This window comes from Neofelis nebulosa, chromosome 5 (genome assembly GCF_028018385.1).
Source record: "Neofelis nebulosa isolate mNeoNeb1 chromosome 5, mNeoNeb1.pri, whole genome shotgun sequence".
In the NCBI taxonomy this organism is placed as follows: domain Eukaryota; kingdom Metazoa; phylum Chordata; class Mammalia; order Carnivora; family Felidae; genus Neofelis; species Neofelis nebulosa.
Window position 1 is genome coordinate 82,277,933 of NC_080786.1, and position 144,179 is coordinate 82,422,111.

General features: G+C 37.9%; 1 protein-coding gene across 3 annotated transcripts; it reads left to right on the top strand.

The window, feature by feature from the left end:
• Positions 1 to 3,982: 3,982 nt before the first annotated feature.
• On the top strand, positions 3,983 to 90,630 carry CCDC50 (coiled-coil domain containing 50). Of its 3 annotated transcripts, none has more exons than XM_058730846.1 (12): positions 3,983 to 4,719; positions 30,968 to 31,030; positions 31,840 to 31,966; positions 36,489 to 36,579; positions 42,180 to 42,297; positions 47,157 to 47,684; positions 54,700 to 54,815; positions 55,192 to 55,236; positions 55,346 to 55,450; positions 57,266 to 57,345; positions 62,278 to 62,384; positions 90,453 to 90,630. In XM_058730846.1, exons 1-12 carry the CDS (start codon positions 4,671 to 4,673, stop codon positions 90,536 to 90,538), a joined length of 1,515 nt encoding a protein of 504 aa, XP_058586829.1. In that variant the 5' UTR covers positions 3,983 to 4,670; the 3' UTR covers positions 90,539 to 90,630. The 3 variants fall into 3 exon arrangements, with proteins under 3 accessions (XP_058586829.1, XP_058586830.1, XP_058586831.1); XM_058730847.1 differs by lacking the exon at positions 90,453 to 90,630 and adding an exon at positions 64,003 to 70,350; XM_058730848.1 differs by lacking the exon at positions 47,157 to 47,684.
• Positions 90,631 to 144,179: the final 53,549 nt, after the last annotated feature.

Consider the following 144,179-nt stretch of genomic DNA (forward strand, 5'->3'; position numbering starts at 1 on the left):
CTAGTCCCTGCCAAGTCTTCTGGGTGAGATTCTGTTGCCCTGGCTCCATATAGGTTCACTGTCATCATTGTTGCTTGCCTGCACTCTCATGGAAGTCATGGAAACATCTCCTAAATGACAGTCCATAGTTGTTTTTTTTTTCTTTTTTTTTCCATCTTAGAAATATATTTATCTTTAATAAATAAATTACCTTTAAAAAATAGGCTTCAGGACATGATAGTATAAGCTAAAGCTTCCTCTTGGCAAAGCGAGATTAGTTCTGGTTGTTTCTCTAACAAATTTTTAATTATGTCTACAATGTATTAAGGTCTAGGTTTTCTCTTAAAGTTCATTTCTGAAAAACACATTTTTTCTTAAAAATTTTACTTTTTAAAAGGTATTGCTTGATCAGCATAGTCATGATCTGCATTAATAATTCTTTACCAATTGCTTTATCCAAAAATTTATTCAATACACATTTTATGAGCAGACACTGTGTGCCAACACTGTTCTATGTACGAAGGATACAGTAATGATTTATATAGACAAAGTTCCAATTCTCTTGGTAGATTGGACTGACAAAATAAACAAACATTTAAACATATAATATCTGCAGAAATTACTGACTTGGAGAGAGAAAAAAAAAAGAGTGGGCAACATATGGAATGGCAGGGATTAGATGACTATTTTAGATAAAGTCAGGGAAGTCTCTCTGAGAAAATGGCACTTGAGCAGACACCTGAATAAAAATGGAGGAGCACATCATGCAGTTATTTGTCAGGGGGTGGGGCAAGGGTAGGGGGCTTTCCAGGAAAAGAGATCAGTTAAGTGAAAAGGCCCGTGGGAGATAATGAAATAAGCAAAAAACAAAAACGAAAAGAAAAACAAAACAAAACAAAAAAACAACCCCCAAAACAAAACAGAACAAAAACATTTCAAGAAGGAAGGTACAATCATATCTATTAAACAGGAACAACTGGTTTATCGTGAAGGGCTGAAAACTGAATTGAGGATTTGGCAACATGAATGTCATTGTTAACGTGATAAAAAAATTTTTTTTTTTGGAGTGACGGGCCTAAAAAGTATGGTTGGAATGGGTTCAAGAAAGTATGGGAAGCAGCAAGAGGAGATCATTGGAATAGATAAGTATTTCACAGAGGTTTGTTGTGAACAGGTAAGGGAAAACAGTATATAATAGATGGAATTTTAGGTCAAAGTGTATGGGGTTGTTTTGATAATGTCCATCTTTTGATAAATTCCATCTTTTAAAAAAATTGTTATTTATTTTGAGAGAGAGAGAGTATGTGTGAGCGAGGGAGGGGCAGAGAGAGAGAGAGAGAGAGAGAGAGAGAGAATATCCCAAATAGGCTCTGCACTGTCAGCGCAGAGCCGGACATGGGGCTTGAACCCAGGAACCGTGAGATCACAACCTGAGCCAAAATCAAGAGTTGGACATATAACTGAGCCACCCAGGCACCCTTCCTTTAGCCTTCCTTTAACTTAGGATTCTTATTGACAATACAATTGGATAACTATATTCATTATTTATTTAACAAATATCTATTGAGTGCCTCTTATGTTCCAGGCACTATTCTAGGCATTAGGGAAAGTAGTGAATAAAACAGGTGAAAAATTCCTGCTCTCGTAAAGTTCACCAACTAGTGCCACTTGAGGTTGTCTTTTGAATGTTTTAGTTTTCTGACACGACCAAACTCTCCCCAGTCCAATCCACCTGTTCTGTTATTCCCAAGTCAATGCTCTTCACATAGAAAATGTATCATATAACTCTCCATTTACAATAATCTACTCAATTTGTGGTTTGATACTATCTTATAAGTAAATCCTTATTTCTCCTTTCGGCATTTGAGTTGCAATTCAGCCCTGAATTGCTTGTTTGAGATATTCTTAAAATTAGGGATTTGTACCTCCTCTGGGAAGCCTATCTTTTGGTTCTTTTTACTGCAAAATTGACATTTCAGGACATTAAAATACATCAACTACACAAACTCACTATACATTCATTTCCTTTTAAATAGTTAAAAGATATTTAGACATTTCAGTCCTGTGTTGGAAGGTGCTGATCCTGTAACCCTGAGCTCTAACTGCTCAGGTTGGGGGTAGATACAGAATAAGGGTGGAGCTGGGGAAGGATAGCCTAACTCTTGGGGGATTTGCAAGGTCATCCGGTCCAGCACCTAAAAGGGGTTTCTGGTCCATTTCTTTGTTGAAAAATCAGGCAGCTGATTTCCTAAACAACAGGCATGACTTTGTATATATGTGTATGTTTTTCTCTATGGCAGAAATATGGATGTTTTCAAGGAAAACAAAGCAGTGACACTTTGGCATATCTTACCATATTATATGGAGTTTAGGCAGAAAACAGAAGCCCCACTCAAAATGGTTTAACTGAAAAGAATATAATGAAGGGACTATGACAGAGTTGTGGGTATGGTTAAGAGGACTAGTAATATGGGAAGCCTTTACAACCCTAGGCAGTTGAAGAAAATGGTATTATTAGAGACCCATGAGAGCTGGAGCCATGGAAAAGAGGCTTTGAGACAGGCATTGTAGACAGAAGGACAGGGTATGGCCAAAACTTTGGCCTAGTACAAGGGGGAGGGGTGTGTAATTCATATGCTGGTATTTTTCTCTTCCCTTCTTTTGATCTTCTGCCAGTGCTTCTCCCATTGGTCCAACTCAACAGGAAGCACAAGGCAAGGAGGTCCTGGTAGTGTATTCAAAAATGTCAGCTCCCAGGGCAGAGCATATCAAAGAAGTAGAGACAATGGATTTGGAGAGGGAAACCAAAAATATCTACTGTAAATATTTTCTATGACCACAAGAATTAAAAAAAAAAAAGTCAGTAGAAGGCAGGGAACTTAAAAATCACCATAAAAGTAACTTTCTAATATTATCTCCTTCCTATTCAGACATTTAACTTACTAAGTGTTCTTTCTGCCTAGTACCCGATCAGCAAATGTTTTCTGGAAAGGGTCCAATAATAGTAAATATTTTAGACTTTGAGACCTAAGGGGCAAAATTTAAAGTATTACATTGTATTTATGTAACCACTTAAAATATAATCATTTACGGATCTAAATTGCAGTCATTAAAATCCAGTGGGCTGGATTTCTCTTGTAAGCCATAGTTTCCCACTCTCTGGCCTGAAAAGTCTTCTAAATTTTTGCTAGCCTAAATCTGCCTATTTTTCAAATGTCAATTCCAAATAAAACCTCCATATGGCCTGTAATACTGGGACTCTTTGAGTTATGAATGACAGGAAGTCAATTTTTACAAGCTGAAGAGAGTAAAATTACTAGCTTAAATTTGAGAGGATGCTGGAGGTAGATCCCAGAATCCAGGAACTGCCTGAACCCCAGCTACTCCAGGGACCTGGTTTGCTATTGTAGTTATCAGAACAAGCCCTTTTTATCTCTTTTATCTTTGCTCAGTCTACAGTTTGGTTTCATTGTTTATTAGTGAGAGCAAGGCTTCCCCATAGGAAACGGAAAGTACCTGTGCCTCTTCAGGCAATAATCCCAGGCAAGTATTCTTGACCTGTATTGGTCACACACCCATCCTTAGAAGAACGTGTGTGGGTGGGTGGGGGGGGGGGAAGGGTGGTGGTGGTAGAGAGGTTCTATGATTGCACAAGCTCAGGAGAGGAGCCCACTGCGGAGGAGGGTTTCCCAAAGGGAGGGAGAATTCTGTTGCCAGGAGATACAGATTTCTATTTTTGGGAGATAAAAATGTCACAATTATAGTACAATATGTGACATGCCATAAGAGAGATAATGTTTGAAACACACTTCATCACCCCCAGTACCTAACATCACATTTGGTAGACATTCATGCGTTTTTGATGAATGGATGACTCAGTTCCCCCAGCTGGTTGTGAACGCCCTCGTCTCTAAACTGGCCTAGATATCAGCTGTTGTCTAGTTCTGTAGGTTGTATTAGAGGTTTTCCGTCTCCGTATGTTATTTTTCGTCTAATCCGGAGGCAAAGCATGCCTGAGACAGAGCCAGGCAACAGGAAATCTCAGCCCAGGAACCAGAGCACAGAATGCTGTATATGCCGGTGACAATACCGATTACGTTCTGGGTGACCCATGTGGCCTTTTTGTTGAGGCCTTCAGAAGGACACAAAGGCCCCACCGACAGACGCGACCCTCCGTGGGGAGGGAGGCAGGGCCCCGGGGGCGGGGGCACAGCGGGGGCCCCAGCCTCGGGGGCGTCACAAGGCACAAAGGAGACAGCAGGGAGGCGGCCGCGGGCGCCTATCTTCGCTCGCCAGCCACTAGCAGTTGCGGTTACAGACCTGCAGCTCCCCCTCCCCCACCCCCTCCCCACCCAGGCCCGCCCGCCTTTCTGTCTCCTCTCTCCCTCCGTACTGGACGGCCCGGGTCCATTTCCGGGCTCCGGATATTTGGTATTGATCGGGGCCGGGGGCGCGGGAGCAGGTGGCTGCGGCGGGGCAGCTGGGCCGCCAGCCTGGGGCGCCGCGACCGGTCTCCCGCCGCCTTTGTCGCCAGCCCTTCCGAGGCGGCCGCTCCTCCCCCAGGTCGGCGCGCGCTGCCGGCCGGACTTTGCGCCGCGTCGGGCGCTGCTGCTGCGCGCGGGGCCGCGCTCGGGGCCGGCGGCGGCGGCGGGGAAGCGGGCGGCGAGGGGCGGCCGGGACCCCGGCCCAACATGGCTGAAGTTGGCATCGACCAGTCCAAGCTGCCGGGAGTCAAGGAAGGTAGGGGCCGGGGTGCGAGTCGCGTGGGGCCCCTCCCCTCTCCCAGCCCCGCTCTCTCCGGGCGGGGACGTCGTCCTTTCGGTCCCCGCGGCCCTCGTCCCTCCTCCCACCGCGGTGCCCTGGCCCTGGTGTCCTGGTAGGGGACAGAATTGAGTTGAGGCTCTACTGTGGTACCTTGGGCAAGTCCTTACGTTCTGAGCCCTCTTTCTCCTCTGCGAGACGGGGGGAAAGAGGATAGCACCACCCTCAGCAAGTGGTTGTGCAAATTGGTGAACGCTCAAGAGCTGGGTAAATCTGACTTATTTGTGTCCTTAAAAATCAAGGCCCAGCCTAGCTGGCGTGAAGGCTAGAAAGTGGGGAGGGGTTGACATTCAGTTCCTTGTGGAGCCTTTGTTTTGAAACTTGAGTCTTTCCCTCCTTCTGTCTCTCCACTTTTCCTAGTCCAGCGTCTGGCTGGCTGACTTTCCCACCTCCCTCAAGGTTTGAAAGTTTAGTCTTGGCACTGCCCTGCGCGGGCGGACGGATCAGAAGGTCCTATAAGCATTTTCTTACAAAAAGCAGGGGACGAGGAGGAATAGGGGACCAACTAGTGACCTTGATTTTTAAAGGCTCTTTATACTGATGCCCTGAAAAATTATGGCTGATTAGTACTGGACTGGTTTGGTTAGCAGTAGGTAGCCCTTTGACTTCCCTCCCCTGCTCTTGATCGGCTGCTCCAAGATCTAGCATTTTTTGTTGAAATTTTGGGTGCTGGATCACCTTAACCTTTAGTTATCTTTGGCTATTCTTTGGCCCTTGGAAGCGTGGAAATCCCAGAGTGTTATCTGAGCTTGCAAAGGTTATCTTTGTTGTGAATGTCATCTCATCTGAGCATTGTGACTTGTGGTGTCTTGGGAATATGGAGTTGAAAATAAGAATTTTTGTTTTCTTGGAACTGCATGTTTCATTGACAACTTGATTTGACTCTGATGGTCTTGTGATTGTCCAGGCCCACCAAGTAAGTTTGACTGCTTTCTTTCCCGGAGAGTTCCAAACACAGAGAGAGTCGCTGGTTTTATAAAGAATTTTTAATGAGGCCTAGCCTGTCCTATTGTTCCTGAAGGGTATTAGAGTTTAGGCTGGAGATTTTTCAACCTTTCAGTTTCCTGCAAAGCTTTGGTAAAGATTTAGGCATTCACATGTAAATGTAATTTTCACTGCACTGTCCCGACTGGTGCCTGAGTGATAGGAAAGGCAGAGCTATATACTTTGAAAGTCCTAGTCTCTGAGATTGTCTGGTTGTCTTTAGTCTTTTGAGTATGAGTTTTGCGGGTGTGTATGTGTATATATGTCTGTGTGTTGGATGTTTCTAAAGAAAAAGTGACCCTGTGTAGTGTATAGTGCTTCCTTGGGGTGGGTGATGAGTAGAGTGAGCATCGGAGTTCAAACAGAACTCCATGTAAAGTGTTAATCCTACTGTGCTGTGATTTTACCCAGCCCCTTGTATATGTTGATGACCTGGGACAAACTTGAAACTCACTTTCTGTATATGCATTTGTATGACTCTTAGGTCTTCTGGTTTCTAACCAAGACATGAATGATTTATTTTAATACATTCTTTCTCAGGGGGTTCAACAAACAGTTTCCATCTAAAAATGCAAGATGTTTCCATTCCTACCCCCTGGAATTTTAACGCATTTGAATTGACTTTCATTTTGCATAGTGTGGTGTTTGGCAATCCAGTTTACATTTCATGGGAAAGTGGTAAAGAAATTTGGTGTGGCTCTTTGATTAAGTTAGAATTAAATATTGATTGATTTTGAAGGTGGTTAGAAATTGTTGAGAAGATCGTTGTCTTTGTAAGCATCTGACTTTTCTGGTTCCAAGATTCTCAAAGGAAATGATGTGTTAGGCTAGGAACGTCCTAAATAGTTCTGTACTTTTTGCTCTGGGAAGTATTCAAATATAATAAAGTATATCTCTCTCTAATGTAACTCTTCATTATGGCCTAATAACTCCTTAACAATGTCTTTGAACCCTAATTTAAAGAGAATAAAGCTGGTGCCCATGTTTTGGTAAAGCATACACATTGAGATTGTTCTTAGTACTGAAATTTCCAACTCAGTTTGAAAAGTAAATTTAGTGGTAAATTGTTTAATACTCTGGCATAGGTTTTTAACCTTTGTTTTGAAAAACCTGTCTCTTCCACTTTGTTTCTCATTCTAAATTCTGGTAGGTTTATATGCAATTACAATTTGGGTCATGGACTTGATTTCCAATGTTGTGGGTGCCTGTTGCTTCCCACTGCCTTTTCTTTTGGAGGGGTTCGGGAACCCTGTGACCTTTGTTGTGAACATCTCAACAGAGGTCATGGGTAACAGCTGACATCAGGGAATATTTTAATATTAAATTTTTTTCTTTTCTAGGTTAAAATCCAATGCTTGCTAAAGATATCCATCATTGGACAGACCTTTAAAAAAATAAAAAAAACAAACAAACAAGACTACAGCAGTGTTTTTACCTTGGGAATCTCTTAAAATAGGGACAAAGGGACACATCTGAGTTCATATGTAGGGGAAAAGAATTAAGTCTAGCTAAATGTCAACACACATTATTTCTGGTTTAAAAGCATATTTGTAACATATGTACACTTTTTGTAATGGAAATACTGTTGCCAGTGTTTAGGAATAGTCCTTTATTTCTTCTGAAATATTTGAACTTCTACCCAACAATATTTGGAAATAATTCCCAGCCATTGTTTTTTAAATCAGATGTGTAACTCAAATACATCATGCAATTTGTGGATATTAGACATAGGTTTAGTCAGGTTCCAACAGTATTCTGTAGGTCTCTTAGTTTAGATCACAGCTGGGAGTTTGTTTTTCTGAAAAGGAAAGTTGTTCCTCAGTTGACAAACTTTGATTTTTGGTCAATTTTAGCTTCTTTGCTGAATTTTCTTTCTGAAACAACAGTCCAGACCCCTCACTTTCTCTTTGCTCTCTCCAGTTAGTTTCCCATACCACTACTTAATTGGAGTTGCTCATTTACCATCATAATCTTGTCCTTTCTCCTATCTAACAAACTTTTGACACATAAAGTGTTGGTTTAAGAGCTAATATTCAAAACCATTTCTAGTCCCTTTTAAACTTTTACCAACTCCTTTGTAATTTTATAGCCTTTAGAGTTTTCCCATTTTTAGCCATTTAGCACTATACACCAACTTCCCATCAATTCCCAGTGCCAACCTTCTTTTTTCTTCTCTTACAGCAGTAAGAAATGTATTATGTGTTATGTGTTTGTACTAGTCTTCAGATGGAAATGGAAAGTTGTACCATCTCCAAAGTTGGTTAACTGTGTGTGTGCGCACATCTGAAATCAGTGCACCTAGCGAATTACTCCTTGAAGCAAGGTAGCTGCCTATTCTGAGAGAAAATCTTCTTTTGTGAAAGATAAAATTCGGTACATTTTCAGAAATATGTCTGGAAAGCACTGATTCATTTTAGGTCCAGGACATCCCAGTGGCATAATGAGGTGAATCAGAGAAATGGCACAAATCCAGAGTTTTAAGGGGAAAAACACAAAATTAGGTCTGGTGCAATAAGTTAGCCAAATTTTCTCCGGGATCTAAAGCATATCCCATGCACACTAGGCAATAACGTGAAGGCAGTGTCTGTGAGATGTACAGCATATGGCTTCAGGGCAAACTGATTTTCTCTTTTCTTCAAAATGCTACAGCACATTTTTTTGTTACTGTTTTTTAATGAGACAATGGCTGGATCTCCTTGAGTTGGGAGGTTTGTGTGGTATTTATCTTTTTTTCCCTTTTTTGGCTTCCGGTCTTTGGCATAGCCAGCAAATATGCAGCACATATTTGCATATGTGAGCGAATGAGTGCATGTATTATTAAATACTCCCTGTTGGTTCAGGAGTCATATCTCTGGCATAGTAATTCTTTCATATTCCTTCCCATAGTATAAGCACTGAAAGGGCAGGAATCATGCCTTTTAACAACGAGGATCACAGATTACAATGCCAGAATTAAATTTTTTTTAATTTTTTTTAACATTTATTCATTTTTGAGAGACAGAGCGTGAGTGGGGGAGGGGTAGAGAAAGAGGGACACACACAATCCAAAGCAGGCTCCAGGCTCTGAGCAAGCGGTCAGCACAGAGCCTGACGCGGGGCTTGAACCCACAGACCATGAGATCATGACCTGGGCCGAAGTCAGATGCTCAACTGACTGAGCCACCCAGGTGCTCCTCTTTTTTAAGTTTATTTATTTTGAGAGAGAGAGAAAGAGAGAGAGAGAGAGAGCACGCGCGCGCGCACACACACACACACACACACACACACACCACACACACACACACACACGGGTTAGGGGCAGAGAGAGGGGGAGACTGAGAATCCCCAGCAGGCTCTTTGCTGTCAGCACAGAGCCCAATGAGGGGCTTGAACTTACCAATTACGAGACCGTGACCTAAGGTGAAATCAGGAGTTTAACACTTACTCTACTGAGCCACCCAGGTACCCCTAATCTTTATTTTTGTAATGTTTATTTTTTCATAGGTGCATCTTAAAAATAGAATTCATCCCCAAAAGATATGTATAACCTAAAAAGAAAAAGAAAGAAAAAAGGAATTCTGTGCACTTCTATCCTTGGAGATAATCATTATTAAGAATAAAATTTCAGTGAAAACACCTCTAACAAATGCTCTTTTGTGGGTTTGATTTTTATTTGAGTAATAGTTTTAATTTTTTCCTTACGTGCAAAGCAACATTTCACAATTTGTAAGCTGGAAAGAATCTTTGACACATATTTAAAAAAAATGTTTACTATGTACTACCTATTGTGCAAGGGTAGTTTCACAATAAAACATGCCCTGTAGTGATGCACGTGGTCTTCACTGTGACGAACAAACGGTTGTGTAGAGTTTACAGTGTTGTTGTAAAGAACCCTCTAAATGCATATTGCACCCAAAATGCCTCTCACATAAAGGGAAAAAAAGAATCTTCCAGTTAGTTGCTGTATGCAAAAATGCAATCCTTTCTTAAATGAATGATTTTTTTTTAAATGGATATAGCTGTCATTTGTAAAATAAAGAGTTTTTTCATAAGCAGTTTTTAAGCACTAACTTTTTTTTTTTTAAGTATCGGTTCTTAAAGGACAACTTCTTCCATGTGTGACACTGTAAAGTTAATTGATATTTAATCAAAGGATCTCAGAGTAGAAAGCATTAAAAACCACTGATCTAAGCCAGCCTTCTCATTTTCCAGATGAAAATCTGAGGGCCAGGACAGGGAAATGAATAGTACCCAAGTGCTGAGGTTAGGTAGGAATTGGCACACTGGGGACTAGAATTTGAAACATTTAAAACTGAACATTTTCTCCTTTCCCACCCTCTCCTTCCTCTCCCATTTTCTCCCTGACTTTCTCTTTGTTTTCCCCTCCCCATTGTCATCTTTTTCTTTTATTCTGTAGATACATAAGATTATTTTCTAATGTGTTCCTTAATACTGTCTTATATTTAAAACAGAATGAAAACAATGACAAAAATTTCAGAGATGTTTTGAAATTATTTTAGGGATAATGTTTGATATGAATGTTAATGAGCTAACATAGGCTTTATTGTTTTATTTAAAACATTTTTTTTGGTTTTATTTTTTGTTAAATGAATTACTGAGGGAACTGTAGGAGGTCACAGTCCTGCCTCAATATTCTATCAAAAAATTGCATGTCTTCTCTGCTATCATCAGCCCAACAGGGCTATAACATTTAGAGGCTTGGACACTTTAAACTTATTAGGGAAATAAACTCAAAGAAAGCCACAGGCCACGTTGTTTCCACAGTCCTTGTCAGGGGTTCAGGAGTTTTTATTGAGATAAATGAATTTTCCTCTGTGACAAAAAGCTATGTGATATTCTGTTCATAAAGAAAGCATTTATAGATACCACAAAACCTTATTAACCTCTGTTTGAAATCCTAGTTTTCTAAGTACAGGAGCATATTTCTAAAATGAACCACTGTGACCTTTGGGGGGAAAAACAAACCTGTCACAGCTGTATTTGCAGTTTCAGAAGTAGCTAGTGGATGGTCAATTGAATTAATATTTTTAACTGATGACCGAGTTAAAGGTGTCCTGTGCTTCAAAATGTAAAATTAGGATACCCTAGATCTTGCATAAGACCTACAAAGGATAATTGGTTTTTATATTCAGGAGGACCTTGGGGGATTAGTTACGCCATTTATTCCCAGATGTTTGAATTTAGAAACCAGTGCATAAGGGTTCCCAGATATTATGTTTAGAAGACAGGATGGATGGGTGCCTGGGTGGCTCAGTCGGTTAAGTGTCTGACTCTTGATTTCTGCTCAGGTCATGAGCTCACGGTTTGTGAGTTTGAGCCCCTCATCAGGCTCTGCACTAACGGTGTGGAGCCTGTTTGGAATTCTCTCTCCCTCTCTGTCCCTCCCCTGCTTGCACTCTCTCTCTCTCTCAAAATAAATAAGTAAACTTAAGAATAAAAAGAAAAAGGACAGATGCATATACACAAAAACAACCATTTATTTTTCTATCATTTCATTTACAAAAAACCCCCACATACATTCATGTATGTATGTATACGTATGGTAGTTGGTAACCATACACTGATATAAAAACAGTGAAAAGTTTCTTATAAACCAGAACTAGGTGTAATCTGTTATTTATATATCAGTATTTTTTTTCTTTTTAGTCAAATTCATTGAGGTATAATTTATATACAGTAAAAATTCATCCTTAATTTACAGTTCTGAGTTTGACAAATATGGTCTTATACTTATTGGAACAATTAAGATCAGAACAGTTACATAACTCCCAAACTTCTCTACCCTTTTATCTGTCTCCCACTAGCCGTTGATTTATTTTCTGCCACTATAGTTTTGCCTTTTCAAAAATATTGTATAATTTAGATCATACAGTAACTAGTCTTTTGAGTTTGGCTTCTTTCACTTGGCATAATATATCTGATACCGTATTGTATGTATTAGTAATTCTGTTTCTTTTTATTGCTGAGTTCCAGTGTTTGGCTGTACCACCGCATGCTTATCCATTGACTTGTTGAACATTTGAGTTGTTAACCACTTTTGGTGGTTATAAATAAAGACACCATAAATATTTGCATATAGGATTTCTTTGGGAAAGCACCTATGATGGGATTGCTGGGTCATATGGTGAGTGTATGTTTAGTTTTATAAGAAACTGCCAAACTATTCTTCGAAGTGGCTGTACCATTTTGCATTCCTACCAGCAGTGAATGTGAGCTCCAGTAACTCTGCACCTTTCCCCACAGTTTGTATTGTCAGGGTATTTTTTTTTTTTTTTAACTTTTAGCTATTTTAATAACTGTATAATACCACATGTGGTTTTTAGTTTGCATTTCTCTAATGGCTAATAATGTTAAGTCTCTTTAGTCTTATTTGCTATTCTTACATGTTTGTTGAAGTATATGTTCTAAGCTTTTGCCCCTTTAGAAAAAATCAGACTGTTTTCTTGTAATTGAATTTTGAGAATTCTTTATATATTGTAGCTTCATGTCTTAATGTCAGATATTTTGCAAATGTCGATGGTTTTTAAACATTGGTGCAACATAAGATGTTCATGTTGGGAGTTTTACCATAAACACATTCCTGGTCCTCCTAGATATCAACTGAGTTTCTTGGAGACAGTTCCAGGAATCTGCAGTTCTTATACCCAGATTATATTATACTCTTGGACTTACATAATGGACATTTGTAATATACTGAGAATTCTCTGGCCACCCTAGTGAAGGAACCCTCCCTGCTCCAACCTCTCACATTTTTGTATTGGCAGCACATTTCTCTGTCAGTGTTCAAGAATGAGCATCATCTTTCCCCCCTCTAGTAATTGAAATTTGTTCCTCTAAGGTAGGGATCTGCACACTGTGGCCCATGGGCCAATCCAGCCTACCCACCACTTGATTTCATACAATAGGTAAGCTGAGAATAGGTTTTATATTTTTTAATGATTGAAAAAAAAAAAAAGAGGAAGAAAGATTGGTGAAATATGAAAATGATATGAAGTTCATATTTCAGTTCCTATAGGTAAAGTTTTGTTGGAACAAAGCTGTATTCATTGTTTACATATTGTCTGTGGCTGCTTTCACACTTTAAAGGTGAGATGAGTAATCGTGGCAGAGACCATATTAACAGCAAAGCTTAAAATTTTTACTATCAGGTACTGTATAGGAAAAAATGGTGGTTTCTTTTGAACCGTTTTTGATGAAAATTTAAAAAACTTCCTTATTTAGCCTTTTCTTGATACTTCAGTTATCACCATGAGCATCAATTATAACTTTACTATGTTGGTGCTGTTGGGGACTGTGGCTGATGGAACTCTTAGGATAGTGTATTTTATATTTGTAGTGACTTTTAAAAACTTAGACTTATATCCTGATTTTTTCTTTATTCTTTTAGGAAGAAAAAATGTACACTCCATATATACTTCTGGGTATTTCAAAATTGATTGTATAGATAGAAGCCTTATGCAAAATAAGAGTATGTCATATGCCAGCTCTGAGGAAGGATCTGTGAGCTTTCATGAGTAGAGGGCATGAGTAAACAGATTGAACTTTTTAAAAAAGTTGGCTTATGATTTTTAGCTTTTTACTTATACTGGCTTTCTTCAAAATGTGTTAACTGACATCTGCATGAAGGAAGTGTTACTTTGTCTTCTTAGAAACTTGTATCAGAAGTACCTAGGTTGATTTACCACTAAGCTTTGAAGGCTTAATGTGTGATGAACATTTCTAGTCTCGATACTGCTTCTCAGTTACCAAATACTAGGGGAGTCTCCACTGGACTTTTTTGGCTTTCATTTTTCTAATGAGTCATAAAGGCTGAGTCACTTTCCATTAACTTTACTCCAGGACTTTTAACTGTATATAGTAAAAGTGTGAGTGGTTTATAAGGGTGTCTGTCTTTCCCTCCTCACTGCCTCCCCATCAATGACTTTTTTTTTTTTTTAAACTGGGCTATATAGAGAAGTCCATGATTTACTTTATTACATTTGCCAGCATTTGAGTAGCACCTTTACATCAAATGCTTTAAAATGTTAGTTGTTTTTCTTTACGTCTTTACAATATAGAATGCTAGGATTGGCAAATACTGTCAAAAAGTCCTTATTGTCTACATGGGAGACCTGAAGTAGATAAAGAGAAGAAAGAGACTTGATTAAGGTCTTTGTTCCCCCCATCTGCACTTGTTGAGTTTGCTCTAACATTTGGGCCAACAGCTATTTGAAAAGAACTGTTCATTCTCAGTGTTTGTATTTACAGATCACTTTCTGGCGTTGCCTACAAAAGTTCCATTTTCCTATCTTTGATTGCTGGATTCTAACTTGACATGATTGCTTCTATTGTTTTCTCAGGTTTCCATGGTCCCACGTTATTATTTCAGATTGGGCTTTAGTGTACCCGCAGAGCATTTCTTCTTTTCTAAAATTTTTATAGTTACCCGATTAAAGCCTCACAGAGCTTATCTTCCAAGGTCATTTTAGCTATGTGTATGTTGGAGGGGAGAAACTAGAGGTTTAGAAAATGGTTAGGGAGCTACGGATAGATGCCAGTTTACCATGCTTTTACTGTGGACACCCCTGAAGTTCCGGAACATGGTTTCAGTGGTTTCTCGAGCTCCCCAAACTAGGATAATTACTAAACTTAAAGACAGGATAGCCAAATAATTTGTAGGCCTAACCCAGATACTTTGTGATTAAAAAGTGCAATTCTGTTAATTTTACGGAATAGATACATACTAGTGATCACATAACTAAAGGAGACATTGCTGAAATGCCCTGAGCAGTTGGATGTGATTACTGAGTGAGGTCTTTGTCACAAGACCTCTTCTGAGTATGTGAAGTTTTCATTGGCACTTAAAACCTAAAGGGTACCTGTCTGTCGTAGACTGTCTTACTCTTAATTTGTTTTCTGTTTTCTAATTGATAACTAAGTAAAACATGAAATCAGCTCTATAGATTATAGAATAGAAATCATGAGGGTGTCATTTAGCTGTTCATATTTGGGTTTATTGAAATTTTATTTTTATTTAGTTAGTTTTCTTTCTGTTCCCTCTTTATGGGTTCTGTCTGTATATTCCTCCCAAAATGTGGAACAGATATTGGAAAGATTTGTGCCAATTCAGAGGAGGTAAGAAATACAGACATTTGATTCCTTTTTACTTGGCAATATGTAATATACTTATCATTTTCTTCTTTCTTTTAAATGGAGTGGGCAAGGTGACATTTTTTACTCTATATACTTCTGCTATGCATCTTTTTAGTAGTTGAGCTCCTCCTAGAATTATTTTGTAGTATTTGATCTAGTTTACTGATACATTAAATAATTCTTCCCAATTGAAATCAGACTTGTAGTATACAATTTAATTTAATCTTAATCAGACTGTCTTCTTTCTAAAGGAAAATACCTTGAACCTAGACTTGTAAGACCTGGTTTCACATCTCCTGTTTACCACCCATTAGGTGTAAGGACTCAGAGATAACATTGTGTCTCTAAGTTTTAGTTGCCTTATCTGTTTTTTGGAGAAAATATTTACTGGGTTTGTGATTACGGTTAACTGAAGAAATGGATATGAAAACATTCTGTGAAATGCAGTGGCATACATTCAAGCTCTTGATAATATTATTGTTCAAGTTGCCCTGTAATACTTTTACTTTTAACCTTCTTCCAGACCATTGTTCCTGTGAGTCCTTATCCCTCTGCCTAGAGTTTCCTTCTATGCTATCCAAATATAGTGTGGTTTTTACACCCCCCACCCCCACCAGGCCTAGGTCAAGTACTCATTCTTTCTTGAGTCTACCCTACTTCATTTCTGTGATTTCTTCAACCCACTTCGAGCTACTTATTTCCTTAAGCAAAATGTTTCATTCTCTGTGTTAATTTACTCATTTTCTCTCAGGAAAAGACTGGTGGCTGACTGATCCCAGTATTTTGGGGGGATCCTTACACATAGGAGATACTCCAGAAAACTTGTCAGACTATCTGACAGCTTGTGCCCAGGGGGCAAACTGACCTAACTGGACTAATGACACTAGAGTAAGAGCTATGATTATTTGCATTCATTCACTGAGGTAGGAATAGAGGACTAGGAATAAGTCAGTTTTACTTTTTGTTGTATGATTTTTTTCCCCCATTTCTCAAATTTTTGTAGGTTGGTGTTAAGGTTAAGTCAAGGCCTGAACATACAATAGTCTCCTTCGGAGGCAGTGATCTTACCTATTTATGAATTAATTTTAGTTATGTAAGACTATGCTAATGTGTGCACATTTTCCAGGAATGTTATATAGTGTCATTTTGTCACTGTTACTAGAAGTGTTGGGTTCTGTTCAGAATTTTTATGTTTACTATTTTCTCTCTAGATTTATTTTGATATAAAGGGAGCAAGGGTCTTATGAAGCTTTACCTAAACAGAGCAAACATAGAATGTATTTTTAAAGTCCTTGATTATAAGGGCAGATAATTGTGAAGAATCTGAAAGTTTTGAGTTGGAGACTAAGATGGATGTACAGATTGCAAACTTGAAATGGTTTATGATCAAAAGAGGGTGGAAAAGCATGAGCAAGAGTCAACTCAAGAGTGTTCTGCTTTGGGCATGGATATACTCTATTGTACTTATTTTGGAATTGTTTTCTAACTTAGGGCACACTGTTTAGTCTCTTTCAGTTTCATATGGTACATAGGAGTTAACACTGCTTTAAAAATGGGCAGTGCTGCAAAAAATAAATTTATACTTGTAGGCAGCCATTTTTTCAAATGTTTAAAAAATCGCCCAAATAATTTTGACTTCTTAAAAACCCACTGAGGCAAGTGAATCCTCTAGAATGGAAAGGATTTGGATAACTTGTTTTCCTGTTCACAGGTGCAGGCTGTCCCTGATTTTCTTTCAGTTCTCTGCAGGGGAATTGCATGTAGAAGGTCCTGAAGCTAGTTTCAGTAGCATTGCTGAGAGAAATCCAAGGCATTTAGGAACACATTCTAGTTGAACTTAAAACATTTAGTGATTTTTAAAAAAATTTTTAATCTTGATTTATTTTTGAAAGAGAGAGAGAGAGAGAGCAAGTGGGGGAGCAACAGAGAGGGAAGGAGACACAGGATCCAAAGCAGGCCCCAGGCATTGAGCTGTTACACTGAGCCCAATGTGGGGCTCAAACTCACAATCTGTGAGTTCATGACCTGAGCTGAAGTTGGATGCTTAACTGACTGAGCCACCCAGGTGCCCCTGAAACATTTGGTGATCTTTAACAAGCCTTCAGAATATGGAGCATACTCACTTTTCCAGGCTGTACTGTGGTCATCTGGCCTCACTTAAGCCTTTTAGTAAATGACACAGTTCACATTTGTATTCATTGGACAGTAAGTGACTGATAACATGGTCTCATTTTACCCTGATACTAAAGGCTCTGAGAGAACTGCTAGTTAAAACAGGAAAAGACTACTTTTTTTTTTATAAGGCACCAGATTGAATGGAAGGTTATTTTAAGATTTATTGGTGGTTGAAGCTACTATACAGATGAATAAAAGCAGATGTTTGCCATTTTGTATGGTAGAAATAGTTAAACAATCAACGACGTTGAAGAAAGCAGTATTTGGTGCAGGAGAGAACACAACAGTCATCCTATAGGGTAGTCTTTTTTACAGGCTGTGATTTTCACATTTTAGATGATGTGTTGGTGTCCAAGATACAAATGTATATGAGTTACCCTGAATCAACTATATTTTATGCAACTCTATGTCTTAAGTTGGATGCATTCTTAGAGATAATTAGTACTGTTTCCTTACAGGTCAGGACATTGAGGTTCTGATTTGGAAAGTGACTTGTCAGAGGTCATTTGGTGAGTGGGTGACAGAACCAGAACTAAAATTCTGACAGGTATCTGGAATTAAGAACAGAGCTCTTTGTACTTTAATTTGCGTGTGCCTTATATGCTACAGTAAAGCCATATTTCTATAAATTGGGCAAGAAATATCCACATTTCTTATAGGAAAGATACCAAAATGGCATGTGGATTTGGCAGAAAGCTTTCACCAGAGCAACTCAAAGAATAGAAATTAGGAAAATCCGTCTAGTTTTAGGCATTCACTGTAATCTACGTGTGAAGGTGTTTATATTTTGACTGGCTATACTTCTATTCAGTGGTCTACCCTCCTATCATTCTTGATGTTGATTAAACTGTAATTACATGACTTTCTCATATAATTCTACTTTGCTTTCTAACTCTGGACATTCAGTTGAAAAGAAAAGTTTGAAGTGATGGAGCTTATTAAACATTTTAGACATACTGATTTTCCTTTAACTTAGGTCCACAATATGTATAGGAAACATATTCTCCCTCAGTTGGACATAAGAGGTTAGAAAGAGCTATAGAAATGTAGTAACTGTTAACAAAAAAGAAATGTAGTAACTGTTGATTAAATTTTAATTCTTTGATAGAAGAAGAGGAAGTAGTGTTTGCATATTCTGTTATGGATTCTATACTAGACAAGTGACTAGATCTGTGTTAATCAGTGACTTAGTTAGGGGACCTGACTAGAAGAAATACTTAGTAGAACATAACTAATTGTAATAATTCATTAATTCTGATGATGCCAATAATAATAGGTTCCACTTCTTGAATTTCCTTTTATTGAGTGACAGATGTATTCCTTGACCCTTCACTTACCTAATTTATTTCTCAAGAAATCCATTCTCATTTTACAAGGAGGAACCTGAAGCTCAGAGATTAAATAACTTGCCCAAAGTCTTGTAGCTGTTAAGCAAGCAATATTTGAATCCTGATATATATAGCTCCTGTTTGTTTGTTTGTTTGTTTGTTTCTCTCTCTGAAACACTTTTTAAATAGTAGGACAAATCCAAAGCCGGATAATGTTGTCACTTCATATACCCTGTTTATTTTTGTAATTATTGAAGACATCTCAGCTTCCTCCTTATTGGAATTTGCCTCCAAGCTTTGGTTTGTGCTTCTTTCGTCCTGCACCACTAGCTGAGTTTCCAGCTTTCTTTGGAATAGAGAACCATCCAAAGTTCACATCTAACTTAAATACCACTAAAGTGAATAGAAATTTTTCTCAAAAAAAAAAAGAAAAAAATAGGGGCGTCTGGGTGGCTCAGTCAGTTAAGCGCCAGGCTCAGCTCAGGTCATGATCTCATGGTTCGTGGGTTCCAGCCCCATATTGGGCTCTGTGCTGACAGGTCAGAGCCTGGAGCCTGCTTCGGATTCTGTGTCTCCCCCCCTCTCTCTGCCCCTCACTCACTCGTGCTCTGTCTCTGTCTCTCTCTCTCTCAAAAACAAATAAACATTAAAAAAAGATTAAAATAATAACAAAAATAAAACAAAAAAAAAATAACCTGTATGATGAACTTCATAGAGAGCCAAAGTGGTTGACAGAGTCACTTCTTAAACTCCTTGCACAATTCCCTGCTGTCAACATAGGGGTTCTCCATGTGTGCTTTGAAATATAGGCTAACTTCTTCTAGTTTACTGGTGGATTGCTTCCTTCTTCTGTGTAGACTGTATTTCTAGGAAATCTGATTTTAATGTAAGCTTACTTATATTATAATTAGGAAGATAAATCTCCTCAACTTCTGGGGAGGCATTCTCCTAGTTTCTAAGAAAGTACCCATGATCTCAAGATATCTTATAGAAAAACACATTCCTAGTGGGTAAACATGACCAATTATTGAGCATATGGCAGCATATCAGAGTAGAATTCCAAAAATCTCAAGATTTACCCATTTGTTTTTTATTCATACTTTTAGATTTATATAATCCAAGATTACTGGAAATGTTGTAGACTTCTGGCAGATGGTTACCAGAGTGAAAGTGTGAGTAGTACAATTTGCTTTAAGGGAGCAAGATTCTAAGAGAATCTTTTTACCATGTCTACTTAATCCCATGACCACTACTTGAAATAAAGTTTTGGGGGGCAATTTTGAGTATTACTCTTGATTTCTTGAAATTGAAATGTGTTTACTAATCCTAATAGGAAAAAAATGCTAAAGTATCTACTTGCAGAAGAGAAGTTGAAAGTGGAAATATCTGACTCAAGGGTAAACAGAATGTGCAGTAGCTAGTACTTAAGGAAACTCTTCTTGTCATATGAAGCCAATAAACCAAAATGGTTTTCTTTCCTTGGTGTAAACTTGTACTTAAGCTGGGTTGGATGTGATCTTTTGGGTTTTAATGGGCATAACTGGGTTTATCCTACAGGGGTTTAAGGAGATGGGTGGCTTTTCTTTCTAGGCTAAGGCAAACAGAGAAACCAACACCATTTGAGGGCTGCCAAACCATCTGAGGGCTTGTTTAAGTGCCAGGAAAAGTGCCATTCAAATATTGGAACAAGAGAAGGTCGGAGTTTCTTTAGGGATACGTGCAATCAAAATAAAAGCAATAAATTCTTACAGTCTGGATATTCTTACTGGAAATTGGCTTTGAAAAAAAAAATCCTGTCTGCTACTGTTTATCTAAGGGTATTTAAGTATTTTGGGTATTTTGAGGACTGTTTGTGGTTATCAAGGGTCTTTTGTTTTCTACATAGAAAGTCTGACTATCTCCATCAAAATAATTTGTGAATATGTAATTTTTAAATATATACATTTCCTGCAGTACTCAAGTCCTTAACAGTGGTCGTTATCACTCTGTCATTTCAGGTGAGCAAACGTAAGTTATATTACTTTGTTCAGGATTATTCATCTAGTGAGTGTTAGAGCCAGGACTGTAATCAAAGTGAGAGTACTCTTGGTTACACCATACAGTATCCTTATGCAGTGAGTATTCACTGAGTACCAGTGTTCTGTGTAGTGTATTGGAGAAAACACTGTGTAAAGAGTTTCATCGTTTTCTAAGTGTGATTTTGCTAGTCTTTTTATGGTCAAATATGAAATTTTATAAATCCATTTAAAAAGTAAACTGAATCATTTTAAAGCAGGAGTTATTTCTTTTAAATCATTTTTATGATATCAAAAGTAATTATTTATTTAGCTGCTGTGTAAATTCATATATTCCTGAATTGTTCTGAAGTGGAGCACCCATGTAAAATGCAATTGTTCTTTAAGGAATTCACCAAAGATAGTAAACTTAGGAGAATCGTCTCCATTTTTGATCAGTTTTATTTTCAAGGTCATTTGAGATTCACAGGTACACATTGGCTAATCAGAATGCAGAGTTCTTCAGTAAGTGTTTGGTAAGTAAGTATTAGCGATCTGGTGGGTTTATTCAGTAGCAGGTATATTTCCCAGAATTTAATTGCTTTAACTGTATTTAAAATCAGTTCACTTGCCTTTCTAAGTGGAGCTTTGCTCCTTTGTTTCTGTGACTATATGTGCACAGTTGCTGTAGAGCAACTTTTGATTCTTTCACTCTGGTGAAGTTAGCAAAACTACCATCGCTTTAGGACTAAAGAAAAAGAAACAGGTGAAATACCATACAGGAATTTTGAAGATAAATCAGTGGTTAACACAAAACCAATAATATATTCAAAACCCTTTCTTGTCCATACTGGTAAAGTAAGTTACATCTGTTGGCCTAAAATACTATGTGTGTGTGCCTGTGTGTGCTTATACACACATACACAAATGATTGAAATGGCTTTAAATGCTACTGAGTAGTCTAGTTGTCTAAATTATCAGTAACCTATCTATCACACTGTGATTATTGTTTAGAGCAGTGCTGTCCAATAGAACTTGTCTGATGGTGGAAATGTTCTATATTCCACACTGTCCAAAATGGTAGGCATTAACCCCATATGGCTATTTAGCCCTGAAAATGTGGCTTGTGAGACTGAGGAACTGAATTTTCAAAATTTAATTTTAGTTAATTTGAAGAAATTGCTACATGTGAGTAATGGCTACCATTTATATTGTGGGGAAAAACAAATTGTGACCCTGGTGGATGGAATAATAATGATGAATCAATAGAACATACAAATTTGGTCTAATTTAAGGCAATCTTTTCTAACATCTGTTCTAATATTGGATGTTGTAGATGTACATCATATGGGGTTTTGAAGGGTCTTACTCGTGGTCACTTGGTAGGACTGCAAGGACAGAAAGAACCCAAGTGCCAGTTTGTTGGGAACTCAGATGAAGTGACCTCTAGGTTGAGCTCATTTTGAGATTAAGGGATGCTTCTGGAGAAGAAAGAAGCTCAGTTTCAGGGATTTGCGTTGGTATCTAGATCTGCATTTTCTGAAAATAGATAAAGTCTGAGTTGTCACTTTTCTAGAGCAACTTTTTTTGTTATTGCCAACACAGAAAAGTTTGGCTTCAGAGTACCAATCCACAAGGTTGATGCCTGCAAACCCAGAAAACTTGTGAGATTGTGTTTGTGGGGTTTTTATCCTTTATGGTAACTTGAGTCAGATACTTCCTTATGGAAAGCTTTATGTGACAGTTCTACCAGGATGAGTCAATACTGTCCTGTTTCTGCCCTGCCACCTCCCCCCTCCCCCCACCCATGTTGTCACTATTCCTCTCACCCTCAATCTTTTGCTCTGTCAAATGGAAATTCCTGACTCAGCCATTTTCACTTTTCCAATAAGTTACCCAGTTACTCTGTGGTCTCTGATAATGATGTAGATGGTTTGTGATATTAAAGTAGTACTTCTGATTTGGTGACTTACATTATCTCAGCATTTTCAGAACCCATTTGCCTGCAGTCTAGTGTGTCTGTGGTTAGCTATAATATATCTACTTGCCAAACTAGTGGTTTGGGTTACTGGGCTTTTCATTTAACTTCGAATTTGGGGGATTAGAAAAAAAATAACTCAGGAACCTATTTTAATAAATTGCATCAGAGTGAAATGTTGGAATTATATTAATTGTTTTGTTTTTTAAAATATCTCCTTACTGTGCTCAGTCTTGTGCTTTTGTTGAAGATGTGTGTGCGTGTAGGCACACGTTTAAAACTCATACTTGAACTATTGATGATGTCCATTATGTAACTTAGTGCTTCCTATTTAAGTTCCAGCGTGACAACAGTTTAGTTGCATATTTGCTGCTAGTAAACATTTCTATCCAGTGACGAACTGGTGTTATTTCTTTTTTTAGGTCATGAAAACTGAGCAACTTTTCATATTTCCCTGCTTGCTTTGGTTCTCAGGAAGATCAGATACAAATTTGGGGACTTATATGGACTTTATTTTTGCTAGCATACTTTTTCCCTTAATAACAATAACAAAAACTTTCATTCTCAAATGACTCAGGACACTAACTCCAAGATTCTGAAAATTCCTATCGGCACCTTAGCATACATTGCATTCTCTGCTTCAAAATGCCACATTCGTCTTATGCATCCTGCTGGGTTATTTAGCTTAACACGTATAACCTCATCTATATTGTCATTTTTCATAGCCTTGGGTCTCATCTTGGAAGTACCACTTCTTTGACTATGTGATCCTTGGCATTGTTATTCCAACTCTCCAAGCCATCATTTCTTTAGAAATTGAGTGATAATGTTTAATTGTGGTGTAAAGCGACCAACAGTTGACCACCTGCCTGAATGGACCACCTTTATAGATATTCTAGGATTCTTTCAGCTTCTATCCATTACTATACATATATTATAATATATCCAAAATTTGGGGGATGGAAGCAGAAACCCTTTACTGTCATTTTAGGTAATGTAGGTAGACATGCAGCTCCTTAGCCTTTTTCAGGTGTGCTGGAAGGTGAGGATGGCTCACACCTGCAAAAAATGCAACTTTTCACGGTATGTCATTTGTATTAATCACCATTTTTCTTAGGAGCCCTCATTTCCACATTTATTTGAAAATCATTATCTCAGGCACTGGGATAAATGTTGGAGAGAAAATGATCCATAATATTTTTCCTGCCTTTCAAGGATCTTGAATGTATGCTGGGGAAACAGATGGGTAAATTCATTATAATATGATTAGTGCTACCGTACTATATTTACTATATGCTGTGAAATCACTGGGGGAAATATAGCATAGGTAAATCTGCTGGGTGTGTGAGAGTCCATTGTGATGGTTTTGGTTTTATTCTATAAGATTGGATTAGTAGAGAAATGACATTAGAATGAGGGTTTGAAGACTGATTATGATTTTTTTAGATAGTGGAGAGGTGCCTCAGGTAGATAGAACAGGTTTGTGCCCAGCCCCCAGTGTGTGTAATGGTGACTAAGCTTCCTTCAACTTGGAGGATGCTCCCATTCTCTGTGTCCCATACCCACACCAACCAACTAAAACATAAACAAAACCCAGTAACCATAAAAATCCCCAAATAGTTGAAACATTGGTTAATGATACTTGACTCAATCACTTGTACAAAGTGTGGATGAAAGTGTTTGTCTTTCAAAAAGGAATTGTAGAAGCCTGTGTGCATTTTTCAGGTAGTTTAGTAAGGGGGGGGGGGTGGTAATAATTCTACTAAAGATAAATATTCCAGAAACGTGGATCTGATTTAATGATATTATGCGTTTCTTATCAGAAGGATCCTCTATCTTCCAGACAGATGGAATAACCATAGTATACGGGATAGAACAGGGGATTTGGAGACTTGATAAGAATAATAGCCCTGCCATTGAATACTTCTGACTAGGAACAAAGTAAATGAGGATGGAAGGCCTGTGTCATTTACTAGTGTTTTGTCAGCCCAAATTAGGTGCCACTCTCCTTCTTCTGTCATACTATACTTGGATTTTGTTAATTTCAACAGGATGGACATCTAGGACATTAAAAGTCAGAGAAGGAGCAAAAGTTTCAGTTACCCTTTATTCCCTAGTAAATTAATTGTTCAGACATTACTGAGATCTTATTCCCATCGTTTCAATTTCCTGCCTGAATGGGAAGTTTCAGTTGTCAGAGTGGTCAGTGATTCAAAGCTATGTATGCTATTTTAGGACTCATAATTGGGGCAGATGGTTACAAGAGTGTCCATGGTCCATAACTGAGCATACCTAAGAAGCTCCCGAGCTGACGGTGGTAGTAATGGGGGGTGAGGGTTGGTTTTGGTGTTGTTATTAGTGATGGTGATATTGATATCCTCTTGGTCCCTATATATGTAAAATTTGTTGGGGATGAAAATGTCAAGGACTTGGCATTAGGATGATAGCTGTTCATAGTTTTTCCTGCATTCTGTTCTCTTTTACTCAGGCAGTTTTATTAGAGCTTTAAATAAAGAAAAGAGACCTTTCTTTAATAAATTAGGGAGACATTCCTTTTGAGGGGCAACAAACAAAGGCATAGGGGTTTACATATGTTATTTCTTTGTACAATTTGTCTTTAACATCTCTTGGACACATTATTCTGAAATTTATTAATACTCTCTTTGCAAATGGAGAAAATCTCATTGATACTGGATGGAGAGTAGGGGAGATGGGGCAAGCTGGTTAGATCCCAAAGGGAAATTTTCCTTGGAATTTTCCACCATTGTCACACACAGCTTAGGGTTTTTCTTGCACATCACCCAGGAAACACTGTGAAATGAAAAGAACTTTTTATTGCCCTTGTTTTTCAGAATTGAATACAGGCTGACTGTGATTGCCAGAGACTTATTCTTGGGAGAGAGTGAGACAAAATAAACAATATCTCCCATTTCATTGCTCTATTTTGGGCCCTGGAACCCACCTTCTGAGCACATGTGCCATCCTTACCTAAATTCTGTTGTATCCACAATTTCAAACAACCTAATGCATATTTTTATTTTATTTACTATTTAATAATATCAACTCTTCTTAACGTAGTGAAATATAGACTCATTACTTCTTCCAGGTTTGGTTTCCAATTCATTTGTTCATTTGTTGGGCAATCTTGGTCAAGTCACTTTATTTCTCTGAGCCTTAGTTTTCTCATAAATAAAATGAGAATATTGGTAAAACCTTTACCTTCAGGTAATTAGGAGGAATGTATATGAAAGTGCATTGTAATCAATAAAGTGCTATATCAATGTCAACTGTGGCTGCCTGTCATTACCAAACTTTTCAACATAGAATATGTGTCTGGAACATCATCCTCATTCATAGAGGCTGTTTTCATGTGTACAGAACAAAGGAAAACAAGTATCATCCCTGTTCTCAAATCAATGAGTATGTATTCCATCTGTTGCTAATAGCATTCACACAAAAATAGAATAATTCACAAATTATACCAAGACATAAAAGGCAGTACAGACACAGTTGAAAGAAATAGTTGCTAGTGAATGTATTATTAATCGAGGCATTTGTATGTGGGTGGAAGCTTGTAAAGACTGAGTCATAGGAATTGTATTTTCAGAAAGTTTGGGGTGTGAGTACAAGAAGGACAGAAGGGGAATGACTTCTTCACTCTTCTGGTTTGTGAGAGTTAATTGCCTCCCCACCTAGAATGCCTGCTTCCTCTGCCCATAGAAATTTTAACCTTCTTTTGAAATTCATTCTGTATGTTAGCTACTTTAAGGTTTCTTGATATCTCTGAGTCACTGCTATTACTTACAACCACCTCCAGTTCATAGCAAGCACATTTCCTCCATTATTTATGCCTTCAAAGAGTTTGCTGTAGTTCTTTATAGCATTTATCAAATTATATTATGTTTATGTACCTTTCTGTCATCTCTACTTTCGTGATGGCTTGGGAATGACTTATTTATCGCAAGAGAGCTCAGCAAATGTTTGTTGAATGAATGCGTTTACTAGGTACATACTATGTCATTTGTGTATTTAGGGGGATCCACAAATGAATGAAAATCACCTTTTTCTTCAAGGAAAATGGATGGGGGGAGAATATGTGTGTGTGTGTGTGTGTACACACACACACACACACACACATATATTTTTCAAATATATATGCTACTTCCTATTTCTGAAATTTGCTTGGTTTAATGTAAACTAAATCATTGTATACTTAATATGTATATATATGGATTAAAAAACACTAAAACTATTTCATTTAGTGGGAATGGAGAAGGTTTCTAGTTTTTATTTAAATGATATCTGAAAGTGTTACAAGTCTCTGTAATGCTGTTGTAACAACAGAACTTAATTCTATTTATAAAATTGTTTTCGTCTTTTGGCTATGGATCTTTCACTGTTTTTTGACTTTATTGGCCAGTGTTTCTTCATTTCTTTTTCAATTAATGAATATCTATTGAAGTCTCATTACATGCTACATCCAGTGCATATAGAATTGTGTGGAAGGTACAGAGATTAGTCCCACAAGGTCCTTGCCCTGAAGAGTTTGCAACTGGTCACGGAGACAGCTGTCTATTTGCATTGAAGGATAAAATGTGTTTCTTTCTGTTGATGCTCTTCAAAAGCAAGGAGGTAGAGTTGCATGATTAGTTTTCAAAACAGACTTAGCTACCATGCCTTAATTTTGGGGAAAATGTTTGGGGTCAGAGGGAGGAAGCTTACAGGACCATTGAAGTTTGGATGGGAATGGAGAGGAATGATGGAATGGCTCTAATGGCAAGATCAGCTTGAAATTTGAGTGAGTGAAAGTGAACATGGGAGGGAAGAAGTCTGAGAAGTGGGAGGGTAGGCATTCAGGGCCCAATGATACAGCTTAAGTGTGCCTGCAGGGAAAGGTGGTGAGATGAATTGATGCTGTTTATCCTCCTATACTGCTTATACTGTTTACTTCAAAGTAGAGTAGATTAGGGAAGGAGCAAAGATCCAGGCTCTGAATTTGGCCTGGCTGTGAAATGTTTTCTGTAATTCCCAGTCTGGTTACTGATTTACAAAGGTGGCTGGATGTGTGGTTGTTTTCCAGCTTGTGTTAAGAGTCATGATGCAGAGTGTACAGAGGCACATCTAGAAAGGAACTAGAGTGGATGCAGAAGAAACTGGAGTGAACACATAATACTTGGCATAAATGAGATCATGCATTTGAAAGTTCTCAGTAAACTCTGAAATGCTAACTCGGTGTATTGACAATACAATTCTGTGTATGAGTGTGTGCACTTCCTTTAGTCATTGAAGATCTTCTAGATTCTCTTCTCACTCAAACCCTAACCCATATGCGCTGTAAGAAGATTTAGGATCAAATAACAATGATACTTCATTCTTGCTGGTTAAATACTAAGAAGTCATTGAGAAGAGTCATTGTTATGGTAACCAGTAATTCATAAACTCCTTGCACCTGCTATGATACGGCAACTATGTCTTTATGTTTACGGTTTAGCAGCATATGCTATTGATGGAATTAAAGATGTGGATTTAAAAAGAAAAAGTTTGTGTTGTAGAATTTTAAAATGCAGTGTGTAAAAAATTACAAAAAAACAAAAGAAATACAGAAAACCCAGGGTGCCTGGGTGGCTCAGTCAGTTGAGCGTCTGACTTTGGCTCAGGTCATGATCTCACAGCTCCTGATTTCGAGCCCTGCATCGGGCTCTGTGCTGACAGCTCAGAGCCTGGAGCCTGCTTCGGATTCTGTGTCTCCCTCTCTCTGCCCCTCTCCTGCTCATGCTCTGTCTCTTTCTGTCTCAAAAATAAATAAACATTAAAAAAATGTAAAAAAAAAAAGAAATACATAAACCCATGATCCTGCCACCCATATTTAATAGATGTTAATATTTGCCTTATTTGCTTTAGTCTTCTCTGTTTTGTTTGTAAATCAATAGAACATCTGATATAGCAAAGGCACTCCTGCTCTTTGACTCTCTTTGTAGATGAGCACGATTCAATTCTAAATTCAGTTTGTGTCAGTGCTATATATTAAAAACATATTTTTATTACAGGTGTATGCATCCATAAACATTATGTTTTAATGTTGCACTGACTAAAACAAAAATATAAAATTGTTGCAGTTCTTCACATGGTTATCCACATGGAAACCTGCAATAATTTTATAATCTTTTATTCAGTATGACCTTAAACATGTATAAAATATATTGTTTGGCATAACTTTCTGCCTTGGTAACATAAATTGAAGTGGCTTTTAAGTTTTTTTCACCATAATCTGCAGGATGTTGTATGTTTTACAGTGTGACCTAATACATATATACAGCTGTGTGTGTGTCTGTGTGTGTACACGTATGTGTGAGTTTTGTGTAAGTAAAACTGAAAAAGTTTCTCCATTCCATGGTTTCCTCGACTGTGTGTTTTACTCTGTTTTCTAGCCTATTCATTTCTAGACTTAATAAATTGATTTTATGACCTAATAATAGGTTGCCATCCATGATTTGAAAAATATTAATCTCAACAATTAATCTAATCTTATCTAAAATTAATACGGGACATTAGTATACAGACATAAGCCTTCGCAGTATAATAAAAGTGCTTCAAATAATAAAGCAGCCTAATAAAATAGCATTCTTCTGCACAAGATTTGATTACATTCATTTTGTCTAATTCATTCTGAATATTTGTTTTCTGTGAACTAAATCCATACATGTCTTAGCCATTTGATCAATTAATATTAATTCACTAGGCATGTTAGGGAGTGCATGTTAGTCAGTATAGAATATCTCCTTTCAGTCTGTTGTGACCTCTTGGTTTGCCTGGAATCCCGGAGGGCTGTCATGGTGTCAGGAAAGGAAAGAGCTCTTGCTGGCTCAGATACTGACTTCTAACCTTGTCACCAACAAACTGTATATAGCCTTGATAACTCTTTTCTTCCGTCTGGCCCTCATTTTCCTCACCTATTAATCGAATGCGTTAATTAGCTCATCTTGAAAGCAGTTTCATTCTGTGAAACATAGGGTAGCTAGGACCTGGGCCCCAAAGTTGTTAGAATTTGCTGAGAATATATCAGATGTAAAAGAACAGGACTTTCTCCTGGAATTACAAGTTTTGCAGTTGCAAGAAGTAAGCAGGCCATATGTTGTTTAAATGGTTCTTGGGCAGAAATGATTCCCCAATTGTAAAACCATTTCAGAGGAACCTTAATGTCTCTAAGATCTACCTACTTTTTTATTGTGTTATTTCTCAGGGACAGGGCTGGCTATGTCAGTGTATATGTATGTGAGCATATATAAGTGCTAAGAATGGCAAAGGATTGTTTCTTTTTTCCATTTCAATTAAATGTCATCATAGGCAAATTCAAAGCTGCAGAAAGAAATCTATAAACTCTGTTAACTTTACAGGACAGTTTCATGAGTCCTACATGTTGTAGTAGTTTGTGGCTTTAGGGAATTTTCCTTTTTCATGTGAGTTACATGTTTGAAATAGAGTAAGAACATATCACCTAAATTACATGTCCTTCATACAAACAAAAGGCACATTTCATGATAAGAGTTCTTTATGAGTATTGTTTTGTGTATGTTTGTTTTAAGAAACAGGAGTTTAAATTGCAGTTTGGGGTGGACCTTGGAGACCATCTCTTCCCATTTGCTCCTAAAAAGATAGGCCAGTGAATGTTCTTGCCTGAATCTCCAAATCGAGGTGACAGTAGGGGCAGGTTCCTGTATCCTCTAAGCTTCCCATATCCTTTTGGTATGCAGATTCTTTTTAGGAAGCTCTACATTTACGGAGACCTAGGGGAGGTAGTTCTAACTCCTGTCTGAGGGTGTGGTCCCATTAAAGAAGTGATTATCCTGAAGTAGAAATCTGTTCCTACCCGAGGGATTAATAAAGGTGTGTTTTTCCTTAGGGGCAGCAGGATAGATGTAAGTCTCTGGGAGAGGATTCCCTCAACCCTAGATGGTTGAGGCAAAGGCTGGATTTCTTTTAATTCCTCTGACTATGCAAGAACTCAGCTTTCTCTTAGCTAACAGTATGCAGAAAGTTCTTGTCTCTTGTATTATGGCCACAATACTTGCCCTCTCTTTTTAGATGTGGATTAGAATTTCTGGACCTATGGGGCACCTGGGTGGCTCAGTTGTTTGAATGTCTGACTTTGGCTCAGGTCATGATCTTGTGGTTCGTGAGTTCGAGCCCCACATTGGGCTTGATGCCGTCAGCCTGTCAGCACAGAGCCTGCTTTGGATCCTCTGCCTCCCCTCCCCCGCTTGCACTCTCCCATAAATAAATAAATAAAAAAAAAGAATTTCTGGACTCTGGGTTCTGATTCTGTGGTTAATATCCTTAGGCCAGAGACCAGAGCTAACCATTACTTTGTGATACCCTGTGCTTGGCACTGGGCAGGTAGGATGTTTGTGAATGAAGACTTTGTATTAACTAGTCACTATTTTGCACTGCATGTTATAAAGCTGATAATCCTAAAATAGTAGAATTGATTTTTGAAGTAAACAAAATTCTTTTTTTTAACATATTAAAATACTACCATTGAACCTTCTTGTCTGCTTTTCCTCCTCCATCCTCTGCAGTGTGCCGAGATTTTGCTGTTTTAGAGGACCACACCCTGGCCCACAGCCTGCAAGAACAAGAGAGTGAGTAATGGCCCTCATTATGTTCCTTCTGTTTTCTTTTTTAGTAGTAGCTTGAGGCAGGTTTCTTTGGGTGAGGCAGGGAGAGAGAACAGAGTCACCAGGCCTACTTTCCATCAGTCCTGAGGGATTTATCTAGGCAAGTGCCACCTGGGTGGAAAATGAAGTTCTGGGTATTTTAAGGTGTGACAGCTGCCAGGGATTAGGAGATTTTGGGTATATGAGAGGAAAAGCGGGGCGTGAACCTTTCCCTTGCCTTAGTATTGTTAGGAGGGAGATACTATCTGGCATCTGTTCTTCCCCTAGAAGAGGGGTCTGAACATCTTTGCAGACATTGGAAGTATCTAGGTTGTGGCCTTTTCTCAATATTTATGTAGGTAATTATAGAAACTAAACCTAAGTTATGTGTGTTACACAGAAGTATGTATTTGCAAATATGTAATTTGGGAATCATTAATTCATGTGTCAATATAAAAAGTAAGTATTGAAAATGTTTATAAATAGAGTGACAGCTTGTGGAGCAGAAGGAGCCCTGGCCTTGGTTTTAGAGTATTGGTGTGGAAATCCTGTCACTGCCGCTGTTTGCCATGTGACCAGGGCAAGTTACTTAACCTTTCTGATTCTCATTTTACTTAATGGAAAGAGAAGAGGAATAATTCCTTTGCTGCCTGTTATATAGCATTATTGAAAGCATAAAATGAAGTCATGGATGTGAAGCTCTTTTTAATGGAAAAACCCTTCTTAAGTTATCCTGAGGCATATTATTAACCAGACGAAACATTGCGATTCCTCTCTTCAATCTCTCCGTCTAGTTGAACATCATTTGGCCTCGAATATTCAGCGGAACCGTTTGGTCCAGCATGATCTCCAGGTGGCTAAGCAGCTTCAGGAGGAAGATCTGAAAGCTCAGGCTCAGCTCCAGAAGCGCTACAAAGACCTGTGAGGATTTGGGGGCGGGCGGGAGGCATGCTGGAACTGGTTTTCTCTGTGGAGCCAGCAACCAGGGCAGGGAAGAAGACTGTGTGTCTGTTCCACTCATGCCTGTCACTGTTAGATTACAAATCCTATAGTGGCTAGCCGACAGTTTTCTTTGGTCTGAAATTTTTGTTGTTGTTGGAATACTTCGTAGGTTTGGGGACAAGTGGATTCTGGTATGACTCTCAGCACATTTAACTGTTGGACTTTGAGCATTTCGATCCACCTCTCTGAGTCTGTATTCCTTCCCTATAGCACGTGGAAAATAATCTCTGTTCCCTTTGCCTCATAGGTTGGTTGGGGGATCCAGTGAAATACTGGATATCAAAGAACTTTATGAGTTGTATTGGATTCCTTTACTCTTGCGTGGTTGATGTTTGCTGCCTTTATTTTCCTTGAACCTCTTTTGCTTTTCAGGGAGAGGCAGGATCTTCTGGAAAGCTCTGAAATACACACTCAGTTCTCTTTATAACTTCAGCATCTGACAGACATTCTTTCCTCAGTCTCCTCCTGTAATAGTTCGGTAAATGGAAAGATCATATCCAAGGTCTCTTCCAGCACAATGACTTACTTTTTTCCACTGTTTTAAAAGCTCAGAGGGTGCATTTCTTATTTAAGAGTGACCCCTGTATCTAAATCTCTGTGTAATCCCCTATATCTAAATGGTGGATTTAACCACAAGGTATTGTTTTGAGGGGAAAGGGTAGAGGGAGAAGTAAAGGGCCCCCACAGTTTACTGCAGTTCATGTTCAAATAAACAGGAAAGCCTATCATTTTTGCTGTCTTTGAGGAAGGGTTTGCCTTTCTGGTTTATTATTTGTAGAGAGAACTTTAGTCATCCTTTTGTTCAGCTTCCTTATTTTGTAAATAAACACTCTTACTGACTCTTGCTATACCTGTCACCATGAAAGGCGCTGGAGACCACAGATAGGAATAAAATATAGCTGTTGCCTTTAAGAGCCTCAGAATAAAACTCTGAGGCTTTTGAAATCTACAGAGACTGGTGTAAGCCACAGAGAATTAAATAATACATTTAATGACAATGAAGAAAGGAGAGACTGGGAAAACCATTCTAACACAGGTGATGTATTTAATCTGAGCCTTGATGGTTAAATTAGAAGTTCATAGTGCTAGCTGGAGGAAACCATTCTAGCCAGAGGGAGTAATAGGGAAGGGAAGAGGTTAAAGAACCTGGAATCTCATGGTAGCTACAAGATGTTCAGTATTGCTGGAGTGTAGTGTGTGATTAAGGGCATGGGTTAGGGCATGAGGACAGAAAAGTGGTCAAAAACTGGACCAAAAGTTATGCTTTTAGGAATTTAGATTTTGTAGATGTTATATTATAAACAACAGAGAGCCATTGAAAGAGTTTTAGATTTTCATTTTGGGATCTACTCTGGGGGATGGGTAGATAAAGGTTTGTAGGGGACAAGATTGAAGACAGCTTTGAAGTGGTCAAATTAAGAGATGACAAGGCTTGATTGGAGGGTAATGCTCATGGAATAAGAAGAGAGAGATTTGAGAGGTGTGGAGGTTTGGGGTCATAACCAGAGTTAAGATGAGAGCCAGAGGGGCACCTGGGTGGCTCATCCCTCCAGCTCTTGATTTCATTTCAGGTAGGTCATGATCTCACAGGTTTGTAAATTCGAGCCCCACGTCAGCCTCTGCACTGACAGTGTGGAGCCTGCTTGGGATTCTCTCTTTCCCCTGCTCTCTCTGTCCCTCCTCTGTTCTCTCTGTCTCTCTCAAAATAAATAAACAAAACAAAACACCCCCAAAAAACAAAACAAAAAGATAAGAGCCAGAGCTAGAGTATTCTAGAGTTCTAAATCATTGCCTTTTACATTATTCACAGTGCTTTGCTATCAAGGGCAGTTCTGAGGCTGGTGCAAAAGTTTAAGACCCTGAATTAGGGTAATGATAGTATAATGAGATTATTCAGAGATTATTGAGATAAAACTCTAAATATAAATGAGGATTCAGAGAGTCATGGATTATAGGTCTTAAATTAGAGGAGAGCCAGATATTCTATTTCTGCCTGGGACTTCAGGCTTTTGGAGGTACTCCTAGCTGAAATAAGTGGTTAGAAAGGAAGTTTTTCTGATTGTCACACGCTAGCAGTTTTTTTTTTTTTTTTTTTTTTTTTTAAATTTTTTTTCAACGTTTTTTTATTTTATTTTTGGGACAGAGAGAGACAGAGCATGAACGGGGGAGGGGCAGAGAGAGAGGGAGACACAGAATCGGAAACAGGCTCCAGGCTCCGAGCCATCAGCCCAGAGCCCGACGCGGGGCTCGAACTCACGGACCGCGAGATCGTGACCTGGCTGAAGTCGGACGCTTAACCGACTGCGCCACCCAGGCGCCCCTCACACGCTAGCAGTTTTGACAGTTGCACCTCACTGGCTGGATGAAATGCTGTGAATATTAATGAACTGGAAGCTCTTACTCACTCTGCATCCTGGGGCCCCCGTCCACTATCAGGCTTGCCCATTGTTGACTACCCCTTTCTCACGTGATTTTGCTTCCTCGGGATTTTGTGTAATTGTCTGAGTGAACTCGATCTTGTCCTTCATGGAAATATGATTGGAAGTGATTATCCTCAGCTTAAACCTCACTTCTTTATTTTCTGTACTAGGGAGGACATCTGTGTCACTTGTAACCTTTAACATTTCATTTGGATTTGCCTTCTCTGCTGGGCTTCTTCTTTTTCCCATCTATTATTATCTTGCATGTAATTAATATTTGCTAACTCCTGTACAGATTTTACCTGAGTTTGAGAGATCCAACTAGAGAAGTCTTTGAAAACTAGGAACATGATTTTGTGTATGGTTCTTAATTATTAGAAGTAAGTGAATGAAAAGAGGATATATAAATAAAAATTGTTTTGAGTAGATTTTGTTTCTTTTCAATTCTTTGGTTTGAGTGGTTAAGAGTTCTAAAATACTAGACCTATAAGATGAAGTCATTAAGTCCAAATACTTTTATAGCTGATAAATTGACAAGAGAGGGCATGGCTCACTGACTCTCAGTGGCAGGACCAGAAATCAGGTCTGCAGCTACCTTGTCCAGTGTTTTTCCTACTGATTCTAGGAGAGCCTTGCCATCCCTTACCTGTGCTCTCTCACTTCCTCTTCCTTCCTTTCTGTTTTGTATCGGCATAACATGTGCATACACGGCCGCGTCTCTGTCCACCTGTACCTGCCTGTCTCCAAGCATGTTGGAAGTGACCGTTTCTGTATACAAATGAGAATAATTTCTGCCTCTCAGTTTTGTTGGAAGAGAGAGTATGGGCTTTAATTTCTTAATCACAGTTCAGATTATTGCCCTCCCCAACACTTTCCAGTTTACAAAATGCTGTTTGTTAAACATGGAATAGGCAACCAAGAATGAGATTCATTGAGAGTTTTAAGTTCACTCGGTAGAGAGAGAATGAGAGGGAGAATGAGAATGTTTGTTTAGCAAGAAAACTCCCTCTGTAAGTCACAACTGTAATTTCATTCCAACCTCTTCTTAAGTCGTAAACCCTAAGCATGTTTATGGTCATCCTTCCTAGCTAACAGTTGTGTGTAAAGTTTGGCTTTCCAGAGGTATCAGGTTCTGGAGTTTGAAGCTGCCTATTGACTTTTCTTGACCTGAATCTAGAAGACATGCACTTGTACCCATCTCTGAGAGATCCAGTTCTTCTTTTTTGTTTGCATTGCTGTTTTAGAGGTGATCTGTTTTGCCCACCAAAATCATCCTCTTGGTTCTTCTTCCAAAAAGGATTGTGAGCCTTGACTGCAAAGTGAAGATTTACTCATGTTTGTATCCTCAGTGTCTGAGCATGGTGTCTGTACAATAGCAGGTGTTAAATTTAAGTCCCTGTTCAGTACATAAATGCCAAAACAAGGCAAACTATGGTAGCAGCAGTATTGCAGCATTCTCATTTCTCAGGGATCTGAGTTTTAAGAAAACTGGCACCAGCCAGAGAGGTGTCTACTGGGAACTGAAGCTGCACGGTATTTTAAGTATTAGTGAAACTGAAAAATACATCTAATTTAAACGCTTATAAAAATCATTTTAAAGTCATACCATCACTTCTAGGAGACCAGAGTGACATCTAGTGATTTGTATATTTGTGGACATTAATCTGATAGTTTACGTTTCCTTTGCAAGATCTTGAGAAAGCATGCCTGTCTGTAGAGTGGCCCCAGTATGGTGAGGTGATAAGAAAATTTAGAAAAGGCCTGGGACTTTCCATTGTAGTGTCTGGGGATCAGATTCTGGTTCTGCCACTTGTGTTCTCTGTGCTCTTAGGGAAATGCTGTCACTACTCTGGACCCCAGCTTTTTTATCTGTAACGTGTGACAATATCCACCTCTTTGCATCATTATTGTGAGGATTAAGTGAGCTAAAGATTAGCACGGGTTCATAGTATTCAGTAAATTGTATTTTTAAGAAAATTTATTTATTATTTATTCATACTACTTTCACCTTTGTTTTTTAGTGAACAACAAGACTGTGAAATTGCTCAGGAAATCCAGGAGAAGCTGGCTATTGAGGCCGAGAGACGACGCATTCAGGAGAAGAAAGATGAGGTACAACTAAGATAATGCCCCTCCACCCCAGCCTTGAGGAAGGGCTGCCTTCTGTATTCATGGACTCAGTGCAGGGTTGCCAGATGGGCAGCAGAACTCTCCTCTTTGGTGGTGCACAGTCCAAGTGTTGCCCTCCATGGACCACTGTTTATTGCCCCTCGATAACCTAAGTGAACTCTTCTTAAAGATGATGCTAATTCAACGTAAGAGGTGAATTAGTTTCCTTGGGCTGCCTTAACAATTACCACAGACTTGATGTGGTTAAAACAGTAGAAATAGAGTCTCTCACAGTTCTGGAGGCCAGGAATCCAAAATCAAGGTTTTGGTGGGTCCTGCTGCCTATTAGGAAAGATGCTTCTTTGCCTCTCCCTAGCTTCTGCTGGCTCCTGACAATCATTGGCATTTCTTAGAGTGTCACTGGATCACTTCAGTCTCTGCCTCTGTGGTCAGATGGCCTTCTTCCCGTGTCTTTGTGTCCTCTTGTTTTCTTAAAAGGAAACCAGTCATTGGATTGGGGACCCACCCTCATCTAGTATGATTTTCTCTTAACTAATTACATCTGTAAAGACCCTATTTTTGAATAAGGTCATATTCTGAGGTTCTTAGTAGAAATTACTTTTTGGGGGACACTATTCAAACCATACAGGGTGTTTGTTTGTGGGTTATTCGTGCAGTCTTGAGAGAGGGAGAGCAGACCTGTGTGTGGTCTGAACACAAGTCAGGGCGTGTCAATCGTGAGAGGCCAGGGGCCACCAGTGCTCTCACTCTTTGCTGTTCATGGCTTGACTCTCCTGTGATGCGCTGCCTCAAGGAACTAATCAGTTTAATTCTGTATATATTTTTAAATTGTATTGTTTTTAAAGTTGAAAATGACTACAAGTAGCAGCAGTGTTTTTTGGTAAGGAGACTTGAATTTGCATTTAACTATTTCCTTTGTTTTATACTTTTAGCCTTTCTTACAAACAATTCCTTTTCAGCATGTACTGATTCTTTTCTTCTTTCAAACCAGCTGTGCTGTTCTTGGCCACAGACTGAAGAAAATGATTTAGAATTGTAATAGGAGGATGGCCATATGATTTATTGTATGTATACTCACATATTCTTCTAGGTTCAAGGGGGGACTATTAATAATTACATAAGCTGGACCTGCCTTGGGTAAACCAGCACACGGAATCACCCTGTTAAATAGATGGGATGAGGACCATCAGTCAAGCAGCCTGCATATACTGCTGCTCCCACTGAGCCATCCTTGTCCCTCTAAGACTCCTTGTTCAGTGCCAGGTGAGCGGGAGACATCTGCTATGTGTGTATTTAGCTTTTCTTTAAGAAACAAACCGTGATCATGTGATAATCAGAACTGCAAGTAAGCATTAGGATTTGCTTTTTATCCTTCCTGTTATCAACACAGGAACTCTTTCTTCCTGCAGGATGTGTTACTCTGTGTAGTCAAGACTTAGCTTTGGGGATGAAATTGGGAACTGAAAGAAGTGATTATATTTTCTGAACAGGAAAGCTTCTATTTTAAAAAATAACAGAGTAATGAAGTTGGCTTCTTATAAATGCTACTGGTGTCCTGTGATCCCCCCCCATTCAAGAAAAACAGGATAGAAAGAGAAACCAAAGCACTTTATTTAGGCGTGTAGAATCTAAACAGCAATCACAATAAATAGTCTCGTGGTAATACTGTATAAAGTGAGCAGTGTAGTGATTGACTCTGTTCTTCAGATGAAGAAATTAAGACTTGAGGAAGTCAGTGACTGGTCTCCAGCTATAATAAGATGACCAAGAAATATCTGTACAGTTCAAGTTCCCTGACTGACTGCTTCTGACACGGATGTCCTGTGACACAACAGAAAACATGGAGATTTTCGAGTTAGGCTGCTCTGAGTTTGAATATTAGCTCTTTAATGTCTAGCTGTGGCTTTCAGCATTTTACTTACCCAGGTAGAACCTTAGGTTCCGAAATGGAGAAGTCATGATAATTGCACATACACTAGAGGGCTGTTGTGAGGTTTAATGCCTTTGGTGCATATTAACTTAGCTTCTTACATACTAAGTTAATTTCTTTTCTTTTTGCTTTCTTGCCTAGTGTTTCCCCACCATTCTGCCCCTTATAACAGCTCTGATTTCTATACAGAAAGAGATGTGTGCTAAATTAGAAAGGGGGAAAAATAAACAGGCTCAAGTGTATTCCAGTCTTGTGTGATCTGAGCCAAGAGTTTTCTTGCTTTTACACATCTCCCAGCTACCTTGCCCTCCTCTGTTGTTTGACCTACAGAAATGGTCCCATTCCCCAGTGCTGTCAGAGACTGAATGAGAAGTGCAGCTGTGGAGATTTAGTGAGACTAGCCTTAAAAGCTCCATTCAGACTCTTTGACTTTTCAGCTGATGCTTTAGATCAGAATATGCCTACCGTGCAGAGGTGTTTTCTTATCTGAAGATAGGGCTCTCAGCTGACTGGTATGGTATTAATATTAAATGCACAAAATTTGCATTAGTAAAGTTTGTCATTGAAGAATGTATGATAATACATATTTGTTTATTTTAGTCCATGGTGCCTCACAGAGGACACTGAGATGAGATAATAGTGGGAATTTTTCTGGCCAACTTTTGAAAAAAACATCATTGCCTGTTACTCGTGAACTGACCTAATTCTTTTTTTTTTTTTTTTTTTCCTCCCTTCTCTTCTCTCTCTCTGTGCTCTTCTATTTTCTTATGGAGTCTGCTTAGCTAGTATGTTCTTATTGGACAGCAGGGCTGTGGAAAATTCCTCTCTGGATTTTCACCCAGATCTCTTTAAGAGATTTTTGGGGTCAGTTCTTCTTTGGTTGTTTCTAACTCCCCAAACAACCAGATGTAGAATCCAAGGTCTCTTTCCTATTGGGACAGAGTATTTTTCCTGAACAACATTGTACATGAAGAATAGAGTTACACAACTCTGTGTGGGTTAATTAGCATTTCTGACTTTGTTATGGTATAATTTTATTGTGCTTTTTAACAGAGCACATATGTAAGGAAAGTAGCATTTCCATTCAGGGAGACAGATATAGGAAAGTTAAACCAACAAAAAAAAAAGTTTACAGAAGGAGAGAGATAGTCTTACCAGCATTGTAGCTTTCCCCTTCCTCCTCTCCCCAGTCCTCTTCCCTTCCTTCCTCTTCCTCTTTCCTTTCTCTTTTTTCTTTTATTCTTCTGTCCTCCCTCCTCCTTCCCTCCCTTCATTCCTTTCTTCCTTTTTTTAAAAAAACTTGTTTTACATAGTGTGACTATAGTAGTTGCATTTCTCTCTAAGCCTCTGTTGAAGAAAGGGTTGTAGCCTTTGGGAATACTGGACTGTGTGAGTTTGTAAGTAATTAAAATGGACTAATTCCATTGGGATCATTTTCTTTAGTCATAGCATAAACATTTGTCAGTGTTATTTAATAAGGCTAAGGAATGTGTGTTTAGTTGATTTAACTTATTTTTAAATGAAATTCTTAAGCATGTGTGTATGTGTATGTGTGTGAATATCTATAGGTATATGTGTGTCTCTGAACCTAGGTCCAAATATATGTGAATGTGCCAACTATTTTAGGGCAAACCTTTTTTTTTTTTTTTTTTTTTTTTTTTTGCTTAAGTAAACATTAGCATCACCATTTTATGAAAAGTCTGTGGCACTAATCCAATAGTTTGAAGCCATTTATAATATGAACTGTTCAGGGATAAACTTAGTAACCAGTTTACATTAAAAATTAATTTAGTGTGAAAGTGATTAGAATTTCATGTTCTAAAAAAGTATTTATATAAGTTGGTAATATTTAGAGCATAGCTCAAATAGCAGTACATTTTAGCTACTAAAAAAATTTCCTATGTTTTGGCACTTTAAAAATAAGATTATACATGTATGGCCAGAAAGGGGGAGGGAGTGGAAGGTGCCTGGTTGAGAAAATTCTTCTTTCTTCTTATCTTAGTTATATTGATGTTTTTTGCATCCATAGAACTGGTATATTGTTTTCTGGTCTTATACCCCGCTGGAGATGATACCTCTTGAGAGTTCCCTACTGAATTAGATGTTAATTACTGGTTGATAAAGAAGTGTAGCAATCTAATGGAATGTCTTTCCTTCTTTTTTTTTCCTTTCTGATAGTCATTTGACAGTCACATTTTTAGATTTCCTTGATTTTGTGCTGAAGATTTCCTCATTTTGAAATTTCCTCATTTCCCACCATTGAGGAATAGAAGTGGAAACTTTCAGGGAGAAGTAACCCTGATATAAAATCGTATAAACCAAAAAAGTAGCATAAGGAATTCAACACAATAGTTTAGTAATTTGTCATGTGCTTGGGGAAGATGTGCTAGGCTCCTTTGGGCCCCATTGCACCTGGTTTGTGATAATGCCTCTCTTAGAGCACTCCCCTTTCACAGGGTCTTAAATCGTGCTAATGGTTTTGCTTCTAAAACTTAATAGGTAAGGCTTTGAAGATATTGATCATATATCCTGTTTTTCTACAGAAGACTCTAGGAGAATGTTTGGTTCCTTGAAGGCAATCAGTAAATACATGTTTTTATTAAAATTACTTTTTTCTAGCATCTAGAGATCTTTAACTGTGTTCTGTCTTATGCTCATTGTTTCAAATTTTCAAGAGGTGGGTGAGCTTGAATGACAGAAAAGGGAAAGATGAAATATAATGGTGAATTTTCATTCAAATGAATGTATTTACCAGAAGGTCTTTTAATTATGGAGGGTTTTTTTTTGTTTTTGTTTTTGTTTTTTTTTACACATTAACTCAAAGTAAGCCTACTTGATTAATATGATTAATTAAAAAATAATTGAAAATGACTTCAGAAGGGTTTATGAGTTCTTTTAGGTTTGTTTTCTCAAATTATGTTTTATGAAACAGTAATTCCAAATGCAAAGACTTGTACTAATTCATGTAAGCAGAAATAAGATTTGCCTCTTTTATACTCACATTGACATTTTTACTCTTTTATTGAGGCATTCATGATTTAATTGTATTTTAGTTATTTGCATATACCTTTGCCATCATAGGCTGGGGGGGCAGGGTCAGAATGTTATTCATCACTCAGTAACTGTAAAAACTTGCCTGGCAAAGAAGCAAGGGGGAGATAGGAGGGAGACCATTTTGTCTTTTTCAGTGGTGCTCTAATGCAAAGCTAAATCAGCCAAATAATTTTTTTCAAAGTTTCAAAATTAAATTGTATATACAATTTTAATGTTTTATAGATTACTGCACTCTTTTCCATCCAGGCTTAGTGAATCATCGTCTTGGAAAAAGGGCCCACAAATAAGAATTTTAAAAATTCTGTTGTTTAATCAGCTTTAGAAATACTAGGTTTGTATGTCCCAGATTGAGTTAGGTTTAAATTTCAATTAACCAAAAAGTCTTTCTTGTTCATCTGGATCATGTGCTACTCCACTGAGTATTTGAATAGCATGAGCTTAATGCCATGAAGTCTGGAAAGCTATGGATGGAGTCCATAGAGATTGGCAGTGGAGTGTCAAACCATTGACTTTAGGGCCACTGGATGGAGTTTGTTGCATTGTAAAAGGTTTGTTTGTTCTCTGGTAATATTTGTTAGCATTCTCTCTTTATTTGCAGGACATAGCTCGCCTTTTGCAAGAAAAGGAGTTACAGGAAGAGAAAAAGCGAAAGAAACACTTTCCAGAGTCCTCTGGATCCAGTGCTTATGGAGATAATTACTACTATGAAAATGGAGGTAACAATGACTACATTATGACTTACTCTATCCTTAGACTCAACCATAGGACACTCCTTTAAATTTGTCTGTAAAGTGACCTCAGGGTCTATATGGATTTATGGCCAAGTTCTATGTGAATCTGAATTCGTCTGTTCCTTAGTTGGATGACCAGAGCCATTTTCATGGCTGTTAAAACAACTGGCATTTTGTAAGATTTGGCATGCATTCTTTCGTGCTGCAGCCACTTGGAATGCTGTACTACATTCTAAGCACATAAATTGGGGTGTGGAAAATGGGGGTGAGGCTCTGGGCTTGATCTTTCTCAAGGAAGTCTGGGCACAGTGTCCGAGGCAGCAAAGTGCCATGAATAATGAAGATGGTACACAGCACATCAGTTGGGTAACAAAGCTCTTGTGTTTTAAACATAGGCCGCTGAGTATGTATGTTGATGACAAAATTAAAATTTAAGATTCCATGATCATTATTTGTCCTTGCTATTTTGCTTTCTTGCTGTTTGATTACTATAAAGAAAAAAATCCTGAGGGTGAAAAGTCCCTTCAGAATTTCTCTTCTCTAGTGCCTGCTTTTGCAGTGTGGTGCTGGTGCTTTGTGGTGGCGGTTGTGGTGCTGGTGATTCTTTCTCTTACTAGTGTGTTGGGAAATGAGCATTTGCAAGTATTGTCCCATCCTTTTTATTTTTATTTATTTATTTTTTTTTTAATTTTTTTTTCAACGTTTTTTATTTATTTTTGGGACAGAGAGAGACAGAGCATGAACAGGGGAGGGGCAGAGAGAGAGGGAGACACAGAATCGGAAACAGGCTCCAGGCTCCAGGCTCCGAGCCATCAGCCCAGAGCCTGACGCGGGGCTCGAACTCACGGACCGCGAGATCGTGACCTGGCTGAAGTCGGACGCTTAACCGACTGCGCCACCCAGGCGCCCCTGTCCCATCCTTTTTAAAGATCTGTCAAAGGAAAGACATTTCCTCTAATTCTAGCGTCCGTATTGATTGCAGTTCAGCTGGGAGACCACACTTAGGATAACAAGTAAGGAAAACCTAAAGCAGATTCTAGAAAGTAAAGACATTAATGTCCATGTTACTGAAGTCTCTTGTGAACTAATTATCAATTACTTCTCTGTGATTTCATTGTAAAAGGTAAGTAGGTGTTTGTGTTTGATGAGTGGAATGAAAGGAATGCATATGCAGATGTTAGGATTATTACCATTGAGGACAATCTTGCCCAGTCACATTGTTCTACATTTGTTACCAGTAGAGCTCGGCTCTGTGGCATAGTTCGTAGGCAGGTTGATTCTCTCTCTATTGCTTGATGTGCTCTCCTTCCATAAGTAAAGTGCTCAGCTCTTTCTTGATAACCATTTTCATTATGCTTGTTTTTCTAATGAAATCATGTATCACATAATTAAAAAACAAACAAACAGTATTGCCTTATAGTTTTGTGCTGGAAACCAGAATGTGAAGAGTTTATTCTTCATATTCAGTTACAACCTTAGAAATGTGCTCTTGTGTTTTTTATTTGTTTTTATTTTTAATTCTGCTCTGGAATCATGTTCACTGCAAATAAAAGTCACTATTTAAAATAAAACTATTAAGTCTAGAAAAGCATTAGGATGGCAAGTAATTAAGTATACTAAAGTATTAATTTTAGCCTCCCTCTGTTAAAACTTTACACTAATTTGAATTGGGACTCAAATCTGGTTGTTTTGATCAGAGTGCTATCATCCTTGAGGGCAGGGGACTACCTATGTTAAGAATTCAGTAGTTTTTCAGGAACATTTACAAAAATAATGAAGTCTTCACCTCCTGAGCATATGTATGTGAATATTGGAATTCCTTTTCAGTTGTGTTGTTGAGAGTTTATATGTTGCTGAACATGTGTGATCCTCATTCACTTGCCTTTGAGTTAGACTGAGTTGAGTTCCACAGAAACCCCATCATAATTCGGCTCATATGCTCAAAGTAATTCTTAGGTTCTTTGCAGTTGTCTTTTCCCAACACATAGGGATATTCTTTAATTGTACTTCTCTATCTTTATGTGTACTTTGATTTTTGCCATACTTATATAATAATTATAATAGATCATTATGGAAGTGGTCCTCTTTTCAGCTTTTATTTTGCTTCAGTGTAAATCTTAAAAATGATCACTTAAAGATTTTCTACAAATCTGAAATTATCTAAAACATCTGTCAGATTTATATCAACTAAAATGGCATGTCTTATTCATTTGTGAATCCATGTTTTTCTTTCAAAGCCACTGACCTGTATTACAGGCATATTAGTCTTTTTTAAGTCATGGTCTTTGGAGCCATAAGACCTTGGTTCAAGTTTCATTCCTTCCTTAGAGCATTTGTAATGTTGAGAAGTTATCTACTATAATCACATTAAGCCTTTCTCTCATCTGTAAGATGGAGAGTTTAAAAATACATCCTTCACATGGGTGTTGAGAAGATCAAATAATATAATTTTGGTGAGGACTTAAACTCCAAAGTACTGTTGTTCATACATGTATCAGTGTTATGTGTGTATGACAGTATCTTCCATTTCTAAACAAAAATCATCTTATCTTGAAAGACAAACATGGAAGCACACAAATAAAGTGTGTGTGTATACACATATACATATGTATGTGTATATATAAATGCATACGTGTTGGCTCTAAGGAACTTAATTATATTTGCCAAATAACTTGGTCACAAGAAAAATACAAGTCCCAGTCCCCACCCCAGTCTTTTTTCTTTCCCAGGTTTGAAGATAACACAAGTGAAGTAGACAATAGATATTTTTTCCTATCAACTCTGTGAAAATATAGTGACAGCTCTGTTCTAACTCTTGAAACACATTCAACTAAAGTAAAACTGATTATCAGTTAACTTTTCAGAAAGGATTAAAACCACCACCAAAAGAACAATCATAGCCTCACATATCCATGTCAAAAACAGAACCCTTGTTTTTTTGGAGCTAGAAGGTAGACTTCATTCATGCAGCCCTTTGTGGGAACATTGGTATTAACACTGAACCATTGTTCCCTGGATATGGTTATCATTTAAGTAGCTAGTCAATTTATATTAATAATTGATAGCAGTAGTCAATTGATTCTCAGTTGTCAAGACACACTTAAAATGATAGTTTGCTAAAATTATAGATACTTTTTTACCATAGAGAGTAATTGTTCTGTTTCAGTTTTGCTTTTATGCAAAAAATAAATGTAATCAAAAGTTCTTCAGATGATTTTAGAAGACTGATTTTTAATTTGGATATCATCTTTGAAGCAAATTTCCTTTTCTTCTGAAAAGTTCAAGAGGAAACAATTTGAAGGTTTTGAGAAGCGTTATGGCGTCAGTGATACATTTAGCACAAATTTCCCCTTTCTCAGTTCCTTTATTAGATTAACGATAAAAAAGCTAAGACAACAAAAACAAAATGAAAGAAAAACCCTAAAAACTAAGAAAATGTATAGTCCTTTATTTCCTCTACATCCCATCAAATTGGGGTAGCTGTTTCAGATGCAATTCAGCAAGTGAGTAATTTCAGCAGGGAACAAATCTTAGATAATTTAGTAGTTTTCTTGGAACTAGGGTTTCTTTTCTTCTTCTTCTTCTTTTTTTTTTCAGTTCATTTATTTTGAGAGAGAAAGTGCACAGAGTGGGGGAGAGAGAGAGAGAGCAAGCTCAAGGGGGGGGGGGGGGAGAGAGAGAGAGAGAGAGAGAGAGAGAGAGAGAGAGAGAGAGAGAAAATATCCCAAGCAGTCTCCACACTGTCAGTGCAGAGCTTAGTGCAGGGCTCGAACTCACAAACTGTGAGATTGTGACCTGAGCAGAAATCAAGAGTTTGGATGCTTTAATCAACTAAGCCACCCTGGTGCCGTGTGATTTATTTTTATTACAAAATGTACTAAGGGTCTTAGACAATGTTAAATATGCCCTGCAAAGTGCATAGTAATTCCCTTCCTTCATTTTCACAATAGGCTTGTGCCCGAATGAGACTGGACAAAAGCACACCTCTATGTGCTGTTACTGAAATTTGTTACTGAAATCCCTGTGTTACATTAGGGATTTGTATATTTAGCACATATTGTCTTTTTATAGAAAGAATACAATATCATATTTTTTGAAGTGAATGTAGGGATGGAAGGGACTCCTTTTCCTGTATTCTATTATGGCATCCATTTTTAATATTTTCCTCTGTAAAATTTAAGTTAAGTTTGGGAGCAGAGTTACCCAAAGATAACAGGGTCATTTACTCACTTAAAATTCTCTACCCCATCCTCTTCCACATTGAACTGCATGGCTGGGAATACTTGTTTTGGCCACCTAAGGAGAGAGAGTAGGGGAATACTAAAAACTGGGTCATTTCTCAGACTCTAATGGAAATTAGCAACATTCTGATAGAGATTTATTATCATTTCCAATAAGAATATTTGAAAGCCTCTTCCTAGAAACCTTAATTATCACAAAGCTTGGTTGTTTTCTGTTTAATGAGACTCCCTCAACCCCTACTTTCCCCCCATAATACTTCCAAATTGGTTTTATAAATAGAATTTAACATTTAATGGCCATGGCTTTTGTTACTGGCAAATATTAAAGTACTGTATTAAGTCTCCATAATCATAATCAAGCTCTTCTTTCAGATTTAAGTTATTTCACATAATTTTAGTCTTTTAAATTTTTGACCGTGTACCCAGAATCCTTCATCTATGCCTGGACCAATCCAATAAATGCCCATCCCCTCTTTGCAGTTTGTTGAAAAACCAGTCTTCTCCATTTTAAAATATGGGCCCTGTCTTTCCTGTATGGTGAGTTCATATGCTCATTAAGTTAACCTACATTTCTATTTTTCACATCCCTCCACTTCCACTCAGACCAGCCACAGTCAAGGAGGGCAAGGGAATTGGGTTCTGGAGTCTCAAGGTCTTGTAGACTCCAAAGTGATGGAAACACTGTGAAGCAAAGGAAAGAGAAACCCAAACATCCAATGGAGAACTTGGAAGAGCTAGAAGATTACTGTTCATCAGGGAAACTTCTGTCATCCTGTAGCTCGAGCAAAGTGAGGGGCAGTCCCCAAATTGACTCTGAGCAGCGTGAAAGGAAGCGGTCTGATCATGAGAGACTTCGGAGACCTCCACTTCCCAAGATCAGTGGTGAGGTGTTTTTGAGTACTGGATTTGATGACTGGGAGGCTAACAGTAGCCATCGAACTCAGAATTGGGAAAAAAAGTCCAGACACCAAGACCGACTTTCACCCAAGTCTTCACAGAAATCAGGGCTTCATTACAAGGAAGCTGTGTATGGGAGGGACCATGGGCAAGGTGAGCACAGAGAAAGGAAACACAGGCCCAGGACTCCTCCCTTCTCAGAGAGTGAGAAATGGCTCCAACTCCATGACACAGGTAATAAAGGACGGTCATGTTGAAAATCCTGGTATCATGTATATACATACAAGCAAATGTATTTAATAAGCATCTTCAGCAACGTATTCTTTCTCTGTAGTTTGTACTCATGGCTTTGAAATAAATCCTGGAGCCAAATATTATAAAAGGTATCTACTTAATACCAAGTGTATAGGAAGAAGAAACATATTTGTACATTTATACTACTACCTTCCAAGAAAATTCACCAATTCCTTACAAAGTTCTTCCAGCCCCAGATTGCAGTGGACGTGCCCATCCTAGACACAGTTCTTCATTTGTTAAGACCATATACCAGAGAATCAGATACCAAATCATAGCTCCTGAATTTCTGGGTGTAAGTCAGATCTTGTGACACTGTCTTTGTATTATTTGCCTAACTAGAATATCAAGGCTGGAATTTCTAGCTTCTCTTGGTCTCATCTTTGCCATGTGTAAAGTGAGAGATCAGATAGGCATTCTCTAATAACAGCATATTTCAAATTGTGGGCCTTGGTCTATTTTTGTCAGAATCAGCTGAGCTGCTTCGTAAAGAAGCAGCTTTCTGGATCTCACACATATTATAATTTCTATAGTTTCTCCTGGCAGTTTGGACTCATTTTAGACCTGAGGTAATTTTTCTGCACTTAAAGTTTGAAGATCATTTCCTTAAGTTACTTTCTAGGCTCTAACCATCAACGACTCTAATGCTACAGTTGGTGTTCTGAAATGGCGGTATCCGGTAAGTTCTTGGCATTTGTTTAGGAATAAGGTGAATGTCCTGGCATGTCTGGAGTTTACCTCTGAAGTCCTTCATTGACCCAGTAATGGTTCTCTCTCTTCTTATCTGGAAACTGCTGTGTGGTGATGTTTTCCTTGTGGTTCTACCACTGTAAGTCATAATTAGATCATACTCCTCTCCCTGGTTCTATTGTACTCTTATTGAAGTTTTGCAGCGATGTAAGGGTTATTGGAGAGTACCAACGAGGCATCTCTACTTATTTTCTTCCTAACTGTTGCCCAGCCAACCTCTACTTTTGGGTCTGGAAACTGGTTAGGTTGCAGATTCAGGTTGATTTAGTTTGTTTCTCCTATTGTGTTATTTTTTCCTATCATGTTAGTCATTTAAGTTATTAAAAGACTTGGTCATAAAGAAAATGAAAATTCAGTTTAGCAACCATATTAAGTATCTACTGGAAATATTCTCGCCTCAGGCTTTATGTTTGGGGATATATGCTTGGATCTGAGCCTCAGAGGGTTTTAATAAGTCAAGCCAAAAAGATGGAGTGAAAGTAAACAGTCATAAATTAGGTATATTTTGAACAAAGAGCTCTGGAGGAGTAGAGGAGAACTGATATCATCTGTCTATAGTAAGTTATACTATATCCAGATGTAGAAAGACTTAGAGTCCTAATATGGGAGAGAGTTGCCCCCACCTCTGCATTTCTGATTCTGTGATTCTGATCTTTTAAGAGTGCTCTGAGGACCGGTTAATCTTTACGGCTTTTAGTTATTCTTGAGGTTTTCTTAAAAAGGCTTAGGAAGGGTAAAACTAATATGAAATGAAATACTAACTCACAACTCTATTACTGGAATTGTGGGTAAACTCGCCCAAGGACCCAACACAATGGTTTAAAAAAAAAGGTGGCTAGGCAGGTACTCAAATGGCTACAACAGAGCTGCTGGTCTTGATATTCAACGTTAGAAATTCTATCTTCCTAGCTACTACAGGCATTTGATTTTGTGACCCCACGAATAGAAGGTTACATTAAAATGCAATTACTAAATACTGGTGTCTATTCTTGTTTTTGTAAAAGCATAGTTCTTAAAGTTGTTGGCATAGGCCAAAATTTTATTGACTTATTAATTAAGAAACTGGCAGAGTGACAAAGAGCTAATGAGAGAATTTGAGGGCAGGCTTTTTTATAGTTAGTTGAAAAAGGAATGCAAAATACAATTGTTAAAATTAAATATAAGATTGGTTAACTTTCTAAAGGACAGTAAAACCGTAACATCTTTGAGGGTAACTTCTCTAATGAGCTATTAAATCATAACAGCATATTAATTTTTCTACAGTTTAAAAGCAAACTTTTAACAGTTTTATTCTGTGAGAATTTAAAAGTAAGCTGTATTTGTGTTTGTTGGGGGAGGTCCTTGTGTCCTTAAACTGGAGAATGATGAACAGGAGACAAGGATTAGATTAAGAATTGAATGTGAAACTGTTAAGTATGGCTCACCTGATCTTTTGAAAGCTGGTTTTTGGATTGTTGAGGCTACCAAGATGAGAGCAGCCATTCCTTCAATTTCTTTCAACTAACTGCATTTGAAAAAAAATTTAAGGCATCTCTGTTTTCTATAATGAAATGTACAGCCTTACATTGTAGTATCTGAAGTTCCTTCTTACATACTCACATAAGCTCTTTTTACCTCTGGTACACAGCATACTACTATTTAGTGGGCAGTTCTGCCAGTCCAGAAATCTAGTATTTTATGATGGAGATTTTCTGCTTATGAGACATGTGAATTACAGTGATGTATCAGTAGTTCAAATAAACTCTTTACCCACTAGGTATTTGGGACTTAGATATTATTTCAGATACTTATTAGTTAACCATTTATTCATTCATTCATTTATATTGAGATATAGTTAATGTATAACATTATATTAGTTGAAGGTGTACAACGTAATGATTCCATATTTGTGTATATTACAAAATGTTCACAATAAGTCTAGTTAACGTTCATCACCATGTATAGGCACAAGGTTTTTTTTTTTCCTTATGATGAGAACTTTTAAGATGTACTCTCTTAGCATCTTTCAGATATGTAATACAATATTACTAACTGTAGTCATCAGGCTTATTTATTTTATAACTGGAAGTGTGTACATTTTGATCACTTTCACCCATTTTACTCACTCCTTACCCTCTGCCTCTGGCAACTCCCAGTCAATTCTCTGTATCTGTGAGCACTTTTTTTTTTTTTTTTTTATGATTCTCTGTATAATTGAGATCATATGGTATTTGTCTTTCTCTCATTTCACTTAGCATAATGCCATCAAGGTCTGTCCATGTTGTTGCAGATGGCAAGATGTCCTTATTTTTTATGGCTGGATAATATTAATTGTATATACACCACAGTTTTCTCTATCCATTCATATGTTGAATGACACTTAGGTCGTTTCCATGTCTTAGCTTCTGTAAATAATGCTGCAGTGAACATGGGGATGCAGATATCTTCTTGAATTAGTGCTTTTTGCTTCTTTCAGATAAATACCCAAAAGTGGAATTGCTGGGTCACATGGTAGTCTTATTTTTTTTATTTTTTGAGGAACCTCCATACTGTTTTCCATAGTGGCTGTTTCCAGTTTATGTTCTCACTAACAGTGCATGAGGGTTCATTCCCTTTTCTCCACATCCTCACCAACAGTTATTATTTCTTGTCTTTTTGATAATAGTCATTCTAACAGGTGTGAAGTGATATTTTGTTGTGGTTTTGATTTGCATTTTTCTCATGATTAGTGATGTTGAACACCTTTTCAGGTACCTGTTAGCCATTTGTATGTCTTCTTTAGAAAAATGTGTATTCAGTTCCTCTGCCCATTTTTTTAAAGTTTATTTATTTTTGAGAGAGAGGGAGAGAATGAGAGAATGAGTGGCGGAGGGGCAGAGAGACGGGGGAAGGAGGATCCAAAGTGGGCTCTGTGCTGAGAGCAGTGAGCCCGATGCGGGTCTCGAACTCACAAACCATGAGATCATGACCTGAACCAAAGTCAGACGTTTAACTAACTGAGCCACCCAGGCACTCTGCCCATTTTTATTTTTTTTTTACTTAAAAAATTTTTTTTTTTAGCATTTGTTTTTTGAGAGGCAGAGAGAGACAGTATGAGCGGGAAAAGGACAGAGGGAGAGGGAGACACAGAATCCGAAGCAGGCTCCAGGCTCTGAACTGTCAGCACAGAGCCTGACGCGGGGCTCAAACTCACGAACAGTGAGATCGTGACCTGAGCCGAAGTCAGACACTTAACCGACTGAGCCACCCAGGTGCCCCACTCTGCCCATTTTTAAATCAGATTGTATTTCGCTGTTGTGTTGTATGAGTTCTTTATGTATTTTGGGTAGTCACCTCATATCAGATTTGCAAATATTTTCTCCCATTCCGTAGGTTACTTTTTCATTTTGTTAATGGTTTCCTTTGCTGTGCAGAAGCATTTTAGTTTGATGTAGTCCCACTTGTTTATTTTTGCTTTTTGTCACCTTTACTTTTATGTCACATCAAAAAAAAAAAAAACATTTCTAAGAGCTTATGTTTTCTTCTAGGAGTTTTATGGTTTCAGGTCTCATGTTCAAGTCTATAATCCATTTGAGTTAATTTTCGTATATAGTATATGAAAATGGTTTAGTTTCTTTCTTTTGCATGTAGCTGTCTAGTTTTCCAATACCATTTCTGAAGAGACTATCTTTTCCCCACTATATATTCTTGGCTTCTTTGTCATAGATTAATTGAGCATATATACACAGATTTATTCCTGGGCTCTATTTTATTCCATTGATCTATGTGTTATTCTCTTAAAAATTTTTTTTAATGTTTTTGTTTATTTTTGAGACAGAGACAGAGCATGAGCAGGGGAGGGGCAGAGGGAGAGGGAGACACAGAATCTGAAGCAGGCTCCAGGCTCTGAGCTGTCAGCACAGAGCCCAACGTGGGGCTCGAACTCATGGACTGTGAGTTCATGACCTGAGCTGAAGTCGGACGCTTAACTGACCGAGCCACCCAGGTGCCCCTGTGTCATTCTGTTTTAAACTGACTGGAGGTGACAATCTTATCACTCTGTCAAATCAAATAAGTCTGTTTATTTGACTATTTCATTTGAATGTCCTCCAAATGTCTTTGATATATATTAAAATATTTTCTCAGTGAATTTGGTGCACAGGCGGAGGCATAAGAAGGGAGAAGGTTTAGTGTGTTCAAATCTGAACACATCCCACTCTGTTGTTTCTTTCACTGGTGGCTAAATGGAAGGAGTAAGGCATAAGTGTGATTTTCCCTGTCAGACTCAACAAGGCGTTGAGCATTTGTTGAAGTGTCCTTTTTCTGTAGGTAGCAGTATAGTATCACAACCTCTTTTCCACCAACTTTGTCCAATGTCAGCTTCCCTAATTTCATGTCTTTTCCCTGAAATACTGTTTTCTAGTTATGAACAAACTAATCATAACTTAGGGAGGTTTATATTTCATTTAAATATGATCCACTCTTATGAGTATCCCTCTGTTTCCTGACTGTCACAAACCACTCAGAAATCTGACTAAAGCTAGCCCTGCCCAGCCCAGCAATATAAGATTCAGTAGTTCTAGAGATGATGGGAAGTTGAAGTGGATTTGGTATTCTAGGTACACAGACGCTAAAGGCCTGAAGCTAAGAGAGCCAGGTTTAATAGTCTATGTTTGTGGGAAAGAGAGATGAGTCCATGGCTTTTGGATTTACCACAGAGCTAAGTTCAAAGCTCTACAAAGGCTTCACCAGATAATTTAAATTTCTTCATGTGCCCATAATTTAGTTGTATTCTTTTTCTTTTTTGTTTAAAGCAAGTGAATCAAGTGTATTGAAGTATTTTGATAAAAATTATTTTAATGTATGGTTATTTTGATGGACATAATACAGTAAACTAATAGCTTCAATGTCATTTTCAAGTAAGAATCAACTGTTAAGATTTAAAACAATCAACCCGAACTACCAAAGGCCAGATCTCATTCAGGTTATTTAAATTAGCCCTTCAGGTTTGTGTCAAAGATTTGTATGTTTATTTAAAGCACCTCAAGTGGTTTTAATATATAAGTAGGGCTGAGACTGATGCAAAGAAATAGGTAATTAGGAGTAAATTTTCTTTTTACCTTCAATAATCCATTTACTGAAAGTCACTATTCCAGATGATCACTCTTGTTCGTGGCATTAAAAATATTACTTCTCAATATAATACATTCACATTGTTGAATAACTATAATTTATTTATTTATTTTTAATGTTTATTTATTTTTGAGAGAGAGACAGAGCATGAGCAGAGGAGGGGCAGAGAGAGACGGAGACACAGAATCCTAAGCAGGCTCCAGTCTCAGCACAGAGCCCAACACGGGGCTTGAACTCACGAGCCGTGAGATCATGACCTGAACTGAAGTCGGATGCTTAACTGACTGAGCCACCCAGGTGCCCCAATAATTATAATTTATAAAGGATACACAGAGGGGAATATCTGCAGTGTTGAAATAAACATCAGCAATTACCACTTGACTAAAAGTTATAAAAAGAATATATGCTGCTTATAAAACTTCAAAGTAGGGGAAAAATTCCCCACCCATACCCCATGTTACTTTTTTCTCAGAGGAGTAGACATCTAAGGTCATTATGTTCTCTGGTATTTCCCTTATATTACATCTTCCCTAAAATTTAGCAACAGCATTGAGCTGATGGAAACTACAGGAAAGATCCAGAGCAGATGGGTTTGTTCACCATCAGAGCAGAAGCCACAGTAGGGCCACTGGTTGGCTAATAGGGACTGTCATGTAACTCTGAGGTGATGCTGTTTCTGAAGTAAAGTACGCAAGGCTGAGTTAAATAGAAGGAAGACTCTTACTTCCTCCAGTCTTGACAGCCTCTTTATAACTCTGACTCAGTAACCTTCTTGATTTTTTTTTTTATTTTAGTATCTTAACCTTTTTTTTTTTTTTCACTTGCTATTTTGCAAAAGCCTCACTTACAGTTCACTGTATGATTTCCTGCTGTTGAAGAAAGTATGTGAAAGGGGAATTTTTCCTGGGCACTTTTGGGTGGGTAACTGTTTAAATGTGTGGATAATCTGCACTATGACTTCTGTGCCTCTGGGAAAAAATTATTTCTGGTGCACTCTACTGTGAATTCTGTAGTGGTGCCAATATTGTCAATATTAGATACAAAAAATAACTTCTTAAACTTTGCAACTTTTCAGAAAGCAAATGCAGTTGCCTTATTATATTGAGTTTTCTAGGAATGAAGCCAAGAGGAATGAAAGAGGCTGTCTCTACCCCGTCACGAGTGGCTCACAGGGATCAGGAGTGGTATGATGCTGAAATTGCCAGAAAACTGCAAGAAGAAGAAATTTTGGTGAGAAATTTTCATGCAAAAGTTTAGGTGATAATCACTAAGTTTTCTTGAATAAAATTGAAATTATGTGAGAGGCATTGTGATCCTCTATGAGTTGAGTATGGGTGGAAAATCAAGCTAACGGGAATAGAGTGTCCAGTTTTACTTACTGAGTAAGCATTACCATCATAATTCCATATCCCTATCTGCTGTGGAACATGATAAAACAGTGCTGCTCTGGCTGGTGGCTGGTGAAAGTATACCAGTTAAACTTCAAGGATGTTACTTACAGCTGGTTTGAAATACTCATATGTTTCTATGTAAGATTTTTAAAAATGGACAACACAGATTCTAATTAAATTACCCTTTTTTTTTTTTGTATTTTTTTGTACCATAGGCTACCCAGGTAGACATGAGAGCAGCTCAAGTAGCCCAGGATGAGGTGAGTTCTTATTAGTTAATAAGTTTTTGAACTAATACTCTTCAGAAGTAGCCCAGTAATTTTCTGCCCATAACTCTGCAATCAGTGGTACTGACTGGATTTTGTTTAGGAAATTGCTAGACTCCTCATGGCTGAAGAAAAGAAAGCTTACAAGAAAGCCAAGGAGAGGGAGAAATCATCTTTGGACAAAAGAAAGCATGACCCTGATTGGAAGGTAAGTTCTGTTTTTTGTTTTTATCTTATCTTATTTATTAATTAATTATAAAGGGGACTCTGCTTTTAGGGTGAGTTCTACCAGTGTATTTGGCATACACAAATTACTTGTATTGCATATGCAAATCTGACTCGTAAATGTAATTTCATTACAAAAAATCATAATTCTTCAAAGTAATCATGAGAAAGTAACCGCTAAGATTGAAAAACTCATTCCATTCATTTTAATACCAATTAAGTTGCACATGCCACTGGTCATGAGTAATCTAAGTTTTACATATTAGTAAAATAGGTAAATATTATTACCTTACAGGAGAATGTAGTATTTTCACATGCTTTCATGTTTCCCCAGTGGCCTTTTCTCTCTCTCTCTACTTTCTCTCTGTCCATCTGTGATCATGTACCCACTGTTTCTCTTTCCTCTGACATAACTAGATCCGTGGCAGGCTGACACATACCACCAGCAGCCATCTCATGTCAGAGTATAGGAACTGCCTAGCATGAGCTGGGACTGTTGTCTTCCACTCATTAATCAGGAACACTAGACAAAATGGTTACTGACCACAGTTTATTCTTCTATAGTCTAATTTTTGTACGAGGTGGGTGCAAGTTCAGTTTAATGGACTGCACTCATTAGTCACTGTGTGCACTGCACCACTGTGGACTTGCAGGGAAAGACAAAGATATATTTTCCTCATAATAATATATAATGTAGGAGGAAGACAAACTAGACAGGTAACAAATACAGGGTTGAATTGGCTGAAGAAAGCATAGTAGAAGAACAGAGGAGTTGCTGGGGCCAAGAATTCCTATAGTAGAGGCTTTTCAGAGGGAGTTTGTACTGGGCCTGGGAGGTCTCAGCTAGGGTTTGTATCCACGCATAGTTGATGTTTAGTGCTGTTCTCTCTTTCTCTTCTCTCTCAAACAAATTCCTGCCTTGGATCTCTGGTTCGGTCTGAGTCTCAGCATTGATCAGGAGGAAAAAGAAGACATAGAAACCATGATAATCGTATTGCTCTGCTATTTCCTATTGCTCAGTTATTCAGTTGTCGGTCGAAAAACAAATGAAAGTATTTTTTCCATGTTAATTATTTATAGGTATCTCCTTCTTTCACCCTCCTAGTAATTCAGGATTTTTCCTGATGTATTTTATTTTAGAAGAAGGGCTCCCAAATGCTTCTGCTTATACAAATTTAAGCTACAAATAATTGCCCAGAAGTTACTCAGATTCTTTGTTAACCCAGCTATGAAGGAGTAGGTATTTTTGAGGATTGCACATCAGGCAAGTAAAAGGGGAAAGGTCGCATGTCTAGCAAGTGTTCTACCAAATTAGAGTCTGATTTCTAGATTCTATAATTGGTTCTGGTAGAGTTCTTCTCTTAGAAAGGTTGGACTGAATGTTCCTTAGTGTCCTAGCTTGAAAATCACCATCCCCAAATCAGATTTTCAGAAATAGGTTTAAGGGCACAGACCAACATTCCACAGACTGGAAGTTCTGGTCAGCTGCTGTGCAGCTATTATGTTAATAATGGGTGTCCAGGTGTATTCCTGTGGGGGAGCATGTTCATGTGTGTGTCGCCCATTCATCTGGCTGCATTGACAGCTTCCAGCATACTTTTGTGACTGTAATTTTTTTTAAATCTCTGAGTGGCCATATGTAAAAATATTTCATGTTGTTCGACTGAATGTAAGTAACTTGAAATTACTAGAGTTTGGCATGATTTAGATATTTTCTAAACCTAATAATCTTACTTTTGTTTTCTATATGTGGGCTTTTCTTTTCTTTCATTTTTTTTCCTTCTTTTTCTGTCCATAGCCAAAAACAACTAAATCGGCACACTCAAAGTCAAAAGAAAGTGATGACCCTCACCGTTCTAAGAATGACAGGCCAGCAAGGTAAGATGACACTTGAAGAGGGGAGTGAGGAACTTGACTTTGGGGTGAGTAAGGAGTTGTGGATTGTCTGAGAAGAGTATTCTCTGGAGAGGAGATCCAGAAATCGGCACCTGTGAGACGGTATCAAGTCTTGTGGGTGTATTCTCAAATTTTGTTTGCATTCTCTTTTTTTCTTTTCAATTTTATTTTTTATTTGTTAAAATTTACATCCAAATTAGTATATAGTGCAACAATGATTTCACGAGTAGATTCCTTAGTGCCCCTTAGCCCATCCCCCCCACAACCCCTCCAGTAACCCTCAGTTTGTTCTTAAATTGGGTTGAACAAGCCAAATCAGGAAAATGATCATTTTACTGGAAACTAGGGTTTATAAAGAATGATGTGTTTTTTGGTAGGACCAGTTCCTGTCTTTGGATTCACTGAACTGATGCCCTTGGCTAAGAAGGGATGAGATTGATGTTTTTCCCAGTAAAACCCCAGGTTTTAAAGTTTTACTAAGTTTTATGGTCACATTGGTATGTGCATGATATTTACACATGCTTAAATTCATTTCTGCATGAATCTCAAAGCCTTGGCAAACACTTAGTTTGAGTCATGGCAGTCTATTCTGAATCCCACTAGATCAAGTAGCTGTGGCTGTGGTGTATGTACTTTCTGACTTCTCTCAAACAGCCTTGGGTTTCAGTTAATGGACCAATTGCTGTCTTTCTACCTAAGTGTAGACAACATTTAAGTCTCTGGGGAAGCAGAAAGCAACCTTTTTTTTTTTTTTTTTATTTGGTCCTTTATTGATTTTTGTTGCTTTTCAAAACAAAACAACATAATTGGACTAGGAAGAGAGAATATTATATACAAAAAGACAAAAGTAACACTGAGTCTGACACTTTGAAAACTCTGTTAAAACCTTGAATTTTCATCCTAATTATTAATATCTGTTTTAATTCTAAAACATAAATTTTATCACACTGAAAAACATATAATGTTGTTGCCACTCATTGCCCACACTTAAGCTGCTAGACTTGTTTTCTTAAAGTGAATATATTTAGTGTCTTTAAAAAGCCATAGTCTATTTTTAAACTCACGGGCTTTCAGAAAGTAAATATCCTTCGGAAAACTACATCAGGTTTGTAAAGCTCTTAGGGCAACACTAGTATATTCTGTCAATTGTATAAACTTGGTTCTTCTTGTATCTTTTAGTTAAGCACATGCCAGAGGTTTCTTTATGGCATACTTTATAATTATGTACTTTTATTTTCATCCCTGCAATATCCAAGTTAAAAAAGGAGTAACTCATCTGTTCTCAGTAGGTTAATAGGTGTGGTTTATTATGCTTTCTTTAGTCAGCTGAATTATAATCTTTAGGCTTACTCTGCAATCTTCAAAACTTGTGGGCTCTTTAGAACACTAATAATTTTCATATCAGATATGATAGAACAATCTGTAATGGCTATTTAAAAAGATGTATTAAAGTTGAAAACAAGTTTTTGAAATATAATACGTACTTTTAAAAATATTTGGCATATTGAAAGAATGGATAATCAAATGATCCTGTATTAAAAATGGCTATTATAAATGAATGAAAGTGACCTATGACTGGTAGAACTGACTGGAGAGAAACATTTGTCTTTAAGTATCAGTTACAGAAAGATTTTTTGTGTAGATACAGATATAGATACAGGTAACAAAAAAAAAATTAGAATTTTACGAAATCTCTATTTTCATAGTTAGAAATTAAGCCTAGTATTATGGTTGCCTTATACAACTAATACTGGAATATATGCTTTCTGATTAGAGTCTATGGTTTCCTCTTTCACATTTTTTCCCTTTTTTCTTTCTCCTTCACATTTAATTATAGTAGATTTAGTTAGCTATTTGTACAGAAAGAGATGGTTTCAGGGATTGAAAAACATGGAGCTTCCTAGGTCTAGAAGTTTACTTCAGTGCAGTGATAATAGTAGTAGAGGGAAGACAAGTTATTGGGAGGAGCTTATAACATTCATGGTCAAGAATCAGTTTCTTTGTCCATTACTCTATCTAAGGAAATGGGAGTATCAGCTGGCAATCTGAATTAACTTCAACTCTTTGTAACTGGAAAAAGTTTCAACCAAGTTCCAAAATCTTTTAAGTATAGTATTTTATACTGATACTACTACCTGGTGTTTTATTTACATTTTTCTCTTAGAAAAGAGAAAACTTTATCTTAGAGTAAGCAGCAGTTACCAAGAAAGAACTGCTTCCTGTTCTCATGAAATTTATCATCTAAGCAATTATACAAATAACCATTATGTTGAATGCTTTGGATGAAAAGTGCATGGTATCATAAGAAAAGAAGGAGACAGTCTAGTCTGGTATCTAGGAGGGCTTCTTCAATGACTTCTGAGTAAATTCTGAAAGGTATTTTGCCTGTATTGCTAACTTAAACATGTATGTCATTTCATGAGAACAACAGGAAACAGGTATTCCCAATACATACAAAACTATAAAACAAACTGTTGGTTAACAGGATTTTTCTAATTTTGGATGTGAATACCCTTCACTTTAAAACAACTATCTCCAGTGCAGTGAATCTGTTTGATAGGGATCACTGAATGCCATAAGCCAAGATTTGTCCTCTGTATAATCAGAAACTAAGGAGAACAGCATGCAAAGAGAACTGAGGGCATTCTAGATTGACTTGTTTTACCCTAGTGGATGTGTGGGAGTTCTGTGCAGTGTTGCACATGTTGACATCCTTTTCCTTGATGAGGAATTGATCGTGAGGTAGTAATATTGTTTGTTTGTTTATTTTTAGGAGTCCCATTTGGCTTTTGTTTTTCTGGGTTTTGATCATTTGATATAAGAGCTTGCAAAAATGTAGAGATGAGGCTCTGCTCCCTGATTCCCAATCCCTTTTTCTTGGGTCTAAGTTACTTCTTTAACCACCTGGTTTTTGAAGTTGAGTTTCTTAATTCTAGTTCAGATTGTTTGTCTCAACTCTTCCTGCCAACTTATAACACTGCTTTTTAAGGTAAATGTTATGTCAGTCGATAACAAAAGAAAAACACTATTTAATATTTAATATTTGTTAAACACATAGTTCAAAGTGAAAAATAAGAAAAATGAAAAATACCATATCACTTATTATGCTTACATTAATTATATGTGTATAACAAATGCATGAAAGTATTAAAATATAAGCCAAATACCATTTAAAAGTATAATATACAGACTATATATATATGTATATATATACACATATGTATGTGTGTATATGTGTACATATATGTGCATCTGTGTATATGTATACGTGTATATATGTACATAAATGTATATATACACACATATATGTGCATATATACACACATATGTATATATATACATATATACATATGTGTGTATATATATGGATATATATATATCCACACACACACATGTACACACATATGCATATGTGTGTATAGTCTTGGATGCAGATACTACTGCTGATAAAAATACACATCTATGTAGCAGACCATAGCATAGTAAATAGCACAAATTTTGAAGTCCAGGTGAGTTTGAGTCCCAGCCCTGCCACTTAACAACGGTGTGTGCTTGGACAGATAACTTACTTCATCTCACCTAATTTAACTCTAAAATATGTGTATGACAGTTACCATGCAGCTTGTCCTGAAAGTTAATTGACATCATCTGAGTAGAACCCATACCACAGTCCTCAGTATATACACAAGTTTGTATCCTGTGGTGACCTGTTGCAGACACTGAATACCCAAGGAGAGACCTATTGCTTAGGGACAGAGTGAGAAATTTGAAATCACGTGTCTATATTCTTCTATGAAAGAGACTTTGTACCAAGGTTACCAAAACTTTCTGAATTGCAGTATACTTATGCCTTCCAGCTACAAAAAGCATCGTACAACATGGTTAGATATTTGACACATTATGTTACCTATCTGGTTCCATGCTTTAACACAACATTTAAGTGTACCTTTGAGAAGCAACAACCAAAAAAAGGAGAGATGTTGTTCTTCATCTTCATCAATGTCAAACTAAACTATGTTTAGTTTTAGAATAATAAAAATTGTAGAGTAGGAGGGGCGCCTGGGTGGCTCAGTCGGTTAAGCGTCCGACTTCGGCTCAGGTCACGATCTCGCGGTCCGGGAGTTCGAGCCCCGCGTCAGGCTCTGTGCTGACTGCTCAGAGCCTGGAGCCTGTTTCAGATTCTGTGTCTCCCTCCCTCTCTGACCCTCCCCTGTTCATGCTCTGTCTCTCTCTGTCTCAAAAATAAATAAACGTTAAAAAAAAAATTAAAAAGAAAATTTTAGAGTAGGAAAAATTTCCCAATGTTTGTTTTTTTTTATATTTTGTCTTCTTTTGACATGAAAAATTGCCAATGTGTGACTGTCCTTTCCTTCTGTAAGCTCTGCTTTGCCCCCTAGTGGAATTAGGAACTTTGCTCTAAATTTTATATGCTGACCCTTGTCCTCTCCCTGCCCACTCCTACTTCGCTCTCCTCCCGCCTTACGTGACACCTGTCCTCCCTTTTTTTTTTTCTTTCCTTAACTTTCTTAATTACTTCCCTTCTGCTCTTTCCTTTCGCCCTCTTTTTCTTCATAAAGCTTGCCAAAACAAAGTAAATTTCTCATTAACAACAGCAGTCACACATCTCAATAATCTTTGCTTCCCTAGCCCTTAGCACAGTGCCCCACACATATTAGGTGTTCAGTAAATATTTGTTTTTATTGAGTTATGTGCATCAAAGGTTACAGTAAGCTAAAATAATTTACTCCCAAGGTTATGCAACAGGCCAGGAACTAAGATGAGAATTCTGCTACCCTGTGGCTTTGCATTTCTACCAAAAAAAAAAAAAAAAGTTTTTATCCTGCAGTCCATTGGGAGGTGGCTCTGTAGTCACCACGACTTAGACTGTCTCTTTAAATTCTGACTTCCCTTCAGGCCACCACCGCCTACCATGACAGAAGCTGAGGATTTGGATTACACTCATGTTACAAACCAGCATAATTCCACACGTCATTTCTCAAAATCAGAATCCTCTCATAAAGGTACGAAAAATAGATGTGGTCAAGGTTAGGATTTTTTTTTTTTATAATGCTCATGCTATGGTGGAAAAATCAAATTGTGTCTTATATGTCACTGGAGTGATAAAATAAATTATCCTTCCTTTTTCGAAGCTCATTATAGTATTCTTCATTTGTTAAAAACAAAAAAGGTAAAACAGAAAACATAACACCTTAAAGTGAGTACAAGATTGTCAATGTATGTGCATTTTCCTCCAGAGAGAATTTATAGCTTTCATCATGTTGTTAAAGCGTGCCTGTAAACAAAACAAATGAGCAAGGGCAAAAGAAAAGAGAGCGAGAAACAGACAGACAAGCCAAGAAAACAGACTGGTAACCATAGAGAACGCACTGATGGTTACCAGAAGGGAGATGACGGGGTGGGTTAAATAGATGATGGCGATTAAGGAGTGCACTTGTGATGAGCCCTGGAGATGTAGGGAAATGTTGAATCACTGTATTGTATACCTGAAGCTAATATTACACTGTATGTTAACTAACTGGAATTAAAATAAAAACTTAAAAAAGAGAAATAAAATTTAAAAAATAAAGTACACACATATACATCACAGAAAACTTCTGTCACACGAAAATGGAGACAAAGGAAATGAAGAAAGAATATAAGGTCTAAGTTAGACCAAATCTTTATTTTATTTATTTTTTTTTGGACCAAATCTTTAATTTTTTAAAAAGTTTTGTATTTTGTAAACAGATCTCCTTACCCCATCCCTTTCCACTCTGGCATCCAGAGTTGATAGTAACACAAAAGACATTATTTAAAAGATGGAATTGGGGGCGCCTGGGTGGCTCAGTCATTTAAGCATCTGACTCTTGGTTTCAGGTCAGGTCAGGTCACGATATCACAGTTTGTGAGATCAAGCTCAGTGTCAGGCTTTGCACTGACAGCGGGGAGCCTGCTTGGGATTCTCTCCCTCTTCCTCTCTCTCTGCCCCTCCGTGCTTGTACTTTCTCTCTCAAGATAAATAAATAAACACTTTTTTTAAAAAGATGGAATTGGGGGCGCCTGGGTGGCACAGTCGGTTAAGCTTCCGACTTCAGCCAGGTCACGATCTCGCGGTCCGTGAGTTCGAGCCCCGCGTCGGGCTCTGGGCTGATGGCTCGGAGCCTGGAGCCTGTTTCCGATTCTGTGTCTCCCTCTCTCTTTGACCCTCCCCCGTTCATGCTCTGTCTCTCTCTGTCCCAAAAATAAGTTAAAAAAAAAAGTTGAAAAAAAAAAAATTTAAAAAATAAAAAGATGGAATTGTTTGAACGTTATCAAAACAACCCTGTACACTACAATTTCTATCAGTTGTTGGCTTTTTTATCATCACTGGATTAACTGAAAGTAGCTCATGATTTTTTTTCTCAGTTTATATACATGCATTACTTCTTAGGGGATGCCTTCCTGTCGTTGACATACATTTGATACATAATTGAAAATAACACATTGATTCTGTATATATTTTATAATCAGGAACAAAGAAAACATGAACCATTTGAAATGCATAGAGATAAAGATAAATTATTTTGCCCGAGAAGGGAGAAAACAGAGTTTTAAAGGTTTTTTCTTAATGGTGTTTCTTCTCTTTTTCTTCTTTCCAAGGTTTCCATTATAAGCAGTAAAAACCTAGGAATCTGCCTTGAAAACGGACTCACTGTAGCAAATATTTCTGGATGATACAGAATGCATTCCACGCTCAATTTTTTCTTCCTTCCTCTGTTTGTATTCCTGGGATTTACCTTCAAGTGTTTTTCAGACCATAAATAATCTTAATTCATTCAGAATGTTTTGGTTATTCCTGGTCACTTGGGCAGTATAAGAAAATCTAGCTTCTGAATGTTGGGCCACCTCTATGCTGCAAATGCTTCGTGGGATATAGTATCTAAAAGCTCTGTAAAATGCCATTTTTGTTAGGTATGGAGTACTGGTATCTAGAGACTAGGCTTTATTTAGCTAGCAATTAGAATTTTGTGGAGATAATGATCAGAGTAAAACACAATGTTTGGGTGTAATGCAGAATAAAAGAATATAACAAATAGCTTTTTTCGTGCATTAGTGTATGGTATATTGAAGAAAGAATCTTTTGGTTTTGTATTCTCCAGGGAAATATTAAAAATCAGAACCATAAAGTGTTAAAAAAAACAAACAAATCTGGAACAGTTGAAACATGTTATTTTGGCCACCAGGACTCTAGCGGTTTTCCATATCCTTCTAAGCCCTCTTGGGAGAATTGGCTCAGATGGCATTCCCAGACACTCTCTCTGCTGTTGCTTTCTATAGCAAGGCTTTCTGAGGCCTTGGGGTATTGGGCTATTTATTACTATTTATTGGCAAAAGTTTAATTCTATGAAATTTCAACTCAGGGCTGTGCAAAGTCCATTGAACATGAAAAAGTGAAAAACTTTTGTATCCCTTCTCTTGTTTTACATTGTACGTAGAGAGCCAAGGGCAGTGGCTGGAGTTGGGAAGATGTTCATTCATATGAGCGATGATGCCATCTTTCTCTCTGGACACAGACTGAAGTTTTCCTCCTGCTTAAAAAACAGCAGGTTTTGTTGGCAGCCACTCAAAAAATATTTTGTGTATCTGTTAATAATCAGATTAATTCGACATGAAGTTGAAGTAGATAAAATGGTTCTTTATTCAGGTATTTGGTTCGACGCATTTGTCAGTGATACATGGCATCAGATTCCATTGTACAGGACCTTTAAAGCCCTCTTTGAGAAATCTAGTCTCTGTCTAGCTTCTAACCTTGTGGAAATACTTATTTTCCCATTCTAGTTAGTTCGCATAAATGGCAATCATGTGACATATATAAATAATTTCCTTTCAGCTTGACTTTGTGTTATTTTTCATTGTATGAATCTGACGTTTTGACATTCAAGTATGGTGTTTGCTTAGGAAAGAGATACCTAGGTGACTAGAGGAAAGGCTGTTAATCCATTCTTTTCCCACTGGGAACTGCCTTTTTTGCCTTATCTTTCCAGATAGTCTTTCAAGTCAGGCAGAATTTAGGAAGCTGTTTAGGATAGTTTCTCAGAGTGGATTTGGGTCCTTCTGTTTTGAGAAAGATCTTTATTAGTTCATAAAGTTTTTGTAGAAACTTGGGTAAAAGAGCCAACTTTTAGGAAAATGATGATCTAGGAAGAAACAAACCCTAAGAGATGTAGTCATTTTCGAGAAATGGGGAAAGAGAAAAAAACAGGACTTTGAATGACCATGATGAAATTAATGAGGCAGAATCTTCATTGAAATAGGCAAGGGCAGACAAAATGGAGGACTGAGCCTTAGCCAAATTCTAGAGGGCGGTTTCAGTATCCAAAGCTGAGGCCTTGTTGGCTTAAAGTAATGCTGTATTTTTCTTTGTCTGCCCTGTGATTTTGCTTCATGTTTTAAAAAGTTTTCTCTGGTAACTTTAAAGAAAAAAACACAATGTATTTTTATTTGATAGTTAAACAAATTATTTTTATTTCATAAATGTTTATTTTTCTATCTCATACAATGACCAGTTTTACTTTAAAAATTCTGCATTTATCTTACCTCTCATGTACTTTATCCAATCATATTTATTATTGTAAAATGCTGTCTGGAGATATATTCATTCAAAAAATGTCAGGCCATTTAACCCCTGGATATTAGTGTTTTAGCTGTCTTAGTGAGTGGCCAGAGGTCATAGATCCCTGTGACACCCAATTCAACATCTGTATTGAAAATGTGTTCCTTTTTTTTCTAGGTTTTTAAAAATTAAGAATTTTAAAATATTTTAATTTTATTTTTTTTTGTAAAGCAAACAGTTTTAAAGAGTATCAGAGTAATTCCATTCCTTTTATTGGTTTAATTCTCTTACTGTCATTCAAAGATGATAATTATTATTTTTAAGACTATAGAAGGTAACTAACAACTCTCTTTAAAGGAACTGCCAAACATTCCTCACTGTGTTCTCTGCTTTTCACGTTGTTATTTTTATAAAAATGTGGAAACATTTCTTTTGTTCCTCTTTCTACTGCTGGAAGACAGACAATTAAATTTTTAGGCCCACAGTGTATTATGCTCTAATGTTATGATGTAAACTAATGCTCTGGCCTTGGAAAATCTTTGTTTCTATACCTTTCTCTGGAGGCGCCATTAACACTAATACTGCTGAATGAGCACAGTATGGAGCCTTATCATAAGGCTACTGAATGTGTATACCTTCTGCCCCCCAACTAGCTTTTTGTAACTCATTGCCTAGAAGCAAGGTCAGATAAGGGTCAGATTAAATGTTCAGAGCTGAAAAAGTTTGTAGTGTGAAACCATTGTTAGACATGATTACTTTATGGGGGACTGGACAGTTGCTACATATGCTTTAAAAGAACATTGAGATTTTTAGAAAGAGACTTTGCATAACTTTGAGCTACATTTTCTCAAGTGACTTTACAACAAGCAGCAACAGACTAATGGACGACCAAAAAGACTTACAGGTTTTGATCATAGAGAAACATCTAAATTAGAAAAGAATGATATGGATAGATGTTTCCCAGGAGGAAAACCTTTTCAGATTTTCAGTGGCCACTTGGATGTAGATCAGCATATGCCAAGGTGTGTGACCTTGGGTCTTGTGGTCTACTGAACTCTAGAAAATTGTGAACCGGACCCATTTTCCCCTTTTCTTCTCTTCTGTGGTCTGCAGCTGAACTGGATGATGCATAAATTCATTGCTATCCTTGTCCACACTTTTCCATCCATGTCAGGACTTTTCAGTATAAAAATAATTAACTTTTAACGGAGAATTATTTTTCTTCAATACTGTCAAATATTCTCCAGTTTTTGTCTTGTGCCAAATTGTTCTTTGGGAACACCTGCTATATAATATGGTGCATTCAGTTTACCACATCAGTGGTTAACGTTTTAGGGCCTTGATTTTTAACGAGTGTTGCCTTGTATAAAAATCACTTTGGGGAATATCAAGATTATTCATTTATTCAGTGATGATTTTCTTGAAAGATAATTATGGTGACTGGCTGTAAGATCTTCCCTGTAAATAAAGGAATGAGACCCTTGTGTGATCAGCTTTCTGAGGGACTGAGAACAGAATAGAACTTGCACTGAAAGACTTTTTTTCCCTCTTGGGAAAACAGTATTTGTGTAGGGAATGTTAATGTGAAAGGGAACATGGTTCAGTTAGATTTCACTGGATATATTGTGCCATATTCTTAGAACACCGGCTTTTTAGAAACAATCATAAAATAACCAAAACTGTTTTTTCAGCCAAAAGGAAAAAACAGATTTTCAAAGTACTTTGTCCTTTACTTACTGCTCATAGAGAAGCGACTAGATAGAGTGGTCCCTCCCATTTTCTCCTCCTATCTGGTGGTGCCGGTGCCTCTTAAAGCCATAGCTGCTTATCTTACCGTTGATAGAATCCTGTTTTTCTCCTTAGCTTATAACAGATAATATGATCAGCAAGGAACAAACTGGAGACTGTCCTGATAGTGCTGTATGGGGCAAGGTGTCATCCAAATTCCTCTTCAGAGAATCTCCTTTGTCCCTGATGACACTTAGGATTATGAAAGGGAAGAGTCCAGGCTGTTGTTGCTCCTGCCCTTTAATTGTGGTTAGAAATGCTGAAATTTAATTCCAGAGAAGTCAAAAAGGAAGGGGCAAACTGGCAGATTTCATGTCTTGCAGAGTCACTTTTCTGATGAGACTTGCACTTTTTGCCAGCAATGTCTTGAGGAGCTGTATTGCCTTAAATTAGTTTGATTCTGACTGAGGTCAGTGTACTGTATTTCCTATATGTGAATGACTATCAACTCTCCACTGAGATATAAAATTCACAGGTGATCCCAAAACATCCTTGCTGTCAGAAACTTTGGACTTCCTCCCACTGAGCTATGGCTGATGTATACACTGATAGATCTATCACTTCATTGAGTTGCCTCTCAATCTGTGAATGAGCAGTGGCATGACCAAGAAGGCTGGTGGAAGGAGAGTGAGAATTTCTTGGCCAGATTCTTTAGGTTATCACTTCCTGAGTAACTGAGAGTTGACTATCTTTTCTATAGTGACTACGTGGAAGATATTTCCAAAGGTTGTATTATGTAGTCAAGTCACTTATTATTGTTTTGTAAAAATTAAACCCAACACTCTTGTGTTTTTAATACCATTGACAAAAAAAGGGAGAAAACCAAAACAGAGACATTTAGTTGAAATGAGAGAACTGTTGATGTGAAGAGTGTTTCTATTTTATTACTTTTAGGAGAAAATTAACCAGGAAAACTTTTACTATGGTAAGGAAGACACCAGAGTGTTTTTATAAAGTTGTATTTGATGCCATAGACTAACAGAATCATGTAAGCAATCATGTTGATTTGTGGAAATACCTAGTCCTAAAAACCGTCTTCTTCCCTTATATATTTGTGAATACTGCCTAGGAACACATTCCTAATACATTTAATATGCTGTGGTGTGTTCTCAGCAAGCTAGAAAATATTTTTTCTTTTTGAATAACTTCTTAGCCTAGTGAGCCAACCACTGTGCTGGTTTCCACATTTCAGATAAGGACGGAATTAATTGTGCATCTTAGTTAGTGCTCCATTGTTCATTGTTGAGGTTCACATACAAAGAATAGAATTGAAAGACAGGGTTTTTGAGTGACATGTCCTTTACCAAAAAGCAAGGATTAAGAGCAGTAAAAAGACAGTTAAGAAATATACTATTACACATTGCATACTTAGGGTATGTTTTTGTTACACTAAATTTCAGATCATAATTGGTAAAATACTTTCTAGCTATTAAATTTAGTGAGAGGGTTTTTGATGTCAGAATTTTTTTTTTAATTTCTGATTGAATTAGCCCTTGAAATCACCATAGGCTATAACTTGAGCTCTTGCTATAAACCGAAAGCCAAATGCCCTTTTTTCAGAAATAACTATATTTTTCACCTGCCTCTTAAAGGCAGCCCACTATTTATTTCATGAAGTGTTATAAATAATGAGGAGATAGAGTGGGAAGATAGCATATAAAAATGGTGTTCCACAATGAGAATTCTCTGTAATGGGGTTTCCCTTAAAAAGAATACATCCCAGCACAATATTATATTTTGAAAAGGTGCTGAATTATAAAGTACAAGAGTATGCTCATATAAATCAAGTTGCTCAGGAAATTACAGGTGGTGCTGTCATTTGTCATATAATTTGGAAAAGTGCTTTCCCGAGGGAAATGCCCAATGTGCCATTGTCTGCACAATGCCCAGACAGTCTCAGAGTTTTTGGTAAGCCCTTTGGCATCTGGAATGTAGATACGTTTAAAAACTGAGTGAGATCTTAACCCAAGTGCTTACCAATTTGTAGCCACGCCCAGAAGGAAAGGCAGTTTTGAAATAGCTACTTCATGGAAATGAGCAGAACCTTAATGGAAAATAGTTGTCTGTCTGAGGACAGAAAGCAAAGAGGCCACCTCAAACCACATGCCTATTTAGAGATTAAATGAAACTGTGAGGGACACTCTGTGGATGCCTTAAAGGTGACTGGTGTTGAGTACTGGGTGGGTATGTACATACCCATCTGGACTAGGCTGATGGAAACAGTCTATTTCAGTTCACCTTCATACAGCACAAGTTGCTCCTGCTCATGACCTCATTGAGGACAATGAGACACATGGTGCTGGTGACTTCGAAGTGTCTTGGGAGGTTGAGGTGGTAATGTCATTCAGCACTCTCCAGTGCTCAGGCCTCCCTTAAATGCCAGTTGTACATCTACATTAATTCATCTATGCAAGCTTGTGTTTTTATGGTTTATTTTCAATACTTCTGTCCCATTTGATTCTTTAAATATCAGGTTTAACATTAATATTATGAATAATTTTTAAACCAAAGTATGTATATGTCTGTGTGCTTGTTTTCCTGGATGTTTGAGGCAAACACCAATCTTGTCCTCCTCTCTTAATAAAATCATCCATTTGTTAAGTCAATGGTCTCATGTTTTCTTTACTGCAATCAAGGACTTGGGAAGTTTTGGGGTAAGGAGTATTACTCTTTTTTCTTTACAAAGTAACCCTAATATATCTTTGTTTAAGAATAGGGTCTTCCGTTATTCCAGTTCCATCCACTATAGCCGTGAATAGCACTGATGATGATATCCAGTACATCAAAACTGTCAACAAATGCTCCCAAATGTCATACTGATACCTAGTACATTGAAGGCCTCCACAAATACTCCCACATCTAAATTTGGTTAGATAAGTGGCTTTGTTCTGTGTGTGGTGGTTGGTGGCTTAGTTTGATGTCTCTGGGAGAAAAACAGGTAAGTGGGTGTTCACATAATAATCTGAATGCTGCAAGACTTCATGAATGCAACAGCTCTGTCTGCACTATACCTGGTATTCCATGGATTTTGAGAAAACAGATTTAGTAACAACTACCACTTAACATTTTATCTTTATAAGGTTTGTTTCTTCTTTGGTTTGATAGAGTAAACCATGCCATGGAATATACATGCCATGGAAACCGATGCTGCAGAAATTAGGAGGTAACTTAAAAATAAGATACTATTTTTCATGACTACTAAAGGATTTGTAAAGAGGTATCTAGCTTCCCTGAAATGCATTCCCTAGGCCTTAGTTTCTTTTTTGGCAAATACAGGAAATCTACATGCTCTCTGTAATATATCTGTGCTGCATATCACTACCATATGCATAAGGAACACCAGTCATGTGCAGGTGTTGTTAAAGAAAGTTGGTTGATATCAGCCTTCCTTTTCTGAAGAATTAATCAAAGTTGACAGTGAAAAAAGTTGACATATCTAGAGGCCAATTAAAAAAAATTAAATATGTGATTAAAGTAGCCCCCTTTAATTTGTGGTAGGAGGTACCCGGTATGATTGGGTGGATTTTGTGTTCTGTGGCTGAGTGAGTGTTAAGCTGTGGCCATGTAGTGTGGTAGGGTGCAGCACACTACAAAGCCCTTTAAAAGCAGCCAGGAGAACGTTCACCTCCTACACCTTGGAAATTGGGTGAAACCTTTAAGAAAGCTTTGGATTACTGCAAGTCACAGGGCAGGGGCAGGGGTTTGAAAACTTACTAGCTCCCCATTATATTTGGGTTATGTGCTTAAACAAAACCTCCAACATAGTGTACAATAAAGAAATCAACAGGAAAAAGAGACCTGTGTGCTAGTCCTGGCTTTGAACTTGCTTCAGGACCTTGGGTCACCACGTAGTCTCTGTAACTCTGTTCTTTTACATACACTAATAAGCACATTACAATGAGAGTTGGTGATCTCTAATTGCTCCTTTGGGTCTAGCATTCTGGAATTCCTGCTGTCAGTGGCTGCTAGGTTCCTTTAAGATGCCCCAGAAAACGAGTAGCCTCATAGGACTGGGGGCCTGGAAAGTCACAAAGACTTCTAGACACTCAGCTGAAAGGCCTTATTCCTGATCATGTGTTCTTTTTAATTTTTTTTGTTTATTTTTGACAAAATTTGTATTGTGAACAATGTGATGTTTTGATATGTATAACTTGTGAAATGATTACCACAATGAAACTAACACAGCTGTCATCTCCCACAGTTAGCTTTTGTATGTGTGTGTGTATGTGTGTGTGTGTGTGTGTGTGTGAGAGAGAGAGAGAGAGAGAGAGAGAGAGAGAGAGAGAGAGAGATAATGCTTGAGAACACACAGCAAATTGCAAATATACAGTATATTATTATTAATCATAGTCATCATGCTGTATATTAGATCCCCAAAACTTGCAATTGAAAGTTTATGCCCTTTTGCTGATCATGTGTTCTTGGTTGTACTCTCCTACTGCTAACCAAAATCTGTCTATCTCTATTTTTATTACTCCCAAGCTTCATGAGCCTGCTTTACCAAATAGTCTTTGGATGTTCTTGTGAGCTTTTGTTCATCCCATTGTCATAACTTGCTTTTCATACTCTCAAAACACACTTTTGTTACCAATTCCTGAACTTAACTACACAGATTTGGTTTTGGTCATGTTAATCATGACATACCCTTAATTACACCTGCCACACTTAATTATCTGGTGTCATTACTGACCTAATCTGGGCCCTTATGAGCAGTGCAGTCACTGCCTGCCTGACCTCGGGAAGCCTCTTCAACTCACCTGCCAACCTCTGCCCTCATACCCTTCACCCGGCCTCGGGCTCTCACACAGAACTAGAGGCATGTGTTTGTATGTGAGTATGTGTGTCTGCAGGTATAGCTGACAGTAGCTCTAAACAGCGTATGTATAAATGACAATGAACTTCTCTGGCCTGGAGAGGTGAGTACCAAGTGGTGTATATAAATTTTTCCTTTTATGGATCATGCTTTGGCGTCATGTCTTTACAACTCTGTCTCATCCTCAAGATTTTCTGGTGTGTGTGTGTGTGTATGCATATGTATGTATATTTCTGTTTCATAGTTTTACGTTTTACATTAGAGTCCTTTACTCATTTTTGAGTCAGTTTTTTTAAATGTTTTATTTATATTTTGAGAGACAGTACACAAGTGGGGAAAGGGCAGAGAGAGAGGGGGGCAGAGAATCCAAAGAGGGTTCTGTGTTGACAGGCTGACAGCAGCGAGCCTGATGTGGGGCTCGAACTCACGAGCCAGATCATGACCAGTGCTAGATTCGGATGCTCAACCAACTTGAGCCACCCAGGTGACCCTTTAGTTAGTTTTTACATAAAGTGTGAAGTTTAGGTCAAGGTTTATTACTTATTTTTGTGTAGATATCCAACTGCTCCAGCACCGTTTGCTGGAGGCCATCTATCCTCCATTGAGTTGCTTTTACAATTTTTTCAATAATCAGTTGAGTATATTTTGTGTATGTCTATTTTGGAGTTCTCTATTCTGTTCATTGATCTGTGCCCCTCCCTTTGCTAATATTCCAAGTGTTGATAACTGTAGCTACACAGTAAGCCTTGAAATTGGGTAGACTGATTTTTTGCACCCTATTTTTCCAAATTCTTTTAGCTATTCTAGTTCTTTTGCCTTAGCATATAAATTTTAGAATACTCTTGTTTATATCTATGAGAAATATTGCTGGGATTTTGAAAGGAATTGCATGAAACTTCTGGGGAGAAATGACATCTTTACTGTGTTGAGTCTTTCAAAAAAAGACTACAAGTATGTCTCTCCAGTTATTTAAATCTTTGATTTCTTTAACCAGCATTTCACCATATGTGCTGTGTGTATGTTTTGTTAGATTTACTCCAAAGTGTTTATTTTTGTGCAATTATTGATATTTTTGTTTCTACATATTCCTTGCTAGTATATGGAAATACATTGATTTGTATAATCCTTTTCATATATTGATGAATTGCTAATATTTTTAAAGGAGTTTTGCATTTATTGTGAGGAATATTGATCTGTAACTACACTGTCTTTGATCGGATTTTATATTAGTGCATTCCTAAAAATACAGGTTTTTGTCTTTTGTTTTCTCAATAAGATTGTGTAGAATTGCTACTCTTTTTAATAAAAGTTTTATAAAAAATTCTCCAGTAGAAAAAACCATGTGTGTCTGGATGTATCCTTTTTGAGAGGCAATTTTAAATTAAAAATTCAGTTCCATTAATAGTTACAGGCCTATTCAAATTATGCATTTCCGATTGAGTTGGTGTTTTTTAAGGAATTGGCCATTTTATCCAAGATACTGAAATTCATGTGTATAGAATTTTTGTTGTATTCCCTTGTCTCATTGATGACTGCTGGGTTTGTAGCTCTATTTCATTCCTAAAAAAAATATTCCTAAGTAAAACATTTAGTGACATAAATTCTATTTTGTTAAATTGCATTGTTTTAGCTCTGCCACAAATTATTATATGTTGTGTTTTCACTTTGTTTTGTTCAATGTATTTAAAAAAAATCTCCCTGGAGACTTGTTCCTTGATGCATGCATAATTTAGAAATGTTATGTCTGATTTTTTTCCATGTTTTTGGAGATTTTCCTTGTATATTTGTTTCATTTCTAGTTTGGTTCTCTTGTGGTTAGAGGACACACAGTGCGTGATTTCATTTCTGTTAAACTTGTTGAGGTTTGTTTTAGGTCCCTGGATATTTTCTGAGTATACGTTCCATGAAAAGAATGTGTATTTTGATTTTGAGTGGAGACTTCTATAAATGTTGATTAGATCCTGTTGGTTAATGGTGTTAAGTTCTACATCTAGACTGATTTTCTGTCTAGTTGTTTTACCATTTGTCAAAAGAGGGGTGTAATGTCTCCAACTATAATTGTAATTTGTTTTTCATTTCAGTTCTATTAATATTGTTGCTTCATGTGTTTTGTGGTCTTGTTTGATGCATACACATTTAGGATTGCTGTGTCTTCTTCATGGAGTGACCATTTTATCATTATATAATGCCCCTCTCTGTCTCTGGTAATTTTCTTTGCTTTGAAATATACTTTCTCTGATGTGTTGATATAGCCACTTGTGCCTCTTTGATAAATGTTTACACAATATGTCTTTTTTAGGTTTTTTAAATTTCAACCTACCTATTCCATTACATTTGAAGTGAATCTCCTGTAGAAAGTATGTAGTTGGATATTTTTAAATTCATTCTGCCGTATCTATCTTCTAATTGGTGTATTTAGGTCAATTAAGACAGAGGCTTGGTGGGGGGGGCACTTTTTTTTTTTGCTGGTGTATAGAAACACAGTTGATTTTCATGTGTTGACCTGCAATTTTTCTGACTTCATTTTTAAACTCTAGTAGTTGTCTTGTGGATTCTCTGGGATTTTTGATACATAGGATCATGTCATAAGAAAACAAAGATAGTTTTACTTTGTTCCAACTTAGGTTCTTTTTATTTCTTTTCATGTCTAATTGCTCTGGCTAGAACTAATAGCACAATGTTGAATGACAGCAGTGAAAGTGGGAATTCTTGTTTTATTTTTATCTTAGGTGAAAAGCTTTTAGTCTTTTACAATTGAGTATATGTTTGCTATTGGATTTTTGTAAATACCTTTTTTCCTGTCATGGAAATTCTTTTATATTCCTACAGTTTTTAGTGTTTATCATAAAAGGGCATTGGACTTTGTCAGATACCTTTTCTTTGTCAGTTGAGATGATTGTGTGCGGGTGTAGGTGGGTATCTGCTTATGTGTGTTTCCTTTATTAATGTGACATATAACACTGATTGATTTTCTTAAGTTGAACTATCCTTACATTCCTGGGATAAGTTCCATTTGGTTATGGTACAATCCTTATAACATGCTGCTGGGTTCTTTTTTTTGGGGGGGGGGGTTCTTTTTTCTAGCATTTTGTTGATTGATGACTTTTATATCTATATTCATAAGGAATATTGGTCTGTAATTTTATTTTCTTGTGATATCTTTATCTAGCTTTGGTATCAGAGTAAACTGGCTTCATATAAGGAGTTAGAAATTGTTACCTCCTCTTTTGTTTTTTGGAAAAGTTGAGAACAATTAGTGTTCATTCTTTAAATATTTGGTAGAATTTAATAGTGATGCCATCTGGTCCTGGGCTTTTCTTTTTTGGGAGTCTATTTACTGATTCAGTTTTTACTTATAGGTCTGTTGAGATGATCAATTTCTTCTTGATTAGGTAATTTGTGTGTTTCCAAGAATTTGTTCTTTTCATTTAGGCTACCTAATTTTTTCATGTAGTTCATGGTATTCTATAATGCTCCTTTTTATTTCTATAAGGTTGGTAGTGATGTTCACACTCATTTTAATGTTTTTATTTATTTTTGAGAGAGAGAGACAGAGTGTGAGCAAGGGAGGGACAGAGAGAGAGAGAGACACAGAATCCAAAACAGGCTTCAGGTTCTGAGCTGTCAGCACAGAGCCTGATGTGGGGCTTGAACTGGTGAACCTCAAGATCATGACCTGGGCTGAAGTCGGATGCTCAACCGACTGAGCCACCTAGGCACCCCCCCACACACACACACTTTTATTTCTGATTTTAGTTATTTGCTTCTTTTCTTTATTTCTTTGCCAGTCTTTTGTCAATTTTGTTGATCTTTTCCAAAAACCAATTTTGGTTTTGTTGATTCTATTGTCTTTCTATTCTCTGGTTCATTTATCATCATTCTAATCTTTATTATTTTATTTTCTTCTTTCTAATAATTTTCAGTGTAGTGTCTTCTTTTTTTTCTAGCTCCATAAGATGTAAAGTTAGGTTATTGATTTGAGATCTTTTTAATAGTGCAAGTACAGTTAGAAATTTCCCTCTGAGTATCACCTTTGTTGCATATCATAAGTTTTGATATGTTGTGTTTTTTTCTTTTATAAGTATATTTTAATTTCTTTTTTGATTTTTGTTTTTTGACCTATCGATTATTGGTTTTCTAAAAATGTGTTTAGTTTTCACATATTTGTAAACATTTTCACTTCTCTTGATTTTCAGCTTTATTACATTGTGATCAGAGAAAATACTTTGTATGATTTCAATCTTTTAAAATTTATTTTGACTGTGATGGTCTAACATATAGTCTCTTGGACAACATTCCATATATACTTGAGAAGAACATGTATTTGGTTGTTGTTGGATTGAGTACTCTATATGTTTGTTAGGTCTGATTGGTTTACAGCATTGTGCAAGTGTACTATTTCCTTATTGATCTCCCATCTAGGTGTTGTATTCATCATTAAAAGTGGCGAATTTAAGTTTCCCAACTACAATTGTACAACTGTTTCTCTTTCAATTCTCTTAATGTTTCTGTATTCTGAGGTGCTGTTTGGTGCACGTGTTTATAACTGTAATGTTTTCTTGATGAAATTGACCCTCTTATATAATGTCCTTTTTGTCTCTTGTAACAGTTTTGACTTAAAGTATTTTTTTTCTGGTATTAGTGTAGTCACTCAGCTCACTTTTCCCCATACTTTCACTTTTACCTATTTATGCCATTATATTTGCATTAAGTTTCCTGTAGATAGCATATAGTTTCTTTGTTTGTCTTATGAAAACTGGACATTTGAATTTTATAACATGATAGCCCTGGGTATCAAGTTCTTCCTTTTCCCCAGGGTTTTTGTTTTTATTCTTCATTTTGATTGGTGAAGGTTGCAGTAGTTAATTTGTCTAGTGACTTTTCCAAATTGTTTTTTTTTTTTTTTGCAGAGATTGTATTCCTTTCATTTGTGATCTCTACAGTGTCTGTTTCTTAGCTTTTGTTTATCTTATATTTGATGTAGATTTTCTTGAACTCTAGAGGTAAGAAAAAAAGAAAAATCTCTTTTAAAAGTGTTTACAGATTGGCTCTGTCCTGAAGCTTTCCTTTCACACTTAGCTGGATTTTCACTGAGCCTAAGTTCCCTCTGAGTTCAAAACTTCAGGTCTTCTGAGGTCTTTTCTGAGCATTCATTTTGCTGTGGACATGAGTATGGCTTTCTAAATTCCCCCATAAATAAGGGTGACTGCTCCCATTTCACAAAGAAACTTTCTCCAGCGTTTCCTCCTAAGACTAAGCTGTCTGTTGTATGTCTCAACTGTAAACTCTTACCTCGGGTGTCTGCAAACAGTCCATCTACTTTTGTAATATTTTCAAATAATACTCCCTGCCTTTCTGGCCTCAGTGAATTGTTAGGGAAAACAGAGATGAGCACTTTGAACCACTCCTTCAGCTAGCCCAGTCAGACTAGAACAGACATACCCAATAATTTGGAATAGAGTCTCCCATCTGGGAATGCAGGCTGCTGTCTTCAAGACTGTTGCCTTCAAGGATGCCAGAGTAGAACACTTTTCTCCTGTTTGTAAGTTAAATTTTCTTGAATCTATGTTCACTTGGTTACTATAAACCTTTGACTAATTTCCAGAGTTCTGGCAATGTTGCTTCTGAAAGTTTCTGCTTGTTTGTGAGATTTCTGTGGGGGTATGGGAGGTTGGAGCTGTCTACTTGGTTACCTTGCTGATGTCACTCTTGGCAAATTTCTTAAAAAACAAACTGAGTCATTTTATTGATTAATGTTCGCAAGTTTATCTCATTTTACTTTTCCTAAGTACTAGGGACTAGTGAACTATGCAGTACTAGTTAGCTGTCAAAAGGAATAAAGGAAATCTCAGCCATATATATATCTATAATATAGATCTATCTATCTATCTATCTATATATAATACAGATATAATGTTTATTTATCTTTGAGAGAGAGACAAAGCACAAGCAACAGAGGGACAGAGAGAGAGGGAGATACAGAATCTGAAGCAGGCTCCAGGGCTCAAACCCACAAACTGCAAGATCATGACCTGAACTGAAGTTGGACACTTAACCGACTGAACCACCCAGGCACCCTCCAGGATATATTTTTATTTATTTAAAAAAATTTTTTAAATACAGTGCATTTTTTTATTTGCCTTTTAAGAACTCAGCAAAGTCTCATGAACATATTTCTACATCATGAATACACTATGAATATTTTTCTACATCATGAATATACTTCTCCAAGATCATTCATTTTATATTTTTTTTCAACATTTATTTATTTTTGAGAGACAGAAACAGAGCACAAACAGGGGAGGGACAGAAAGAGAAAGACACAGAATCTGAAGCAGGCTCCAGGTTCTGAGCAGTCAGCACAGAGCCCGAGGTGGGGCTTGAACCCATGAACTGTGAGATCATTAGCTGAGCAGAAGTCAGATGCTTAACTAACTGAGCCACCCAGGTGCCCCATATTTTTAAATGAGAAAAGCAGAGCAGAGAAAGTATTAAGGTTTTCTACCACTTATCTGGAAAAGGGGGTGGGGAGGGGGAAATGCTAATATGTATGCATTTTTATAACAACCATAAAAATGGAGTGGCAACATTTCTTGAAGTTAGCTCTAGAGAGGGAGGAGAAATACATGTGTTGGGGAGATGTAGAAGCTAGACATAATGGTATATACTTAATTTCATAGATCTGATGTTAGATAACTTACTTTAAATAATTTTGAAACAAAATTTTGTAAATGGAAACTTTAAAAGTCAGAATAAAATGAAGCAATGGACTTAACTAACCATACCCAGTTGGTACATAATCACACAGAAGGGAACTATTTTCAATGATTTTATCTATATATGAATTTATCTTCCCCCTGCTTTTCCATACACACTTACATATTTTTAGAAGTATTTTCCACCATTTTTGTTGACTGAAGAGACCTAGAAACTGAGCAACATTTTTCATACTCAAATTGTGGTCTTTGAAATAATATTTCCTACCCAAAGAAAACAGACTTGCATAGAGATATGGTTATTTTTAGGTATGGTTTAAATTTACAATATAAACCTGGAACGTCTTTATATTACTAGATAGCAAAGAAGCTATCAAAGACTATCGGAGTTATGTCAACTGCTTCCAACCAACCAGAGATAGGAGGCTGTGCATCAATAAAAATAGTAATGGAAATGAATAGAAACACATCAAATATGTTTAAATCCACATCTTTATAAGCATCTTTATCCTCTTAAAGTAACCCTTACTGCTTACCTATGGCAGATGCTATGGGCCAACCCATGGTCTTTGAAAACTGGTGAATAAGGGGAATAATTGAGCATTTATCCTGCCTGTTATTTTAATAAGATCTATACCTTACTGGTGAATAAATGAATAGTGGATGAGAATACATTTCCCTTTACAGAACATTTTAACTGGTAGTCAAATAAAAAAATGATAGAATGAGATTTTGATCATTTTGCAACCCTCAAAGAATTAACAGATTTAGGTAATGATCACCAACATTTGGTACCATAAAAGGAGGAAGAATTTGATATATGCCTTTAAATGGAAGAAACAATACAACAAAATTACCAAGTTTCTGGATTTATCTACTAATCTGTAGGAAGCATAGGGCATTAAAGAACATTTTAAATATCAAATAAGGTTGAAATCTACAAAAGCAGACTGTGAGAAACTTTATAAAACAAAAAAAATTCTTCAAAATGAAATATACTTGTGAGGAAACTGGACAGAGGGAGGGATATAAGACGCAAGTGACATTTTAACTAGTTGCAAATAGACTGAAAACACAATTCATAAGGTGATGGGGAGATATGAAGACTGGCTAGACATGAGATGATATTGAGTATTTAGTGTTGATCATCACCTGATGATGCTGGGATCAGGTTGTAAACAAAAAGAGTCCCTATGCTTCAGAGATAAACACTGATGAAATGATCTGATGTCAGGGAGTAGAAAGTTAATAAGATATAAGAAAGGAAAGATTAGCCATATATCAATAATTGGCAATGGGTAAATCAGGTTTATTACACTGTTCTCTCTACTCACATATGTTTGAAAATGTCCATAATAAAGGTTTTTTAAATGGGAAATAAACCTTCAAACTAAAAGTATGGATAGTCACAGTCTAAAGTAAATATGTATGTGTGCTTTAGGCCAAAGAAAAATGATCTTGGATGAAAGGTCAGAAATACAAAAAAGAATGAATATAAATGAAAAGTATGGGGGTACTTGGGTGGCTTGGTCAGTTAAGTGTCCAACTTTGGCTCAGGTCATGATCTCACTGTTCATGGGTTCAAGCCCCACTTTGGGCTCTGTGCTGACATCTCAGAGCCTGGAGCCTGCTTTGGATTCTGTGTCGCCCTCTCTCTACCCCTCCCCCACTTGCACTCTGTCTCTATCTTTCTCTCAAAAATAAACATTTTTAGAAAATTAAAAAAATATATATTTGTTGGTAAATATAAATGAATAAATGAGCATTGTGCAAAACATGATAGGGGTTTAAGATGTAAATGCACAAAATGGTATATAAATTATAAAAATTTAAGTGGAACTAACAATGTTGTACAGCAGTATTCCTTAAACTTTTAACATATGAATCATCTTGTTAAATTGTAGATTTTGATCAAAAGGTCTGGCTTGGTGCTGGAGATTTGTCATGTTTAACAATCACCTAGGTGATTTTTATGCTGCTGGTCTAGAACCCATTAATTAGCAAAGTTAAGTTTCTCCAGTATCTTGGAAGAGGTAAAAAGACTTTTATTAGACCTTGATATGTCGAATATGCTTGATGTAATCTTCATTATAAGAACAAAAAAGAGTAGTAAAATGTGAAACTGCCAAGATAATATGAGGGAAACAGAATAATAAAATATAATCAATGTGAAAGGAGCACAGACAAGGTAGAGCATGTACACACCAGTACATAGATGGTAAATTCAAACCTGAATATTTCAGTCGTTATATTAAATGTTTATAGGTTAAATGTTCCAATTAAATGACACCTTTTGTCATCAATAGACTGTCAGATTGATGAATCCCAATGATACCCTTTTTAAAAAAATTTTTTTAATGTTTATTTTTGAGAGAGACACAGTGAAAGTGAGCGGGGGAGGGGCAGAGAGAGAGGGAGACAGAACTTGAAGCAGGCTCCAGGCTCTGAGCTGTCAACACAGAGCCAGATGTGAGGCTTGAACTCACGAACCGTGAGATGACCTGAGCTGAAGTCGGATGATCAACAAACCCAGGTGCCCCCTCAACGATACGCTTTTAAAGAGAAATACTTAAAACCTATGATACAGAAAGATTGAAAGTAGAAGGATGAGAAAAATGTTCCATGGAAATAGTGACCAAAAGAATAAAAATAAAGAAAAAAATAAAGAAAAAAAAGTGATAAAAATCAGGAAAGGCAAACTGTAATAAAAAACATTGCCAGAGAAAAAAGAGAAGCGTTTTGTAAATGTCAACACTTGATGTCACCAGGATGATTTAGACAAAGTAGACAAATGAACTTTTCTACCAGCCGAAGCTATCTAGGCTGGACTACCTCAGGGAGTGTTAGCAAGTTATCCACCACACGGGGCGCCAACCACTGGAAACCCACCTTCTCCAAACATTAGGCTCTTCTATAATTCTATGCACAGACACAAACAAAATCTTTCTAATACGAGAATTTTCTCAAAGTGGAGTTGGCTGCACTAGGAAATGGTGATTTCCCACCGAATTCAGCCTTGGCTAAGACTGTATCATATTGTTACTGACTAGCATAGTGCCTGACACATAATAGGAGTTGAATATAGACTTTTTTTTTTAATTAAATTTTTTTTTTTTTGAGACAGAGAGAGGCAGCGCACGAGTGGGAGAGGGGCAGAGAGAGAGGGAGACACAGAATCGGAAGCAGGCTCCAGGCTCTGAGCTGTCAGCACAGAGCCTGACGCGGGGCTCGAACCCACGGAGTGTGAGATCATGACCTGAGCCATAGTCGGATCCTCAACTGACTGAGCCACCCAGGCGCCCCAAATGTAGACATTTTTACATTGAATAAATTAATGGATGGCAAGAAAAGAGGGCTCCTAAAGCCTTCTCTAACCTTGACAACTTGGATCCCCATCTACTATGCAAAGTGTTTAAAAAACGATTAATGAAGACAGTTCAGGTAGTACAAACAAACCTGAACAATTCGTGAAGCAGAGAGCCTTCTTTTGGAAAAGTACAAAATGGGGAGGAAGGCAGGGAGCTTTATAGGATTAAGAATAAAGAACGAGGAAACAAAAAATAGGAAATACCTGACTGGCTGGGGCCACATAGTCAACATTATTTGTGGTGAGAAAGAACAAGTAAATGAGTATAGCGTGTGTGCATAGTTGGCTCGGCGTTTGGGGATTGGCTGAGTGGATATACTGTGTTTCTGGTCAAGTGGAGCATGTACAGGGACGTGAAAGTCCTCTACCTCTTGGTTTGCTGATGTGGCACCCCAGGCAGGAGCAGCTCCATTTGGGGTCTAGAAAGTTATTTCAGCAAGTGTTTTACTCAAGATCTAATGAATGAGCTAATGTTAGGAAGGTTCTAGCATTAAGGATCAGAGAGGCCACCTGGAAACAGGTGGTGTGTTTTTGACTTACCAGTTGTTTATAGATTATGTTTGCAGAAATTAATACTTCAAATGAGTGCCACACAGCTCAGGTTCAGACGTGTGTGAAAGAAGTCTCAGATCTTTTTGCAGTTTTTGCTAAGGCAGCGAGTCGGGCCCTCTCTGAAGGGGAGTGAGGGTCACACAGCATGTGTGCTCCCCTCTTCCTTCACCCCATCACTGCCCTCCACTCAAATTGAATTCCCATTCAGAAGCCCACCTCCAACTCTCTCACTGCCCTGAGGCCCTCTTGGAGAGGCTTAAATCACACACTCTGGCGCTGACACACTCATCCACACCTGACCTGGGGAAAGAGGCATTTTTAACTCTGACCAAGTTTGGAAGTGTAGCTGCTTTCCTAATTACAGACTTCTTACTCTGCTTCCCTTGCCAGCCCGTGGCCAGCATCTAGGTAAGCTCTCAGTGGTGCCATTGATGCCTCTCGATAGGCTTGAAATGGGGCATCAGTACGTCCCACAGTCTCCCCGTCTGAAGGAGAGGAGCTGGCTGGCGGTCCTCAGTACTTAACACACCAATAGCTCTCTCCAAAATTGATAGAAAACTCAGCAACCCGTTTTCCCATCTTTATTTTCCAAGTCTTTTTATGCCCTCAGTATATATGTGTGAGGATTTCATGAGTCACGAACCATTTTTTAGGGACCTACTTTGATGTTTATGCATGGTACTTTAACTTTGGAATGAAGCATCTATAGCATGTTGTAAAGTAGAAATGCAATGCAAACCAAATACATAATTTTAAAATTTGTAGTAACCATATATAAAAAGGTGAAAAATGAAGAGGTGAAATCAGTTTTTGTAAGATATTTTAACCCATTATATCCAAAATATTATCGTTTCAACATGTAATCAATATAATTTTTAATTAGATGTTTTAAATAATTTTTCCTGTAATAACTATTGAACTATGGTATGTATTTTACACTTACAAGGCCTGTCATTTCAAACGACATATATTTAAAGTGCCCAGGAGTCACCTGTGGCTAATGGCTGCTGTTTTAGGCATCACAGAATTATTATACAGAGAACAACTGGAGTCAGCAAGAGTCCTACTTGTAACATGTTAACTAGCCCTTACACAATATTGGAAATGAAAGAAAACATAAACTGCATTGTGATAAATACGAAGTGTTTTTTAACGGTCACCAAACTGAATGGTTTCTTTGACTGTTGTACCCACTTTCGCCAGCAGAGGGTGCTCAGAGCTGGCAAGACAGCCTAGACTTTGCTGTACTCACAGACTTGGCACTCTTTCAACTAGACTGGCTGGATATAAAAACCAACACACTGTTTCAGTTAGGAAAAATCGTACTTTTACAAAATAACACTTTACCTATAAAGGTATTAGATTATAATTATACAAACTTTTAAAAATTGATATGTACAATCCAAATCAGTTAATGCATCACCTGTAGACCCACTGAAACCCAATTACAAACCCTTTCACCACATTCTGTTCCAAGCCCTTCACTGTACGTAGGATTTAATTCATGTAATTGCAGTCATATGAAAGGGTTCAGGGATCTTTGAGCATGTTTAAAAGCTGATGGGAATGATAAATTAGAAGAGCTTGAAGAACATGGAGAGAAATTGACTACTGATAAAGTTCCTGAGGAAGACAGGAACCAGAGACATGGTCATACATGTGCTATTTGTGTAACAGGCGTACCTAGAGAAGGAGTTGGCCTTATAGATCACATCATAGAATAGCCTATTCTACATGACCTATTCATACATGGCCATGTATGACATGATGGCAGGAGGAAAGTGTGGACAGATAACCTAGATCTAGAGGTGTGAAGTGGATAGGGTTTCTGTAATCTCTTCCTTCCGTGTAGTAGAAGGGAACTGATTCTCTGTGCTGAGAATGAGGAAGCAAGGTTGGAAGCTTGAACATGTGAAATAAGATGGAAGATCTAGTCTACACCAGACAGTGGGATTTAGAAGCTTATGGAAAATGTGAGGGTCTGGAAAAATGCCTGAGACAGTATGGAGGGACTGACTAGGAATCACTGAGCAGTGTAGACTGAGCAGCAGCTGTGACTGAGTTCTACACGCTCATGATGGCGTCAGTCTTCATGGCCTCTTGGTTTGTGGCGGCTGCATCAGTGGCCCACATGTGGAAGCAGAAGACAGGGCTGGTTGGAGGTGTAGGTGCACATGTGCAGCAGTGTCAAAGGACTGGAAGGAAAGAAAGGGCTTGAGGTGGGGGCAGCCTGAGATCTTGGGATGAGCCTGGAGCAGGGAAGTGGGTCTGTGTGAAGAGGGAAGAGTGCTCCAAGATCCTATCAGGATCATAGAGTCGGGGTCAGAAAATGAAGGAGTGTAAAGGATGAACTGTTTTGGCCAGATGGAGGATAGCTTAGGGGCACCTGGGTGGCTCAGATGGTTAAGCAAGTGACTCTTGATTTCTGCTCAGGTCATGATCTCGCAGTCTGGGTTTGAGCCCCTGACGGGCTCCACACTGACAGTGGGTAGCCTGCTTGAGATTCTCTCTCCTTCCCTCTCTCTCTGCCCCTTCCCCTTCTCTGTCTCTTAAAAATAAATTTTAAAAAAGGAGGATACCTTAGATATAGTAAAGGACGTAAGCCCAAGGGGTAATTGATTGAAGTGGGCTACAGAGAAAGAGGACTGTAGTTTGGGGTCAAGGACATGGGAGCCTAGGTTGTCTAAAGTGTTATTTACATAGGTACTGAGTCCCAGAATGTGAAAGTAGGAGCTGTCATGGAGGCTTACTTTAATAGCAAAACAAACAAAACAAAAAACAAAACAAAAAAATAGAGTTGAGAAGGACAACAATCTCATGATGCTGATCTCCAAGGTAATCCTTGGGGTTTGTGTCAGTTTCTAGGCATGGGACTTGGCGATGAAGCAAAGGCTGCTGGAGCAAAATGCAAATACTTTTGAGAGAGTAAATTTGGACGTTTTCAGGCCATGCACTGTGAGGCTTAACAGCAGCAGATGATGGTGGTTAGAAATAGGTTTTTGACTCTTCCTAGCTGTGTGGCTTGGTCAAAGTACATATCAGCTCTGAAACTTAATTTCCCTATCTATAAAATGGGGATAATGATATAATCTGCTTCAAAATTTTGTAGTGCCTTTTTCATAGAAAATATTCAATAAATGACAGTTACCATAATCAAACCTAAGAAAAACCAGGTGTGTTTGATAGAACCCAGAATGTACTCAAACTAGAAGGATGCTCCGAATTTATAATACATACCATGTATCAAGCTTCAATTGTGGGCAAAGAAACAGAGAAAGAAACCAGGGGATGGGCAAGATCACTTGGTAGGGTTATCAGGATCTTCAATTCCTAGCCAGAATCTATAGTATCATCTCCTTTCCTTTTGTCAGATATCTGGCCTAAGTCCTTCTCACTTACTGAAGACCCTTTACCTGGTTCCTCTTGAGTATTTCTCAGTATGCGGAAATCACCACTGTTCATGAAAAACAAAAACAAAAACAAAACAAACAAACAAAAAAAACCAGGGGCGCCTGGGTGGCTCAGTGGGTTAAGCATCCGACTTCAGCTCAGGTCATGATCTCGAGGTCCGTGGGTTCGAGCCCTGCATCGGGCTCTGTGCTGACAGCTCAGAGCCTGGAGCCTGTTTCAGATTCTGTGTCTCCCTCTTTCTCTGACCCTCCCCTGTTCATGCTCTCTCTCTGTCTCAAAAATAAATTAACGTTAAAAAAAAGTAAAAAAAAAACCACGAAAAACAAAAAATCAAAACAAAAAAGAACTGCTCTTTTCTTCCCTTTCCTCTTTTTTTTTCCTGGTTTTTTTTTTCTTTTGGCACCTTTAAGAGTTAAAAAGTTTTCCTTTATGTAGCATAACTCTGTTTTTCTTTGTTTCCAATCATTTGACTTTCTTATGCCCTCTGGCAATTCTATTTTCTCTTCTACCTGACAGCTCTTCAGACATTTAAAGACAGTGACTATCTCCCCTGATGTTCCATTCCTCTAAGACACCCCTAGTCTGACAGTGTCCTTTTACAACATGCCCCAGGGCCTTTGCACTTCTTATTGCCTCTTTGCCTATTTTCATCTGTCTCTGTCCCTACTGGTACCTCACCTCCAGGCATGGTCTGAATTCCACAAAACTGAGTAGGGCCATCGCCATACAAGGTTCAGATGTTTACTTCATGCAATTAGAACCCACAGACCTTCTGTTAAGCCTTCCATCTGCTTTCTCGTGCACCACTCTTATGAACTTCCCCAGAAATGTGGATGAATTTTGCAACAAAGGGCAGGGCTTGCTCTTTTTCCAGGTTACATTCATTTTGTATGTTTGTCCATGGTCTACCTTTGATGATTTGGGGAGATCCTGACTCTGGAAAATTGGATCTATGTGCAGATTTGAAGAACACTGGCTAAGGCTTGGGTGACTGGCAGCTGCTTCATTTAGGAACTTGGAAATTATGTTCACAGTTAAGGCCCCGGAGGCCTTACATCTCCCAGCTCACGTGGGAAGGCTGGAGAGAAGGGGCCACACAGCCTCTGGCAGCGTGCTTCCTCCTTGAAGATGAGTGGGAGACAGTGGGCTTGCAAACCAAACTGCAGTGTTTGTACTGACACTGGCCCATGACAACAATTTTTTCATCAGAAGCAAAAGTATTATTCCTTTTTGAGGAGGATTTTTACTTTTCAAATTATACCTTTTCTACTGTGAATTTTAGTGTTCTTTAGTTTACAAGATAGATGTGCTAGTAAGTGGATTTTTTTTTTATTTGCTTACTTGGAAAATAAAACTTGGCAATCTGCTGATCTACCAAATTAGGGACCATTGTTCTGTAACTTCTATAGCTACATTACATAAATCTAATGAACAATACATATTTTACTTTTTAAGGAAGGAAAAGTTATCTTTGACCATCTTAGGATCCCTTGCTGGGTCTGAAATGATAGATTTAGCGGGAGAAAAGCATACAAATTTTACTGAATTTTTACATGTACCTGGGAGCCCCCACAAAAGTATAAAGACCTTAAGAAATGACCAGAGCAGGGGCTTTTATACCTTTTAGACAAAGAAAGAATAGATCTGTGAAGAACTTATGAAGCAGAGGAGGCTGGGTTAGGAATAATAAATGGGGAAGAGGTAACTAGGAACATAAGGGTTAGTTTAACAAGGTTTGTTGGTAAAGATTTCTTGATCCCAAACTCCCATCATGCATAAGAGACTCCCCGTTCCTCCTGATGTAGGGACAGTACCTTTCAGAGGTCCCTGTCTCAGGGAAGAAAGGCAAGAGGGAGGTCAGAGAGAACTTCCCAATCCTGCCATTTTCTCAAACTCCTGCAGCTTAAGACATTCAATGTGCCAAGGTGCCACATTTGGGCGTAGTGTTTCCTGAACCCATCAACTTTCTTTGAACACTTAAGAAGCAGTCCATAAACTAGACTTGCTATTGTGAGGACAAGAGAGATTTGTCAACACTAACAATCTTAATGTTTGCAGCAATTCCATGATGACTATGAACTACCCACTCTGCAGAGGAGGAAGCCAGTAATTGGCAGGGGCAATGTGGCATAGTAGGCTTGGCTTCTAACCAGCACGTTTCCTGGCGATTGCTACTCTAGGTCTTAGATCAGGTTCTTGAAATAGGGCTAGGGTAGCTACATAGCTGTGAAATGGAAGCAGGCATCGACTAGAAAGTGAGTTAGTAAGTACAGTTTCTGTGTAGCCTTGGGCAAGTCAGTTCACCTCTCTGAGCCTCACTTTACTCATCTGTTAGACTATGTAGTGAAGCCCTGTTCTAGCTCTGAAAATTATATTTTAGCCATGTTGATGGAATATAATAGGAAAGTACAAAGGACTGATAAGAGGTGAGTCAAAAGCAATGAGGCTACTTCCTTCACATCTGCATGTGGCTTGAGGGGGTTCTCTTCTAATGGAAATATGTGTAGTTCTAGGGACAAACCCTTTTGCTATAGAATGGAATGGATTATAGGAAAGAAAAAAGCCAGAGAGTCAGGTAAATCAGACAGACCCTGAAATCGATTGCTGTGTTCGTGGTGTTGCTGGAGAAACGACCTGCCCATTAATCAAGTAGAACCATGAGGCATAAAGAAAGCCATCAGCCCACCAGGAAATGGGTTATTTTGGTAAATGCCAGATCTTCCCTACCTTTGTCTGCCCTCTTCCACTCTATTTTAATTGACATGTTCAATGCTTTTTGATCTACAGCAATTAAGAGGCAGCTTCTGCTGATGGAAGCTGGTCAGGACTTTGAATCTGACACGGGGACCAGAGGGAGAGCTTCATCTGCCAGGGAGCTGGGCTGTCAGGAGGTGCGGGGGCCTGCCCTTCCAAGGGGTGTTGGCCTTTGGCAGGACTAAGAGCTCTTGCTGAGAGAGAGGAAGTCCTGCTAGTGAGGTGAGAGCAGCGTGTGCCGAGTTAGCAGACTCAGAGGAACGAGCTGGCAAAAAGAATCACATCACATCCGTCAGAGAGAGTGATCAAAAGCAACAGGACTCAGGCAGCTGGCAAAAAAACCCCTGGAAACGCGGCTTCTCCAAAAGCACAGCTGACCCCAAAGACTGAGAGTGAACGGATGAGGCTCTGGAGAGTTAAATGCCCTGTCACCTCCCTCTCTCTCTCTCTCTCTCTCTCTCTCTCTCTCTCTCTCTCATTTTTAAACATTCATCTTTTTCAGCTTACCACTTACAGATTTTAAGATATAATCTTCTGTACAGTGTCTATATATATTGGATTTGGGACATTCCAGTTGGATCCCATTTATTTCTTGGGGAACTCTGCCACTATGAATCTGAATGATTCTTCAAGCAAGAGATGGTGCAATGTTTCTTTGCCTCCCTTCATTTCAGAGCCAGATGTTGAAATGAAATGAAAAATTGCTTCATTCCAAATTCAAAGAATATATTTTTCTGAAAGTTGTGCCTGAGGCAGAAAAGTAGTGTATCCATTTTTGAGAAGGGATATTTTAATCTCCTGAATCATGACTCTTTGGCCACATTCTCTGTTTACTGTCTCATTCGGCCTGTGACTTCATAAAGAGAAAGGGTCACTTTCTCAGGAAGGTAATTTTGTTTTTCATTTTCTTTATAATCATATGGTAGCTATTTGGCATTGCACTCTCAGAAGGAAAACATTTAACATTTTTAAATAAATATGTTTACTGCAATTAAACCAACTCAAGCTTGTTCATTCTGAAGGTTGGATTTTTGTTAAATTTTTATTAAAAACATACCTTATGTCGTAGAAAAACAGCTCTCTTTTCTGTTGCAGATGTCCACATTGTGGAAACTGAGGCCCACAACGATCGCAGGATCTACCCCGAGTCACCTGGTTTGTTGATGGCAAACAGGTCTTAGACTCCTTGTCTTGACTCCAACCCTGTGTGTGTTCTTTCTAACTTGCAGTTCCAACCTCTGTTTTCAAGTAAAAGCCTACAATACAGTGAGAAGTAATAGATAATTTCTATATTCTTCTTTGGAATGTGGTCTGAGAATGAGCAGAATGGATACCCTGGGCAGAATGTTAAAGATAAGAATCTTAGACATTATCCCAAACCCATGGAATCAGAATCTGCATTTTAAATTAGTTCCAGAAGATTCAGGTGCAAATTGAAATGTGTAGCATAGTAAATTTTCAGGCAAGACTTTAAAATTTAATTGATGGATATATTTTGTTAGGGTAAGCTCTTTAGCCTTCATGGGATTGTAAAATAATACATTGTGCGTATGTTTTTTTTTTTTTTCAACTCAATAGGCTGTTGCTTATTCTTTAATTTATCTTTTATCTTGTTAGATGACAAAAGTTTAGCACTGTATGTGACTAAAGAAATAGTTATTTGAATCATGTACAAGACTAGGAATGATCTCTAACATTACACTAAATATTAAAGTAAAGCCTTTTGGGCTGACACTCAAGGCCTGCCTTAATTTGATGTATAGCACTAGGGGACTGTGGCGGTATAAAAAGACTTTTAGAAATGAAAGCGGAAGACGTGAGACTGAGCTATCATCTTTCACTAAGAAATAAGACTCAATTAAAACATTCTTCGCAAACATAAGTTGAAGGTGGGGAACGTTTCGTGTCCTCTTTCTTATATGTGAATTTTCATATTAGTGGTAAGAGGTCTGGCATCACAAATTTAAACCATTCTATTCCTACAGTGAAGTATTGGAGCAGGGGCGACTTTGCATACTGGGCTTTGATCTATGTTATTTTCTCTCCTCCCCATCACCAGTCTCTGCCTTGTCCTCTCATCTTCCACTATTCTAAGAATTTATTAAAACAGCTTCTTCAAAACCATTTTCTGTAATGCCAGGGAAATGACTTTTAAAACAAACAAAACAAAATCTGAGAATCTTACCTCCTGCTTAAAACCCCCAATGTCTTTTTTTTTAAGGATTAGGTAAGAAATTCTTAATTGACTGACACCTTTTTTTTTTTAAAGAGAAATACTGATATTTATTTACTTATTCTAGAGAGACAGAGAGAAAGCGTGAGTGGGGCAGAGGAAGAAAGAGAAAGAATCTTAAGCAGGCTCCATGCTCAGCACAGAATCTTATACGGGGCTTGATCCCACAACCCTGGGATCATGACTTGAGCCGAAATCAAGAGTTGGATGTCCAGCCAACTAAGCCACCCAGGTGCCCCAATAAATACTGATTTTAGTTCAACATAAGGTAAACTCTAGGCAACTGTTATCTTTCTGCCTAAAAATTAGCAAAACTCTTGAAACAAAGCAAACATTTCCCTTATACATATTACATGGCTCCAGTTACAAAAAAAAAAAAAAAGAAAAAATTATGAAAACGTTAGAATATAAAAATGGAAGTCTGAGATTTTTTTAAAGAAGTGTATGAAAATACCTCCCATAAGCCCTGTCAATATTGTTCCTTATTCTACAAAATAGCACCAGTAAGAACAGTAAAAGGTGTTAAAACCCATTATGACAGCATTTCTGAAATGCAGTTTACCAGACCTCCTCACTGCCCTTAAAAATGAATAGAAAAGGACTTTAAAATTTCTGGAGGGAGAATAAACCTACATTTGAATGTCCACTGTGATCTGACTCTTCCCCAATTCACCAATGCAATGTGTGATCCTTGAATGGGTCCTGGATAGAAAAAGAATATTCCTATAAAGGAAATTAATGGTATAATTAGAAAAATTTGAGAAAGTATACAGTCTGTATCAGGAGAGATAGCCCATCAATGTTAATTTCCTGATTTTAGTAATTGTACTGTCTTTACATAAAGACATAGCACATAGCGTTTCTAAAACGCCCTTTGTTTTAGAAAGTTGCAGTCAATTTAGAGGTAAAGGGGGCACTGTATTGTCTGCAGCCTACTTTTAAATGGTTTAAAAAATAAAAGTATAATACACACACATAAACAGAGAATGGCTAAAAGAGAAACATACACAAACAGAGAGACATGTGCAGTAAAAAGTTAACATTTACAGAATTTAGGTGAAAGGATTTTAGGCTTTCTTTGTACTATTACTGCAACCATTCTGTGAGTCTAAATTTTCAAAATAAAAAATAAAAACAAGGGGCGCCTGGGTGGCTCAGTTGGTTAAACGTCCGACTTCGGCTCAGGTCATGATCTCACGGTCTGTGAGTTCGAGCCCCGTATCGGGCTCTGTGCTGACAGCTCAGAGCCTGGAGCCTGCTTTGGATTCTGTGTCTCCCTCTCTCTCTCTGACCCTCCCCTGTTCATGCTCTGTCTCTCTCTGTCTCAAAACTAAAAATAAACATTAAAAAAAAATAAAAAATAAATAAAAACAATAAATTTTGTCAGCTTGGCACATTGATCATCCTGCTGCCATTATATTTATGCTATACAATAGTAATCCATGAAAGGTCTTCGTGACTCACTTTTGAACGAGATGAAGGCTCATCAAAAAACAGGCACACTGTGATTCAAGTTATATAAGCTATGTATACATGCATATTTTAGAATAAAAATAGCCTGGAACAATAAGCTTATAAATGTTAAGGATAGTTATTCCCTAGCAATGGGATTATAGGTAATTTTAATATATTTTCCTTTTGCTGGTCTATTTTTTCTTAATTTGTTCAAATGTATTATTTATTAAAATGAGAAAACAAAGATTATTATACTTGCAAATTCAAGTGGTTTTCCTTATACTTTGGTTTTCCTTAGTTGTTGACATGGGGAAAAAAGGGGGGAAAAAAAAAAACCTGTTCTTTTTTCAAACTGTGGCCAATAGTTCTCAACTACTTTAACACTTGAATTTTAACTGTAGCTGATAAAAATGGACAAACTGAGTGGTATGGAAAAATTATATATACAGTTGCCTTAAACCCATTGACGAAGGGTCTATAAAGTGCCAGAAAGAACAAGTGAGGCACAGGGAAACTCTAAACAAACAAAGGCCCTATATTCTGTCTTTATATAAGGGACATGAGTAGTTACATATTTGTTTAATGAATAATCAGTTCCCAAATAACTGAGCTTGCCCACAACAGGGCAGTCATTATGCATGAAATGGCAATTTGCTAACTTGAAGTTTTCATCTAAAAACAACAGAAAATATAGAACTGAAAGAGGCAAGGTGACTTTTTCTTTAGGCTTTACCTCTATCTCTTTCATCATCCACCTTAGGAGAAAGACCCTGTCTTTTTGAAAGATAACACTTTTTAATTCTTCTAGTTAAAAGCCACAAAAATATAAATTAGAAATACAGGAAAGAAAACAAAAGAGGGGGAAAATGTCTTATAATTCCAGAGTAAAACATGAAAAGTTATCTACATTCTTCTCAAACCAAATATACACCTAAATGCACATATTTATTTCACTAAAATGTGATCATATTATTTTCTAACACATCCTTTAAAATTAAATTTTGTGAATATCTCTCCATGTAAATGTTCCATTTATATGATTTTGCCATAAGCAATTTAAGCTAGTTCATATTTATGTCATTTCAAGTTTTTTTTTTTTTTTCCCTCTCTCCTAATCAGAGACAACACTTTGATGACTATCCCTGTAGCTAAATCTCTGTGTACATTATTAAATATTTTCTTAGGACAAACTCCTGAAAATATAATTACTGTGCATTTTAAAAAGAATTTTGATAAATATTTCTTCCTTCTGAATGGGACAATGCTGTACACTCCACTTTAGAGACACCTTTATCCTGCATAACTCTGGACATTATTTTGAATCTTGTTAACTTGATAGCTGAAAAATACTATCAGTTCTAAGTCACAATTCCTTACTAGAGACAGTAACCCTTTTTCCTATGCTTATTTATGTTTATGCTGTAAACCAACTTACATTTTCTAACACTAAAATAGGAAAATGCCACAGATGAATGAGCTCTTGTTTTCTTTGTTGTCGTTGTTTGAGAGAGAGAGAGAGAGAGAGAGAGAGCGAGAGAGAGCGCGCTTTCCTGAAATCGGGGGAGGGGCGGAGGGAGAGAGAGAATCTTAAGCAGGCTCCATACCCAGCATGGAGCCCCATGTGGGGTTCCTTACAGTTCTACCTCTCTCCTCTATAAGATCATGATCTGAGCCAAAATCCAGAGTCAGATGCTTAACCTACTGAGCCACCCAGGTGCCCCATTCTTTTTCTTTTTTAAACAGGGAACCCATCTTCAAATAAAGTCTTAGAAGCAAAGGCTATATAAAATAGATACAGTGTGGGTATACAGGTTCCAGCAAGGCTGTCGGAGCAGTATGACAAGAAGCACCTAAAGATTTCTGAATGGGGGAGTAGAAATTTGCAGAAAGAGTAGAAAGGAAAAAGGACTGGAAGCAGGAAGACCAGGAAGAAGATATATAATCATGCAACTGAGGCAGGCTATCTATATTTATCATGGACTAGGAAAATTATAAGACAAACTGTTCACTGTTTTTCTCCTTCCCTCTTACTAATTTCTTTAGAAAAGTCTTAAACCTTGGAGAATGCTCCCAGATTTAATTCAGTCAGATACATAGGAAGAATCAGGAAAACCAGGATTACCACTTAATCATTGACTTCTGTAATGCTCGAGTTGCGGGGATATAAGACAACACCTAGTTCAGTGCTTTTCAAACTCCTATGTGCAAATGAATCACATAAAGGTCTGGTAAAAAATGCAGGTCTCCGGTGAGGACCTAGGTTCTGCGCTTACAATACTCTCCCAAGGGATGCCCCTGATGCTGCTCGAGGGAGCACACTAAAAAGCAAAATCTGGCTCAACTTCTGTACTTATTAGAAACTTAGTGGTATGGAACCTTCTGTTCCACTTACCAGCATGACCAAAAACCTCCGCCCACAGCACGCACGCAAGCACGCACTCACCCGCATGCGCCGGCAGGCATTCACGCATGCATGCTCACACACGCATGCGCACAGCTACCTGGAATACTGGATGCCATATAATAGATACTCTATTGAAAGCACAGCTGAGGTTTCTAGAGGACACCAATTATGGAGCAGGAAATCTCCAGGAACACTAAGGAGAGAACTGGAAACGAGAATGTAAGAACATGAACTGCCATAGAACATGGAGAACTACGCATCTGATTTTCTGAGTGAGTTCCAGAGAGGGAAAATGATGTGCTCAAAATTATATTCTTGTAAACCCTGTGTTATCCAAAACAGACTGAAGACGGGTTTGACAAAAATGGAGGAAAACCTGCATACCAGATAGTAAAAGTTCCTATAATGCTATTATTATTTTAAAAAGAAACAACGGTGGGGCGCCTGGGTGGCGCAGTCGGTTAAGCGTCCGACTTCAGCCAGGACATGATCTCGCGGTCCGTGAGTTCGAGCCCCGCGTCAGGCTCTGGGCTGATGGCTCGGAGCCTGGAGCCTGTTTCCGATTCTGTGTCTCCCTCTCTCTCTGCCACTCCCCTGTTCATGCTCTGTCTCTCTCTGTCCCAAAAATAAATAAAAAACGTTGAAAAAAAATTAAAAAAAAAAAAAGAAACAACGGGAACAAATATATCAGTAGATCAGCATAAAGAGTGGGAATAGAATTAAATGTGAATGTAAATGTATAAGTTCTTAGTATCTGAATAGACATTTTAGTTCAGGGAGAAAAGGCAAAGCATGGATTATATACTAAATGGTAATGGGGTAACTGACTTTACTTTGAAAGAAATCAAGAAAGGTATACAGGATACAATGGTACATTGCAGTCTAAATGAAAAATAAAAACAAATACATTTGTAATAAATGTAAAATATAATTGTGAGAAGAAATTAAACTTGTTTTTGTATAAATGAGATATGAAAGTTAATATATAAAGTCTTCCAAAAAAGTAATAAGGAAAACACAACCCATAGAAAAAGTGTAAAAAATTTAAACATTGAACAATGTTTAAATAGGCAGATGGGGAACCTAATGGTGATCAGGAAAATGCAAATTAATACTGCAGTGTCCACTTTGCTTGACCAGTGGCATGAATCTTAGGTTTGGCTTGGTAAACTCATGAGGGAAAGAATAGGCTTTACTAAGCACCAGGTTCATTTCACTTAATGACAGTTTAAATTAAAGACAAGCACAAATCTTGCACAACACCAACATAGTCTTTTGACAATTAGGCACACCTTGTGAAGTCCCCAAGTCATTACATACTCAAGACATGTGGTAACAATGAACAAAGGTGAGCTATTGGAAGCATCAGCCTTGGATTCTCCACAGTTCCACATACCTTGCTATTTGTACCTCTGGTACAGCAGCATCTCATCAATATCATTTACTTAATACTTGGAAAATCAACTTGATGATAATGTCAGGTGCGTGGCCCAGTACAAAGTCCTCTGGCTGCTTATTATTTATCTTGGATCTGTTATAGCTATAATTTAAGTTGTTAGTTTCACAAGAAAGATTTAAATATATATATATATATATATATATATATATATATATATATATGGCTACTGTATATATATTTATATAGCTATATATATTTATATAGTTTATATATATAGCTACTATATATATATTTATATAGCTACTTTATATATATATATAGTAGTAGAGAGTTGAGTATATATATACCAGATGGTTCTGGAAAAACTGGAAGGGGAAAAACCTTAATTTTGCTTTATAAGCTCTTGTAATTTCCTTTATATTGTTATAGCAAACATGTATTACTTTTGAGTTTTATTTTAAAAAGTAGTTGGTTTCAGGAACTTTGTTAAAGAAATAATAGTATCAGTTAATGCTAAATCTGACCCAAAGGTAATGATCTGTGAAACTGACCACAGGATGGCTCAGCAGAGTCCCAAGTTATTAGAGGACATTTGGGTCTCACTTAATGAAGCCATTGGTACTATTATGGGTTTACTGTGCCTTGCAGAATTATTTCTTCAATGGGTGTCCCACTTCCAGGAGAATGAGATTTCCCAGTAACTGTCATACTTCCCCAGCAACTAAAACCCCTAAACACTTGGATTAGCCTGAGATTTTTTTTTAGTAGTAAAAACTTCTGAATAAATACAGTCATAGCGTGTCTCTTCAACACCAAGTTGACATTCCCCAAGGATCTGGTCAAGTTCACCTGTCCAAACTTAGGATAAGTTTCAGGGATCTCAGAATTGAGGTCCTTCGGCTGTAGCCACAGCGTGATCTCTAATGGTAGATTTAATCCCAGTTCTTGATGACATCAGTCTCATCAGAGTTGACTGGTGGTTCCTGATGCTCACTTTGAGACCTTCACAGTCAGCTCTGGTGGGTTTTCGACAGGCTGCATCTAGAACTTCCATGGGAATACTCACTAATGAGTGCTGGCTTTTGCTCTAAGTTGAGAGGATAAGTGACATCCCCAGCATGCTCTAGAAAATCTAGGAGAGTCTTTGAGCTCTTTATCTTGGATTCCAAAACTCCCAGTGGCCTTTAGGGCCATGTACTTACTGGGAGTTTGCTTCATGAGAAGGTCAGGAAAACATTTCTGGGGGTTACCAGGACATAGCTCAAGGGGCAGCCTGGGCATCTCCACTGAACCTGGAAGTACTTTATGTGCTAAGATCCGCCTACAGAGGAACATACAATATTGTGGAATCATGGAGGGAATTCCTAGGATTCTTGGCTAACCTGGCTCCCACAGAAGGGTCTAGGGTAATCATTGGGTGTTCGTACACCTCCTGTGAGCTACAGAAACAGTTCTTGTTTCTCTCAGGGTTACACATTATCTGGAATTCCATAACTTTGGAGCTTTTCAGAGATGGTCTGAGAAGCTACCAAGTAGATATCCAGATTCTGGAGGCTTTGGGAATACTACAGCTAGGTTCTGTAGCCCCAAGTCCTTTAAGGGTTAGAGAGGGCAGTCTTAAGTTTAGAAATCTCTCAATGAAAGAGTGTTTATAATTGAGAAACTCACTGGAATCTTCTTAGAAGAGGAGAAGATCCCTTCTCTTGGGAGGCATCAAACCAGGAGGTCCCCAGTCTAGAAAAAGTATCTGTGTTCCCTATCCCCACTGTGATAAGAAAAAAAAAAAAAAAACTTAATCCCAACCCTGTAGGATCAGGGTGACCAGTTGAACTTGTATCATGAGGTTCTGAAAAGTTAGATTTGTAAAGCTAGACACTATCTAGATTAGATCTGTTCTGGAAGCAATTCGGAAGACCCATGGTGAAGTTCCAAGGTCCTCCAGATGCAGTGGGAAGAGAATAAGAAAATCCCCCATCTCCAGGGATGAGATTAGTCCTGGAATGTCTGCCATTCCATTACTGGCTCTCACTAGAGAACAGCTTTTGCTGCTGGGCATGGCTGTTTTTCTTTGGCAAATTATCACAGGATTTGGCCCGTTTAAGAGGACAACCCTAATACTTGGAAGATCTATGGGTATTTAGGTAAATTATTTATGGCCTAAAATCTGGTACATTCACCTTTCCAAGGGGTAATGCAATATGGATGAGGACTGAGTTCTGCCTCAATGCATAAACCATGCTCAGCATTCTTACAAAATGGTCTTCTCCATGTGGAGTCTGTGGCAACCTCTGTGGTTTTTAAAATTTTAATGATCCAAGCATTGCTCAAGGTGAAGCAGGTGTCCATGGAATTTTATTTTAGTAGTAACTTCCTTGTGGAATGGTTGTTTGGTTCTGTTCTCTTATTAGGGTTTGTCAAGGCTGATTTTTCAGCATGAGAGCACTGACTTACGATTATTTCACTGCAAGGAGGCAATAGTTTCATTTTGTTGGAAAATACACTTAGGAATTTGTTGGAAAATACTATGTCTACACAGTGGACAGCTGAATCTGTTTACAAGGTCAAATTTGGCCTTAAATTTAATTCTGCCATTAGCTCTGAGGTTCTGGAATTTCAGCATGCATTAGAATTACCCGGAGGCATTTGTAAAAGGCAGTTTTCTGGATGCCACCCATAGATTTTATGATCCAGTGGGGCCCAAGAATTTGCTTTTCTAACAGATTCTTAGGTGATGTTGACACTGTTCGTCCAGGGATCATATTTTGAGAACTACTGCTGTAGACTATGCTGAGGTTTTGGAAACTTTTGGAAACTCATTTACTGTAGTTATGTGCTAGAAGTTTATATAGCTTTCTAGCTTGTGGAGTGCCATCACACTTATCTTTTGTATTGTTATACACACACGAGTAATCTCAGGATGGTTCTAGTTCATGTTAGAAGTTTTCATTTTTTAGACTTTCCCTTTCAAAACAAAGACTGTAGCCCCAAAGGAATGCATGTAACTCAATAATTTGGTTTTATTTTCCTGTAGATACAGGACAAAATCTTGCTTGGCTGAAATAATTTATCCTCTGACATCTCTGGAACAGATCTGAAACAAAACAACTTATTTTCTTTTTCCTTTGAAAAGAATGGAATTTAAACCCTGAGTGTGCTCTCTGTGTTTGGGAATATTGAGGACCACATTTCCCAGCTTTGTGATATTTCTGACCACTTAGTCCTGATTCTTTGCTCAATATCTGTGTGATCAGGCCTAAGGCCCCACCTCCATGAGCATTCATGTTTTTCATTTGTTAAGTCAGAGTGATGCTTCTGTGTGTATCAGATTAGATACGAAATGTGAAAAGGATTCATACATTCTTCTGTAACTGAAATGGCATTATTGTATTTTCAGAAGACTGGAATGGGCAGGGGCAAAACTATTTTGCTAGGATAATCCTCCTCTGAACTACTAGTTATACTGGAACACTCACAGATGAGTAGGGACACCCTGTGAAGGTTCTTAATACCTGAGGGGCTACACGTGCCCCCCGCCCCTTTTCAGAGGTCTTGAGGATATGTTACTTCCGCTGGCAACACTCAGTGGGGTTTCAATGTGACTGTGCTGATTGGTATCCTTAGAGCAATTCTTTTAGGATTCACATATCAAAGGCTTAAAATGAGTGTAGCCATAAAATTATGTCTCAAGTATACCTTACTGGGTGTCCCATTAGTACTATTTATTTCCTTCTTTCTAAAAGACATTTAAGCACCATGCTGTTTTCCAGAACTAAAATATTTAACAATTAAAATAGCATTGCCTTTATCCTTAAGGTAACATTAAAATAATTGTGTTCAGTTTTCATTTAATTCTTCGCTAAATGAGAGTGTGAGTAGCTGAAAGAGACCAACATTTCTGGGAGGCCTTTTGAGAGGAATCAGAAATTGGCTGCTAATGGAGAAAACCCCTGAACTCAGAAACTCATTGTATATTCTGTATCTTTTTGCAGAAAATATCTAAATTACTCATAAAACTTTAATGAACAAGGCAATTGTTGAAGCTGAAAAGCATAAACTAATGTTGAAACTCTCCAAGTGAAGATAAAATTATTCCTTAATGCCCCCTTCCTTTTTTTTTTTGGCCCAGTTTCTAGTGGAAAGCTCTTATAAAATTGCTGCCCTTTCACTTCTTCTATTCTGAGTGACTGACGTGTAGGGAATTTTGTTTTTCCCTGGGATAGCTTCAGAGAATATAGCTTTTTGCTCACTGGATTCGGCACGTATTTGTGTCTGTACTGTTTTCTTGCTCCAAAGGGCAAGGCACTGTCATTGGCTTTGACTCTTCTCATCATATCCATTCTGTGGTCATTGTAGGAGGTGGCATTTACAGACTGGCATTCCATTGGCATCACTTTATAGCATCAGTCAGAATCCTGATGGGAAATGGAAACCACATTAGTCATTTAAAAATGGAATAGATTTGATTCGGGATATCATTACAGTCATTGAAGAGTTGAGAGAGCAAAAAGGGAGCCCTGGTGACCTAGAAACCCAGCTACAGCAAGAGCCTAGGATAAAGAGGAAACAGTAAAGATAACGGCCCCAGTGTGGCTGGCTTGCGGAATGCAGAAAGAAACTGCAGACTTGACCAAGTGTTACTGCTACAACAGCTAATGGGGCCAGGTTTGGAGTTGAGACAGGAAGTTCTCTCTCCACCTGCCCCCACTTCCAGTACCACTCAGTGCTGCCTATTGGCAGACTTCTCAGTCAGCCAGCTGGCACTGGGGTTCTAGGAAGTATTGTTTGCATATTTTAAGCCCTAGTATCTCAGGGTATAGAATCAATTTGGAGTATGAGCAGATGGATAACTAATCAGTGTGATCGCAATAAATTTTAATACAAAGGAAGTAATTTCTCAGTGTACTATCTCCCTATTGATGTACTACCATCACTTCAGGGCTCTGTAATTAAATATATCAAAAGCTTCATCAAATGGCATTTTCAATTACTAATTTTATATTTTTAAGTTTACTAAGAGACTGAGAGAGAGAGCGGGGGAAGGGCAGAGAGCAAGGGAGAGAATCCCAAGCAGGCTCCTTACTGTCAGTGCTAAAGCTGATTCAGGGCTCGAACTCACAAACTGTGAGATCATGACCTGAGCCAAAATCAAGAGTCAAATGCTTAACCGACTGAGCCACCCAGGTGCCCCTAAATTACTCATTTTAAACTCTATATATTTTTCATTCCTTAATTCATGAATTTCTGTCACTCTGTGTCTTTGGTAGGCACTTTTAAATTACCATAATATGACAAATAACACATATGCACATATAGGGTGATTAGGGATTTGGAATTTTTACCTTTTTAAAAACTTTATTTTTTAAAAACATTTATTCATTTTTGAAAGTGAGAGAGAGCATGAACAGGGGAGGGGCAGAGAGAGAGGGAGACAGAGAATCCAAAGCAAGCTCCAGGTTCCGAGCTGTCAGCTCAGAGCCTGACACGGGGCTCGAACTCACGGACCGCGAGATCATGACCTGAGTTGAAGTCAGATGCTCAACCGACTGAGCCACCCAGGCGCCCCTTAAAAACTTTTTTAATGTTTATATATTTATTTAGAAAGAGAGAACGCAAGCAGGGGAGGGGCAGAGAGGGAAGGAAAGAGAGAATCCCAAACAGGCTGTCTGCTATCAGCACAGAGCTCGAGTTGGGGCTCAAGCTCAAGAAACTTGAGATCATAGCCTAGGTCAAAATGCAGAGTCAGAGATTTAATTGACTGAGCCATCCAGGTGCCTTGGGATTTTTACCTTCTGTGCACATTTCAGAATTTAGTCAATCCCTAGAGAAGGTGAAACTGTGTAGCATCTAATAATCTAGGATACAGTTACAAACATATTAAGGCAATTTAAAAAGAACCAAAATACATAAAAAATTATTTTCCTCTAAAGAAAAATTTGAGAACATAAAATAGAATTTTTAGAGAAGGACTTCAGACCTCATCTAATCAATGAACCTTAAGTTTCTAAAGTTATTTCTACACAATAGTCAATTCTTTCCTTAAAGATTCTAGTGCTAGACTAAGACACTAATGAAAAAAGATAAAAAAAAATTTACTGTTGACACAAGTGACTTCACTGACTCAGTTTTCTTGAACTGCATGCATTGAAAATGTTTCAGTAATGAATGAATAAAAGACACTCTGAGAGAAACATTAACCTGTTCAAAGAGTTATAATTAAAACCCACAGTAAACGAAAAGCAGATATGCTTTGAGGTATGCTCTAGCTATTCATTTAGGAGATTCTATTGAATTTCTTCAGTGGTAGAAATGGCCAAATCATGTATGACAGTGAGGCAGGAAGCATATAGTATCACAAGGACTTAAGTTTCTCCTCTGTAAAATAAAGATGGGAAAACAAATGATCTTTTGTAGCTTACACATTCTGGTGTTGCTCTTCTTACTGAAGATAACAAAAACTGCTTTCGGAAGGAGAAAATGGATTTGCTTTCTGCTCGGTGCCCTCTCATTTAGCACTTGGACTCTCCTGAACCCTTACGTACAATAATTCTTCTATTCAAGTAGCAGCATCTGCGTTCTCCCAAACGTGCATTTGTGTGTGCGTGTATGTGTGTCTTCACTCCTACCTTTCTCTTAACTGGAAATGCCCTCTCTTTTCCCTCCCCTCCTGTCAAACAAAATTCAACCTATCTTTCAAGACCCAGTGCAGATTCCATGAGTTCCGTAAACTCTTCCAAGATTCCTTTTGCTTTATTCAGTTGTGTCTTCCTACTCCTAGAATATTTTTCACTTTTATTTTCTGTCTTTTACACAAATAGTTTCTTATTTAAAGGGATGTACTCATCTGATGATTCTATGGTGGACTGAATGGATGAAAGCCTTACATTCTTTTCCCCAGAAAATCATACATATTTACATACAAAGAATCTTATCTGGAATTTGCCAAGCAGAGTAAAAAGCTTTTTAAAAGTAGATTGTTTTAGGTATCTAGTGCACCATTTCTTTTCTTGAAAATGAAATACCTGGTCTTCCCTTCCTCCCTCCTTCCCTCCCTCCCTTTATCCTTCCTTCCTTCCTTCCTTCCTTCCTTCCTTCCTTCCTTCCTTCCTTCCTTCCTTCCTGGCTTCCTCTTTCTCTTTCTCTTTCCTTCTTTCTTCCTTCATCTCTTCAACTTATTTATCCTTTAATAGTGGTTTCTACTTATATAAAGAACCAAAAGTTTGGGTTCTCTTCTTGGAATGGAAGCATATCTTGACAAGGTAAATACAATTAAAACCCTAAATTGGAATAGTTACTCTGAATGACTTTGTTGAAGGAAAAAAAAAATACATTAGTGTCTTTCTAATACTGTGTCTTCAACAACTTTGCACAATTAAGTAGTGGCTAGAACACTGGACTTGGTGTCCAAAGTCATGGGATCAATTTTAGGATCTACCAGTTAGTTTGTATGTGAACTTTCAAATTAATGTGAAATCACTTACCCGAATACAACTCTAAAAAAAAACAAAACAAAAAACAAAAAAACCCTATGTGACTGTGGAGATCATTGAAACATATAGGAGAGAACTTTATGAATTGTATATTGCATTAGTTAAGTCATAGACGTTGTTTTTATTATCATAAATAATATGAATCCTTAGCATGTAAAATTGTGTCTAATTATGAGCACCAAATTTCTCTTGGAGTATGAAACATTTCTGAGAAATAAAGAAGAACAGCACTTAGTGACCTGAGTCAGGGAACTTAATCTAAAATATTTTTTGGATGACTATTTATAGGCTCTCTCATTTTTTATGTAAAGCGAGATCTGAAATTAATGTATGCATTGAATTGAAATGAGCAAATGAAGCTATAATGCAGTATGGCATGGTAGGGGTCAGTAGTCTTACTATAGACACATCAGTGTCATCTTCTTACCATCTCTTGGCCTAGCTTCTGTGTGTCAGATGTGGTGTCACCAGGTTAATGGGAGTAAAACTCCCTGATAGTGATGGAGTTGGATGTGAAAGGGGAGCCTTTGCTTTTCTGGATGCTTTTTCTTGTGACCTGGTGGGTTAGTTCTCCTTATAATGGCTAAGCTGTGGCCGGCATTATCTCACTGTAGGTTTCTACTTTATTAAGGGACCCTGATGGTTTAATGGCACATAAGTTGTATTTCCTTGGATTCTGCTTGACAGGAGTTTAATGGTAGAAGCAGATGAAGTATAAACTGCCCCTGTGGTACCCCTTACACTCACATAAAAAAGTCTCATCATGAGTGGGTACCACATAGAATCCTTATTCTTTTTATTTTTGTCTTACAGGTCTAAGTGAGGCTTTAAAATTGCAGAAAAGACCCTAGAGACTACAATATATTAAGTTAAACCTATTGTTTCCAATAAAGGAATGAGATATAATTTTAAATATATTAAATTTTAAAATTCTTATGACTTTTCCATTTACAAGCTGTATGATTTTATTCAAGATATTTTTTTCGCTGAGCCTCAATATTAATTCTAATGTCCTTTGCAGTCTCAAAGATGTATTTGTTTTTTTAAAATAATGTTTTAAAGAGACATATATGTAATATATTTATAAGAATATTGTTTAAAAGGGAATTGTAATCTCAAATATGTCAGTGGAATACCTTTTACTTACATAAGACTTTTTTAACTGCATGTTCCAATTACATGTGCCTAAAGACAATAATTGTCTTTAACATTCATGAAGCGGGAGTTCCGGAAGATGGCGGCGTAGGAGGACGCTGGGCTCACCGCGCGTCCTGCTGATCACTTAGATTCCACCTATACCTGCCTAAATAACCCAGAAAACCGCCAGAGGATTAGCAGAACGGAGTCTCCGGAGCCAAGCGCAGACGAGAGGCCCACGGAAGAGGGTAGGAAGGGTGGCGAGGCGGTGCGCGCTCCACGGACTGGCGGGAGGGAGCCGGGGCGGAGGGGCGGCTCGCCGGCCAAGCAGAGCCCCCGAGTCGGGCTGGCAAAAGCGGAGGGGCCGGACGGACTGTGTTCCGACAGCAAGCTCGACTTAGAGTCTGGGAGGTCATAAGTTAACAGCTCTGCTCAGAAAGCGGGAAGGCTGGAGGACAAAGGGAGGGAGAGCTGCTGAGCCCCCGGACGGCAGAGCTCAGCTTGGCGGGGAACAAAGGCGCTCGCCAGCACCATCTCCCCCGCCCATCCCCCAGCCAAAATCCCAAAGAGAACCAGTTCCTGCCAGGGAACTTGCTCGCTCCGCGCAAACACCCAACTCTGTGCTTCTGCGGAGCCAAACCTCCGGCAGTGGATCTGACTCCCTCCCGCTGCCACAGGGCCCCTCCTGAAGTGGATCACCTAAGGAGAAGCGAGCTAAGCCTGCCCCTCCCGCCCCCGTGCACCTTGCCTACCCACCCCAGCTAATACGCCAGCTCCCCAGCACCACAAGCCTGGCAGTGTGCAAGTAGACCAGACGGGCCACACCACCCCACAGTGAATCCCGCCCCTAGGAGAGGGGAAGAGAAGGCACACACCAGTCTGACTGTGGCCCCAGCGGTGGGCTGGGGGCAGACATCAGGTCGGACTGCGGCCCCGCCCACCAACTCCAGTTATACACCACAGCACGGGGGAAGTGCCCTGCAGGTCCTCACCGCCCCAGGGACTATCCAAAATGACCAAACGGAAGAATTCCCCTCAGAAGAATCTCCAGGAAATAACAACAGCTAATGAACTGATCAAAAAGGATTTAAATAATATAACAGAAAGTGAATTTAGAATAATAGTCATAAAATTAATCGCTGGGCTTGAAAACAGTATACAGGACAGCAGAGAATCTCTTGCTACAGAGATCAAGGGACTAAGGCACAGTCACGAGGAGCTGAAAAACGCTTTAAACGAAATGCAAAACAAAATGGAAACCACGACGGCTCGGATTGAAGAGGCAGAGGAGAGAATAGGTGAACTAGAAGATAAAGTTATGGAGAAAGAGGAAGCTGAAAGAAAGAGAGATAAAAAAATCCAGGAGTATGAGGGGAAAATTAGAGAACTAAGTGATACACTAAAAAGAAATAATATACGCATAATTGGTATCCCAGAGGAGGAAGAGAGAGGGAAAGGTGCTGAAGGGGTACTTGAAGAAATTATAGCTGAGAACTTCCCTGAACTGGGGAAGGAAAAAGGCATTGAAATCCAAGAGGCACAGAGAACTCCCTTCAGACGTAACTTGAATCGATCTTCTGCACGACATATCATAGTGAAACTGGCAAAATACAAGGATAAAGAGAAAATTCTGAAAGCAGCAAGGGATAAACGTGCCCTCACATATAAAGGGAGACCTATAAGACTCGTGACTGATCTCTCCTTTGAAACTTGGCAGGCCAGAAAGGCTTGGCACGAGATCTTCAGTGTGCTAAACAGAAAAAATATGCAGCCGAGAATCCTTTATCCAGCAAGTCTGTCATTTAGAATAGAAGGAGAGATAAAGGTCTTCCCAAACAAACAAAAACTGAAGGAATTTGTCACCACGAAACCAGCCCTACAAGAGATCCTAAGGGGGATCCTGTGAGACAAAGTACCAGAGACATCACTACAAGCATAAAACATACAGACATCACAATGACTCTAAACCCGTATCTTTCTATAATAACACTGAATGTAAATGGATTAAATGCACCAACCAAAAGACATAGGGTATCAGAATGGATAAAAAAACAAGACCCATCTATTTGCTGTCTACAAGAGACTCATTTGAGATCTGAGGACACCTTTAGATTGAGAGTGAGGGGATGGAGAACTATTTATCATGCTACTGGAAGCCAAAAGAAAGCTGGAGTAGCCATACTTATATCAGACAAACTAGACTTTAAATTAAAGGCTGTAACAAGAGATGAAGAAGGGCATTATATAATAATTACAGGGTCTATCCATCAGGAAGAGCTAACAATTATAAATGTCTATGCGCCAAATACCGGAGCCCCCAGATATATAAAACAGTTACTCATAAACATAAGCAACCTTATTGATAAGAATGTGGTCATTGCAGGGGACTTTAACACCCCACTTACAGAAATGGATAGATCATCTAGACACACAGTCAATAAAGAAACAAGGGCCCTGAATGATACATTGGATCAGATGGACTTGACAGATATATTTAGAACTCTGCATCCCAAAGCAACAGAATATACTTTCTTCTCGAGTGCACATGGAACATTCTCCAAGATAGATCATATACTGGGTCACAAAACAGCCCTTCATAAGTTTACAAGAATTGAAATTATACCATGCATACTTTCAGACCACAATGCTATGATGCTTGAAATCAACCACAGGAAAAAGTCTGGAAAACCTCCAAAAGCATGGAGGTTAAAGAACACCCTACTCACGAATGAGTGGGTCAACCAGGCAATTAGAGAAGAAATTAAAAAATATATGGAAACAAACGAAAATGAAAATACAACAATCCAAACGCTTTGGGATGCAGCGAAGGCAGTCCTGAGAGGAAAATACATTGCGATCCAGGCCTATCTCAAGAAACAAGAAAAATCCCAAATACAAAATCTAACAGCACACCTAAAGGAAATAGAAGCAGAACAGCAAAGGCAGCCTAAACCCAGCAGAAGAAGAGAAATCATAAAGATCAGAGCAGAAATAAATAATATAGAATCTAAAAAAACTGTAGAGCAGATCAACGAAACCAAGAGTTGGTTTTTTGAAAAAATAAACAAAATTGACAAACCTCTAGCCAGGCTTCTCAAAAAGAAAAGGGAGATGACCCAAATAGATAAAATCATGAATGAAAATGGAAATATTACAACCAATCCCTCAGAGATACAAACAATTATCAGGGAATACTATGAAAAATTATATGCCAACAAATTGGACAACCTTGAAGAAATGGACAAATTCCTAAACACCCACACTCTTCCAAAACTCAATCAGGAGGAAATAGAAAGCTTGAACAGACCCATAACCAGCGAAGAAATTGAATCGGTTATCAAAAATCTCCCAACAAATAAGAGTCCAGGACCAGATGGCTTCCCAGGGGAGTTCTACCAGACATTTAAAGCAGAGATAATACCTATCCTTCTCAAGCTATTCCAAGAAATAGAAAGGGAAGGAAAACTTCCAGACTCATTCTATGAAGCCAGTATTACTTTGATTCCTAAACCAGACAGAGACCCAGTAAAAAAAGAGAACTACAGGCCAATATCCCTGATGAATATGGATGCAAAAATTCTCAATAAGATACTAGCAAATCGAATTCAACAGCATATAAAAAGGATTATTCACCATGATCAAGTGGGATTCATTCCTGGGATGCAGGGCTGGTTCAACATTCGCAAATCGATCAACGTGATACATCACATTAACAAAAAAAAAGAGAAGAACCATATGATCCTGTCAATCGATGCAGAAAAGGCCTTTGACAAAATCCAGCACCCTTTCTTAATAAAAACCCTTGAGAAAGTCGGGATAGAAGGAACATACTTAAAGATCATAAAAGCCATTTATGAAAAGCCCACAGCTAACATCATCCTCAATGGGGAAAAACTGAGAGCTTTTTCCCTGAGATCAGGAACACGACAGGGATGCCCACTCTCACCGCTGTTGTTTAATATAGTGCTGGAAGTTCTAGCATCAGCAATCAGACAACAAAAGGAAATCAAAGGCATCCAAATTGGCAAAGATGAAGTCAAGCTTTCGCTTTTTGCAGATGACATGATATTATACATGGAAAATCCGATAGACTCCACCAAAAGTCTGCTAGAACTGATACATGAATTCAGCAAAGTTGCCGGATACAAAATCAATGTACAGAAATCAGTTGCATTCTTATACACTAACAATGAAGCCACAGAAAGACAAATAAAGAAACTAATCCCATTCACAATTGCACCAAGAAGCATAAAATACCTAGGAATAAATCTAACCAAAGATGTAAAAGATCTGTATGCTGAAAACTATAGAAAGCTTATGCAGGTAATTGAAGAAGATATAAAGAAATGGAAAGACATTCCCTGCTCATGGATTGGAAGAACAAATATTGTCAAAATGTCAATACTACCCAAAGCTATCTACACATTCAATGCAATCCCAATCAAAATTGCACCAGCATTCTTCTTGAAACTAGAACAAGCCATCCTAAAATTCATATGGAACCACAAAAGGCCCCGAATAGCCAAAGTAATTTTGAAGAAGAAGACCAAAGCAGGAGGCATCACAATCCCAGACTTTAGCCTCTACTACAAAGCTGTCATCATCAAGACAGCATGGTATTGGCATAAAAACAGACACATAGACCAATGGAATAGAATAGAAACCCCAGAACTAGACCCACAAACGTATGGCCAACTCATTTTTGACAAAGCAGGAAAGAACATCCAATGGAAAAAAGACAGTCTCTTTAACAAATGGTGCTGGGAGAACTGGACAGCAACATGCAGAAGGTTGAAACTAGACCACTTTCTCACACCATTCACAAAAATAAACTCAAAATGGATAAAGGACCTGAATGTGAGACAGGAAACCATCAAAACCTTAGAGGAGAAAGCAGGAAAAGACCTCTCTGACCTCAGCCGTAGCAATCTCTTACTCGGCACATCCCCAAAGGCAAGGGAATTAAAAGCAAAAGTGAATTACTGGGACCTTATGAAGATAAAAAGCTTCTGCACAGCAAAGGAAACAACCAACAAAACTAAAAGGCAACCAACGGAATGGGAAAAGATATTTGCAAATGACACATCGGACAAAGGGCTAGTATCCAAAATCTATAAAGAGCTCATCAAACTCCACACCCGAAAAACAAATAACCCAGTGAAGAAATGGGCAGAAAACATGAATAGACACTTCTCTAAAGAAGACATCCGGATGGCCAACAGGCACATGAAAAGATGTTCAACGTCGCTCCTCATCAGGGAAATACAAATCAAAACCACACTCAGATACCACCTCACGCCAGTCAGAGTGGCCAAAATGAAGAAATCAGGAGACTATAGATGCTGGAGAGGATGTGGAGAAATGGGAACCCTCTTGCACTGTTGGTGGGAATGCAAATTGGTGCAGCCGCTCTGGAAAGCAGTGTGGAGGTTCCTCAGAAAATTAAAAATAGACCTACCCTATGACCCAGCAATAGCACTGCTAGGAATTTACCCAAGGGATACAGGAGTACTGATGCATAGGGGCACTTGTACCCCAATGTTTATAGCAGCACTCTCGACAATAGCCAAATTATGGAAAGAGCCTAAATGTCCATCAACTGATGAATGGATAAAGAAATTGTGGTTTATATACACAATGGAATACTACGTGGCAATGAGAAAAAATGAAATATGGCCTTTTGTAGCAACGTGGATGGAACTGGAGAGTGTGATGCTAAGTGAAATAAGCCATACAGAGAAAGACAGATACCATATGGTTTCACTCTTATGTGGATCCTGAGAAACGTAACAGAAACCCATGGGGGAGGCGAAGGGAAAAAAAAAAAAAAAAGAGGTTAGAGTAGGAGAGAGCCAAAGCATAAGAGACTGTTAAAAACTGAGAACAAACTGAGGGTTGATGGGGGGTGGGAGGGAGGGCAGGGTGGGTGATGGGTATTGAGGAGGGCACCTTTTGGGATGAGCACTGGGTGTTGTATGGAAACCAATTTGACAGTAAATTTCATATATTAAAAAAAAAAAAAAAAAAAAAAGAAATAAAAATTATTGAAAAACTCAAAAAAAAAAAAAAAACATTCATGAAGCATTTTAGTAATTTCGTTAGTCAGTGCTTCCTAAAATAATATTTTGTATTTCTGCAGAATAAGAAACTTTTCTGCATATGTGTCTGTGTATGGGTACACATAAAGTTATGGACAAAGATGTTAATGTCTACAGTAGGAAAGACAAGTCTACAAATTCCTGATTTATTTTTTATTTATACATCTATCTATACATCTATGTGAAGTAAAGTATTTATACGGTTAGTTAGATCATATGTATTTATCATATGACTACCCAAAAAGGAGTATTAGCAAGTAGTGCTTATTTTAATTCATTCAACAATGATGGATATATAGCATGTGCCAGTCATTGAGGAAAACAGTGGAGATATGAGGAAGACAGGATCCATGCCCTTGAGGTACACTGAATCCACCCACCTAGAGAGTACACTGTTAAACACATCTGGTAAAGAGACAAACTTGCAGCCGAGATTGGTTCAGTGAGCTATGAGAATACACAATAGGAGAATTTCCCCAGTCCTTTAGGAGAGAATAAAGCTTCCTGGGTGATGCTCAAGCTGAGTCAGGAGAGAAGGATGTGCAAGGAGCAAATGTTTGAAAGAACATGGTTTTTTCCAGGGATTCATTCAGAGCATTTATTTCAATATGATTGAAATACCGGTATTTGGTATATACATTTCAGCAGGACTAAAACGTAGGCTGCAAGGCAAATGTGGTAAAAGACAAGGCTATAGAGATTGGCAGTGACAGACTGTGGAGGGCCATGCCCGGGATATGTTATTTTATTTTAAAGACTGTAGGAAGCCAATGAGCTGTTTTAAGCAATATTGGAGATGGGATATAGCTTGACCAGCTCTGCATTTTAGAAAGATCATCCTGGAAGTTGTGGTAGAAATAGTAAAGGTAAATAAAATGGGGGCAGGGAGAAGAGGTAGAAAGGTAATGTAATTGGCAAAGTCCTGAAGCATCCGGAACTGTGCAGGGGAATAGCATGTGACAGGACTGGGAGACCATTTGTGGAGAGACTTAACAGGACTTGGTGACCTTGGAAGGTGAATAGGGAAGAGGGAAGTATCAAGCATAATTCTTGTGTTTTGGATTAGGCAAAGGATTGGTTCTATTGATTAAAAAAGAGAAAGGGTTTGGACAGATGATCAAAACTATGGAGTGACCCTGTGGGGCCTAACATGATCCTTGGATAAGTATATAGAGAAGTACCAAGGACATCTGGTGGGGCCAGGTACCTTGCAGAGACATAAAGCTCAGAGATCTGAGCTTCATCAACACAATGTCAACTAAAATCAAAAGAGTAGATGGGGTCACCCAGGAGGGTCAAATACTGTAAGAGGAAAAGAAAAAAGATGGAACTCTCAGAAACACTGTCTTTTAAGGGGTAGCTGAGAGAAATCAATCCTGGCAGGAGGTTGAGAAGTGGCCACAGATGTGGATGGAATAATAGACAAGAAAATTTCAATAAAACTTTTGTCCAGACTTCTACATACCTCAGAGAAATAAAGTAAGACCAAGGCTGAAATGTGTTCCTTTTATTAGGAATAGTGGGGTCACTGATCACCTCTGTGAGAAAAGTTTCCCTGGAGAGACAATGACAGGCTCATCTAGCCATGGGGTGAGGGCAGCATGGGAAGGAGAAAATGTCAGCCACTTATTAAGAAGTTGGTTATGGAGGAAATCAGGGTGATCAGAGCAGGGCTATAAAACCCGAAAATTAGACAGAACATTTATTTTTGAATAATAGGAGAGAGAGATTTATACTTATTTCTGTATATAAAATAGCAGAGAGAGCTGTTGAGGGTGCCGAACAGAAAGAAGATGTGAGGTTTCTAAGGAAGGAGAGTAAGATTTAAGGCACAGTTTGAAGGATTATATTTACACTTGATATAAGATAAACTTTCTGGCAAGGCTGAATAGAGATGATAAGAGCAAGTGGGGATCAACAATTTATAGATGGACAAGGATGGGCTAAAAGCAGAAAATTGAATCATGACCTATACCTTGAGAAGTAAGAGACATTTCTTTTTGTGAATTAAAAAAAATGACGAAACGTCAATATTTCTATGGATTTTCAAACTCTAGTTTATTTTCCCATGAATTGTGATGGTCTCCACAAAATAGAAATGGTATACTAAAGATATAAAATTATTTGTCCTATCAAACATTGTGTGGAACAAGATACTGATGCAAACATTCCAATGATTTTTTTAATTCCTGTGGATATTATTATGTTTGGTATTTTACTGTGGTGCGTGGTTTCATAGAAATTGAAAAAAGATCATATACAGTAAGTAGTTGAGAACAGTTTATACAGGAGGTGAAGATGATAGGGGAGTCAAAAGTCTATGTTAATGGAGTGAATGTGTGTCTGACAGGATTTTTGAGACACTGGCAGTTGAAGAGTGACTGGAGAGTCCATGGTCTCTTATAATGATGGGCCTCAAAAACATATTTTTAATGCTATCTCCAAGACATCACATGTATAATGATTGAGTTTTCCAGAGCATAAATATGATTAATTTGTTAAATGTAAGCCTTTAATATAAATACACTTTGTAGCCATATTTTGACATTTCTTTATTCTGCAACTGAGAACCTCAAAAAAATAGAAATGGCCTTGACTTTATTTGCCCACTGAGATGTCCTAGTGCTTATGTAGTAAGAATGGCTCTTAGAGGTATAATTGTAGAAGCTTCCTCTCCAGGATCACATATTTGAATTTTTTAATTATCATTTTGGGAGCAAAGTAGAAGCAGAAGAAAAGGGAACATTTCTTGATGGAATTTATCCATTTATTTAATAACATATCAGTTGAGTTGTGAAATTATTTAACGTAGTAAATCTGTATAATAGTCTAATAGAGGCATTATGCTAACTCAATGTTTAGACATCACTGCCTCTTCCACCTTTCTGGGTTAGCTTATTGTTTATTATCAGCTGAATAAGGAATAATTTTTATATGCAGAAAAACTCTACTCATAATTCTACTGTCTAGATGTCTTATGGAAACCCTACTGAGAGCTAGAAGCAGACAAAAATATTCATTCCAAACAACTTAAAATGGAAATATACAACTAGGGGCACTTGGGTGGCTAGTAAGTTAAGCATTTGACTCTTTGTTTTGGCTCAGGTCATGATCTTGAGGCTTTGTGGGTGTGAGCCCCGCATTGGGCTCTGCACTGGCAGTGTGGAACCTGCTTGGGATTCTCTCTCTCTCCCTCTCTCTGTCTGCCACTCCACAACTTGTGCTGTCTCTGTCTCTCTCAAAATGATTAATAGACTTAATAAAAAAAAAGAAATATACAACTTGTGTGAGGTGATATTTCACTGTGGTTTTGATTTGCATTTCTCTTACAATGAGTGATGTTGAACATCTTTGCATGTGCCTGTTGGCCATCCAGTGTCTTCTGTGGAAGTCTATTCAACATATTTTTAGTACTACTGTTGCCAGATAATTTTAATGAAATATTCTGGCACACTTAGTAGAAAATTATTCAGCCAATAGTAAGTAGCATGGTAAATTTGATCATTCCCACTGTACTTTAGATTTGAGTATTAGATTATGTGGCTCTTGGTTGTCTTATCCACCCCGTCTCTTTTTTTGTGCTTCAATATAAATGAAAAGCATAGTAACAAATGTATGTACTCATTTCCTACTATCCTAAACATTCAATTTGTTTTGTTCTTTAGTCTTTACACTTCCCTCAACTCTTTATTTATTTATTTTTTCATTATGAACACTAAATCATTTTATTCAGTAATAGAAAAAGCAAGTTCTTTGTTGAGAAAAAATTTAGTTCATTAAGAAATTGTTTTTCCAAAATGTGAACATCATGTTCAATGTACTAATTCCCCTCTAAAGAAAATTTGAAGGGAGCTGTTTTCAATGTGGCAACAAGAAGGTTGGAATATTTTGTCAAAATAGGGAGTTTACACAATTAGCCAAAGTTAAATCACTCCCGGAACATTACACTGAACTTTCAAAAGGCAATGGTTCTGAAGGTACCTGGAAGTTCTGTTGTGTGCATGCATTGCTCCAGAGAACAATTCACTTAGTTCCTGAGAGCAGCCTTGTTCTGCTGCAATTCAGAAGTTAAGTTCAGAATTGACCTTCTATTTATTCTTACCTCTGAAAGATTAAGAAACTCAGTGAAAGAAATTAATACAGATTCCAGGTAGGCAAGTCTTTTGATAAGACTTCTAAGTATTTCATATCTTCAAAGAGTTCCATAAGATAAAAACAGGATGAAACCAAATGAACGGCAATGCCTTAAAAGATGCAGGGTGAGAATGGGGGTTAAAACAGAATAAATTTGTCCTTACTGAGTATTTGGTATACGGTGCTAATAATAACAATAATTTTAGTCAAATGCAAGGCATGACATTTCATTGAATGATGGTCTGAAAAGAACAATAAGACTAGGGTGTGTGGGTGGCTCGGTTGAGCATCCGACTTTGGCTTAGGTCATGATCTCACGGTTCGTGAGTTCGAGCCCCATGTTGGGCTCTGTGCTGACAGCTCAGGGCCTGGAACCTGCTTCAAATTCTGTGTCTTCCTCTCTCTCTCTCTCTGCTCCTCTCCAATTCGTTTTGTCTCTATCTAAAAAATAAATAAAAACATTAAAAAAAATTTAAAAAATCAATAGGACATTGTTGGACAATTGGAGAAGTTTGAATATGCACTAGATTTTAGATGGCATTATGGAAGTATTGTTCATTTTCTGAGATGCAGTAATAGTGCCACAATTTTATAAGAGGACATCCTTATTCCTAAGAGAGCATGCTTAAGTATTCAGGTAACAGAAGAATGAAAACAAAAACAAAATCATAACAATGGGGTATTCACCCGATTTAGTTGTATCCAGACACCATTGATTGTAAGACCCACATCATTTAATAACCAACAGAGAAAAATACTGCCAATAAAAGTAATAAATGCCTTCGTACCACTTTGCATTTTATCTTATACTTACTTAGGGAGTTTTTAAAGTCTTTTGTGGCAGTTTATAAACTTGTATATCCTTTTGTATACATATCTAAAAAATGAAAATGTAGATAGGATGATTGGTTAAGTTTTCCTGAAGCTTCTCCATATTTGGAGTCTGACTTATCTGGATCCTGTTTGAACTCACAGTCATTCACATCCGTGACATTTCTCACAGTATCAACCTCTGTACCATTAGAGTTGATGACACTGCATTTCAAGGTACTTCACCCTTTACTCTAGGACTTTGTTCAGAGCTGCACACACCTGTTTTGCAAGGGTTGAATACAGTGCTTTCGATGCTTGCACTTGGGAAGACAGTGAGACATCCCCAATGCTCCTGGTAGCAGCATTATAAGGTCCTGCCAGTTTAGGACACACCTCAGATTTAGAAATGTTGACTGTGGAAAGACATGTATGTCTTTGACTAGATGAAACTTAATATCTCTAGTTCAGTTCAGACCCCTGGTAACACTAAACCTCGTTTTTTAGGTTTTATTTTCATCCTTTATTATGCTTAGTGTATTTATTTGATTTTCAAAGCCATAGCTTATTAAAAGGAACAACTTTAGAATTGAAAAGAATAAAATCTTTGTATATTGCTTCATAATTTTAAAACCGTGTTCCCATGCCCCAGATAATTTAATTTTCCAACATATCCAGATAATTGTTGGATACTTTTCTTGTTGGGTATTGTTGGATATGATATACTATTTGGATTGTTGGGTACTGTTGTTTGTCCCTATGCCCACTTTACAGATGAAGAAACTGTACAGATGAAGAAGAAGAAAACTTTACAGAGAAGTTTTGACATATTAAAAGGCTAGACCATGAACACTGGTAAATGCCCACATATGAACTCAAGTGCACTACCAACAAGGAGAGAAGAGGGGCAAGAGAAAGCCCTGCTAGCATTGCAGAGCAAGGGACACAGCCACACAGAGCAGCAGATAATATGCAGCTAAAAGAGACATTACGTGTGGCGGGAAACCATGTGAGGCCCCTTCGTAGTAGCAGTGGGTGTTCATGGTGTTGAGTTAACGCTTTGAGTTACCTAGTGTTTCTTAATCTTGCTAGGTCTTTTTCGTTTCTTTTTAAATTTTATTTTTAATGTTTATTTTTGAGAGAGAGAGAGAAAACGTATGCACAAGTGGGGGAGGGGCAAAGAGAGAGGGAGACACAGAATCTGAAACAGGCTCCAGGCTCTGGGCTGTCTGCACAAAGCTCTACACGGGGCTTGAACCCACGAACCATGAGATCATTACCTGTGCTAAAGTCAGACACTTAACCAACTGAGCCACCCAGGGGCCCTGCTAGGTCTTTTTCAAGAAGGAAGCAGTCCAGTTTAGAAAGTCCAGGTTCCTTAAAAGTTAATTAAAATATTATTTAGAAAATAAGTTTCTAGAAACTACAGATATTCAAGACATTAATAAATTATCATGTTATTTTATCATGTATCAAACAGTTGTGGCTTTGACACTCTAAGCTAAGCCTTCACTATTACTTTCTGATTAGTAATGTAATATATATGCATCATAGATGATTTAGAACATCCAGGGCGGTATAAAGAAACAGTAAAAATCAAATAAAAATTAATTCCAAATACTTGGGATGCCAGGGTGGCTCAGTCGGTTAAGGTCCAACTTCGGCTCAGGGCATGATCTCGTGGTTTGTGAGCTTGAGCCCCACGTTGGGCACTGTGCTGACAGCTCAGAGCCTGGTACCTGCTCTGGATTCTGTGTCTCCCTTTCTCTGCACCTCCCCCCTGCTCATGCTCTGTTTCTGTCTCTCTCTCTCTCTAAAAAAATAAATGAAAATTTAAAAAATTAAAAAAAAATCCAAACACTTAAATACAATCATTGTTAAAATTTGGCATATCCTTAATTTTTTTTCCTATGCATTAAAAAATATAACTGATACATTAAAGATATTTAGTATCCTACATTTCTCTGTAGATATTACATAGTATTCATTTTATTTATTTATTTACTTATTTTTAAAATATTTTATTTTTCAGTAATTGCTACACCCAGCATGGGGCTCGAACTCACAACCTGGACACCAAGAGTTGCATGCTTTCCTGACTGAGCCAGCCAGGTGTCCCATATAGTATTCATTTTAAATAATCATATTTAAATATTGATATTTACTTTATATTATTTATGTTAAGTATTCATTCATATTTAAATAATTTAAAAATAATCATTACATAGTATTCCATTTTAAATAATAATACATGATATTCTTGGGGCACCTGTGCGGCTCAATTGGTTAAGTACTGACTCTTGGTTTCTGCTCAGGTCATGATCTCACAGTTCATGTGTTTGAACCCCGTGTCAGGCTCTGTGCTGTCAGCATGGAGCCTGCTTGGGATTCTATGCCCCCTCTCTCTGCCCCTCCCCCATTTGCTCTCTCTGTCTCACTCTCAAAAATAAATAAATAAACTTTAAAAAATTAGTAAAAACTAAAACCTGACATTCTTTTCAACTGAATACATTTCAGGAAATAACAAAGTAATCATGTAAATAAATATGTGTGTTTGATATTCAGAAAGCAAGAGTATGGTCTGTTTTCCTATTGTCTCTTTTAAACCCAAATATATAGAAGTTTAAATGCACTAGGAGCAGGCTGGGTGAATAGTGCACCTGGAAATTAGTCATTCCTTTTGGAAGGCACAGGCCTGAGTGTTAGCACGGCTCAGGATTTGTGTCCTGTGGCCTGGTATCATACACCTCCCCAGAGGACATTGTAATCATTAAACCAGCCTCTCTTTTGGTAGAATCTGACTTGTTTTTGTAAAACTCTGCTTGTCATGTGTTTCAAGCAGGGATGAAAGCTTTCTTTAGAGCCAGGGCTATCGTGATTCAGTACTTTGGGGATCCCTTCAAAATGTGGATCCACATGCTTCATCATTAGACTTTTAGATGTTAATCTTACATTTTGGAATTTTTGTTTTGTACATTTACCAAGCTATTTCAGTATACCTGGTTTCAACTTAGAATTTGGCATCTATGAGTCTGATGTTTGAGACCAAGGTGGGACAATTTACATTTAGTATTATTGTCTCTATAAAACTATCTTGAAAGCTTCTAAAATCTTTGGTGCACAATGACTTCATCTGAAATATATAAGGAGTAGAGCGCAAAGGGATGCACAAGACTTTTGTAAAGGGATTAAAATAATTAGGGGGCTGGGGGCACACCTTTGCTGCCTAATCTCTGCCTCCAGTCCTGTGTTTCTCAAAGTCATTGTCAGTCTCTCTGTTACTTTTTCCAACAGAAGAATATTTCCTGTAAATCATTATATAGTATTTCTGGCTTATAAATCTCCTTTGTATTTCCTCTAATCTATTTTGTAGACATGTCTATGCTTAGAAAATGTCAGGGGCCCTTAATATGCTTCCTGTGTTTGAGGAATTTCCCTCGACTTAATTGCATGTCACTGTTCTCAATTCAGGATACAGAAATTTGCTCTTGGAGCATTCCTCACAGCAGGGACATAGGCATGTGGTCTAGACTCTCCCAACCACAGACTGCCTACAAGACAGCAATGCAAGAAAGCAGTTACCCCCATGGGAGTTGTTTTGAGGCAAGCCTAGTGGCCAAGGCTGTCTGGCCTTTGGAGGCACAGTGTTTGAGGTTCTGACATCTGGTGTCCATGATAGCCGCGGTAGGTCTCTCCATGGGTAGTGATGGTGGGGTCTGCACAAGCAGTCCCTGGACTTGCTCTTGCTTGTACACATTTAACTCTGACTCTGTCTCGACCTCAGATATCTTTTGAGCCACCTAATGTGCAAAGCACATTCTTTTTTTTTTTTCTTCCTAAACAGAAGGAATTTAGTGGTTTGCAGTTCTAAATCCTGACCAACACACCCTATTCCCTTACCCCCTGTGCTGCGCCCTTTGTTACCCAGTGTAGCAGCTTTGTTTTACTCTTCTTGACCAGTTTTTCTCGTCTTTATCCACCATAACAACATAGTACCTGTTCCCAGTGTTTACAAGTACATCCACTCTGTAAATGGTTTTTGAGTCAAATTAAAAATTATGTTAAAGCAGCCCCAGGCAGCTCTGTAAGAATTGTTTACATTCCTCTTATGAGCGAAAGAGGTTTTCCCCTACACTCGTCATAAATATACTTTAAAAATTATTTCTTTTAAATTGATGAGAAAAATCAATATCTCTGTATAATGTGAACACAGGTTTTCCTGAACAGGGCTGGTAGAGGAAAACTGAAGCAGAACGACTTATTGCTTTGCACACGTACAAGGAAATCCTTATGATTTCCAGAACCCAAGTGAAAACGAAAAGTTGCAGTTTAGATTAAATCCTTCAATTTAACAGTCAGATTTTGTGGGTCCTTATCTAAGTCAACGTGGCGTATTAGACATAAAGAGAACAAATTGGGATCCTTGTGTTCAATGCCTGTTCCCTTCCTTATCTCTGTGATTTTGGATAAATGATGACTTTTGGAACTTTGTCGTATTCATTTTCAAAATGAGATTGTTAACACACTGTCCACTTTAAAAGCTTGTTATAGGGGCAGGAGGATGAATTTGTTAGCATTATGACATTGCTTTATAGCTTGTAAGAAAGGTTATAAGAATCATTATCCCTTATGTTTATTTTTTTCTCTCCAGAATATTATTCTTTTATCAAAAAACATCTAAGTGCTCCAGAGAATTTAGGATTAAAGTAGGGGACATATCATGTTGAATATCTGCTTCCTAGCATAATCTTTTAATTTTCATGGGGATTATGTTAGAATAAATAATACACCTGTACTTTGGAGAGCATTAAAACTAAGAAAATGTTTCTATATCCCATAATTAAATAATACAATTTCTTTGTTAGCATTTCTGAGATGCAAGAAATAGATACATACATGTAGCCTAAATAACCGCCAAAAACAGAATCTTATTGTTTTCCCTTTTCATAGAACTGTGAAGTTCAGTGGATTAATTTTCAGGCATAGCTGGATTTAGGTACTTAAACACTGTTTTTAGGAGTCTTTCAGATTCTAGTTTCTCTATGTTGGTTTGCATTTGGACTTCTTTGGTGTGACAGTAAAATTGACTACGGGAATCTCTAGACTTACATTCTTTCAGTTTAGCAGCCCCAAGAGAAAGGTGGGGCTTTTCTTGATAGTCCAGCAAAGTCCAGATGCAGTCATTGGCTTAGGCTGTTAGGTGCCTATCAGGAATTGAAGCACTGTGGTGGGGGATAGGGTATTCTGCTTGGTCGTGTCTGGATCACATGCTCAATCCTATAGCTGGTGTACTCATCAATATTTGAACTTGAGAGAGTGAGAATAGGTGGGAGGAGAGATTCTTTTTTTTTTTTAAGATAGTATCTATCTATCAATCTATCTATTTATCTGTTTACTTAAATGTTATTTTTGAGAGAGAAAGAGCACAGGCAAGGAACAGGCAGAGAGAAAGGGAGACACAAAATTCAAAGCAGGCTCCAGGCTCCAGACTGTTAGTGCAGTGCACAACGCAGGGTTTGAACTCACGAACCTTGAGACCATGACCTGAACCGAAGTCAGGTGCTCAACCCACTGAGCCACTCAGGTGCCCAGAAGGAGTAATTCTTAAGGAGAGACTATGCAGAGAAAAATTATGCCCACTTCAACATTTTTAGAAGTAGCCAGGACCAATGTATTAAGAAATATTTGTAGAAAGTTCTTAAATCTGCCTCAGTGGAGTCTTGTTCTCTCTAGCTTTCATCTCTGATTTATTAATCAATAACGTAGACACCATTCCTATTATCTCTGGAACAGGTTGTTTTGCAGCGTTACCGAGGATGAGAATAAGGTTAGGGTGTCCACCCTATCAGTAAGGTGGACAGATGCATAGAGAGTATTTCTAAGATGGCCTTTTGGGAAACAATACAAACAATAAAGTGGTTTCAAGAGGAAAGTGCTTCAGAAAGTGGCCACTGGAGGCCTGCTTTTGTGATTTTTTAATAAAGGGCTCCCAGCACTTAGAGCCATCATGCCTTCATTAAGGGTGATGTGGAGGCTGCTGCCAAGTAGGCCACACGTTCCAGGTGGCTCTAGGGTACCACAGATCAGAAAGGGCTCAGTTTTCAGTATGAGACTTCCTTCCCGTAATACATAGTAAAAGTCAAATGCAGAATTCCCTAATTTCAAAAGTGGTTGTGCAGAAGTGGTCAGAGACCTGATTTAGAATTGGAACACTTGAGTTCTAACATCAGTGTTAGGACTGCCAGTGTTAGTTCTGCCAAGAACTTGGCATGTATCCTAGAGCACGTCCCTTTTCCTTCAAGTTTTTATTTAAATTCCAGTTGGTTAACATACAGAGTAATATTAGTTTCAGGTATAGAATTTAGTGATTCGTCATTTACATACAATGCCCAGTGCGTATCACAGAGGCAAACCATAAAAAAAGACTCTTGGGGCACCTGGGTGGCTCAGTTGGTTAGGTGTCTGACTTTGGCTCAAGTCATGATCTCTTGGTTCATGGGTTGGAGCCTGATGGGGGGCCCTGTGCTGACAGCTCATAGCCCACACAGCCTGCTTCAGATTCTGTGTCTCCCTCTCTCTCTGCCCCTCCCTCGCTCACACTCTGTTTCTCTCTCTCAAAAATAAATAAACTTAAAACAAAAAAGACTCTCAACTATAGAGAATAAACCAAGGATTGCTGAAAGGGAGGTGTGCAGGGGATGAGCTAAATGGGTGATGGTATTAAGGAGGGCTCTTGTTGTGGTAAGTCCCTTTTCCTTGGGGACTTGACCTTTATTTCTTCTATAAATTCAAGGATTTTAATATGATGATAACAAAGGTCACTTTGTGCCCGGTAACTTTATCTGACTAGAAATTCTACATTTTGGTTATGTTTTAAATGTAATTTATTAATACAAAAATACATTTGCGTGGTTCAAAGTGCAAAATAGTGTCAAAGGAATAGTGTGAAATCTCATTATTACCCCTGCCCATATCTATCATGTTGTGTACTGATCTCCACTTTCATTGATTACTTTGATTTATTTCCATAGTTTACGGGAATTTAAGTAAATATATATTCATCCTCCCAATTTCTCACATAGAAGTTAGTGTAAACCTTTGTTTTTCACTGAATATATTGTGGGGCGCTTTTCATATCACTATATAGATCACTTCTTCATTCTTTATTTAACCTCTTGTATTCCATTATTTCTAGTACTTTGCTCTTAGAAATAATGATATGCAAGATAAATTCCAGAAGTAGAACTGCCAGGTCAAAGGGTAAAACTTTTGTAGTTTGTACTTTTCAGGACTGCCTTGTCTAGGGATCATACAAATTTATACTTAACTGGAATTTGGTAGGAGGGCCTGCTTCTTCATAGTATTGCTAACAGAGTATGTTGAAACACATTTAGATTTTGCTAATCTGATAGATCAAAAATGACATCTTGGTACAGTTTTCCATTTGAATTTTCTTACTAAAAATAAATGTTGAGCAGGGGTGCCTGGGTGGCTCAGTTGGTTGAGCATCCGACTTTGGCTTGGGTCATGGTCTCACACTTCGGTCTGTGAATTCGAGCCCTGCATTGGTCTCTGTGCTGACAGCTCAGAGCCTGGAGCCTGCCTCGGATTGTGTCTCCTCCTCTGCTCACACTCTGTCTCTCTCAAAAATAAATAAACAGAAAACAAAATTTAAAAAGTAAATGTTTAGCATAATGACTTCTGTCATGTTAGTGTGAGGAATCTTGTTGCCCTGTTTCCTAGTGAAACTAGAAATTATAAAAAGCAGTCATTTAAAGCTTTGGAAGTAATCTTAAGGACAAGCAGCAAATGACAAATCTATTCAAGAAAATCTACAAAAATAGATAAGAACAGCTAGACTCTGTGGTATTTGAACTCCCTCTCTCTACCCTCCCAGCTTAGTGAGGTGGAGAATTTACTTCAGACTGCTGCAGCCAAGAACACAGGGCACCCTCTCCCCACTGCTCCCAGTAAGAGAACTTTCTTCCTAGAAGGAGCAGGACTTCATCAGTTCTCATTCTGCCTTTATACCAATTGCTGAAGCTAAATCCTGGGCAAGTACAGTTGAGAAGTAGGGATTCTCATTTTATGTTTGGTCCCCACTTGTCAAAAGGAGGCACTGTCCTGGGTGCATTGTGCTAATGTTAGAGCCCTTGATTGCCCTTGTCCTGGCTTGTGAGGCAGTGGTTATGTGCCAGAAGAGGCAAGCCAAGAGATTTCAGGCTGCTGGCTGCCCCCTTACTTACCCACCAGGGGCTCAGTTCCTATTGTGGGGTTTTCTTTCAGAGAGAAACTGCCTACCTCCAGCTCCAGATCCGGGACACAGAGATTATGCCAAGTAGGAGAAGCAGGTCATAAAACAGATAGTTCCTAGTCAATTCCCAATGGAACTGACTTCATTTGCAATAGAGCATGGAGAAGTTCTATGGGCAAGCCTAAGGGCACTCTCAAGAACAGTAGAGGGTATGGTGAAAGGCAACTGGGAGGAGATATGTGAATTTAATGAAGATACAACCTAGACTGGAGGCTGGGTACTTTGTAGGAGAGAAACAAGGAATAAGACAGAGGGGAGGAAAGCTCCTGGGGTCAAAACAAATAACAAGCACTAACCTCAGAAACTATTCCTTCAAAGGAGTCACATTTTCATTGGATTAGTTTGCAAAGTAATTTATGCACCAGGACATTATTGAAAACAATAGAGCAACAGGTGGAGCAACAGGGCATTGATGGAGTATAAGAGCTGGGTATGGTGAGGGAGAGAAGAAGAGAGTCCTACTAATACCACTGTCTGCCAGGGTGACTGTGGGCATACGCAAAGCTGTGCCTCCCTGAGGAGCATCATCAGGGGCTCAGTGATGGAGAGGGAGGGGGATAGGGAATAGACCTCAGCAAAATAACCCAGTCAGTTGCTTATCAAATAAGCCTCAGAAAAGAGGGACCAGTACTCAGAGTTGCTATAATATATATTTAAAATGTTCAATTTCTGATAAAAAAAACTGTGTAGCATGCAAAGAACAGAAAAGTTTCCAACCTGCTGCCCTGGATTATTCAAATTCAATATCGGAACATCAAATCTTACCTAAGTTTCTGCCCTGATAGCCTGTTGTATGGATTTTAAACATGCCAGCCCCATGGGGTGCCTGGGTGGCTCAGTCGGTTAAGCGTCTGACTTCAGCTCAGGTCACGATATCGCGGTCCGTGAGTTCGAGCCCCGCATCGGGCTCTGGGCTGATGGCTCAGAGCCTGGAGCCTGTTTCAGATTCTGTGTCTCCCTCTCTCTCTGCCATCCCCCATTCATGCTCTGTCTCTCTCTGTCTCAAAAAATAAATAAACGTTAAAAAAATTAAAAAAAAAAAACATGCCAGCCCCCACAGTCACGTGAGTCAGTCCTTTAAAATAAATCCCTCTCTCTCTTTCTCTCTTTCTCTCTCTCCCTCCCTGCCTGGAGAAACTTTGCTAATATAAGGGCAAAGAAGAAATCTAAAAAGAATTTAGACAATAATTTGAAATGAATGAAAATAAAGACATACATGCAAAAACTTAGGGGATACAGGTAAAACATTGCTTAGAGGGATATTTGTAGTTGTTAATGCTTACATTAAAAAAGATGTCTCAAATTAATAGCCTAACTCTTAATCCTAAGACACTGTAAAAAGAAGAGCAAACTAAACCTAATGCAAGCAAAAGGAAGATAATAATAAATATTAGAGTGGAAATTAATGAAATAGAGAATAGAAAAACAATACAGAAAATCAATGAAAGCTAATGCTGACTCTTTGAAAAAAATCAGTAAAATTTAGAAACCTTTAGCTAGATTTACCAAGAGAGAAGATTAAAATTACTAGAATCAGAAAATGGAGAAGGCATTACTTTAGGCCTTACAAAAATAAAACAGATAATAAAATAATACTATGAGTAATTGTATGCCAACAAGTTGGATAAACTTAGATGAAATGAACAAATCTCTAGAATGACACAAGCCTATTGAAACTGATTCAAGAAGAAATAGACTATCTGTGTAGACCCATAAAAACAAAGAGATAGAATTAATAATTAAAAAAAAAAAAAAAACTACTCACAAAGAAAGGCTGAAGCCCAAATGGCTTTATTGCTGAACTCTACCAAACTTTAAAGAAGAATTCATATCCGTTTTTCACAAACTCTTCTCAAAAAATCAAAGGGGGCTACTTTCCAGCCCACTTTATGAGGTCAGTATTATCCTGATACCAAAACCAAACAAAGATCTCACAAGAGAACTACAGATTGATATCTCTTTTGGTCTGCAGATTAAAGATCCTCCAAAATATACTGGCAAACTGGAACAGAGTAACAACAACAACAAAATTAAACAACATGACCAACTAGATTTATTCCAAGAATGCAAGATTGATTTAACATCTGAAAGTCAATTAATGTAATTTATCATATCAGTAGAATAACAACCAAAAATGGTATGATCATCTCAATAAACACGGAAAATCATTTGACAAAAATACAGAATCCTTTCATGATAAAAAAAACACCCAACAAACTAGGAGTAAAAGGGAATTTCCTAAATCTTGTAAAAATCCTCTGTGAAAAGCCTGCATCTAAAGTCATAGTTAATAGTTAAAGACTGATTCTTTTTCTCCTAAGAACCATGGCAAGGATGTCTGCTGTTACCACTTCCATACAACATTGTATTGGAGGTTTTAACTAGGGCAGTTAGGCAAAAAAAAAAAAAAAAAAAAAAAAAAGAAAGAAAGAAAGAAAGAAAGAAAGAAAGAAAGGAATGGCATCCAGATTGAAATGGAACAAGTAAAGCTATCTCCATTTGCAGATGACATGATCTTATATATAGGAAATCCTAAAGAATCCACTAAAGAGCTATTAGAACTAATAAGTGATTTCAGCAAAGTTTCAGGACACAAAATCAATACATAAAAATCAATTTTATTTCTATATATTTACAATGAGCAGTCCAAAATGAATTAAGAAAAGGATTCCATTCACAGTTACATCAAAAAGAATAAAATACTAAGGAATAAAAAGAAGTGAGAGAATCATACTCTGAAAACTATAGAACATTGTTGAGAGAAATTAAATATCTAAAAAGTGGAAAAATTCCCATGTTCATGTATTGGAAGGCTTAACATTGTTAAGATGGAATAGAATTGAAAATCAATGAATGAATGCATCTATGGTCAGTTGATCTACAAGTATGCCAAGGCTGTACAGTATGTTTCTTTTCAACGAAAGACTGAAGACTGAGACAAATGGATTTCATATGCAAAAGAATGAAGTTGGGCACCTGCCTTAAACTATATACAAAAATTAACTTGAAGTGGATTGAAGGCATAAATATGAGAGCTAAAAATATAAACTCTTAGAAGAAAATATACATGGATATCTTCATGACTTTGGATTTGTCAAAGGATTCTTAGATATGACACCAGAAACAAAAGCAATAAGAAAAAAATAATTTGGATTTTATCAAAATTAAAAGCTTTTATTTTTTACTTAAAAAGATGCTTCAAAGGACGCCATTAATAAAGTGAAAAGACAACCCATAGAATGGGAAAAAATATGTAGAAATCATCTATCTGATAAGGGACTTGTATCTTTAATACATAAAGAACTCTTAAAAACTCAATAACAAAACGACAAGTAACCCAATTACAAAATGGACGAGTATTCTGAATAGATGTTTCTCCAAGGAAGCTATACAAATATGTACTTATTAGTACATGAAAATATGCATTAGTCATCAGGGAAATGAAAATCAAAACCACAGTGATACACTACTTCATACTTACTAGGATAGTTAGTATCAAAAGTCACATAATAACAATATTGGCAGAGATATGGAAAAATTGGAACCTTTACATGCTGCTTGTGGGAATGTGAAATAGTGCAGCCACTTTGGAAAACAGAGTGGCTGTTCCTCAAATGATTAATCATAATGTTATCATATGACCCAGCATTCTACTTTTAGGTACATACTCAAGGGAATAAAAACATACAAATGCAAATGTTCATACTACAATTATTCATAATAGGCAAAACATAGAAACACTCAGTATCTATCAGTGAACAAAAGAAACAACTAGTGATATATCCGTACAAAAGAATATTATTTGGTCATAAAAATGAAATATATGTTACAACATGGATGAACCTTGAAGATACTATGCTAAGAGAAGGAAGCCAGTCACAAAAGACTTCTTATGGTATATAGTATAACATGTATTATATGATTCCATTCATTTGAAAGTCCAGAGTGGCTAAATTTACAGAGTCCAAAAGTAGATTAGTGGTTGCTTAGGGCTAGGGAGGGTGTTGGCAGATTGGGGAATAGAGGGTGATAGCTAAAGCATATGGAGTTCCTCTTTGAGATGATGAAAATATTCTAAAATTAACTGAAGTGATGGTTGTCATATCTATGAATATGTTAAAAACTATTGAATCATATGCTTTAAATGGATGAATTGTGTGTTATGTGAATTATATCTCAATAAAACTGTTAAAATGCAAAAAAAAAAAAAATGAATGAGCATATAGCATTGTTCCAAATGTTTGAGGACCATTAATAAACCTATTCAGTGAACCATTTGTTTGTATCCATGACCATTTTTTGTTGTTGTTTCTTCCCCCCACCCTTTTCCCATTCTAAGAGCTCCTTTTATATCGGGGAGATTAGGCCTGTATGGATATGAGCTGCAAAATTTGTTTTCTGTTTTCATGCCTTTTGACTTTGCTTATGTTTTCCCCTCCAGGCAAGAGCCTGTAATTTTATGTAGGTGTATTAATCTATTGCTACTTTTATGTCTTCTGGATTAGAGTCATAGAAAGGTCTTTTCCACTCCTAGGCAATAAAATAATTCTCCTGTGTTTATTCTGGGTTCATTCACCATTACACTTCAATTTTTGCCTTTATATCTTTAATCTATTTAGTGTTTTCTTTTTTTTTTTTTTTTTTTTTTAAATTTTTTTTTTTTCAACGTTTTTTATTTATTTTTGGGACAGAGAGAGACATAGCATGAATGGGGGAGGGGCAGAGAGAGAGGGAGACACAGAATCGGAAACAGGCTCCAGGCTCTGAGCCATCAGCCCAGAGCCTGACGCGGGGCTCAAACTCACGGACCGCGAGATCGTGACCTGGCTGAAGTCGGACGCCCAACCGACTGCGCCACCCAGGCGCCCCTCTATTTAGTGTTTTCTTAACAGAAATATGAAGTATGGATCCAGCTTTCTTTTTTCTTTTAGACAGCTAGCTAATGGGACCAGAATTCTTCACCACAAATTTCAACTTTTCTCCACTGTCTTCAAATGTTATTTTCATTATATAGTAAACTTCCTAATATATTTGGCTTTCTTTCTTGACTTTCAATCCTATACTGTTGGTCTGTTTCATGAGGAACCAAGCATACCATTTTAAATATAGAAGCTATATAAGGTATTTTAATATCTGTCAACAGAGACACGCTTTCTTACATTTTTTAAAGAGTTCTTTCTGTCTCTTGCTTGTTTATGGACTTTAAAATTAGCTTTGTAGTCCAGTACACAAACAAAAACACACAATAAAAATACGATACCATCATCACAAAAACACAACAAAAGCCTGATAGTTATTTTTTGAAATATCACATTACAGTATAAATAAACTTAGGGGAATTGACATGGTTTTTTTCTAATTTTGTTTAATGTTTGTTTTTAAGAGAGAGAGAAAAGACAGTGTGAGCAGGGAGGGACACAGAAAGACAGAATTCGAAGCAGGCTCCAGGCTCTGAGCTGTCAGCACAGAACCTGATGCAGGGCTTGAACTCACAAACTATGAGATCATGACCTGAGCTGAAGTTGGACTCTTCCCTGACTAAACCACCCAGGCGCCCTGGGAATTGACATCTTTCTGATATTCGTTCTTCCTATTTAAGAAGAAATGTCTTAATTTGTTTAGCTCTTTTGAAACCTTCAGTAGCCTTCTAAAGTTTTCCTTGTGTAAGATGTGAAAAGTTCTTAAGTTTTTCACAAGAATTATATATTATTTGTTTATTTGCTGCTATTATAAATGCGTTTTTCCTCCATTTAATCGTCTAGCTTGTTTTCTGTGTCTACGGATTCTTTTGATTTCTGATTTACAGCTTGGTAACCAGCTACATTACTGAATTCTCTGACTTTAGTTACTTGGGTCAAGGAATATAATCATGTCATTTGCAAGTGTCATGTATGTTGGTGGAGGAAGTCATTGAGAGGGCATGACCATTGGCTGACCCTCACGCTGGCCCCAGGGGAACTAGAGGCTTCGCTCACTCCTCTGTCTTTGGAATGTATGGTCTAACCCCCATTCTCACAGTGGAAACTGTTAGAAGGCCACAGCCATGAGAGAGGGAGTGTTGTTGAGAGCCTCTGAACCATGCATGTGATTGAACCCCATTAAGGCCTCTACGTCAACTTGTAAGATTCTGGCTGTGGATGTGGAGATTTATGTCACATGGCTCAGAAGACAAGCCTGGTATGTAAGTTCCTCCCTCGCTTGTTAAACCTGTCACTACCAATCTGGAGTGGCTTGCCTCTTTGTTCAGCCTCTCCGTGCCCTGTGAGTATGGGGCTGGTTTGCAAACCAACATGTATTCTCATTTCCAGTTTTCAGTCTTATAATTTATTTTTCTTTTTTGTGTTATTATAATGTTAAGTGAAAATGCCTCTAGCAGGGATGTTTGTTTTGCCTTGCGTTTAATGTAAATTCCTTTTATGTGTCACTCTTAAGCATGATGCTGGGTTTTGTTCTGAAATCTGCATCCCTCATAACTATAGTTATGTTATCTTACCTTATGACACCTGACATTATATTATATTATATTTTATTATATTAGTATCCACCAGTTTATATTTTGTTTAGTTTTTTAAATGAATTTGTTCAAATGTTTAACTGAGTATCATCAACTGGTATTTTAGATCTATCAACATGATATTATGATAATTGATAATTAAGCATCTTTGCATTTCTGGAATAAACCCTATTTGATAATGACACATTACATTTTTTAATATACAGATAGATAATTTAAAGAAGCTTCTTTTTTGCTGTTGTCTACAATTTTTTTTTTTTTAATTTTTTTTCAACGTTTTTTATTTATTTTTGGGACAGAGAGAGACAGAGCATGAATGGGGGAGGGGCAGAGAGAGAGGGAGACACAGAATCGGAAACAGGCTCCAGGCTCTGAGCCATCAGCCCAGAGCCTGACGCGGGGCTCGAAATCACGGACCGCGAGATCGTGACCTGGCTGAAGTCGGACGCTTAACCGACTGCGCCACCCAGGCGCCCCTGTTGTCTACAATTATTGTGTTGAAATTAGAAAATATATTTTGTATTATTTCCACTTTGGGGAATTATTGAGATTTTCTATATGTTTTATTATTTATTTTAATATAATCTGAACAATTAAAGATAAAGTTTATTCTTTATTTTTTAGAAACATAATTTCACATATATTAATCAGATACCTTTTTGATTATGTTATTTAGGTATTTGATATTGATCTGTCTTAGATTAAAAGAAGTAAATTAAAGCCTCCTACTTTTAGTGTGTTTTAGTCCAGTTCTGTTTTCTCTGAAATTTTCACTTTATGAAAATATTATTTGGCATATGGATATTCATAACTGAATTCATAGTAATTTTTACTTTTTTTAATGTTTATTTATTTTTGAGAGAGAGAGAGAGACAGGGACAGAGCATGAATGGGGGAAGAGCAGAGAGAGACAGGGAGACGGAATCCAAAGCAGGCTTCAGGCTCTGAGCTGTCAGCACAGAGCCTGACATGGGGTTCGAACCCACAAACCATGAGATCATGACCTGAGCCGAAGTCAGATGCTTAACTGACTGAGCCACCCAGGCACCCCAATAATTTTCCCTCTTAAGTGTCCCAAACTGTTCTTTGACAAGTTTTCTACTCTTTGGCCTAAAGTCACCTTTGCCTGATGTAAACCCATGTTTTTCTGCTCTGCTTATGTTTAATATACCTTTGCCCATTCATTTCTTGAAACTTTTCTGAATCACTCTCTTTAGGTTTGATTTTGTATGTGCATGTGCTCACATATTACTTTATGCTACAATGAGAAATCTTTCTTTTTTTCCTTTAAGTTTATTTACTTAAGTTTAAGCCTTGAGAGAGAGAGAGAGAGAGAGAGAGAGAGAGAGAGAGAGAACATGCGAGGGGGGCGGCAGGGGCAGAGAGAGAGGGAGAGAAAGAATCCTAAGCAGGCTCCATGCTATCAGTGCAGAGCCCAGCGCACAGGTTGAACTCATGAACCGTGAGATCATGACCTGAGCCACCCAGGCGCCCCTAAATCTTTTTATTTGAATAGGTGAATAAGTTTATTTGCATTCATTGGTATTGTAGGTGTATTTGGTTTTAGTTCTGTAATAATTTTATATTATATTTTCTGTTACATATTTGTAAGTATTCTCAACTGTTTTATTTATAATTCTTAAGATGGTTGTGATTACTTTTCTCATAATTACCTTTATCACTATATACTGTATACACTTGTGCTTCTCTAAGCCTCTACAAAATTTCTTATAGTTTGTATTCTCTTTGTCCCAATTGTAGTCAATACTGTTAACTTCTTAATATTTACCTTTGTATTGAAACGATGCCTTTTCCTCTCTTGCTTTTCTTCTCACTTCAGATGTTATCCCTCAAGTCCCACCAGCTGCTGGAGAGGCCACCTCCTAGCTTTGCTCAAATTCTATTTTCCTTCCCACCTCCCCCTCTCAAGTTATATCATTGCATCTTTTCTATATGATCAGCTTTTATAATTATATTCTGCTACCTACTCCTAACATAAAAAAAAAGTCTTTGTTTTGCAGTCAAACGTCTTCCATTTTCACTGCCATTCCTTTTACATTTCTCTATTTGGCTCTTGGTTGCCTGGAGTTTTCCCTTGTTTTGTTTTGTTTTGTTTTGTTTTGTTTTGTTCCTATTTCCCAAAGGAAGACCTTTGAGATCAGCTGTTAGTCTGATTCCTTTATACCTGAAGCTCAGTTTGGTCTGATGGATTGAAATTCCTTGGATCACATTTTATTTCTGTGAATAAGAGCTGTTTCTTCATCTTCTGCGGTTGAGTGTTACTATAGGGTAGTCTGAGACCAACGTGGCTTTTTCTCTTTATTAGTGATTTGAGCTTTTTGCCTGACTGCCCACATGTTTAAGTCAAATAATTGCTTTAGGAAATAGCTCAGTGTCGACTGAGTCACTTTTCCCTGGTACATGATTTAATATGTAAATTTAAGCCTTTTTTATGCGAGGAAAATTTCCTTCAGTTATATTTTAAAATATTTGTTCTGTATCATTGTTTCAATTTTTTTCTGAAGAGACTAAATTATGTTTATATTTTATTTGCTTTGCCAGGCTTCTAAATCTGTTATTTTCACTCTATTTTATGTTCCTTTATTCCATTTTCATCCCATTTCATAGCTATCATTTTTCACTCATTATTTGATTTATTTGTTTTTCAATATTTATTTATTTATTTTGAGAGAGAGAGAGAGCACACACCCCTACCCCCTGCCCCGTGAGTAGGGGAGGGGCAGAAAGGGAGGGAGAGAATCCAAAGCAGGGATTCCATCCCATGAACTATGAGATCACAACCTGAACCAAAATCAAGAGTCAGATCCTTAGCCAACTGAGCCACCCAGGTGCCCCTCATTATTTTAATTCCATTTCTTTATTTAATTTGTTTATTTCTATTCTCAATTTCCCTACTTTGGGAAATTTTCCACAATGTCCATTCTTTCTTATACTTCTTCCAGTCTGGAAGCTTATATTTCCCTTCTTCCTCCTATCTTGCCTCTTCCCTTAATTCTTGTTTTTCCATTTCATGATCTTCCTTTGTAGCCAGGATTGTGTTATAAAAATTTTGAATTTTGGGGCACCTGGGTGGCTCAATCAGTTAAGCATCTGACTTTGGCTCAGGTCATGATTTCATGGTTTTGTGGGTTTGAGCCCCACGTAGGGTTCTGTGCTGACAGCTCAGAGCCTGGAGCCTGCCTCAGATTCTGTGTCTTCCTCTCTCTCTGCCCTTCCCCTGCTCACACTCTGTCTCTCTCTCTCTCAAAAATAAACAAACATTAAACATTTTTTTTAATTTTGAATTTGATAGATTTTTAGTTATAATTTTTATGCTATATGACAATATACTTTCTGTGTATCTTCTTTTTTTTTCTGACAGGAAGTTTTGTTTCTCTTTTTCACTTTTCTCATAGTATCTTTCATCGAGGCTGTGCTGGGTCCTCTTCTTAGGATATATGGCTGAATGAGTTGAAATTTCCTGGCATAGCTCTTTGCAAAAGTTTGGGAAGGGGGAAGAGGAGACAAGGGATACTGTAGCCTTCTGGGATTTGTCTCTCAAAATCTCTGTCCTCTCCTGCAAAGGATACCGCCTGTTTTCTTCAAATAGAGTCCTACTGTGATTTTGCTGTGAAGATATACCTCCTTGACTTCTCTCAACCAAACTGTGAGGCCGAGGAGGGCTTCTTCTTGTCCTGGGCTCCCCAGCTTCCTTGCTGGTTAATGCAACCAGGGGACACAGTTCTTGTCCAAGAGATATGACTGATCCTCCTGCTGTCAGAAGCTGTGTTTTTGTGGATCTTTCTGAATTTATGAAGGCTGAACTGTCTCACCCCTTGCCATTTTTTCTACTTTATCACTGCATTTCACCCCATATGTGGGTTCCATCTGATCCATCTCATCTCACCCTTGCTTAAAATACTTACCTCTCCAAATCGTTCTCCTAGGCTTCTGACCACCAGGAAATGCATTTTATTCTGGCTCTCTCTGCTGCTTTTCAGCCCATCTGGAGACTTGCTTTCTCCATAATGCACCACTGCTCCTTATGCCACTATGTCCCATGGAGCTAAGGCCGATTTCAGCTGCTTTACACTATATTTTTGAATTTGTCCATTTTTTCTGTGTCCTAGTTAAATGAAATATGGGATTTGCTTGATTTCTTCCTTCCTCTCTCCTTTCCCCCTTTATCTTTCTTTTCTTTTCCCTCCTTCCCTTCTTCTACTCTTCCTCTCCTTCCTCTTCCCTCCCTCCCTCCCTCTCCTTTCCTCCGTTTCTTAGGAAGGAATATTCAAGTTAAGGCTAGCTCCATATTCCCTAGTTTGATGTCCAGTGATTCAATATAAACAGCAAATTAAATCTGGAAGTTTTAAATGGCCTTTCACTATTCAGCACATGCAAATGTAGCTCTTACATCAACTCTAGGTATTTATTACTATTATTACTATTTTTAGTGGGGCTTCATGAGCCCACAACTAGTACAGCTTCCTGGGGCCCTGCATGCAGAAAGCCCTGCATTTAGTGTTTCATGTTCTGAAGTTGGTTCCTGCTTTGAAATTCTTAATAATTTGATGTTTGAATTTATTATTATTATTTTTTTTGCTAAGCCTAATAGGACAGTGCAACCTATGCAATGGGATTGGGGCCTGGGCACATGCATTGCCCTGCTTTCCACCCCCTCTCTAACCTCCCTGGGACAGGTTCTTGGCCACTTGGTTCTTCCCTGAGACACACTGCTGCCTCTGGCCCAGGGTGGTGACCAGGCTGCTTAGACAGCTGTGTTCCACCATTTCTCTCTGCCCATAGAGCATTGGGCAGGCCCCCTCAAATCTATTTCCAGTGTGAAAGTTTCAATTCTTTTGGGATAACCCATTCACCATGGGTTGAGTGGCAAGCCATAGGAAGTAGAGATTAATCAGCCCTTCCCTCCATCCTGAGGGTCCTGCATTTGCATCTTCTACCAGCCTTCCAGACTATGTAGCCAGCCCTATTATTTAATGTTTGCAGCTTAGAATGTTGAGGCTAAAATACAGCCATACCTAGTAAGTTCCTGGGCTAGGATTCTTGAGTTCTTAGCTTCTATACTCTACTTCTGTCTACTGCTACCAGACACTTTGCCCAATCATAATAGAACAATTGGAAGACAAATGCAGAAATTCCATTGAATATGTTCTCTGCATTTGATGTGCTTTAGATCTATCAGTGTTTCGGGATCCACAACTGTGTATTTGGTAATGTATCAGGTAACATGAAAACTACAGAGATGAAACATACTTGCCTTTTGTTGTTGAAAAAAGAGAGGAGGTATTGTGTGTGTGGAGGGTTGAAGGAGGTAGAGATGTGGCAGAGGGTTAGAGAAGAAGAGGTGGCGATAGTAGTAGAGATGAGGTTAACTCTATTGCTGGGGAAAGTTAATATAAAATGCTAATCAAAGTTCAAAAAAAAGGTAGAATCAAATCTTCTAAGATAAGGGATGGCATCCTTTGGGTCATCTGATGTGGCTTTTTAAGGATGGCTAGGATGTTGACATGCAGGGAAGAAAGGCATGAGAACCAGCAGAGAGAAGAGTGTGCATAAAGATGCAGGAATAAAACATTCAGGGATGTGTTCCATTACAATGGCATTCTACTAAAGTGAAAAAGATATCCTTGGCTAGAACAATTGTACTTTCATTGAAGCATCATGAGGTTTCATCAGCTGAATAAGATAGCACATTACAAACAATCCTAAGCAAAACATGAGCAGACTTCTTGGGTAATTCTCAGGAATATTGAGGTGAAAAGGACTGTCTCTGCCAGAGGTTGAATTGCCTGTAAATATTAGAGACTCATAACTAATAAGATTCAGTTATTAACGTAATAGGATCTTGGTTTTACTAGCAGCATGGTGAAAGCTGAGACAGTTGATAGCATTTAAATTTAATAATCTATACCCGTTCATTTAACATACTAATTAGTATGTGCCAGATTTTTTTGAGAAATACTATAATGACCACATCTTTCCCTCAAGCCACTGGAATATAAAAGGGCAGACAAAAAAACGTGGGTAAGCATCAAGAAGAAAAGTCATAAGTCCCTACTAAGATGTGAATAAAAGGCTACATAATTCCAGAGAATGGAAACATTCAAGCCTTCAAGAACAGCAAAGAAGTCTTCATCCAGTATGTGGCATTTATAATGGACTTTGAAGGGTGGAGATTTCACCATGCAACTATTGAGGGAAAGGGTCCTGAAGTGGAGGAACAGCATGAACAGAAGTAGGAAAGTAAGGGGCAAAAAGTGAATACTGAGGAATTCAGTTTGATTGGGTAGGGAAGAGTTTTGCCTGGCAAGAGAAATGTCTTTTACAAAGACACGTTTTTACAAAGAATATTCGTCATAGAAATTCTTTCTAGCAATGCCAAATCTATAACCATGAACAACGGCAGAAGGGCAGAACAATGAAGAACCCCACCTAAGAAAACATGAAGTTGTTTCAGAATGGCCATGAACTTTGCAGTGGAAATAACCACTGCATTTTTTAGAAGACGCTAAGGTGACACTGCTCCAAAGGAAAATAGAAAGGCATAGATTCTGATGACTAAAATTGCATCTTGCCACTTTCCCTTTATTTCAGTGGCCATACTGCAGGCTTTAGATACAGACTTAGAGGATGACTGGTCTAAATTCTCAACTATTCATGTTCTTGTCCAGAAAGAAAATTCCATTATCTGTTTCTGAGAGATAACATGTCCATGTGGGTAAAGAAATAAGAAATAGCCAATTAATCCAAGCAGATTAGGTTGTAGTCATAACTTCTAACACTTGGTTAGAATTAAAAAATACTATTTTAGGCTAATGAAGGCAATAGTTTTTTTTTAATATATTATTATTTTGTAACTATATGAATTAAAACAAATATTTTCTATTTTGGTAGCCTTTTATGGTTTCAAAGTAGATTCATATCCATATGCTCAATTGCATTCTTATAGTTTCTGAGATCATCAGGGCATGGAATTTTAGCCCCCCTTTTTTTTTCATATGAGAGACAGAAAGAGATATTAAATGGCTTTCTGAGGAATCAAAGGCTTTTGAGGAGACCAAACAGCTAGTCCTATCTTTTCTGTTGCAGATGCGGAAGCAGAGATCTATGGAGATGGTTGACTCCCCCAAAGACTCCAAGCTAGTAATTGATAAAGCTGGGACTCATAACTAGGCAGTTGGGACTGCCTTCTAATTCTTAGACCAGGAAACTTCCCTGCAGGCCCTACTCCTTCTGAAGATTAAGTAAGAGCTTGTGTTTTTTGTTTTGTTTTGTTTTGTTTTGTTTTGTTTGTTTTTTTGATCATTTCCTCCACGTGACTCAGGAAATATTCAGATTCTATTTCACAAGAATTTAGTCAATTCTATTAAACTTGTAGCCAGCGTGCATCAGCACAGTTTGTTCCATTCTGCACTCTCCTAAATGAATAAGTTCTTCACCTGCAGAGGAGTGACATTTAAAATAAAGCCAAATAATTTTCTGTTTTTGAAAATGTCAGAGATGATCAGGAATCACTTCCAGGCTTGGAGTTATGGTAGCAATTTTTTTCTTGAGTGACCCTGCAGTTTAAACATGTGTGAGTCAATATAATCTCTGGGCCTTTTCTGGAGAGTTGCAGTTTTGAAATTGACTTAATCCCTTGCTGTTTTATAATCAGTATCATGCCCTAGATGGGCCATCCAAAGTTTAGTGTTTATGGTTATATATATATATATATATATATATATATATATATATATATATAATCATTGCAAGCTACAAATCAGTGGTGTACCCAGGTGCTATCTAACTGCTGGGAGAATTATTTCACAGGATGAAAGAAACAAGAAAAAGAACACTTTGGTGCTTTACAGGCTTTAGATGGTCCAGATAATTTTGAAAATTTTCCAAAATTACATTCAGTTATAGACTTAAAGGATTTATGACTAATTATTTATGATACACAAAAATGTCCTATTTCCTAATAGGCATCACAAGTAGACTATAATTTGGATATAGAAAAGATATTTTCTATATTTCTGCCTTCCAGAGAGGATGGTAAGAGCCTGATGAGCAATTGGACCCATAGTTTCTTTTTCAATCCTCATTTTGTGTGATCTTGGTTAAAAAAAAAATCTCTATGGTGCTTCAGTTTACCATTTTTTATCATATATGTATAATTTCTGTTTTCAACAAAAGGTTTTTCAGGGCCTGCAAGGTATTGTGTTATGAAAACTTTACATCTGCTCTTTGGTTAACAAACATTTGCCTTATGATTTGGGAAGACAGCAAGTTTTCTCTTACACTGTTTATTAGCATGTGCACAGCTGCTCCAAAGTGCTGGTGTGGGGCACGTGGGTCCTCTGAGTGACAAGGCAGTTCCCAGGCAGGGATCAGGTAGTACAGGACTGAAGGGCAGTCAGCAGAAAATGGCTGAAAGCAACACCCTTTCCTCATACGTGATGTTTGCACGTTTCCTCATGGTGCTTGCAATGTATTTCAACTGACCTGAATTACACAATTTTCTTTTGTGGAGAGTATGGGATTTTGCCTTCATTTCATGAAAGCATATTCATAAATAATTGAGAAACTTTAGTGTTTAGAAATAACAGCAGGCCATCTTCATTGGACCTGGCATTAGGCTCTGGCCTATAGCGTGGCTTACAGAGGCAGAGGGCAGCAGTGGCAGACAAGTCAGAGTCAGACAAAGATTTGTTTCTTTGGGATTTTAGGACACCTCATGGTGACAAGAGATTGTCCTTTTTGTCTGGAAGAAAGCTGGAGTGATAAAACTTTGGGGATCCCTCTCGTGATAGGCTAGTGCTTTTCAACTAGTAGTTCATACATATCATCTACCATAAGTGAATTCCATGGGAATGTTAAAAAAAAGAAATTTATTCAAGTAAATACAAGGGTTTGATCCCCCAAATATTCTCATACTTTGGCAGAGCATAAAATAAAAATAAAAGTCCCCCCCCCCCGTACCTTCTCACTAAAGATCCACTGCAAGAGACAATGTCTTTTACCTTTCTTTAACTTACATTTTTTTGGTGGATATTTGGTATCCACTCATAACCATAAGAAATAAACATAATAACTCTATCTCTTTATTCATCAACTTTTAACAGTGGCAGTTGATTCCAAAACCAAAAGATGCAGTTTGCTCATGCATAAACTGTTCCTATCTCTGCCTTCTTTTCTTCTATCTCCCATTTTCTTAGAATCTTACCATAATTTTTATGGTTTATACACTTGAGAACTCTATGCTTTATTTACAAATGTGAAAAATAAGCCCCCATGATGTTTACATTATTAGGATTATGTAAATATAAATCACTGCAGAACCAAGTTATGTAATTAGATATGTACAGAAAATGAAATGTAATCCTAAAACGTTAAATCTGAGTCACTTTCAAGAGAATTTTCTGCAAGTCAAAGCCAATGAGATCTGTTTTCTTATAGTCCATTAATTGTTCAAAGTCATGCCATATTTTAGACCAATTCATCTCTGGAGCATGAGGAAATGAGCCTTTGAGAAGTCTGCCTGAGAGAGTGAGGAGCCTTTGGAGAGAAGGTCTAAGGGAAGAGAGAATAGGTCAGGAATGTTTGAGCAATGAGGTTTTCATTGTCAAAGAGTCTTCTATAGAATTCATCTAGCTCCTAGAAAGGATATGAATAAGTAAGATCTAAGGTAATTATTTTTATGACAGTTTCTTTAAGGCAGTTATGGTACAGGGGATTATTCCTTTGATAATTTGATATGTGGATAACTGAATAAAATTTAAAAAAAAGTAAAAGGAATATTTGTAGAACTCTGCCCCAAAGTAAAATCTCCAGGACTTTAACAATACTTAGTAATATTGGCAACAGGGTCTAATGGAGATTGTGGGATTTGGTGGATATCACAGTCCATAAGGATAACTGGAACATGACAGAATGTACTAGAAACAGCTACTATATACAGTGTCCATGGAGGTACCAAGAAGCAGCAGATGTGGATCCAGTGAAGGTGGTGGTGCCCAGAAAGAGCTATAGCATCAACTGAAAGCAATTCATGCCTGGGAAAAATGGTAGCACTCATTGGAAATGAGTGTATTCAATAGGTAACAAGAGTTCCCAGAAAAGAAAAACTAGTTTACAAGATGGAAAATAAATGGTGGGATTTATGTGGGAGATGAACAGTTTGTTCATGAGATCTCCCTGAAGACATAATTAGGAAAGGGGAGATACGGAAAAAGGCCAGTCAAAAATTAGGTATATTCATTTGTTGCCTTTTTCATAATCTCTTGATAAATATTGTAACATCTGAGTATATATTTATATGAAGATATTTCTCTGTAGCAATTGACATCATGGGAAACATTTGGTCAAAGGAACTATGTTTGAGAAGATCTTGCACAAGCTCTATAAGATGATCAGAGCCTCAATTTTCCAATCTATAAATTGAGGATAAGAAAAACTCCTTCCTCAGAAGGTATTGTAAGAATAACTGGGGGCACCTGGGTGGCGCAGTCGGTTAAGCGTCCGACTTCAGCCAGGTCACGATCTCGCGGTCTGTGAGTTCGAGCCCCGCGTCAGGCTCTGGGCTGATGGCTCGGAGCCTGGAGCCTGTTTCCGATTCTGTGTCTCCCTCTCTCTCTGCCCCTCCCCCATTCATGCTCTGTCTCTCTCTGTCCCAAAAATAAATTTAAAAATGTTGAAAAAAAAAAAATTAAAAAAAAGAATAACTGGACAGATGGGCAAGTGAACTGTTAGCTTTCATTCTATAAAATAGTCTAATTTCAGAATTTGTTTTCTCTGGATGCTTTCTTCTTCCTGAACACCATGGGATTCTTACCCTTTGTGGGTACAGCAGTGGTGACAAGTAGAATCCTCACTCCTCTCATCCATAGAATTGGTGGGTTTGGCCTGCCCTGGGACACTCAAAGAAGGATTTACTTTATGGCCCTTTGAAAGGAATGTATAACCTTATTATCCACACTGTCTTGGGCAGAATATACTCCTGTGATGGCAGCTCAAACCCCTCACTCTCAACCCACAAGTGAACCTAGATAACTTAGATTCATTAATAAACCTTTGGGAATTGTTGAGAAGTTTTAAGGGAAATTCATGTTTGTTACTATGAATTATCATTTGGATTTTTCCAGTATCTGCTTATTGAACTTATTGGGGTGGTAATGTGAGTGATGTAAGGGAAAGCACTAGAATAGAATTCATCAAAGGAGGCACTCTTTTTCTCTCTGTCTGCAAAATTTTGAGCAAATATATGTACCTCTGTGAACCTTGTACAATGTCTCAAATTATTTTCTGTTCCTCATAAGGACCTGTGGTATGGGGGCAGAGGTAACTAAATGGGAAGATTGCAGCACAGTGAGTCAGGATCTAAGCTTGCTATTTACTCTGGGACTTTGGGCAAGATATTCTTTCTTTCTTTCTTTCTTTCTTTTTTTAATTTTTAACATTTATTTATTTTTGAGAGAGAGAGAGACAGAGTGCAAGTGGGGGAGGGGTAGAGAGAGAGAGACACGGAATCTGAAGCAGGCTCCAGGCTGTGAGCTGTCAACACAGAGCCAGATGTGGGGCTCGAATTCCCTAACTGTGAGGTCATGACCTGAGCCAAAGTTGGACGCTGAACCAACTGAGCCACCCAGGTGCCCCATGATTTTTGTTCTTTCTGAATATCAGAGTTTGGTTTGTTTGTTTGTCCTTTTGCTTTAACTGCTTAAGGAGTGGATATTTGCAATCATTTCTAGAATGCTTAGAGTTCTTGCATTATAACTGTAATGTGAGCATCTGTGCTAGGTAGTTGAATGGTGCCCCAGAGATATCCGTGTCTTAATCCACAGATTCTGTGACTATGTCCTTATATGGTAAAAATAACTTTACAGATGTATTAAAGACTTTGAGATGGGGATGTTGTCTGTGATTATCTGGATGAACTCAATCTAATCACATGGGTCCTTAAAATCAGAGCACCTTTCCCAGCTGAGTCAGAGTGAAAAAGCAGGATTGTGGAAGAAAGACACAGGGAAGGACATGGATCTTCTCCTAGAGCCTCCTGAAAAGAATACAACTCTGCTGACCCCTAGGTTTTAGCCCAGTGAAACCCAGGTTAGACTTCCAATCTACAGATCTGTAGAATAATACATTTATGTTTTAGGCCACCAGTTTTGTTTTTTGTTTTGTTTTGTTTTGTAATTGAAAAGGCAGCTATAGAAAAAGAATGCAGCATATATATATCACTCATTCTATGAGCACTTACTTAGCTCCAATATGTAATAGATGCTGTAGAGAACACAGTGAAGGATTGGACATCCTCAAGGATCTTTAGTTAGGCTGACTCGGTGCATAGTATGCAAAACTGTGATTCAAGGGGAGAAATTAGCATATGAAAAGATAGCAAATGAAAGCTCATTAGAAATTCAGAGAAAGGGCAGGGGTGCCTGGGTGGCTCAGTCTGTTGAGCATCTGTCCAAAGGCTCAGGTCATGATCTCACAGCTCTTGAGTTGGAGACCCATGTCGGGCTCTGTGCTGACAGCTCGGAGCCTGCTTCAGATTCTTTGCCTCCCTCTCTCTCTGCCCCAACCCACTCACATTCTGTCTCTGTCTCTCTCAAAAATAAATAAACATTAAAAAAAATTTTAATTAAAAAAAAAAAAAAAGAAATTGAGAGACAGGGGATGTGATCCCCATCTGGGAGAGGGCAGGAGACGAGATGATTAGGAAAACTCACTGAAGTCATACTTTTAGAACTCAACCTTTAAGGATGTGTAGTATTTGAATATGCGAAGATAGTCCTACATTTTAAGCCATAGGAATAGCACATGCAAAGGTTCTAA

Coding starts and splice junctions, on each gene's coding strand:
- CCDC50 (XM_058730846.1), top strand. CDS start 4,671: ATGGCTGAAGTTGGCATCGACCAGTCCAAGCTGCCGGGAGTCAAGGAA. Junction 4,720..30,967: donor GCTGCCGGGAGTCAAGGAAG/GTAGGGGCCGGG, acceptor CATCCTCTGCAG/TGTGCCGAGATTTTGCTGTT. Junction 42,298..47,156: donor TTACTACTATGAAAATGGAG/GTAACAATGACT, acceptor ACTTCCACTCAG/ACCAGCCACAGTCAAGGAGG.